The sequence below is a fragment of the Lepisosteus platostomus genome, chromosome 6 (genome assembly GCF_059453375.1).
Source record: "Lepisosteus platostomus isolate fLepPlt1 chromosome 6, fLepPlt1.hap1, whole genome shotgun sequence".
NCBI classification, from domain to species: domain Eukaryota; kingdom Metazoa; phylum Chordata; class Actinopteri; order Semionotiformes; family Lepisosteidae; genus Lepisosteus; species Lepisosteus platostomus.
Window position 1 is genome coordinate 5,632,677 of NC_142616.1, and position 121,896 is coordinate 5,754,572.

Consider the following 121,896-nt stretch of genomic DNA (forward strand, 5'->3'; position numbering starts at 1 on the left):
AGCTCTCAGGCGTCTGGGTACCGTTTGTTGCCTAGCAACCCAAAAAACACAGATCAGTGCTGCACAAACGCCAAACCGACCATCTGCCTCTTGAAGTGTCTAATGGCTGACCGTCTCTGTCCCTGTCCAACCATGATGGTCTTTCCCTGTGGGAACTGGCCGGGTGTTTTTCTGATTTCCGGCTGTCCTCTCACCTCGATGAGGAATCCCAGGACCGCTATCCCCTCCGGGTCATTCTGAGCCTGCTGGAGGTCGTACCCCTTCTTCAGGTGGACAACGTGGAGCTGGAAGAGAGGGACAGAGGGGGGTCAGGTACTTCCACACCTCTAAGGAACGGAGCCGTCCCGCAGTCCGCTGTGCGTCCCAGATCCCCCGTTTACAACTCGCACCCAGGACCCCCGTCTCTGGCCCGTCCAGTCTGCCCCGGTCACACGCTGTGCTCCGGCCGGTTCTGGAGGTGCTCAGTGGGTGACCCGTGGGCTGGCCACAATGGCGCGGGTGTTGGTTGGAGAGGAATTGTGCAGTGGAGCGGGCTGGAAGGGCCAGGGACCGGATAGCAATGGGGTGGCCAGTCTTCAGCCTCTGGGCTGGGGTACCCTCCCTTACACCCCCTTTTCCCTCTCTCTCACCTCCATGGGGTACCTCCTGCCGTCGACGGTATGCTCGGACCCCAGGCCGGAGCTGGTGTTGCCCCAGTGCAGGTGGAACTGCTGGGCCACGTAGGTGTCGGAGAGACCCCCCCCTCGGATCTCCACTCCTTCCATGAGCTTGAGCGTCACTGAGGACGAGCAACAAGAGAGAGAGGGGGGTTAATACAGGCACTGCTCCTCTCCCTCTCCCACTCATCTGTGTTCCTCAGTCTCTGGTCTTGATGATATCACCATACCTTGCTCTGTGTACCTCGCCGTCTGGTCTTGATGATGTCACTTTAGCTCCTTCTGTGTACCTCAGTGTCTGGTCTTGATGATGTCACCATACCTTGCTCTGCGTACCTCAGCATTTGGTCTTGATGATGTCTCCGTACCTTCTGCTGTGTACCTCAGTGTCTGGTCTTGATGATGTCACTGTAGCTATCTCTGTGTTCCTCAGTGTCTAATGTTGATGATGTCATTGAATCTCTCCTTGTCCTCTTATCACACCCCTATGCCCTCCACCCTTGCCCTCCATTTACCTGTGTGTCCGATGTTGGCGATTGTCCTGAACTTGGTGCGGTTGTTGTACCCAGTGAAAGAGAACTTTGTTAGGCTTGTGTTCTTCATCACGTTGGCTGTTACAATGTCGATGGGAGACTGGCGCTGCCCATTGCACTTGCCAATGGGTTTTGCTGCCCAGACCACATCATCTAACACAGAGGAGAGAGAGGGGTTAATACAGACAGGCATGTGTCAGGACAGACAGAGAGAGGGGTTAATACAGACAGGCATGTGTCAGGACAGAGAGAGAGAGGGGTTAATACAGACAGATCTGTGTCAGGACAGAGAGAGAGAGGGGTTAATACAGACAGGCATGTGTCAGGACAGAGAGAGAGAGGGGTTGATACAGACAGACCTGTGTCAGGACAGAGAGAGAGAGGGGTTAATACAGACAGATCTGTGTCAGGACAGACAGAGAGAGGGGTTAATACAGAGAGACCTCTGTCAAAACAGAGAGAGAGGGGTTAATTGGACTGAGGACAAAGAGAGAAGGGTTAATTCCGACTCAGGACAGAGAGAAGGGGGTTAATTGCAAATCAGGACAGAGAGAAAGGGGTTAATTCTGTCTCAGGACAGAGAAAGGCTGAGTCTACAGAGTGAGACGAGTAGCTGGACTTACTGCAGGTCTCGTCATGGTAGCACCACTCTGGAGGGAGAGAGACAGAGGGAGAGAGTTAGTCCAGCTGTCAACACACCCTCAACCCCCTGAGTCCTCCTGCTCCTCACTCTGCTCTCCCTGATCAGGCTGTGTTTATTCTCGACTCTGGTCTGCTCAGCTCTGCCTGCAGCTCCAGTCATGGCCAAGACCACACTGGACTGTAGAGACCTGGTGTGGGGGTCTCCAGTGAGAGTCTCTTACCTTCAGAGGCTCTGGCCAGCATAGGCAGGCTCACAATGACCAACACAGCAAAGAGGGAGTCCATCTGGAGACCAGAGAGAGGGGTTAATACAGGACACTACACTGACTGGACACTCCAGTACATTAACACTGCACTGAGAGAGAGGGGTTAATACAGACACACTGACTGGACACTCCAGTACATTAACACTGCACTGAGAGAGAGGGGTTAATACAGACACACTGACTGGACACTCCAGTACATTAACACTGCACTGAGAGAGAGGGGTTAATACAGACACACTGACTGGACACTCCAGTACATTAACACTGTACTGAGAGAGAGGGGTTAATACACACACACTGACTGGACACTCCAGTACATTAACACTGCACTGAGAGAGAGGGGTTAATACAGACACACTGACTGGACACTCCAGTACATTAACACTGTACTGAGAGAGAGGGGTTAATACAGACACACTGACTGGACACTCCAGTACATTCACACTGCACTGAGAGAGAGAGGGGTTAATACAGACACACTGACTGGACACTCCAGTACATTAACACTGCACTGAGAGAGAGGGGGGTTAATACAGACACACTGACTGGACACTCCAGTACATTAACACTGCACTGAGAGAGAGGGGGGTTAATACAGACACACTGACTGGACACTCCAGTACATTAACACTCCACTGAGAGAGAGAGGGGTTAATACAGACACACTGACTGGACACTACAGTACAGTATAAGAGCTTCAGGAGAGGAGGAGAGAGAATGAGAGTAGGGAGAGGGCACAAGTCTTTCTGTTGACTGTTTTGGTTTTCAGGCCAGTCTGTAGGAGCAGGTTGTTGCAACACTGAGTGATGCAGGTTCGACTTGGTGCTGCTCCATGAACTCTGCTGAATCAGTCCCAGTGGGACAGCCAGCTCTGTCCAGTGTCCAGTGTTTGGGGTCAATTGTCCAGGGGGCAGTTACTGGCAGGACTGAGATTGTTTAGGGTCTCACACAGACAATACGCCCAGTGACAGGTTACAGTGTAGCAATTCATGAGCGAGGTCTTTGCACTGTTCATGACATCTTTGAATAATAATATCCATCATCATCATCATCATCATCCCTAACACTGACATAGCGCTCTTCTGGACTCTCCACTCAGACTCTTCACAGGTCAGGTGGATCCCCTCCACCCCCACCAGTGTGTCCCCCCACCTGGATGAAGCTCCAGTCTGCTCTCAGTGGGGAGGAGAGCAGAGTGATGAAGCCAGTTCAGAGAGGGGGGTTATTAGGAGGCCATGATGGGTAAAGACCAGGGGGAAATTTGGCCAGAACACCGGGGTGACACCCCTACTCTTTTCGAGAGACGCCCTGGGATTTTTAATGCCCACAGAGAGTCAGGACCTCGGTTTTACGTCTCATCCGAAGGACGGTGCCTTTTCTACAGTCGAGTGTCCCCATCAGAGACTATGAGACTAGAGACTATGGATGCCCGTTTCCGCCAGGGAGTATAAAAAACTCGCTATGGTCTTGCCAGCTGAGCTAAAGAACACTTTCTTTAGCCCCGGCGGCCAGCATCCCTGTTATGCGCAGGGGAGGGCGGTGCCGTCACCGCACTGCAACCAGATCGTACAACCTGTATGTCGGCCGTTCCGTTACACTATATTCATGAATCGTACAGGATCACAGGATCTATAAGCCTGAAGACTTGTCTTGTACAGTGCCCCGATAAAAATCAAACTAATTACACTAATTTTTATAGAATCCCATTTCCGCCAGTGAGGCTTCCATAGTACCCAAATGGAATAGTGCACGGTGGGCTTTTAAAAAAAGTTTTTATTTAAAAACCAGAAATACAAGAACGGAGACAGAATATGAAATAAGATACAGAAATAGACACTTCACATCCAGAGGAATTCACAATTATAAAATCTGTAACTTATATTTTTTACATATTTCCATTGTATGTCCTTTTTTTACTTAAAAAAAGAGGGTCTTCTTTAGCTCAGCTGGCAAGACCCGGGTCCGAGCCCATGCAGTGAGGCACAAACTAGGGTGGGAGCGGCGAGGGCACAAGCCCTAGAACCCGAATCCGTTACAATAACAAAAGGACAGACGGTGAAAAATGGGCTATTTCGAAGTCGCAAAGGTGAAATAAAAAGTCGCAATTGCGAAATATAAAGTCGTAATTCCGAATTTTTAAGTCCTAATTCTGAGTTTTTAAGTCGGAATTCTGAGGTACTAAGTCGCAATTCTGAGATACCATAGCGCGTTTGTTTTTCCTCCCTGGCGGAAACGGGCTTCCAGAAGTGACTCGCAGACGGTTCTGGAAAGCCGTGGAAACCTCAGGAGACGTATCTGGACTTTCAGAGGCACTGTCTGGGGCCTTTTATAGAAGGCCAAATGGTTTTGTCGTTTATTGATGTGGGTTTTAGGAAAGGGCTGTAAGTAATTGTGATTAATCAAGATTAATGATGATTAATCCGTCCTGAAACTTTCACTGAATGGCTTCGTTCTCGCCAAAATCGTTGCTCCTCGTCACAACGTCCCTGAAGGATAAACTGCGATCGCAGTGATGAATTCCCCCCGAGAGTATTATTCTTTTAAAAAATATATATTTTTCTGTAGTCACGCGATTCTTCTGTAGGATTGGCTGAGGCGACTTAAGTTTTCATGCCGAGTCCACCCGAATTTTCTCTTTCTGCTCCACAGCGGCCCCTCTCCTCGTCTGAAATACCCCCCCGTTACAGAATCGTGCGTGATTTTCCTCCGCAACAACTCATTGCCCACTTCAACCCTCAGAGCGTCGCGCAGGGCTGGAAGAAAACACCGTTTAAAAAGCCTCAAATTGTGTCGGGTCAGGATTTCGAAGACATCATCGCGCACCGGGCAAGAGACCCTGATTGATTTTGAATGTGTTTTTTGCCTGTTTAATCCCATGTAGGAGGAGAGCATTGAAGCCGAAGACGGTGCGCCGTCAGAGACGCCCCGCGGGCGTTGAGGAGACGCGCCCGCCGTGTTTGTGAGGAAAACAGCGGAAGAAACGGTCGGCTTCGCTTCAGAGTTAAAAATTAAAAGCCCGCATCAGGGCCCCGTGAGCCGCGGATTCCCCGCGATAAGACACGCGCGCGGGGAGAGGGGGGTCCCACTCCACGCGGCCCGGATCCAGAACGTGCGGACTCCACACACAAGGACCGGAGCAGAAGGCGCCCTGGGTCCCTGATCGAGGCCAGAGCCCTGAATCCAGGACAGGACCCCGTTGTGTGTCTCTGTCAGAGCTGTCTGTCGGAGATGTGGCTTTTCAGCCCCCCCACACGCCCGCGGGTGACCCGACAGCTCGGCTTGTTGGCTGGGCGACCTTTCTCGTTGTTGTCTAAAAAAGGAACATTGCCGAACAGCCCGGACCCGTGTTAGACAGCGTCTCTGGGGAGGTGAAGTCTCTCTCCGGCGGCGGGATGGGGTCGGGTGGGGGAGAGAGGGAAGTTTTGGGACAGGTGTACACCGAGTCTCGCCGGCGCTGCACGACATGAAACGACGTTTCAAATTCCTTCCGAAACGACCGCACTTGTCGGTCCAGACGAGATGGGGATTCTTTTTAACGCAATGGTTTCTCAACCGGCGAGACAAATCGTTTGATTTGATCACGAAGCACACACACACACACAAAAAGAAATTGCGCCTACCCAGCTTTCAGATAAATGATCGCCCTGCGCCGCGATACCCACACGCGCATGATCTGCGTGGGTGTGGGGGGCTGTTTCCGACAGCCGTCAGACGGGGGAGGGGGTCCCCGGCGAGGTCAGAGAAGAGAGTCTGAGAGGGGGTCTGCCCCTTGCTATGCCCGTGTCGCCCGTTTTTTTTTTCACCTCACCTTCGGTCTCGGGTGGCTCTGCGTGCGTGGGTCTGTCCGCGTGTCTCTCCGCAGTCGCTGTCTCTCGCGTGGGGCGCGTTGGTCGCCCGCCGAGCACAGGTGTGTGCATATATAGGCACCTGGACCCAGGTGCACCCTCGCTCCACCCTCATCTGACCCGAGTCTGCACGGACTCACGCGGACGACTTGACCTCCTCGTTTCTCCTCTTCCTCCTCCTATTTCAGACCTGCAGTGAAATCACACTGCCCCCCCCCGCCTCCTATCCCTCTCTCTCTTTTGACTTTGCAGTGCTCCGGTAAAAATAATAATGATCATAATAATCCAGTGTGTGATCTCCTGTCCCAGCCTGAGGAAACGACAGTGAGCCTGTCTCTCAATAATAATAATACAGTGTGTGATCTCCTGTCCCAGCCTGAGGAACAGACAGTGAGCCTGTCTCTCAATAATAATAATACAGCGTGTGATCTCCTGTCCCAGCCTGAGGAACAGACAGTGAGCCTGTCTCTCAATAATAATAATACAGTGTGTGATCTCCTGTCCCAGCCTGAGGAACAGACAGTGAGCCTGTCTCTCAATAATAATAATACAGTGTGTGATCTCCTACCCCAGCCTGAGGAACAGACAGTGAGCCTGTCTCTCAATAATAATAATACAGTGTGTGATCTCCTGTCCCAGCCTGAGGAACAGACAGTGAGCCTGTCTCTCAATAATAATAATACAGTGTGTGATCTCCTGTCACAGCCTGAGGAACAGACAGTGAGCCTGTCTCTCAATAATAATAATAATACAGTGTGTGATCTCCTGTCCCAGCCTGAGGAACAGACAGTGAGCCTGTCTCTCAATAATAATAATAATACAGTGTGTGATCTCCTGTCCCAGCCTGAGGAACAGACAGTGAGCCTGTCTCTCAATAATAATAATAATACAGTGTGTGATCTCCTGTCCCAGCCTGAGGAACAGACAGTGAGCCTGTCTCTCAATAATAATAATACAGTGTGTGATCTCCTGTCCCAGCCTGAGGAACAGACAGTGAGCCTGTCTCTCAATAATAATAATACAGTGTGTGATCTCCTGTCCCAGCCTGAGGAACAGACAGTGAGCCTGTCTCTCAATAATAATAATACAGTGTGTGATCTCCTGTCCCAGCCTGAGGAACAGACAGTGAGCCTGTCTCTCAATAATAATACTACAGCGTGTGATCTCCTGTCCCAGCCTGAGGAACAGACAGTGAGCCTGTCTCTCAATAATAATAATAATAATAATAATAATAATAATAATAATAATAATAATAATAATAATAATAATAATAATAATAATAATAATAATACAGTGTGTGATCTCCTGTCCCAGCCTGAGGAACAGACAGTGAGCCCATCTCTCAATAATAATAATACAGTGTGTGATCTCCTGTCCCAGCCTGAGGAACAGTGAGCCTGTCTCTCAATAATAATAATACTGTGTGTGATCTCCTGTCCCAGCCTGAGGAACAGACAGTGAGCCTGTCTCTCAATAATAATAATACTGTGTGTGATCTCCTGTCCCAGCCTGAGGAACAAACAGTGAACCTGTCTCTCAATAATAATAATCCAGTGTGTGATCTCCTGTCCCAGCCTGAGGAACAGACAGTGAGCCTGTCTCTCAATAATAATAATAATACAGTGTGTGATCTCCTGTCCCAGCCTGAGGAACAGACAGTGAGCCTGTCTCTCAATAATAATAATCCAGTGTGTGATCTCCTGTCCCAGCCTGAGGAACAGACAGTGAGCCTGTCTCTCAATAATAATAATACAGTGTGTGATCTCCTGTCCCAGCCTGAGGAACAGACAGTGAGCCTGTCTCTCAATAATAATACTACAGCGTGTGATCTCCTGTCCCAGCCTGAGGAACAGACAGTGAGCCTGTCTCTCAATAATAATAATAATAATAATAATAATAATAATAATAATAATAAGAATAAGAATAATACAGTGTGTGATCTCCTACCCCAGCCTGAGGAACAAACAGTGAGCCTGTCTCTCAATAATAATAATCCAGTGTGTGATCTCCTGTCCCAGCCTGAGGAACAGACAGTGAGCCTGTCTCTCAATAATAATAATAATACAGTGTGTGATCTCCTACCCCAGCCTGAGGAACAAACAGTGAGCCTGTCTCTCAATAATAATAATACAGTGTGTGATCTCCTGTCCCAGCCTGAGGAACAGACAGTGAGCCTGTCTCTCAATAATAATAATACAGTGTGTGATCTCCTGTCCCAGCCTGAGGAACAGACAGTGAGCCTGTCTCTCAATAATAATAATCCAGTGTGTGATCTCCTGTCCCAGCCTGAGGAACAGACAGTGAGCCTGTCTCTCAATAATAATAATCCAGTGTGTGATCTCCTGTCCTAGCCTGAGGAACAGACAGTGAGCCTGTCTCTCAATAATAATAATAATACAGTGTGTGATCTCCTACCCCAGCCTGAGGAACAAACAGTGAGCCTGTCTCTCAATAATAATAATCCAGTGTGTGATCTCCTGTCCCAGCCTGAGGAACAGACAGTGAGCCTGTCTCTCAATAATAATAATAATACAGTGTGTGATCTCCTACCCCAGCCTGAGGAACAAACAGTGAGCCTGTCTCTCAATAATAATAATCCAGTGTGTGATCTCCTGTCCCAGCCTGAGGAACAGACAGTGAGCCTGTCTCTCAATAATAATAATCCAGTGTGTGATCTCCTGTCCCAGCCTGAGGAACAGACAGTGAGCCTGTCTCTCAATAATAATAATCCAGTGTGTGATCTCCTGTCCCAGCCTGAGGAACAGACAGTGAGCCTGTCTCTCAATAATAATAATAATACAGTGTGTGATCTCCTGCCCCAGCCTGAGGAACAGACAGTGAGCCTGTCTCTCAATAATAATAATAATAATAATAATAATAATAATAATAATAATACAGTGTGTGATCTCCTACCCCAGCCTGAGGAACAGACAGTGAGCCTGTCTCTCAATAATAATAATCCAGTGTGTGATCTCCTGTCCCAGCCTGAGGAACAGACAGTGAGCCTGTCTCTCAATAATAATAATACAGTGTGTGATCTCCTGTCCCAGCCTGAGGAACAGACAGTGAGCCTGTCTCTCAATAATAATAATACAGTGTGTGATCTCCTGTCCCAGCCTGAGGAAGAGACAGTGAGCCTGTCTCTCAATAATAATAATAATACAGTGTGTGATCTCCTACCCCAGCCTGAGGAACAGACAGTGAACCTGTCTCTCAATAATAATAATAATACAGTGTGTGATCTCCTGTCCCAGCCTGAGGAACAGACAGTGAGCCTGTCTCTCAATAATAATAATATTAATAATAATAATAAATGCACATCTGTCAGCGGTGATTCATCTTCTCCTGTCTGCACGCATGAGGACAGACTTTCGCTGTCCTTCAAATCTTATTCTCGTCAGGAGGGATTTCGCTGGTCTCGGTTCTCACAGTGTCAGAGAACACATCAGCTGTGGCGTTTTATCAGCGGGACTTTATATGATATTTCCCTGAATGCGGTATTACACAGGCAGAGGGAGACGGCTCTGCTCCTCGTCTCGTCTGAGCGGCCGAAAGTCCTGCTTCTAGCTCTGAAGACGAGAGGCGCCGGATTAGAACATCACCTCTTTTCCCACTCGTGTCGTGTCGTCTAGGGCGATTCCGCGGATATTACACAAAGGGTGCACCCCAATATATTGTAGCACCCTCGCCACTGCCACCTCAGGTCAGCCCCCCCTCGCTCGGGACTTGAACCCGCGTCTCCGACGTCACTCCCCAAGGACCCAGCCACCTGAGCTAAAGGGAGACGTCCCGTCAGCCCGGGACGTCACCGCGCTGGTAAGCCGGCTCGCACAACCCGTAATGTCGGCCGTATGCGTTACAATATCTATAAAATTATATAATAATGTAAGATTACCCTAATAGAAATGACTTAAGGAGATGACAATCTCCGAGGTTTCACGTGTAGAACCTGAAGTACCGCATGCCCCTGACCGGAGATAAAAGTCTTTTGTGTAAGAAGAGACGGAACAAAAAATAAAAAAATTCTTGAACTTCTTTCGATACGCGGCAGGGGCGCGTGACGTCACACCCGCAGGCGCCGCCATCGTGTCCCCGCGGGACAGCACGCGCCGGGGCTTCGCCCGAGCTCGCCGGCTCCCTTCCAGGTCCGCGGATTTGCCCTTCCCGCCCTCCCCTGCACACAGCCCGTGCCCCCCGTCTGTGCCGGTGTGCGGCGGGGCCGGCTCTCCTTCCCGGGATATGGCGCCTTCTGTCTGACGTCATCGCGCCCCCCCCTCCCACCCCTGCAAGGGCGAGAAGAGTCACGTCGCATCCCGAGAGGACATAGAAAAGGCGCTATATCCTGGGAATGAAGGCACCGCTGGGGCGCTGCTTTCAAGAGGCACCAGGCGGAGCACAAACGGACGAGACCGGGGCCGCTCTGTTCAGGACGGCGGGGGGTATGTTCTCGGACCCGCTCCTTCTAGAAGTCTCCGCGCGTCTCCTGCAGCGCTCCGAGGAGCGACGGGCCCCAGCGAGAGACTCGCAGGAGGAAGGAGGCCGCGCTCCCTCCAGATCCAGATCAGCTCTACAGACTGCAGGGCAGGAGGCATCGCTGGGCCCAGCTCTGGGGCTCTGGGTTCGAGTCCGGACCCGGGGTGCTGTCTGTGTGGAGCCTGCATGTCCTCCCCCCCCATTGATGGTGTGGGTTTCCTCCAAGGACATACTGGTAGATGAATTGGTTCCTGGGAAAACTGGCCCTGGTGTGTGTGTGTGTGTGTGTGTGTGTGTGTGTGTGTCCTGTGAGGGAGACCGGTGTCCTGTGTGTGTGTGTGTGTGTGTGTCCTGTAATGGACCAGTGTCCTGTCCAGGGTGTGTGTGTGTGTGTGTGTGTGTGTGTGTGTGTGTGTGTGTGTGTGTGTGTGTGTGTGTGTGTGCTCTGTGATGGACTGGTGTCCTGTCCAGGGTGTGTCTGTGTGTGCCCTGTGATGGACCGGTGTCCTGTCCAGGGTGTGTGTGTGTCCTGTGATGGACCGGTGTCCTGTCCAGGGTGTGTGTGTGTCCTGTGATGGACCGGTGTCCTGTCCAGGGTGTGTGTATGTCCTGTGATGGAGACCAGTGTCCTGTCCAGGGTGTGTGTGTGTCCTGTGATGGAGACCAGTGTCCTGTCCAGGGTGTGTGTGTGTCCTGTGATGGACCGGTGTCCTGTCCAGGGTGTGTGTGTGACCTGTGATGGACCGGTGTCCTGTCCAGGGTGTGTGTATGTCCTGTGATGGAGACCAGTGTCCTGTCCAGGGTGTGTGTGTGTCCTGTGATGGAGACCAGTGTCCTGTCCAGGGTGTGTGTGTGTCCTGTGATGGACCGGTGTCCTGTCCAGGGTGTGTGTGTGTCCTGTGATGGACCGGTGTCCTGTCCAGGGTGTGTGTGTGTCCTGTGATGGACCGGTGTCCTGTCCAGGGTGTGTGTATGTCCTGTGATGGAGACCAGTGTCCTGTCCAGGGTGTGTGTGTGTCCTGTGATGGAGACCAGTGTCCTGTCCAGGGTGTGTGTGTGTCCTGTGATGGACCGGTGTCCTGTCCAGGGTGTGTGTGTGTCCTGTGATGGACCGGTGTCCTGTCCAGGGTGTGTGTGTGTCCTGTGATGGACCGGTGTCCTGTCCAGGGTGTGTGTGTGTCCTGTGATGGAGACCAGTGTCCTGTCCAGGGTGTGTGTGTGTCCTGTGATGGAGACCAGTGTCCTGTCCAGGGTGTGTGTGTGTCCTGTGATGGACCGGTGTCCTGTCCAGGGTGTGTGTGTGACCTGTGATGGACCGGTGTCCTGTCCAGGGTGTGTGTATGTCCTGTGATGGAGACCAGTGTCCTGTCCAGGGTGTGTGTGTGTCCTGTGATGGAGACCAGTGTCCTGTCCAGGGTGTGTGTGTGTCCTGTGATGGACCGGTGTCCTGTCCAGGGTGTGTGTGTGTCCTGTGATGGACCGGTGTCCTGTCCAGGGTGTGTGTGTGTCCTGTGATGGACCGGTGTCCTGTCCAGGGTGTGTGTATGTCCTGTGATGGAGACCAGTGTCCTGTCCAGGGTGTGTGTGTGTCCTGTGATGGAGACCAGTGTCCTGTCCAGGGTGTGTGTGTGTCCTGTGATGGACCGGTGTCCTGTCCAGGGTGTGTGTGTGTCCTGTGATGGACCGGTGTCCTGTCCAGGGTGTGTGTGTGTCCTGTGATGGACCGGTGTCCTGTCCAGGGTGTGTGTGTGTCCTGTGATGGAGACCAGTGTCCTGTCCAGGGTGTGTGTGTGTCCTGTGATGGAGACCAGTGTCCTGTCCAGGGTGTGTGTGTGTCCTGTGATAGAGACCAGTGTCCTGTCCAGGGTGTGTGTGTGTCCTGTGATGGACCGGTGTCCTGTCCAGGGTGTGTGTGTGTCCTGTGATGGACCGGTGTCCTGTCCAGGGTGTGTGTGTGTCCTGTGATGGACCGGTGTCCTGTCCAGGGTGTGTGTGTGTCCTGTGATGGACCGGTGTCCTGTCCAGGGTGTGTGTGTGTCCTCTGATGGACCGGTGTCCTGTCCAGGGTGTGTGTGTGTCCTGTGATGGAGACCGGTGTCCTGTCCAGGGTGTGTGTGTGTCCTGTGATGGAGACCGGTGTCCTGTCCAGGGTGTGTGTGTGTCCTGTGATGGACCGGTGTCCTGTCCAGGGTGTGTGTGTGTCCTCTGATGGACCGGTGTCCTGTCCAGGGTGTGTGTGTGTCCTGTGATGGACCGGTGTCCTGTCCAGGGTGTGTGTGTGTCCTGTGATGGACCGGTGTCCTGTCCAGGGTGTGTGTGTGTCCTGTGATGGACCGGTGTCCTGTCCAGGGTGTGTGTGTGTCCTGTGATGGAGACCAGTGTCCTGTCCAGGGTGTGTGTGTGTCCTGTGATGGAGACCAGTGTCCTGTCCAGGGTGTGTGTGTGTCCTGTGATGGACCGGTGTCCTGTCCAGGGTGTGTGTGTGTCCTCTGATGGACCGGTGTCCTGTCCAGGGTGTGTGTGTGTCCTGTGATGGACCGGTGTCCTGTCCAGGGTGTGTGTGTGTCCTGTGATAACCCCTGTAGCTCGAGGTGGCTCCAGGAGATGACAGCCTCTTAACTAACTTCTTGTAAACCTATGTAAGAAAGGCACCTGACTGCAGATAGAAATCTTCTCTAAATAAGTTCTTGAACCGCCTCTGAAACATGCTAGAGATATCATCAGAACGTCAGAGCCGCATTCCGACGGTCACCCCACCCGCCCTCGAGCCGTTCCGGGAAGGCAGCGCGGGGGGGTACCCCTGGGGCGCTCTCGCACCGCTGCCACACGGCTCTGGTGCCCGGGGTCATTCAAGTGGCACTGAGGCAAAGCAGATACAGACGTTCTAAGAGGACACGTGGGCGGGGCGGTGGCACTGTGGCTCAGGATCTGAGCCTGTGGCTGGGAGGTTGCTGGTTCAAATCCTGTGGCTGGCAGAGGAATCCTACTCTGTTGGGTCCCTGAGCAAGGCCCTTCACCCCAGCTACTCCAGAGGTGCTGTAAAAGTGGCTGACCCTGTGCTCTGACCCCCAGCTTCTCTCCCTGTCTGTGTGTCTCATGGAGAGTGAGCTGGGGTCTGTGAAAAGACACGTTCCTCATGCAAGACATTATATATGGCCAATAAAGGGATCTGATCTCTCTTCATGATTGAGCTGTTTACTTATTGAATCCCTGATCGTGCTATCGAGATGGGCTTGATCGGTTTCTCTGCCCTGCTCAGGGCTCAATTTGGGCTCCTATTCCTGCTGCTGTCTTGGGACACGCACAGTACAGCAGACAGCACTTTCACACCCACCCTGCACAGCAGCATACAACCGCCACTAATGACTGATGAGGAACAGGTCAAGGTGTGCTCCGTGCTGAGAAGAAAAGAAACCCAGCGTTTTGGGCTGTGGAGCCTTCTCCTTGACCCGACAAAGTCAAAATGTTGTTTTCCTCTCTTTTTCAGCACCGAATATACCTTTACTTGTTCCTCTGCAGCACTACGCATGCTGACACAGCTACCTACTGGAACTGCTGATTACTGGTTATCTGTAGAGTCACAATACAGTGCAGTAAAGCCGTGGGAGATCAGAGTAAAAACACAGTACAGTGCAGTACAGCCCAGTGAGATCAGGGTAAAAACACAGTACAGTGCAGTAAAGTGTAGTACAGTGAGATCATTCCTCTATCCAGAATAACCTCTTCCCTGTTCTGAGTCTCCAGACCCTTGCAGTCTCCTGCCCTCTGTTCTGCCTCGGCTCCTGATTATTAAATTGAATTAATAATCTGATTAATTAACACTTTTAATTATCTGCAGCTCGTTGCCAGTGGGAGTTTCTGTCAAGCCCCTCCGAGCAGCGAGAAACCTGAACCTTCCCAAGACGCACAGAACACAGAGAAAGCAACTTCCTCCTGATCCCACGGTCACGGGTTCGAGCCCGGGTCGTGTCACTAGGAGACTGGGACTGTCCGACAGGCGGGAGCAAAACACGAGTGCCAGAAATATCGGCGATTCTGACGTTTTCGGAAAATTAAACAGCTCTCCCGCGCAGAATCGCCACTTGGACCTGGGAGATCTGCAGCTACCGACTCTTCATCATCATCACCATCATCTGTCTATTTTCTATCCCAGCAAGCAACGTGCGCCAGATTCAAGCGCAAAAGAGCCGATTCTTCCGCTGACCATTAACCTGCTTCATTGGCACAATGGTTAATTATCTGTTCATCCATTTTTTAACTGTTTCACCAGACTAAAGAGAACAGGGGGGTAGAGCCTATCCTGGCAAGCAATGGGCACAAGGCTCTGGATGGGCACGCCCTGGATGGGACGCCAGTCCATCGGAGGGCAGACACACACACACACACCCTCACACCAGGGCCAGTTTTCCCAGAAGCCAGTTAACCCAGCAGCATGTCTTTGGATCTGCAGGAGAAAGCCCATGCCAACCCAGGGAGAACATGCAAACTCCACCCAGACAGTGCCACGGGTCTTGATTGATTGATTGATTGATTCCAGGGCACCAGCGCTGCGCCTCCGTGCCAACCCCCCAGCATCCCCCTTCATCCACCTCATCCTCCTCCTCGTTCTGGTATGACCAGTGGGCACCCAGATGAGATGAAGACCACATTACTGAACACAGTGCCGCTGCTGTGGGACGGGACATCGGTGCTGTGGGGGTGCCGGGAGTCCCAGCGCAGTCCGGCCAAGGTTTGAGGGCACTTCGATTGTGATGAAAACAGCCACTTCCAGAGAACACTGAAGGAGCCACACAAGGAGAGTTTCCCCCAGTGTCCTGGAGCACAGAGGGTTTATAGTCCCAGTCCAGACGTGGCGTTATTACCCATGAGGCAGTCTGCTTCTGGCCCAGCGGCTCTTCTTGGTGATGTTATCCCTGGGGTGTCACCTACAGCGGCAGGTGTCTGTTCAAACTTCTCCCAGGCCAGGTCAGGAGAGCAGGTGACTGACCCCAGGCCAGAGCCAGATTTCTACTGACACACCGGCGTCAGCCGAACGCTGATGACGCCGAACACGAGGAGACTCCCAGGAGAAAGCAGGGGTGGCGGTGAAGTCAGAGAAAGAGCATAAACTACACGAGAGACTAGAGAAGCAGGGTGGCGTAGTGGCGCAGTGGTGCGGTGAGCTTGGCTGTCTCGCAGCCCTGGGGCTCCGGGTTCGATGGCTGGGGTGCTGTGTGGGTGGAGTTTGCACGTTGTCCCCTGGGGTTCACGTGGGGTTCTGCCAGGGGGCCATGGTTTCCTCCCAGTGGCTTCTGGGAAATTTAGCCCTGGTGTGAGTGTGTGTGTCTGTCTGTCTGTCTTCCCTGTGATGGCCTGGGGCCCAGTGCTTGCTGGGATAGCCTGGCTTCCCAGCAGCCCTGCGCTGACACAGGCAGAGAGAAATGGGATGGACAGATCGGCTGTGAACCTTGAAGAGATGACAGCCTCTTAAGCAACTTCTTGTAACCTTATGTAAGGAAGGCACCTGACCGCAGATTAAAATCTTCTCTAAACAAATTCTTGAACCACGTTTTAAAACTTGCCAGAGATATTTTAAAGGAACTGGGATGTCACCTTCTGCTGAATCCCATTCCGGTTTCTGGAATGCTGCGGCTCCAGTCTTGCTGTCATCACCTGCTCTCTCTGCCAGTATTGGATCACTGGTTTCGCTTTCTTGACACAAGACTTCCAGCTTCCTCTGAGCTCTGGCTGAGACTGCAGGTTCCTTCGATGGTTTCTCTCTTCCCCGTCTGTCTGAGAGAGAGGGGTTAATACAGACACACTGGACACTCCAGTACATTAACACTGCACTGAGAGAGAGGGGTTAATACAGACACACTGACTGGACACTCCAGTACATTAACACTGCACTGAGAGAGAGGGGGGTTAATACAGACACACTGACTGGACACTCCAGTACATTAACACTGCACTGAGAGAGAGGGGTTAATACAGACACACTGACTGGACACTCCAGTACATTAACACTGCACTGAGAGAGAGGGGTTAATACAGACACACTGACTGGACACTCCAGTACATTAACACTGCACTGAGAGAGAGGGGTTAATACAGACACACTGACTGGACACTCCAGTACATTAACACTGCACTGAGAGAGAGAGGGGTTAATACAGACACACTGACTGGACACTCCAGTACATTAACACTGCACTGAGAGAGAGGGGTTAATACAGACACACTGACTGGACACTCCAGTACATTAACACTGCACTGAGAGAGAGGGGTTAATACAGACACACTGACTGGACACTCCAGTACAGTATAAGAGCTTCAGGAGAGGAGGAGAGAGAATGAGAGTAGGGAGAGGGCACAAGTCTTTCTGTTGACTGTTTTGGTTTTCAGGCCAGTCTGTAGGAGCAGGTTGTTGCAACACTGAGTGATGCAGGTTCGACTTGGTGCTGCTCCATGAACTCTGCTGAATCACTCCCAGTGGGACAGCCAGCTCTGTCCAGTGTCCAGTGTCTGGGGTCAATTGTCCAGGGGGCAGTTACTGGCAGGACTGAGATTGTTTAGGGTCTCACACAGACAATAGGCCCAGTGACAGGTTACAGTGTAGCAATTCATGAGTGAGGTCTTTGCACTGTTCATGACATCTTTGAATAATAATATCCATCATCATCATCATCATCATCATCATCATCATCATCCCTAACACTGATATAGCGCTCTTCTGGACTCTCCACTCAGAGCTCTTTACAGGTCATGGGGATTCCCTACCCCACCTGGATGAAGCTCCAGTCTGCTCACACACAGCAGCTCTCAGTGGGGAGGAGAGCAGAGTGATGAAGCCAGTTCAGAGATGGGGATTATTAGGAGGCCATGATGGGTAAAGGCCAGGGGGAAATTTGTCAGGACAGGAGGATCTTCTTTACACAGAGGGTGGTGGGAGCGTGGAACAAGTTGCCCAGCCCTGTTCTTGAAGCCGACACCCTGGCTTCTCTCAGGACACAGCTAGATAAGCTCTTCCCTGCCTGTGCATTTCAATTAGCTGCTAACTACCCAACGGGACAATGGGCTGACTGTTCCCCTGTTGTTTCTGATGTGTTTAGGATGATGTTCACGAGTCCAGTCCGCTGTCAGTGCTCTTCGTGCCAGAGTGAAGCGATATAGCTCCCTGTGCTGTCAGCATACCACAATCCTGAGACCAGGAGTCTTTAATAATTAATTAATAATAATTGCTTACACTTACATAGTGCTTTTCTGGACACTCCACTCAAAGCGCTTTACAGGTAATGGGGATCCCCTCCACCACCACCAGTGTGAACCCCCACCTGGATGATGCGACGGCAGCCATAGTGCGCCAGAACTCTCACCACACACCAGCTCTCAGTGGGGAGGAGAGCAGAGTAATGTAGCCAGTTCAGAGATGGGGATTATTAGGAGGCCATGATGGGTAAAGACCAGGGGGAAATTTGGCCAGGACACCGGGGTGACACCCCTACTCTTTTCGAGAGACGCCCTGGGATTTTTAATGTCCACAGAGAGTCAGGACCTCGGTTTTACGTCTCATCCGAAGGACGGCACCTGTTTACAGTCTAGTGTCCCCGTCACTATACTGGGGCATCAGGACCCCCACAGACTGCAGGGTGAGCGCCCCCTGCTGGCCCCACTCACACCTCTTCCAGCAGCAACCTCAGCTTTCCCAGGAGTCTCCCATCCAGGTACTGGCCAGGCTCACACTGCTGAGCTCCAGTGGGGCTGCCAGCTCTGAGTTGAGAGTTTCTGTTTGCTCTGGTATGATCTCTTTACCAGGCTGTTATCTGCACACACACACATATATATATATAGATGGAAAAAGGAAACGCAACATTTTCTGGAATGAGAATACTCTAGTTCTAGCTTATGTACTTCCACAGAAAGTTGTCAGTTTGTTTGAAGGCCCCTGCCCAGCAGTACAGCTTGGGCGGTGGCACTGTGACTTGCCAATCAAGCTCGTTAGGTGCTCGTTAGGCTCCACGCTGCCTGTCTCTCGCAGACGGAAGGGCCAGAGTGTGGGGGAGGTGTTGCAAATCTTTTTTCAAACAGTATCCATTTCATTTCGTGACCTCTCTCTCTCCTCCTGTCTTCCCCCTCTCTCTCTCTCCTCCTGTCTGCCCTCTCTCTCTCTCCTGTCTGCCCTCTCTCTCTCTCCTGCCTGCCCTCTCTCTCTCTCCTGCCTGCCCTCCTTCTCCTCCCGTCTGCCCCCTCTCTCTCTCTCCTGTCCCCCCCCTCTCTCTCTCTCTCTCTCTCCTGTCTGCCCTCCTTCTCCTCCCGTCTGCCCCCTCTCTCTCTCTCCTGTCTGCCCTCTCTCTCTCTCTCTCCTGTCTGCCCTCCTTCTCCTCCCGTCTGCCCCCTCTCTCTCTCCTCCTGTCTGCCCTCTCTCTCTCTCTCCTCCTGTCTGCCCCCTCTCTCTCCTCCCCACCTGTCTGCCCCCTCTCTCCTCCTGTCTGCCCCCCTCTCTTTCTTGTCTGCCCCCTCTCTCTCCTGTCTGCCCCCATCTCTTTCCTGTCTTCCCCTCCTCTCTCTCTCCCTCCTGTCTGCCCCCCTCTCTTCCTGTCTGCCCCCCCCCTCTCCTGTCTGCCCCTCTCTCCTGTCTGTGTCTGTGCCCTGGGGCAGGCTGTGTGTTTGTGTCAGCTTGTGACTGAGTGCTTGGGATCTGTTTATGGAAACACACCCCTATTGACGACTGTAAACATCATGTATCGGCATGTTGACATCACAGGTCACCATAAACACTGGGGCACTCTGCACTGAGACACAGCCGTCTGTCTCTCTCTCTGTACCTGTGTGCCTGTCTCTCTCTGTCAGGGTCTGTCTCTCTGTCAGTGTGCCTTTCTCTCTCTCTGTCAGTCTCTCTCTCTGTCAGTGTCTGTCTCTCTCTCTGTACCTGTGTGCCTGTCTCTCTCTGTCAGTGTGCCTTTCTCTCTCTCTGTCAGTGTCTGTCTCTGTGTGTCAGTGTGTCTGTCTTTCTCTCTGTCAGTGTTGTTCTCTCTCTGTCAGTGTGTCAGTGTCTGTCTCTCTGTCAGTGTGCCTGTCTCCTCTCTCTCTGACAGTGTGCCTGTCTCTCTCTGTGTCTGTCTTTTTCTGTCAATGTGTCTGTCCCTCTGTGCCAGTCAATTAAATTCAATTCAAGGTGCTTTATTAGCATGACTGATGGGTAGAATCAGTGTTGCCAAAGCAAATAAAAATAAAATTAACAAAACAATCAGTGTTGCCAACAAAAAATAAAATAAAATCTATTGACATATTACAGACATTTACAACAAAGACATATCATAAAATATTTACATATACTGTAAACATATTAAGCATTATTGGGAGACAGACTCACTGTTCCTCAGGCTGTGACAAGAGATCACATACTGGGTTGCCAGTTCACGTGAGTTCCCTTCTCCTTCTCCCAGTAGGATTGGGACCTGTTGTGATTCTGGCAGGTGTGGGAACTCTGGGACTAGATTTCTGTGCCTGTCTCTCTCTCTCAGTGTGTCTCTTTTTATTTGCTGGAGTGTCCTGCTTCTCACAGTAGTTTCACTTTCCTATTTCACACATTCCAATCATTAACTCATTAACTCAATAAATGGGTCCCTGCTAACTTGTTAATTGATCACTAATTGGAGAGAGTGTGAGAGGGAGGGTGGTGATGGGCAGAGAGAACAGCTTTCAATCTTCCTGGGGGAAGGGGAGGAAACTCAATCGAGCTGCAGCCCCTGATGTGATCTCCTGTCCCAGCCTGAGGAACAGACAGTGAGCCTGTCTCTCAATAATAATAATCCAGTGTGTGATCTCCTGTCCCAGCCTGAGGAACAGACAGTGAGCCTGTCTCTCAATAATAATAATCCAGTGTGTGATCTCCTGTCCCAGTCTGAGGAACAGTGAGTCTGTCTCTCAATAATAATAATACAGTGTGTGATCTCCTACCCCAGCCTGAGGAACAGACAGTGAGCCTGTCACTCAATAATAATAATACAATGTGTGATCTCCTGTCCCAGCCTGAGGAACAGACAGTGATCCCGTCTCTCAATAATAATAATACAGTGTGTGATCTCCTGTCCCAGCCTGAGGAACAGACAGTGATCCCGTCTCTCAATAATAATAATACAGTGTGTGATCTCCTGTCCCAGCCTGAGGAACAGACAGTGATCCCGTCTCTCAATAATAATAATACAGTGTGTGATCTCCTGTCCCAGCCTGAGGAACAGACAGTGAGCCTGTCTCTCAATAATAATAATAATAATAATCCAGTGTGTGATCTCCTGTCCCAGCCTGAGGAACAGACAGTGAGCCTGTCTCTCAATAATAATAATACAGTGTGTGATCTCCTGTCCCAGCCTGAGGAACAGACAGAGAGACAGAGGGTTGGTGAGACTGTGAGACAGCGAGTGAGGGAGATGGTGAGACAGGGACACAGAGAGGAACAGTGAGTCAGAGAGACAGAGACACTTGAGTATGAACCCTTCACTTTTCTTGCTGATGCCCGGAGAAACGTGTTCGTAGCAGGGTGGGGTGGAGGGTGAGAGTGATCGTTAATTATTACCAATCATTAATAGACTCCTAGCTCAGCCCTTTCGGCAGCACAAAGGTCGAAGAGGGTCCCCCTCCTCCTGCATTTCTCCTCTTCCCTCTCCTTCATTCGCCCTCTGTCTCTCCGTCTCTCCATCTCTCCCGGAGTGCGACTGCTCGGCACAGGCATGGGGAACAGCACGGGGGACGTCACTCTCAGGAAGGGCACCATCAACAACCCCGCGGACATCTGCGTCATCGTGGTCTACTTCCTGATGGTCATCGGCGTGGGGCTGTGGGTCAGTCTGTGTGTCCGGCGGTCCGTCTGTAATAATGTCTCCCTCTCCGTCCTCTTCCTTGTAGATCCGTCTGTCCTGTAGGTCTGTCTGTCCTCTTGTTGGACTGAGTCAGTCTGTGTGTCCGGCGGCCCGTCTGTAATAATGTCTCCCTGTCCGTCCTCTTCCTTGTAGATCCGTCTGTCCTGTAGGTCTGTCTGTCCTCTTGTTGGACTGAGTCAGTCTGTGTGTCCGGCGGTCCGTCTGTAATAATGTCTCCCTGTCCGTCCTCTTCCTTGTAGATCCGTCTGTCCTGTAGGTCTGTCTGTCCTCTTGTTGGACTGAGTCAGTCTGTGTGTCCGGCGGTCCGTCTGTAATAATGTCTCCCTGTCCGTCCTCTTCCTTGTAGATCCGTCTGTCCTGTAGGTCTGTCTGTCCTCTTGTTGGACTGAGTCAGTCTGTGTGTCCAGTGGTCCGTCTGTAATAATGTCTCCCTTCTGTCAGTACCCATGCATTCAGATATCCTAATACAAACCTGGTCAACTCTGTTTCTTAGTCTGTCTCACATCGCACCTGTCTGTCTGTTCACTGATTGGCTGTTGCTCCTTGCAGTCAATGTTCCGGACCAATCGGGGAACAGTGGGGGGGTATTTCCTAGCAGGACGGACTATGGTCTGGTGGCCAGTGAGTAAAAATAATTATTTAATTCAGTGCTGTGTTAATGTACTATAGTGTCCAGTGTGTCTGTATTAACCCCTCTCTCTCAGTGCAGTGTTAATGTACTGGAGTGTCCAGTCAGTGTGTCTGTATTAACCCCTCTCTCTCAGTGCAGTGTTAATGTACTGGAGTGTCCAGTCAGTGTGTCTGTATTAACCCCTCTCTCTCTCAGTGCAGTGTTCATGTACTGGAGTGTCCAGTCAGTGTGTCTGTATTAACCCCTCTCTCTCAGTGCAGTGTTAATGTACTGGAGTGTCCAGTCAGTGTGTCTGTATTAACCCCTCTCACTCTCAGTGCAGTGTTAATGTACTGTAGTGTCCAGTCAGTGTGTCTGTATTAACCCCCCTCTCTCAGTGCAGTGTTAATGTACTGGAGTGTCCAGTCAGTGTGTCTGTATTAACCCCTCTCTCTCAGTGCAGTGTTAATGTACTGGAGTGTCCAGTCAGTGTGTCTGTATTAACCCCTCTCTCTCAGTGCAGTGTTAATGTACTGGAGTGTCCAGTCAGTGTGTCTGTATTAACCCCTCTCTCTCTCAGTGCAGTGTTAATGTACTGCAGTGTCCAGTGTGTCTGTATTAACCCCTCTCTCTCAGTGCAGTGTTAATGTACTGGAGTGTCCAGTCAGTGTGTCTGTATTGACCTCTCTCTCTCTTTGAGGTGGGAGCCTCTCTCTTTGCCAGCAATATCGGAAGTGGACACTTCGTGGGCTTGGCCGGCACTGGTGCAGCCAGTGGGATCGCGGTTGGAGGATTTGAGTGGAACGTAAGTCATCTCCTTTCAAGACCGTAGTTCTTCCATATCGTGACAGAGTCTCGTTTCTGACAGTGACAGCCGTTATAGATGCACTTGTGAATTTGACTTCACTGCACAGGGCCTGGAGTCTGCCAGAGTGAAACCCATCTACTTCACAAGACATGCACACGCTGGCCAAAATATTAGATACCCCAGTCGAATGAAGGGGCTCTTTCAGGGGGGCAGGCAATGAGAGGTTGGGTTGAGGAGCAGGAGACAGACCAGTCCCGATCTCAGCCCTTCTGAAGCCTAGGGGCAGGAGTGGACCTGCAGGTCCAGCCCACAGCCTTGCTTGGAAGAGATCAGAGCTCTGAACTGTCCAGAACCTGCTGGAGTGCATAGTCACCGGTCCAGTCCAAGATATCCGCATTTTGTTTAAAGAAAAGCCCATGTTATTCCCGATGTGCGTGTCGGGTGTGGGGGGTAAGATCTGGGTGTTTGTCGTGTGGACTGGATGTGTGTCGGATGTGTGTGTGTGACTGGGTGGATAGGGTATTTCTGGATGTAGTGTGTCTCTGTAACAGTGAGGTGAAAAGAAATGAATTTTCAACCCAGCTGTAGAAGGGAGATGGGTCGATAACCTTTCCTTTTCTTGCAGGCTCTGTTTATTGTGCTGCTGTTAGGGTGGTTGTTTGTTCCTGTCTACCTCACTGCCGGGGTAAGTTACTTAGAGAGACTGATGAACATGGACAGATTGATGTTAAAAGAGACCAGTTAATTGTCTATCTATCTCTCATCCATCATTTATTTCACTCTCAGTGCAGTGTTGTTGTACTGTAGTGTCCAGTGTGTCTGTCTGTATTAACCCCTCTCTCTCAGTGCAGTGTTAATGTACTGGAGTGTCCAGTGTGTCTGTATTAACCCCTCTCTCTCAGTGCAGTGTTAATGTACTGGAGTGTCCAGTCAGTGTGTCTGTATTAACCCCTCTCTCTCAGTGCAGTGTTAATGTACTGGAGTGTCCAGTCAGTGTGTCTGTATTAACCCCTCTCTCTCAGTGCAGTGTTAATGTACTGGAGTGTCCAGTGTGTCTGTATTAACCCCCCTCTCTCAGTGCAGTGTTAATGTACTGGAGTGTCCAGTCAGTGTGTCTGTATTAACCCCTCTCTCTCTCAGTGCAGTGTTAATGTACTGGAGTGTCCAGTCAGTGTGTCTGTATTAACCCTTCCCCCTTCTGTCTTAGGTGATCACTATGCCTCAGTACCTAAAGAAGAGGTTTGGTGGAGGAAGGATCAGTCTCTATTTGTCCATAATATCTCTCTTCCTGTACATCTTCACCAAGATCTCAGTAAGTGTCTCTGTATTTTTGTCCTCCAAATCTGTTCCTCCACAGTGTTAATGTACTTTAATGTCCAGTCATTGTGTCTGTATTAACCCCTCTCTCTCTATTAGGTAGACATGTTTTCAGGAGCAGTATTCATCCAGCAGGCTCTGGGCTGGAATATTTATGTGGCTGTGATTGCCCTGCTGTCCATCACTGCTCTCTACACTGTCACAGGTAACTCGTTCCCAGCCTGCTCTGTGGGCGGAGGGGGCAGTATGAGCCGTGTGCTGGGGGTGTGGCCCACGTGCACTAGAGCAACTTGTTTTTGTCCCTGATGAACATGATGTGTGCCAGCTGTTAAAGGCTGATGTATTGAAGCGTGTTCTGTGAGTTATTAACTGCCTGCTTTTGCGCTCGCTGGTCACCAGGAGGGCTGGCCGCACTGATGTACACAGACACCGTCCAGACCTTCGTCATCATCGCGGGGGCCTTCGTCCTCATGGGCTTCGGTGAGGAAGCAGCTGAGAGGCGTCGCTCTCAAAACGACAGTTCTTAGCGCCCTGAAAATCCATAACCGTCAGCTCTGATATCGCTGCCGTGTGAATTTGGACAGTCTTTTCCAATTGTATTTAAATTTAATCTGAAAATTTAATCCAGATGAGAATCCTATCTTGATTTAGACTGATGTATTTTAACCTTAATCATTCTTACACTTTACTGTAATCTAATTGTGAACCATAAATCTTGAAATGAATCCTAATACTTACATTTTAAACCTGAAATCTTATTTAAGAATCATGCTCCTCATGTTATCCTCCTTAAATTTATTTTTATTCTTTATTCAATTCTTAATCTTCTTCCTGTTGTCAATCATATTCTATTTATTCTGAACCTTTATTGTTTTATTCTTCTTCTTAATCTTTTTATTCTCAATCTTAATATTTATAATCCTCTTATTCTTATTTGTAACCATATTGTTCTTTTGTTCTCATGAATCTTATTCCCGATCATGTTCTTATTATTCTTAGTCTTAATCTTAGTGTTTTTGTTCTCATGAATCTTATTCACGATCATGTTCTTATTATTCTTAGTCTGAATCTTAGTCTTTTTGTTCTCATGAATCTTATTCATGATCATGTTCTTATTATTCTTAGTCTTAATCTTAGTGTTTTTGTTCTCATGAATCTTGTTCATGATCATGTTCTTATTATTCTTAGTCTGAATCTTAGTGTTTTTGTTCTCATGAATCTTGTTCATGATCATGTTCTTATTATTCTTAGTCTTAGTCTTAGTGTTTTTGTTCTTCTGAATCTTCTTCTTGTTCTGATTCTAACTGGGATGCGGATCCGCTCCTCTCCCCCTCTCTCCCAGCGTTCGCGGAGGTGGGGGGGTACAGCGCTCTGCTGGACAGGTACAGCTCGGCCCTGCCCTCGCTGGTCCAGTCGCCCGACCCGGCCCGCTACAACATCAGCGCCAGCTGCTACACCCCCCGGGCCGACGCCTTCAACCTGCTGAGAGACCCGCTGACCGGAGACCTGCCCTGGCCTGGGGTCCTACTGGGCATCGCCATCGTCGGGGCCTGGTACTGGTGCACTGACCAGGTAGGGCACTGGGGATACTGGGGTTATCCTGCTGCACTGACCAGGTAGGGCACTGGGGATACTGGGCTTATACTGGTGCACTGACCAGGTAGGGCACTGGGGATACTGGTGCACTGACCAGGCAGGGCACTGGGGATACTGGGCTTATACTGGTGCACTGACCAGGTAGGGCACTGGGGATACTGGGGTTATCCTGCTGCACTGACCAGGTAGGGCACTGGGGATACTGGTGCACTGACCAGGCAGGGCACTGGGGATACTGGGCTTATACTGGTGCACTGACCAGGTAGGGCACTGGGGATACTGGTGCACTGACCAGGCAGGGCACTGGGGATACTGGGGTTATACTGCTGCACTGACCAGGTAGGGCACTGGGGATACTGGTGCACTGACCAGGTAGGTCACTGGGGATACTGGTGCACTGACCAGGCAGGGCACAGGGGATACTGGGCTTATACTGGTGCACTGACCAGGTAGGGCACTGGGGATACTGGGCTTATACTGGTGCACTGACCAGGTAGGGCACTGGGGATACTGGTGCACTGACCAGGCAGGGCACAGGGGATACTGGTGCACTGACCAGGCAGGGCACAGGGGATACTGGTGCACTCACCAGGTAGGGCACTGGGGATACTGGGCTTATACTGGTGCACTGACCAGGTAGGGCACTGGGGATACTGGGGTTATCCTGCTGCACTGACCAGGTAGGGCACTGGGGATACTGGGCTTATACTGGTGCACTGACCAGGTAGGGCACTGGGGATACTGGTGCACTGACCAGGTAGGTCACTGGGGATACTGGTGCACTGACCAGTTAGGGCACTGGTGATAGTGGGGTAATACTGCTGCACTGACCAGGTAGGGCACTGGGGATACTGGGGTTATCCTGCTGCACTGACCAGGTAGGACACTGGGGATACTGGGCTTATACTGGTGCACTGACCAGGCAGGGCACAGGGGATACTGGTGCACTCACCAGGCAGGGCACTGGGGATACTGGTGCACTGACCAGGCAGGGCACAGGGGATACTGGGCTTATACTGGTGCACTGACCAGGTAGGGCACTGGGGATACTGGTGCACTGACCAGGCAGGGCACTGGGGATACTGGGGTTATCCTGCTGCACTGACCATGCAGGGCACAGGGGATACTGGTGCACTGACCAGGTGGGTCACTGGGGATACTGGTGCACTGACCAGTTAGGGCACTGGTGATAGTGGGGTGATACTGCTGCACTGACCAAGTAGGGCACTGCGATACTGGGGTTATACTGGTGCATTGACCAGGTAGGGCAATGGTTATACTGGGTTTATACTTGTGCACAAACCAGGTAAAGCACTGGATTAATTTGAGATTATTCTGGATATGCATTGGTTAAACTGTCATTGTCCACGGATCAGACATTGTACTGGTTGTACTGGAGTTTACTGAGATCATTCTGATTATAAATGATTGATACTGCTGAACAGAACAGATACAGAACAGATAAGATAGTGGCCATATAATGGCTGATTTTTGCAGTGCACCGTTAATGCTACTTGGTGACCATGAATTATATTAGTGCACTGACCAGGTAACAGAACTGGGGCACTAGGATTACACTGGAGTTGAAGAAACACCTGTCATTACCAACATCACATTGGCTGCCCTGGAGTCATATTGATACCACACTGCAGAAGGGTATACAGAGGGCAGACTGTGAATACCCTTCTGCACTTTGGAAGAGGACAGCAGGTCCAGACAAGATGGAGGTCTGACGTTCCTCAGAACAGCTTGGGGAATGAGCTGCTGCCCTCAGTCACCTGAACACTTCTGAGAAGGTGATTGGTCAGGTGACCCTTCAAGAGCTGGCCTGGTCTGTGATCTGCTGTCTGGAAGCAGAGTTGAAGCAGACTCTCAGATCCAATGTGCATTAAGCACCAGAGGAAGAATGAAAGAGAGAGAGAGAGAGAAAGAGAAAAGAGCATCTGGCTTTCACAACCAATGAGCTGAGCAGCAGGGGGCACCAATCTAAGAACAGACACTTGAGACTGGGGAAGAGACTCAGGCATCTAGGGAGGGCTGTGCAAAAGTCAATTTTCCTCATTCTGCTGGTAAAATTAATCTTTACCTTACGGGTGTTTTAGGTGTTTGTCTCCCCTTGACCTGTCTCTCGACTTTCCAGTTACTGATAGCTTGATTGCGGGTGTGCCATGCACTGCTCAAGTATCTGCTCTACTGGTCTCGGGAATGAGGATGCATTAGGGATATATTTCTCATGCGTTGTTAAACTGGAAATATATGCCACTCACACCACGCCTCCAGTGTTCAGTCACAGGAGGAGCATTGCCGGTATCTGCACCCTGTCTGCAGGGCACATGAGTGCACTTGGGGCTGGAGGTCACTGGCAGAGGTGCTCATACCTCCCCCCCTCCTTCTCCTCTCGTTGCGCAGGTGATCGTCCAGCGCTGCTTGGCCGCCCGGAGCCTGACCCACGTCAAAGCGGGCTGTATCATGTGCGGGTACCTCAAGCTGCTGCCCATGTTCCTCATGGTGTTCCCTGGCATGATCAGCCGGGTGCTGTACCCCGGTGAGTGACGGGACCCCCCCCAGGATCCGCCCCCAAAACCGGTCCCAGTATCTGCAGGTCACACCAGCTCTCCTCATGCCTGAAGGCACCCCACCTAACATCCTTGAGCTCATGCCAAAGCACCTCCAATAGCCCAGGGCACCCCAAAGTTCCTGATCAGCACTATATCCAAGTGAGTGAGGGACCTCCGGTACCCCCATGCATGATGCCTCCAAACCCACGATAAGCCTTCCACTGTGCTTCAGAAAGAGAGCCACTGTATTCCAACTGACACCCCACTCTCCTGACCCCAGTGCAGTGTTAATTCATTGGATGGACATGCACGACATGTTTGTATTGACCACAGCCTCTCTCTTGCTGGATTTCTTGTCTGCCTTCTAAAGAGACATTGTCATTTGATAGTAAAATACTGTGTCTACATAAACCCCTCCTCCTACCTGTGGTCCATTATTATCCATATTTAGTGGAGAAACAGGTCAACTCCGCTGGTCAGATGGTCTACATAAACTTCTATTATTGCCCTTTGTAATCTGTGTTTAGTAGAGAAATAGGTCAACTCGACAGTTCAAATACTGTCCATACAAAACCATTCTCCTAGCTGGGTTGTCCCATTCTAATCACTGTTTAGTAGAGAAATAGGTTGACTCTACAAGACTGTCTCCCTCTCTCTCCACAGATGAGGTGGCCTGTGTGGTGCCGGAGGTGTGTAAGCAGGTGTGTGGGACGGAGGTGGGCTGCTCCAACATCGCCTATCCCAAGCTCGTGGTGTCAGTCATGCCCAACGGTGAGACTACCTGTCGGGTCTGAATCTATTCCAGTCTGTGTACTGATCGTTGCTTCTGAGTTCACAACTGATGGTGTTCCTCCTCTTCTGCGCCACTGAATCTCTTGAAATATCTCTCTTTCTGTGTTAATGCATAGGTGTTTTAACCTCTAGACCTCTATATAATAATAATAATAATAAAATTATATAGCGCTCTTCTGGACACTCCACACAAAGCGCTTTACAGATTAAGGGGATCCCCTCCACCCCCAGCAGTGTGTCCCCCCACCTGGATGATGCTTCAGTATGCTCACACACATCAGCTCTCAGTGGGGAGGAGAGCAGAGTGATGAAGCAAGTTCAGAGATGGGGGTTATTAGCAGGCCATGATGGGTAAAGACCAGGGGAAATTTGACCAGGAAATTTTAAAGTCTACACGGAATTTGACGGGAAGCCAGTGCAAGGACTCCAGGACAGGAGTAATGTGAACACTTGCACTAGACCTGGTCAGGATTCAGGCTGCTGAATTTTGGACGTACTGCAGTTTGTTCAGAGTAGATTTTGATACCCCTGCGAGTAGAGCATTACAGTAGTAAATTCGAGAGAATACAAATGTGTTGATCAGCTTTTCAGCCACAGTTAATGATAGAACTGGGGCATTAGGACCCCCACAGACCGCAGGGTGAGCGCCCCCTACTGGCCCCACTAACACCCCTTCCAGAAGCAACCTTAATTTTTCCCAGGAGTCTCCCCTCCAGGTACTGACCAGGCTCACACCTGCTGAGCTCCAGTGGGGCTGCCAGTGCTGAGCTGCAGGGTGATATGTCAGCTGGCTATGATATGGTCTTAACCTCTGTTCTTCTGCTTTCTGCTGCCTCTCTCTTCCTCTCTCCCCCGTCTGGGCCCCAGGACTGCGGGGGCTGATGCTGGCCGTGATGCTGGCAGCCCTGATGAGCTCTCTGGCGTCCATCTTCAACAGCAGCAGCACCCTGTTCACCATGGACATCTGGACGAGACTGCGGCCGCAGGCCCGAGACAGGGAGCTGATGATCGTGGGCCGGTCAGACTCCCCCACCTCCCCTTCGCCGTCTCAGATTCCATCCCGGAGTCAGATTGCGTTTCATTTCAATTCGATTAACTGGCAGGACCAGTCCATTAGCGTACTGCCAGAACAACTACAAGAAGCCATTAACCACAGCAGTGTAAAACTGCAGACCAATCCGCAAAACACAGGGGAAAGAGCAGCTCTGTCTGCTGATCAGCCACAACGAGATGATCCATCAGTAGATATTCGCATAACTAACACAATATGGTGAAACCGATATTTCCGTCTTAAACACATTTCCCTGGGGAAAGGGACTCAAAATATAAAACACACACACACTGCCATCCCACCCTTCTCAGAACTACAGTCAAAATCAAGAGATATTTAACAGGTAAACCACGAGGTTAAGCACAGTCGCTGGTGGCCCGTGGGTGCAGGAGGGGGCCTGGGATCGATTGGCATCCCAAACTGGGTATATCCAGCCCCCTCTTGCTTGTGTAGGGATACAGGGAGTCACAGCGCAGTCCAGTGAAGGTTTGGTAGGAGTTAAATTGTGATGAAAATGGCCACTTCATGAGACAGTGGGAGAAGAGTCACAGAAGGAATACTTCTCCCAGTGTCCTGAATCCCTGTAGTGTTCCATGAAGTATACTTTTATATTTTTATATAAGTTTACTTTTATAGTTTTATAGTCCGTGTCCAGCTATGGTCACTGTGTTATTACCATGAAGGGGTGTTTATGAGCGACCATTACCGTCGTATTGGAACCATAGAAAACAGTTATAGCCAGCAGCTATATAGCAACTTCACCCTGCAGCTCAGCACTGACAGCCCCACTGGAGCTCCGCAGTGTGAGCCTGGTCAGTACCTGGAGGGGAGACTCCTGGGAGAGCTGAGGCTGCTGCTGGAAGAGGTGTTAGTGGGGCCAGTAGGGGGCGCTCACCCTGCAGTCTGTGTTGGTCCTAATGACCCAGTATAGTGACGGGGACACTAGACTGTAAAAAGGCGCTGTCCTTCGGATGAGACGTAAAACCGAGGTCCTGACTCTCTGTGGTCATTAAAAATCCCAGGGCGTCTCTCGAAAAGAGTAGGGGTGTCACCCCGGTGTCCTGGCCAAATTTCCCCCTGGTCTTTTCCCATCATGGCCTCCTAATAACCCCCCTCTCTGAACTGGCTCCATCACTCTGCTCTCCTCCCCACTGAGAGCTGCTGTGTGTGAGCAGACTGGAGCTTCATCCAGGTGGGGGGACACACTGGTGGGGGTGGAGGGGATCCCCAAGGCCTGTAAAGAGCTCTGAGTGGAGAGTCCAGAAGAACGCCATGAATTCTTATCACCTCCACTGGCCCAGAGGCTGTCCCTGAGATCCCACCTATCCCACCTTTCAGTTCCTCCTGAGGTGTCCCATACAGCAGTCCAACAGTATGAGGTGTCTGTTTAAGGTCAAGGTGTCTGACCAGGCCAGGTCAGGAGGAACGATCCCAGGCCGGAGGCAGATTTCGACACTCGTCCGGCTTCGGCCACGGCTCTGTGCTGGACCAGGCAGCCGGTCAGCGGAGAAGTCACCCCTGCTCTCCCCCTCTCGCCGTCTCTCTCAGGGTCTGGGTGCTGGTCATCGTGTCGGTCAGTATCGCCTGGATCCCCGTGGTCCAGGCGGCCCAGAGCGGCCAGCTCTTCGACTACATCCAGTCCATCACCAGCTACCTGGCGCCGCCCATCGCCGCCGTCTTCTTCCTGGCCGTCTTCGTCAAGAGGGTCAACGAGCCGGTGAGCGGGGGCAGCGGAGCGCGCTCGGGCCTGGTGACGTCATCGCCCCTCCCACCCCGCGCGTAGCAGGGACCTCACCGGCCCGGGCTGGGGGAGGTCTCCTTGAGCTCGCGCAGCTGGCTCCCTGTGGCGTGACGCGGGAGACCGCGGGTTCACGCCCCAGGTGTGGCGGGACGAACCGGCGGGGTGGGGCGGGGGAAGGGCACGAGACCCGCGCGGAGCCGCGACGGTCACAGGGGGATGCTGGGAGAAGAGGCTAGGACACGGCGGGGGGCTGAGATCGCAGCGCAGCCAACGCCTCAGGGGTCAAAGAGGAGCCGCAGCGCTCACTCTGTATCTCAGGGTTAGAAAGATCGCCTGCGTTTCGAACCACAGGGAAAGGAAAATGTACACAGGAAGCGGGAAAACCTGAAACTTCCATCACAAAAGAGAAGACATGTCCAGGTATAATAATAATAATCAACTTTATTTTATATAGCGCCTTTAAAGGTGGCTTCTCAAAGTGCTTTACAGGATGACAACAACAATAAATAAGAAGAATACACAAGATAAAAACACAATTACAACACACAGAGGAGACCGTGGATGGTGGTACTAGGAAAAGCAGAGGGGTGAAGAGTGGAACAGTTCAGTAAAGGCTTTTCTAAAGAAGGTTTTGAGTCTGGATTTGAAGGAGTTTAGAGAAGGTGACCCTCTGATATCCTTGGGGAGAGAGTTCCAGAGCTTGGGGGCATAACACGAGAAGGCCCCGTCACCCATACAATGTAGACGGGCCTGGGGGACAGTAAGGAGAGCAGAATTTGAAGAGCGGAGGTTGCGAGGTGGGGAGTAGGGCGATAAAAGTTCAGACAGGTACTGAGGTGCCAAGCCATGCAGAGCCTTATAGGTGAGCAGGAGGATTTTAAAGTCCACACGGAATTTGACCAGAAGCCAGTGCAAGGACTCCAGGACAGGAGTGATGTGATCACTTGCACTAGACCTAGTATGCAGATGGTATGCAGATGTCCTGCGATTCAAAACAAAGCAACGAGACTTCCGTTGAGGGGAAGCAGTCCTCTGACACTGTAAACAAGCAGGCCTGTGAATCCAGCTCCTTTAATCCAACAGAAATGCCACTCGCGATTCTGAGTCGGTGAAATAATAGCGTGGATAAATGGCGGATAAATGGAACTTGCTTGTTAACTCTGCCTGCAGATCACGCTGGGACATTACTGCAGTGAGATATCTGCCACACAGCCTGTACTTACTCGCTCATAAATCACAGTACGTGAGTCAGGACAGGGACTAGTGAGCAGGAAGGGCTGCTTCACGTCGCAGTTCCCCCAAATTTGTGACTAGAATGGCAGCTTACGCCACTTTCACAAAGTTCACGGTTGTGTGCTGCATTTGACACTTGGAAGTTTTTTTCTATGACGTCAATGAATGTATTTTGGACCCGAGGTTAAAGAACCGAGAAACTGGGACGGCAGTGTGCCCTGTTAATGAGAAGACTATGGTGGTGTTAACCCCTGCCTTTGTTTCTCTATCCCCCACCCCAGGGTGCCTTCTGGGGCCTGCTGGGGGGTCTGGGCATGGGCCTGTGCCGCATGGTGCCGGAGTTTGTGTTCGGGACGGGCAGCTGCCTCTTCCCCTCACACTGCCCCCCGGTGGTGTGCGGGGTGCACTACCTCTACTTCGCCGTGCTGCTGTTCTTCGCTACCGCTACCCTGGTGCTCACTATCAGTTACTGCACACAGGCCATCCCTGACAAACATGTGAGTCCAGACTGACGCCCTCTCTCTCAGTGCAGTGTTAATGTACTGGAGTGTCCAGTCAGTGTGTCTGTATTAACCCCCCTCTCTCTCAGTGCAGTGTTAATGTACTGTAGTTTCCAGTCAGTGTGTCTGTATTAACCCCTCTCTCTCTCAGTGCAGTGTTAATGTACTGGAGTGTCCAGTCAGTGTCTGTATTAACCCCTCTCTCTCAGTGCAGTGTTAATGTACTGGAGTGTCCAGTCAGTGTGTCTGTATTAACCCCTCTCTCTCTCAGTGCAGTGTTAATGTACTGGAGTGTCAGTCAGTGTGTGTGTATTAACCCCTCTCTCTGTCTCTCAGCTCTACAGGCTGGTGTTCAGTCTGCGTCACTCCACTGAAATCAGGGATGACCTGGACCGCGAGGAGGAGGAGCGAGGGAGGAAGGCGCGCAGGGAGGCAGCAGAGCAGAGCGCAGACAAGGCCCAGCAGGATGAAGGTGAGAGCAGCTCGTCAGCCTGTCCCTCCTCTTCCTCTCTGCTCTCTTTTTCTTCTGGGATCTTCCATTTCCCTTTTTCCTTCTTGCCCTCTGTACAATGTAATCCCGTGTAGTGATTCGCTGGGGGTGTGATCCTAGAGGTTTGACTGCTAATGTTTGCCCTTGTCCTGCCCCTCCCTCCCCCTCCCTCTGTCAAAACCCAATCCCATCACCTCTCAGTCCCTGAGGCAGAAGGGGGCGTGTCCCGGTCGCCGGCGTGCCGCCTGATTGGCTGGTTCTGCGGCGTCGGCTCCGCCCAGGCCCCCGAGCCAACCGAGGAGGAAGTGGCCGAGGCGTCCAAGCAGCTGCCCGACATTCACGAGGACCCCACCTGGAAGTACGTCGTCAACGGCAACGCCATCATCATGATGGCGGTGGCCATCTTCCTCTGGGGCTTCTACGCCTAGACTTACCGAAGACTGACCGCGCGCACCCGTCCCCCCCCCCATCATCCATCCAGCTTCTAACCACTTCATCCAATCCGGAGTCGCGGGGTCGCCGGAGTCTATCCCAGCATGCACCGGCAATGGAACACCATGTCTCCTGGTCTGCACTCCAGCCTGGGCTCGTACTGACTTTATCTCAGAGGATCTCAGTCCTGATCCAGGAGGAACACTGTGTCTCCTGGTCTTCACTCCAGCCTGGGCTCTTACTGACTTTATCTCAGAGGATCTCAGTCCTGATCCAGGAGGAACACTGTGTCTAAGATAGTCAATAAGGCTCTTATTGACTATCTTAGAAGATCTCAGTCCTGATCCAGGAGGAACACTGTGTCTCCTGCTCTTCACTCCAGCCTGGGCCCCTAATGACTATTTAAATCCATCCCTTCTCTGTCTGCTTCTCCCAGTCCAGAGTCTCGGGGGAACCAGAGCCTATCCCAGCAGGTACTGGCGCAAGGCGGGGTACACCCCGGACGCGCTGACAGTCCGCCACAGGGCACACAGACACACACGCACACCAGGGCCAGTTTACCCACCAGTGTGCCTTTGGCCCACACACACGTGAGGAGAACATGCAAACTCCACACAGCTGGTTGCACATCACAGGGTTTTAAAGACCTTGCGATCCCGATACTGTCCCGTACTGACCCAGAGCCGGTCCTCATCGCTGCCACCCCGCTAAATACCGGCCCATAGCTGTCACAGTTTCCCGGAAACTTGGAAAAACTGACCCAGTCTCTCTGCCAAATACTGCCACTGTCTCTTCCAAGTATCGATCGCACTGCACTCAGCATTAGTGACCCCCGGCTCTGCCAAATACTGACCTCAGTGCGCTCGCCCGGTACGGACGCACACCCCGCCAAATAGTGATCTCATCTCGCTGGGCTTGGCTCTGCCCCTGTCAGGAACAGACTGCGACACTGCAAAAGAAAACCAGCCCTCCCTTCCGCTGTGAGCCTCAGCCTGCGCTGCACCCTGGCAGACCTGCCAGGACCTGTGACTCAGCATTTCCAGGTGGGGCACGGAGCTCAGCAGGACCAGCGGAGATCGAGTCAGCTGTGCTGGGGCACGACCAGACACACACACACACACGCACACACCAACCCCACTGAGCACGTCTGGGATCAACTCGCCCGTCCCTGTACAACACAGAGCCTGAGAGGGTCAGGGCCTGACCAGTCACACACACACCAACCCCACTGAGCACGTCTGGGATCAACTCGCCCGTCCCTGTACAACACAGAGCCTGAGAGGGTCAGGGCCTGACCAGTCACACACACACACCAGCCCCACTGAGCACGTCTGGGATCAACTCGCCCGCCCCTGTACAACACAGAGCCTGAGAGGGTCAGGGCCTGACCAGTCACACACACACACCAGCCCCACTGAGCACGTCTGGGATCAACTCGCCCGTCCCTGTACAACACAGAGCCTGAGAGGGTCAGGGCCTGACCAGTCACACACACACCAGCCCCACTGAGCACGTCTGGGATCAACTCACCTGTCCCTGTGCAACACAGAACCTGAGAGGGTCAGGGCCTGACCAGTCACACACACACACCAGCCCCACTGAGCACGTCTGGGATCAACTCGCCCGTCCCGATACAAGAAGAACCAACAGAGACTGACCAGTCAACACACCCCAACTCATTTTCCCAGAATTCCCTTTCCTCCTGCCTTTTAAATGAAGCTTTAATCTCACAGAGCGTGGTTGGAACACAAACGCCTTGTTCAAGCACGTAGAAACCTTGTTGCTGGGCATGGGGCACGAGGTAACAATAAATCTTTTGTTTCCAGACGTTGGGCGAGTAATCTCTCTCTTTCCTTCTGGCCCTGTCGAGGGTGTTATAAACAGGTGGATCTGACTGACAGGAAACGTGTTTCTGCGTTTCCAGCGCCGGTTTGGCCGCTGTGCGCGATGGGAACGCATATTTATTAGCAGAACCCCACAGACTCTTGGACTTGTAGTTTCGCGTCGTAAGTATCTAATCGGCCAGCGATGTGAGGGGGCAAGAGACAGAGACAGAAATCATCTTGATTTGGCCTGCCGTCCCCAGGAGCTGAGCGGTTTTAGGGCGTTTATTAACTCCTAAATATACAGGTGGTTTGAGCTCTTGGGCCTGATAAGCGGCTATTGTCAAAGCCGGAAAACCCGGTGGGAGTGTGGCCCCTGCGGACTGGAGTTACCCCCCCGCCACCCCAGCCGTAAGCCTTGATCAGGGGGTTGGCAATCCTGATCCTGAAAAGTCCAGCGGGTTTTGCGGGTCACCCCGAAATCGGCAGGTTGCGGAGACGGGCGGGCTCTGCGGGACCTACAGCCGGCCGTGCCGGGTTCATGAAGACCCAGCTCGCTCGCCTCCTTCAGGAGTTCGCGGGCCTGTCCGTGCAAACTGCCCGTGCAAGTGTGTCCCGTCTGGCGGAAACAGCTCTCCGCCGAGGAGGAAGGAAAAAAAAAGAAGGACGTTTCTCTCGTCTTTCAGAGGTTGGCACGGCGATTCGAGCCGTATTTCGAAATAAACACGGGAGGGCAGCGCCCGCAGGAGAGAATGTCAGTTGTTTTTTTTCTTATTTTTACCGTGGCGACTGTACACAGAGTTCCCCTTATTTCTTTCCGACTACGGTTTGATGACTGGAGCGCAACAACAACAGAAAATGTTTACCTCAGCGACTTAGCCGAGAAGCGCCTGTTTGATGTTTTGTGTGTGTTTGCCTGTTATCCGGCACACTCGGCCGAGCGAGGCGAGAGGAGAAATCTGCGCCCGGGGCTCTTGAGGAGAGGCGGAGAAGGCTCCGGGCTGGGGCCGCTTGTTTCACGCTCCCACCACTCTCCGTGTACAGACGGCGGCCCTGCTGTGCACACGTGTCCTGGGAGCGCTCCGTGCCTCCTCTAGTTACTGTTTTAATAACTATAATAATTCCTTACACTTCTATAGCGCCCTTCTGAAATCTCCACTCCAAGCTCTTCACAGGTCAGGGGGATCCCCTCCACCCCCACCAGTGTGTCCCCCCACCTGGGTGAAGCTCCAGTCTGCTCACACACAGCAGCTCTCAGTGGGAGGAGAGCAGAGTGATGAAGCCAGTTCAGAGAGGGGGGTTATTAGGAGGCCATGATGGGTAAAGACCAGGGGGAAATTTGGCCAGGACACCGGGGTGACACCCCTACTCTTTTCGAGAGACGCCCTGGGATTTTTAATGACCACAGAGAGTCAGGACCTCGGTTTTACGTCTCATCCGAAGGACGGCGCCTTTTTACAGTAGAGTGTCCCCGTCACTATACTGGGGCATTAGGACCCACACAGACTGCAGGGTGAGTGTACCCTACTGGTCCCACTAGCATGCTGACGCAGCTACCCACCTGAACTACTACCACTAACACCTCTCCCAGCAGCAGCCTCAGCTCTCCCAGGAGTCTCCCCTCCAGATACTGACCAGGCTCACACTGCGGAGCTCCAGTGGGGCTGCCAGCGCTGAGCTGAGAGTTACAGAGCTCGTCCTGTACTGGTCTGCCTCAAGGCCACGGCTGTAAACCCGCGTCTTCTTGCTGCAAATGTGCGGCTCCTGGTGCGAGTCAGGCCCGTGTTCTTCCTCGGAGGTGAACGGCGCCGGAGAGCCCGAACTGCAGTTCTGCCTGCTCGCCGCCAGGAGGAGCCCATACTCTCACTCACACACCCACAAGCCCAGAGCTCTCCCCCGTCTGATCTGCAGAACACGCCTGCTTTAACCCGCGGCAGTCAACCACGTCAACAACAACAACAACAACAACAAAAAAAAAATTGCTTAGATTCACGCTTCATCTAGCTGCCCCTCGTGTGACCCCCGGTCGCAGAAACCTCCACTGCGCTCCACGCGTGGAGAAGGGGCGTGCGGTGGGCGCCGGGCTCCCCCTGGCGGCGAGCAGGCGGAACTGCAGCTCGGGCTCTCCAGCGCCGTTCACCGCCGGTGACTCGACGAAGTGACCGGCTGTATCGATATGGGGTCTTTCTGTTCAGAATTTAATAAACCAAACCCCCCCTCCAGCCCCCGCAAACACACACACACACCACTCCCGCTATGGTATTTTTTCATGAAAATAAATCTTGTTACACCAAGGTATGCAGTGCTTACAAGCCACACAATTCTACCATTCAAGCTCTCCAAGGTTTAATATGTCTTGAAGGGTGATCGTGAGGATCATTGGTCGTTCTGTTCGGCCAGAGCACGCTGAGACCGGACCGGTTTGGGGTAAGCAGGCAGCCCGGGGAGACGAGAGAGAGACCAGAATCGGCGCCTGATCGCCGCCGGACAGGCCGGGTTCAAGGAACTGAGTCTCTTTAATAATAATAATAATTATAATAATAATTGCTTACACTTATATAGCGCTTTTCTGGACACTCCACTCAAAGCACTTTACAGGTAATGGGGACTCCCCTCCACCACCACCAATGTGCAGCATCCACCTGGATGATGCGACGGCAGCCATAGTGCGCCAGAACGCTCACCACACATCAGCTCTCAGTGGGGAGGAGAGCAGAGTAATGTAGCCAATTCATAGAAGGGGATTATTAGGAGGCCATGATTGGTAAGGGCCAATTGGAAATTTGGCCAGGACACCGGGGTTACACCCCTACTCTTTTCGAGAAGCGCCCTGGGATTTTTAATGACCACAGAGAGTCAGGACCTCGGTTTTACGTCTCATCCGAAGGACGGCGCCTGTTTACAGTATAGTGTCCCCATCACTATACTGGGGCATTAGGACCCACATGGACCACAGGGTGAGCGCCCCCTGCTGGCCCCACTAACACCTCTTCCAGCAGCAACCTTAGTTTTTCCCAGGAGGTCTCCCATCCAGGTACTGACCAGGCTCACACCTGCTGAGCTTCAGTGGGTTGCCAGTTGTGAGTTGCAGGGTGATATGGCTGCCAGATCTTTAGTCCCGAACGGAGTGGATAATGTTGGGGGCCTATAAGAGAACGCCCCGCCCCCCCACAGCCGGGGCCCATTAACTCCTGTGAAAACAAGAAAGAAGAAGGGGAGAGAGGCAGGCTGTGCGGACTGGGCTCGGCTCGGCTCCTGTCGTGGTGCGGGCGCTGGGGTGTGGAGGCGAGGCCAGGGGGGCCTCCGGCGATATCGGTGGTGTCAGCGCTTTTCTAACCCCCCTCCCCCGCGGGCCGGTGGTGGAGTCCCTAATGCGCCGCGGTGCGAGTTCCTGCTGGCCGGGCTGTCCGGGAGAGAGTTTGCGGTCACCGGCGCTCGGGCCCGCGGCCGAACTCCGAGACGTCCTTCCCGGCAGAGCGCCCCCCCCCCCGGAGCTCCGGGGCCCGCTCCTTCCCACGGACGACTGTCGTGAGGGAAGACGAGGGCTTTTCTTTTGAAGTTTTAAGCCATGTTTCCTTTTAATACGCAGAAAAATGACCGGCCGGTTCTGGACAGCGCAGCGCTGACACAAAATCACCGCGCTCAGCGGAGGAGGAAGAGGAAGAGGAGGAGGAGGAGGAGGCGGCGGCGGCGGTCGCAGGCCCAGCCTGGAGCCGTGCAGGGCCTGACGCAGACTCCTCGCCGGGCTGGCGGCAGAAAGCGTTGTGTGTGTGTGTGTGAGTGTGGTGAGGGTAAACTCCATTATCTCTGATCAGTGCTCTCTATCTCTCTCTCTCTCTCCGAGATGCGCTATCGCGGGCCAAAAAGCAAATGGAACATTAATACAGACGCAGACTCTCGGGGCCCTGAGCCAGCAGAAAGAAAACGCTCAAGCGTGAGTTTTTTTTTAATATACGTATTTACCCAGCTTTGCAGAGGACATAATTCAAGTTGCTGATTGTAAACGCGGGGTTGTCAGGATGTGGGGGAAAAAAAAAAACAACATCACAAGACTCGAAGATAATCAGAGGAAACGGAGCTCGTCAGTTTGCTCTTTCAGGCTCCGAGTCCGACCGGAAGAGCGAGATCGCGAGGACGAACCAAGGCTGAAAACAGCTCCCAGAATCCCCAGAGCAACGCTCGCCGCGTGGAGTCAGGCGGTATTGGGGACCAGCCTGCTGGCCTTCGGCCGAGGTGGGGGAGGCTGGATGGAGCGAGCTCTGCTCCCCTAGATGGAGAACGTTCCTCGAGTAGCACCCAAGGGTCACGGACTTGCCGTCAGATGATAGAGGCTGCGAAACGAGATGGCTATCAGTCGGGGCTTGCATATGTGGGTACAGCCAGGGGTGTCAACCCTCTCGTAGAGACGCTGCCATGTTTCAGGCGGAATGGATGATGTCCATCATGGATGGACACTGTCACAGGTGTCGGAAGGGACGAGCCGTGGAATGGCAGGAGAGCGAAAAGAGCCTATGCGTAGCGGCGAGACGGGGGTTAGCCCTGGCTCAGCTGTTCAGGAATGCCGTATAGAAACCTGTGCCCTCAGGTAGCGGATGTGGGACGACCTGGTACTAGGCGGGTCTCAGGACATCCGAACGTCAATGATGAGCGAAGGAGCAGAGCAGAAGCAGGAAGTAAATAGGCTACACAACAAGACACGCCAGAAAGACATGAATAATCACAGGGAACTAGGAACAGGAGTGAAGTAGAGCGCCCTCTAGGAGTACAGGGCGTGACAAATACGCTACAAGGAGGAACACAAGGTCTCCTTCCCCCTCCGTCTCTGTCTTTTCAGAGTTTGAGCACAGAGCAGGCAAAGCACGCCGTGACCCAAGCTTCGGTCTCGGCTCATACACCATAACCCACGGGAGAAAAGATCCGTTCGCCGAGAACCGCAGCAGAAAACGGATCCCGATCTCCGTGCACAAAACCGACGTCTCATCCCCTCCAGGCTGTGAGCAGTGCAGCAGCAGACCCAGACAGACGGTGTCCAGCACATCGCCAGCCCCCATCCACTGAAGAAGCGTAGGGGCTCTAGAGAAATCCCACTGAGGAGTGCGAGAGGCTTCTCAAAGAGTTCTCCATCCCTGAACTGTTTTCATTACTCTGCTCTCCTCCCCACTGATAGCTGATGTGTGGGGAGCGTTCTGGCACACTATGGCTGCCGTCACATCATCCAGGTGGGGCTGCACACTGGTGGTGCTGTGACTCTGGACCCTGATACAGCTCACTGTGAGCTCAGCCTGTCTGAGGATGGGAAGAGAGTGAGACTGGGAGAGGAGGGACCGTCAAGGTCAACGTGTAACTGGGCCTGTGGAAGACTCGCACGCTGACTCTCATGGGGAAAGTGAGGGTGCTGAAGGCAGACACCCTGCTGGCTTTAGCTGACCTGGTCGTGGTGGATCCCCATTGCCTGTAAAGCACTTTGAGTGGAGTGTCCAGAAAAGCGCTATATAAGTGTAAGCAAGTATTATTATTATTATTTTTATTTATTTATTTATTTATTTATTATTGAGAGACAGACTCACTGTTGCTCAGGCTGTGACAGGAGATCACACACTGTATTATTATTATTATTATTATTATTATTATTATTATTATTATTAAGTGCTGTGCCTCTTCCGGACACATGGCCAAGAACTGTGAAGTGACCGCTGAGTGTTCAGAGAGGGATAGTGACCGACGTGTAGCTGCTCTGTGTCCAGGCCCGACTGCGTCGCTCTCGGGGCACAAGCCTGCAGACGCGCACACCGCCAGCGGGAGGGGGCTTCAGCCGGAGACCGTGTCCCTGTCGCGATCGCAAGCCCCTCCTCGTCAGCCTCATTCCCCGCACCTGTTCCTGGTTCAGTTCCCCCTTAAAAGCCGGACGCTCACTTCACTCGAGGCTCTGCGTCGGTTTCCACATCGCGCGAGCCCGGGACCTGGATTCGTCTGGCTCCGTTATGCTTTTAGCTTCCTGCTCCTGTTCCTGTTCTTCCCTGCCGGGCCGACCCGGCAGCTGTTTTTAATCCCTGTTTTTTGGATGGATCACCCGGCCATGGCAGATTCAGAAGTAGAACTACAGGAGAAAGTGTTCAAATGGCAGAGGAGTCTGGAAAAGGGTGGACTGAAAACGAATGCAGAACAATCTGAAATAATGGTAATGGAGAGAAGAGGAGATACTATGACCAATGTTGAGGAGACAAATGGAGGAAAACTGAAACAAGCTGATGGCTTTAAATACCTTGGATCGAAACTGGTAAAGGGAGGAGAAACACTGGAGGCAGTAAAACAAAGAGTGAAAGCTGGATGGAACAAGTGGAGAGAAATAACTGGAATAATCTGTGACAGGAAAATTCCTAGAAAGTTAAAGTGCAAAATGTACAAGACTGTGATTAGACCTGTCCTACTATATGGAGCTAAAGCTTGGCAGTTGGAAAGAGGGAAGAGAACTTGATGAGAAGAACTGAAATGAGGATGTTGAGATGGATTCTGCAGATTTCAATGAAGGATAAGATCAGAAATGAAGAAATCCGTAGACGATGGAGGGTGGTGGATGTGGTTGAGAAGATGCGAGAGGCGAGGTTACGGTGGCAGCTCACCCCAGGACTGTCTGGGACTAAGGCTGTGGAAAAGAAGAAGAAGAAGAAGAAGAAGAAGTGGTGGGCTATTAAGATCACATAAACTGAATTCTGATTTCAATGCTGATATGACTTAAATCTATATTCACACTAAACCTGACACTGATGTGGCTGTCTCTGCACTCTGTAATTACAGCGCTGACATTAAAACCCTGGCTGACTCAAAATGTCCTTCATCTAATCTGCGACAACACTGTGGTCATGCTTCTCAGCTCAGCATGCTTCTGCCATCAGCTTCGTAAAGCTGGTGCAGTGATCTTATCTGCGGATGGCTCTGTACTTGATTTTCAAACTCAATTAAAGAACTTGGGCATGATATGTGATCCAGGCCTGACGAGCTCAGCCTACTTCCTCGTGGTCTTGCGGTTGTGTTGAGAGTTACTCATTATCACTCTCGCAACGATGACGTGTCTCTTTCGCGATCAGATCTGATAAGCCGCTCGCTCTGATGAAGAGCAGACTGATGATCTGATTATCTGAGCAGCACTGCAGTGTGGTCTGAGCACACAGCTCTGTGGGACTCAAAGTGTTCCTGAAAGATCCAACATCTGCAGCTCATCTGTCTGCAATCACTCAAACAGTCCAGGTCAGGGCTGTCCAGTCCTGGTCCTGGAGGGGTCAGTCGGTGTGTCTGCAGCAGGGTTGTCCAGTCCTGGTCCTGGAGGGGTCAGTCGGCGTGTCTGCAGCAGGGCTGTCCAGTCCTGGTCCTGGAGGGGTCAGTGTGTCTGCAGCAGGGCTGTCCAATCCTGGTCCTGGAGGGGTCAGTGTGTCTGCAGCAGGGCTGTCCAATCCTGGTCCTGGAGGGGTCAGTCAGTGTGTCTGCAGCAGGGTTGTCCAGTCCTGGTCCTGGAGGGGTCAGTCAGTGTGTCTGCAGCAGGGCTGTCCAGTCCTGGTCCTGGAGGGGTCAGTGTGTGTCTGCAGCAGGGCTGTCCAGTCCTGGTCCTGGAGGGGTCAGTGTCTCTGCAGCAGGGCTGTCCAGTCCTGGTCCTGGAGGGGTCAGTGTGTGTCTGCAGCAGGGCTGTCCAATCCTGGTCCTGGAGGGGTCAGTCGGCGTGTCTGCAGCAGGGCTGTCCAGTCCTGGTCCTGGAGGGGTCAGTCAGCGTGTCTGCAGCAGGGCTGTCCAGTTCTGGTCCTGGAGGGGTCAGTGTCTCTGCAGCAGGGCTGTCCAGTCCTGGTCCTGGAGGGGTCAGTGTCTCTGCAGCAGGGCTGTCCAGTCCTGGTCCTGGAGGGGTCAGTGTCTCTGCAGCAGGGCTGTCCAGTCCTGGTCCTGGAGGGGTCAGTGTCTCTGCAGCAGGGCTGTCCAGTCCTGGTCCTGGAGGGGACTTTTGCTTGGTTTTGGTTTCTCCGCTGGACTTCTTCTAGGATTGTCCGCCTCGGCCACACCAGCACGGCATGGACACGCCCCCCTGTTTTCATCCCCGTATTCCTGCATGACTTTTCTTCCCAGTGTTTCCTCTCGATTCTGGATTGTGTCGTCTGCAGAGGGTCCGGAAAGAACTGTTCGCTACAGTCCCGGGATACACTTGGTAGAGGCTGCCGCAGAGACGCAAGACAGATGTCCAGTACGCCGTATTAGACGGAGCCAAGCAGACCCGAGTTCTTCCACACGTTCGGTATAAAGAGTCCCGCGGCCCCGTACGTGCTGAAGACCTGTGCTGGAGTAACGGAGAGCCACAGGCTTCGTCGTGGAGTCTGCCAGGGGCGGGACTAGGCTGAATCAAATCAAATCCAAGTTTATTGATCAAATGCACAACAATACAGCGTGCACCAGTAGCTGCTGGCAATGAAATGTCTGTTCTGCGAGCTCACAAAATCACAAGAATCACAGAGATCACAAAAATCACAAAATTGGGGTTATGAAAATAAGGTTACATAAGAATAGATGTAATAGAAATGGAATAAAACTCAATATGAGTAATGCTGCTGAGTGTCCATGGTGTATGCAATATATACAAATAGTGCAGTTTTGCTGAATACAGTGAAAACTGTGTGTCCATGTAGTCATTACAGGTAAATTTGCTAAAGGAGCTGCAGGCTGGCTGTTTAGCAGTCTAGCTATTTAGCTAACACTTCCTACACGCATTGAGTGCAACACGGCCCCCAGCAGCAGAGGTGAGACACCCTCACCTGCAGCGGCTCTCAACCAGACCCACTGGGTGAAATCCCTCCTATTGAGGTATCCGGATGCTGAGATCGGCCTGCTGTTAGGGAGAGACGTTTTGAGGGCGCCCCAAGCCCGGACGCAGCTCGGTGGCCCTGCCGGTGCTCCGTACGCCCGACAGCTGGACATGGGACGGGTCGTTATCGGAGGTGTTGGCCTGGGAGGCGCTCACAGGCCGGCGGAGGTGAGCGGTGTGAAGGCGCACGTCTTGGAGCCACTTCAGCCCGCGCGGGAATCGCATGAAGGCGAGAGAGGAGTTTGGAGAAGCCGCTCTGGGAAAGCAACGGACGAGAGCCGCGGAGGAACAGCTTTTCAGCCAGCCAGAGAAGACTTGCTCCTTCGGCGGAAGACATCGCGGGTCTCAGAATGACGGAAGATGAGATCTTCAAGGACTCCACAAACAGCTGGGTAGCACCACTCATATTTCGAGCACCACTCACACGTCTGCCCAACAGCAGAGGGTGCGCCCCGGTTTGCCCTCAGGTCTCTCGAGAGAGAGACGGCGGAGATGAGGGCGCACTTCACAGAAGCCACGCAGAAGACGATCGATAACTGTCTCCCCTGCAGGTGTCACGATCGTAGTCCCTCCTACGATCTCCGGTGAAAGAGCTCCGGCTCTTTCACGTTGCACTTGATCTCCTGCACCTGCCTCCAATCCAGCCCCTCCTTAAAAACACTCACTCTATTCCGGGCTCTGCATTGGAAGACGCACGCCCCCAGGCCCGCCTACCACCAAGTCGCCCCACGCCCGCGGCTCGAGGGCACAGGCCTCCTATCAGCATCCTGGCCCGACCCAGCTGAGTCCGGGGCTCGGAGCGCCTGGTCCCGTCAATCCCCAGTTCTATTCCCTCTCCCCGCACCGGATCCCGTTCCGGTTTTGAACCGTGTCTTGTTTCCGTCTCGGCTGGATATCCCGGTTTTTGGACTCTTGGACTTCGCCCCGGATTTCCCCCCCCTGGACTCCCTTCGGACTTGTTCGCCTGGACCGCGCTCCCCTGTTCGTCTACCAGCCCAGTCCCTCGCCGGCTCCTCCCCGGGTCTGTTCACTCCCTTCCGGATTGTGCCACCTGCGTCGGGTCCTGATCTACGGTGCGTGACAGCAGGAAGAGTACAGGTCGGTACTGACCCGTTTTTGGCGTGACAAAAGCCCGGGCAAACCCGGGTGGTGTTTGACTCCAGTGCACACAGTTCAAGGGCGTCTCCCTCAGTGCTGTACGGCTCTCGGGACCTGATCTCAATGATATAGCCTCCCTGGTGTTCTCCTGAGATCCAGGAAAGATCCAGTAGCCCTCACTGCGGACGTACGGCAACAGTCCCCTTGCTTCCTGGTGCATGAGGGCCGCAGAGATGCCTTGCGTTTCCTGTGGCACCGTGACCCTGACCTTGGCCTGGAGCTTGTCGACTGGAGGATGAGCGTGCCTGTCACAGTTGTCACCGGGGACTTGTGGAAGAGGTGGTCGGACCCTAAGCAGTGCCGAGAGGATAAATGTCCAGAAATCCAAAGGGCAAAAGATGGAATACGAGGTCGGGTAGGCAGGCTAGGTCGGGTATCCAGTAGTCAGGCCAGTACGGTATCCAAATCCAAAAGCCACTGAGAGAGAAACGAGGGTGGAGCCGGAGACGAAGCAGGGTCGGGTATCCAGTAGTCAGGTCGGTAAGGAATCCAAATCCGAGAGCCGCGAGAAAGAGACGTGCGCGGGTCCTTGGTGCGCAGGTGTCCAGGGGGAGTGAGTCCGGGGCGAACAATCCAGGAAGAAGTCCAAACGGGGAATCCAAACCACAAGCATAGGTCCACGGCCAGGCGATCCATCCAGGAGATTAAAAACGGGAACCGGGTCGGGACCGGCGGGGGGAACAGGAACAGAAAGTTAAAAACATAACGGAGCCAGACGCATCAGGACCTGGGCTCACATGAAGCCCCGATTATCGTCTGCGTCTGGCTTTTAAGGGGGAACTGAAGAGAGGCTGGAATAAGGAACAGGTGCGGGGAAGGAAGGGCTGGAGCGCCCTTAAGAGGAGGGGTGGCGATCGTGACACTCCAAAGCCCAACGCGCAGAAGGATGGGTCTTCTCCGATGCCCCGGGCTCGTCTGAAAGTCCCGGGTCAAGAAGGACGCTGTGAGGCAGGCTCCACCCTTGCTACGCCAGACTGGCTCCGCGACCAGGTGCAGCCCGCGCCCTGCTGGTCTGCCTGTCGAGGCGGAGACCCGGACTTGAAGGCAAACGCAGTCAGGTTCTAGACCGGCAGCAAGGGTGGTGCTAGGCTATATCCGCAGCCGGTCGCGATGTCAGTAACGGAGTCGAGCGCATTGGGCAGCCCGGGAGTCACGTGCCCACACCGCAGAATCCAGCCCGTCACTGGCCTACAGGACCCCCCCCCCCCATCAGTACGGCCCACCTGAGCAGCTGCCAGACCCGTCCGGAGGTGCTGTAACAACCCCGTCTGCTCCGATATCTGGGAGCGCAGCAGGATCGGAGAGATTCCACCGTTTCTCCGGCTGGAAGTCCCTGGCTGGAGCCGTCGCCCGTCTGTCTCGGATGGCCCGCGGTTCCACTCGCGTGTCTGCGTGTCTGCAGGAAGAGCTTCTCAAACGATGCTGTACAGACGGCTGAGGCCATCGTCCTCGGGAATGAGCAACATGATGTGTTCTCTGATGAATTGAAATGCATCACTACAAAGCAGAGTCTTCGCTTACACAGCCCTTTAATTCATTAATGGCTTACACTTCTATAGCGCTCTTCTGGACTCTCCACTCCGAGCTCTTCACAGGTCAGGGGGATCCCCTCCACCCCCACCAGTGTGCCCCCCCACCTGGGTGAAGCTCCAGTCTGCTCACACACAGCAGCTCTCAGTGGGGAGGAGAGCAGAGTGATGGAGCCAGTTCAGAGAGGGGGGTTATTAGGAGGCCATGATGGGTAAAGACCAGGGGGAAATTTGGCCAGGACACCGGGGTGACACCCCTACTCTTTTCGAGAGACGCCCTGGGATTTTTAATGACCACAGAGAGTCAGGACCTCGGTTTTACGTCTCATCCGAAGGACAGCGCCTTTTTACAGTAGAGTGTCCCCCGTCACTATACTGGGGCATTAGGACCCACACAGACCGCAGGGTGAGCGCCCCCTACTGGCCCCACTAACACCTCTTCCAGCAGCAGCCTCAGCTTTCCCAGGAGTCTCCCCTCCAGGTACTGACCAGGCTCACACTGCTGAGCTCCAGTAGGGCTGCCAGTGCTGAGTTGAGAGTTACGGAGCTCATCCTGTTTGTTAAACCACACCCACCACCCCACACAGCAGTGAATTTCTCATGTCAGCAAGTTCCTTGGCGATGTTCTTGTTTGTATCGTAATTTAGATACTGTTATGTTGGCCGCTAGCGTCTGCTAATGTAATGTAAACCGTTCGCATTCGCTTATTCATCCAGTATGTAGTTGAGCATTGTGTTAGCAAAGTTTATGCGCAGCTTAGTCCTACTAGAATCATCTTTGTCATTCGTGCCTGACATTGCACAGTCTGTTAGACTGTTATCTAGTGCTGTAACTATGCTCAGCTCCCTGAGATTCGTGTTTGATTCTACAAGCCTCTTTTCTTCGCCATTGTACAGTTTCGCTCAACGAGACATCAGCCTGTTTCCTGAGAGTTATTTGGATGACAGTTTTGTTTAGCTGATGGGATAACTGGATAAGAGTACGTTTGGTGAGGCCAGGACAACACCCCAGTCGGGACAGAAGGCTCTTCTTTACACAGAGGGGGGTGGGGGGGTGGAACAAGCTGCCCAGCCCTGTTGCTGAAGCCGATACCCTGGCTTCTCTCAGGACACAGCTGGGTGAGACGGTCAGGGGCAGTACCAGCCCTTTCCAGGAGAGCTGAGACTGGGGGTCGGCCTTGCCAGGGGAGGGCGACAGCCTGTCTCCACAACCCCAGCCTCGCAGTGCAGGGTCCTACGTCTCTCTATTCCTTTGGGGGGGTCCTAATATTTTGGCCAGTGGGTGCATGTATCTTTAAGCAGACTTGTTTCCCCCGTGGGGGAAAGCTCCACGCAGTTTCATCAGGCGCACGATCGCAGCGGTGACCCGTCGTGACAAACGAGACCCTGAAGAAATGAAGTCCTCCGATCTTGCGCCTGACGGGGGATTAAATTAGTTTCAACCCCGGACTGTGTAAACATGCCGACGCCTGCTGATGACGTCCACTGTCTGGGACTCTTCGTAAGTGCGGACTTCACACGGTCCGGGCAAGACGAGCGCTGTTTCAGAAATAAAGGAGGGCAAAAATATCATCATTTTTTTTTCTTTTAACAGGGAGCTCCGTGCCGATCACCCCGTGAGTGTGAAGTAAAGTAATGACGTCACCGTCGTCGTCGTCGTCGTCGTCACAATTCGTCATCGTCACAATTAATCATCATCACGTCATCGTCATCGTCACAATTCCAGTCCGAGAGCTGTTCGCCTTTTCGCCTCCGCAGCCCGTCACTGTGACGAGAGTCGCTCGTTATCCAGGGGTCGCCGGCTGAGAGCAGAGAGTCTCTTCAAGGTGATTACGACAGCCTCACGGCCGCAGACCGCTGACGGGGACGCGCGGTGTCGCATCAGCCTGGGAGCTGCAGGGGCGCCGGCCCGGACGGGGAGACACCCGAGTGAGAGGAGCTCCGTCACCGTGGCAGGGGGTCCCGCAACAGCCCCGGCACGCACAACATCCTACACCCGACACACAATAGCCTACACACAACATCCTACACCCTATACACAACACACCATTCACAACACACTATTCAAAACACCCGACACACAACACCCTACACATTATACACAACACACAACACCTGACACACAGCATCCTACACACTATACACAACACACCATTCACAACACACAACACACTATTCAAAACACCCGACACACAACACCCTACACATTATACACAACACACAACACCTGACACACAGCATCCTACACACTATACACAATGTCCCTACACACTGTACACAATACTCTACACACGACACACAACACATCTGCACACTACACACTACATCCTACACTCTACACACACCATACACACAACATATCGCATACCTGCACACTACATCCCTGCACACACCGCACCTGCACACTACACACTTGCTGTCATTATAAAAACACACTCCACACTCACACACTGTACATCCACACTCGCACTCGTACACACGCGCCCCTCTCCCATGTCCCGCTGCCTCCAGGGGGCCGAGCTGATGCCGGACCGGGGCGGACGGATCACGAATATTCGCTGTGGCCCGAAGAAAATGCGGCGCCTTGTCGGGTGACGGTTTGCTGGGGATGGGAATGTGCGTCTGTTCGGAGAAGAATCCGGTTTTATTCGCCGCGCCCGCTTGTACAGACTGAGGGCTCGGGGGGGGGGGACATACAGACACACAGACAGGGCCGCGGTTTTTATTGGGGTGGCTTTTAATTGAGCTGGGCGCTGCCCGGTCCGCGGTGGGTCCGGGCTCGGTTCTGGCCCTGCTGGTTTCCGAGCCGCCTTCCAGATTCCAGACTCCTGATTCCAGAGAGAGAGAGAGCGAGCGAGCGTGCCCTCTCCCCCCTCTCTCTCACTCGCGTCGCTCACAACCGAGCGTCTGCTGTCCCTGTTTACCGGAATGGTACGGGCCAAATCGTATTAAACCCCCCCCTCCTCCTCCTCTCACCCCCCCTCCCCGCCGTGCGCTCGACTTCTCCTTTCGTCTTTCAGCTGGTCTGTTTCTGCGGCAGTGCAGCGGCGGGAGAGAGAGAGAGAGAGAGGAGGAGGAGGACGCCAGCCAGTCACCCAGCCAGCCAGCCAGCGAGCGGAGAGAGAGAGAGAGAGATCCAGGAGAGACGGCAGAGAGACACAGCCCGCTTGACATTAACGGGAACAGCAGGACCGCCGCCGGGACAGCTCCGCCGTACGTGTCCGACATCCCCGCGCCTCGCATCGGTCTGTCCTCCTTCTTCTTCCCCGTCCTTCCCCTGGCTGCTGGACAGCGCCGTGTCAGGGCAGCACCCGGAGGAGGCGAGCCGCGTTTCGGAACCCGACCGACACCCCTCGAGCGCGGCGCAAGGTGGGAGCGGAGCGCTCGCGGCAGGCGCCCCCGTGGGGCCGAGGGGGTCTGCGTGGCGTGTGTGCGTGTGTGTTGGGGGGGGTGATATACCTGTTTATCGGCCGCAATCTGCTCTCATTCCCCGGTATGTCTGAGCAGCACCGCTGTTTTCTTCTTTCTCTCTCTCCTTCCTGGCGATCTCCAGCTCCGCAGTTTCTAGGCGGGCGCTACCTGCTCTTCTCGTGCGTCCGCTTGGATCGCTTTTGGGGAGGTGACGGACGGTTATTGTGATTTGGGGGGTGAGGGGGGAGGAAAGGGTACCCCCAAAACGCCAAGGAGGGCACGGTCCCCACCTCCGATGGCACGTCGCATCTCGCAGGCGTGTCGCGGAGAGAGTCCCGCAGGTGGCGGCGCGGTGTGTCTCTCTCTCTCTCTTTCTCTCTCTCTCTCTCTCTGTGTGTGTGTCTGTCTGTCTTCCTCCGTCCCACCCGAGCGCGGCGGCGGCGGCTCCCACGGCCACGGCTCGGTCCTCGCGGCGGGGGTGACGGGCTAGGTTGTCCGCTGGCGCGTGCGTTCGGGGGACAGGAGGCGCCCTCGCGCGAGGACGAGATGGGGGGGGGGGAGGGTGGGATACAGCGCGAGGTGTCATCTGGAGATGGAGACAGATGAGCGAGCCTTCGCCTTGCTGGTTTATATATCTATCTGTCTTTTTGGGGGGGCTCCCGTCCAGCTGAAGCGACACAGCGCCCCCTCGGCCCCTGGGGCTCCCCCGCTCTCGGACCCGGGGTCAGTGCGTCGCTACGCGGGGCGGGGGTGATCTACCGACAGCCTGAGAACCCGGAGCGCCGGTTTCTGTTTGTGCTGTGCGTGTGTGTGTGTGCGTGTCTCAGTGTCACGGGGGCCGGCGGGGCGACCCCAGCGGCCGGGGGTGGAGCTGTTCGCTGTCCCCGTGTCTGCGCCCGTGTGCGTGTCCGGTGTGTGCGTGTTTGTGTGTGCGTGTCCGGGGCGTGTGCGGGGCGCCGGGGCTCCAGACCGTCACAGCAATGGCACCGAGGTCTCGATGAGGACCAGGACGCGCCTGGAGGGGAGTGGGCCGTGGGGTGTGGTGGTGGTGGGGGGGGGGCGCCTTTGCCTTCAGCTCCTCCGTTGCGGGTGGGGGGGGCGGCGGAGGCGGAGGGTACAATCTGGCGCAAACTCCAGGAGAGCGACACTGTGGAGAGAGGAGGTGCCCCCGCCTTGATCAGGAGGATGATGATGGTGTTGTTGTTGTTGTTGTTGTTGTTGATGTTTCGCTCGTCCTCTTGACCCCGCGCTCGCTGTTCCCCGACCCCCGCAGGTCCGTGGAGGAGGAGGAGGGGGTGTGTCACCGCGCGGGGAGGCCGCTGTGGGAGCGAAGACGCGCGGAGGAAGAGTGAGAGACGCGGAGCGCCGAGCCATGGCCGCCCTGCGCTGGGCCGCGCTGGCGTACTGCAGCTCCCTGGCCGTCCTGCTGGCCAGCGGCAACTTCGTGCTGGACGGTAGGAGGCCGGGGCCCCGTCCGTCCTGACAGGCAGCTGTTGCCTCGGGTCTGTGGAGAGCGGGGGGGGGCGTGGGATCGGGTCCCGGGAGCCTGTGATATCGAGAATCCTGTGAAAGGACAAAAAAAAAAACTCGGCCGTCGGGCTCGTTTTTGGAAGTGATTCGGAGCGACGTGAACCGACGCTCCCGCGCAAAAGTAATAATTATCGTTATGCGACTTTTGCCCCCTTTTTTTAAGACTTAACGAGATGGTTTCGCACACACACACACACACATATATGTTTATATGCTGTTTTAGGTGTATGGGTATTCACGTAGAGGTTTCTAGGGTTTTGTGTATTTCTTTGTGAAAAGGGAAATACAGTCGTTAAAAATCGCGGCAGGGTGCGGCGTGCGACCGCGGCGCGGTTGAATCTGTGTGTGTGTGTTGGTGTGTGTGTGTGCGTGCTCCGCGTCTTATGACAGCGTCCACACGCGGGGGATGTATCGTGGGGACCGAATGCGAAGCGTAGCCCGCCGTCCTGAGCTTTGTTCTCCACCCTACGGGGGGGGAATCTACTGTATACAGTATATATCCAAGATGTCGATGTCTGCAGGCCCAGCGCTTTGTCCGCAGGGAGTTGTGAGTTCTGACTCAGCACTTCCGTGACGGTGTCTCCTGTCGTGGGTCTCGGGAGCTCGGCAGGGCTGTGACTGGGCTGGGCAGGCCCGGGAAACATTTTGGGAAAATCAGGTCGCTGCTGTTGGCAGTAGGGGGTGATCTTCCCTTTGGACCAGGAACTAATGCCCCAGTGTGGTGACAGAGGAAACTGTGACTAACCCCTGTGTCCTGGCTACTGGTCAGTACAGATCCCAGGACACTGTCAGTAAGAGTAGGAGTGTCCAGTCCGCTGGTCAGTACAGATCCCAGGACACTGTCAGTAAGAGTAGGGGTGTCCTGACTGCTGGTCAGTACAGATCCCAGGACACTGTCAGTAAGAGTAGAGGTGTCCAGTCCGCTGGTCAGTACAGATCCCAGGACACTGTCAGTAAGAGTAGAGGTGTCCAGTCCGCTGGTCAGTACAGATCCCAGGACACTGTCAGTAAGAGTAGGAGTGTCCAGTCCGCTGGTCAGTACAGATCCCAGGACACTGTCAGTAAGAGTAGGGCTGTCCTGACTGCTGGTCAGTACAGATCCCAGGACACTGTCAGTAAGAGTAGGGGTGTCCTGACTGCTGGTCAGTACAGATCCCAGGACACTGTCAGTAAGAGTAGAGGTGTCCAGTCCGCTGGTCAGTACAGATCCCAGGACACTGTCAGTAAGAGTAGAGGTGTCCAGTCCGCTGGTCAGTACAGATCCCAGGACACTGTCAGTAAGAGTAGGGCTGTCCTGACTGCTGGTCAGTACAGATCCCAGGACACTGTCAGTAAGAGTAGAGGTGTCCAGTCCGCTGGTCAGTACAGATCCCAGGACACTGTCAGTAAGAGTAGGGGTGTCGGTCCTGGTGGCTAAACTGCACTGTGGGATGGACAGTCTGGAGTTTCTCTCTCCTCCACCTGATCTGCAGTGCAGTGGGGCTGTTGTGTGTCACTCAGAAGGAGCTGAGTTCTGCTGTGTGAAGCACATTGGGGTGAAAACCACTTTATAAAAGCCATTAAGTATGAAATATTCTTATAATCAGCTTTCTTGCATGTGTCCATCTCCGACCTGCGGTCAAGCTGATAAAGTCACATGGTACCACAGAGTTTTTGCCTCCTCCCCTTTGTGGTCAGTGTTGTGCCCTTTTTGTGAGCTCTGGAGGTCTGCTGGAGACGTCCATGCTGTCAGTGTTAATAATCCTGGGCTGTAATGAGGTTTGTAGGTCTGCCAAAGGAGTTTTGAAGTAGTTTTATGGTAGCATACAAGGGTGAAATCACAGTAAATTATGAAAATCAATACGTGTTTTAATTGCAATCATGGTAAAAGCATATTGCAGTAAAGCCCAGTGAGATCATGGTAAAAACACAGTCCAGTGCAGTAAAGCCCAGTGAGATCAGGGTAAAAACACAGTCCAGTGCAGTAAAGCCCAGTGAGATCAGGGTAAAAAAACAGTCCAGTGCAGTAAAGCCCAGGGAGATCAGGGTAAAAACACAGTCCAGTGCAGTAAAGCCCAGGGAGATCAGGGTAAAAACACAGTCCAGTGCAGTAAAGCCCAGTGAGATCAGGGTAAAAACACAGTCCAGTGCAGTAAAGCCCAGTGAGATCAGGGTAAAAACACAGTCCAGTGCAGTAAAGCCCAGGGAGATCAGGGTAAAAACAGAGTACACTGCAGTAAAGCCCGGGGAGATCAGGGGAAGAGCAGTGAGGACCTGGGACAGAGTGTGGTTTAACTCTGGTCACAGCTGTGGAAAAGCAGCGAAGTTCCCTGTGATCCTCACGAGATGCAGCTGTGCGAGTCTGCGGGTTTGTGGGTACCCCTGGGGGGGGTGTTGAGCCCCCTCCCGTCACTCCGAGCCCCGCTGGGCTGAGCGCCCGGACCGGCCGGCCGCCCTGATCACTTCCCGAGAGTCCGCAAACCGGGCCGGACACCTGGTTCCGAGTCGGCAGGATGGGTCACGTCGTGTCGGGGGGCAGGGAGGAGGGGGTGACCTCGGGGAGCCAGGCTTAGTTTCGCCACCGTTTCCCACTCCGTTCTGAAAGTCGCCCTCCTGACTCCATCACCGTTACTGCCTAGTTTCCCTGACCAGCCCGTACCGCTGTACGCCCCTTCATCGATAACGCTTCTATAGCGCTCTTCTGGACTCTCCACTCCAAGCTCTTCACAGGTCATGGGGATCCCCTCCACCCCCACCAGTGTGTCCCCCCACCTGGGTGAAGCTCCAGTCTGCTCACACACAGCAGCTCTCAGTGGGGAGGAGAGCAGAGTGATGGAGCCAGTTCAGAGAGGGGGGTTATTAGGGGGCCATGATGGGTAAAGACCAGGGGGAAATTTGGCCAGGACACCGGGGTGACACCCCTACTCTTTTCGAGAGACACCCTGGGATTTTTAATGACCACAGAGAGTCAGGACCTCGGTTTTACGTCTCATCTGAAGAATGGCGCCTTTTTTACAGTAGAGTGTCCCCGTCACTATACTGGGGCATCAGGACCCACACAGACCACAGGGTGAGCGCCCCCTACTGGCCCCACTAACACCTCTTCCAGCAGCAGCCTCAGCTCTCCCAGGAGTCTCCCCTCCAGGTACTGACCAGGCTCACACTGCTGAGCTCCAGTGGGGCTGCCAGCGCTGAGCTGCAGGGGGACACAGTAGTTTCTGGATCGTTTGCCCACCTTCTGTAAAGCAGTCGGAATGTAGCAAGCGCTCCCCCCACTCTCTCTCTCTCTCTCTCTCTCTCTCTCTCTCTCGGTTCGGGAGGCGTCCCAGGAGACCTGCCTCTGTGGGTGCTCTGCTCCAGACCCCCGCCACTCTTCGAGTAAAGCCCTGCCCTCCAGCTCTCAGCCTGAACCCCCTCCCATTCGTTTCCGCTGGCGGCTCTGTTGGCCAGCAGGCGGAAGCCCATCAGACCCAGCGAATGAGCTGACTCGAGACGCCGAGACGCCCTTTTCTAACCTCTTCGTCCAGCGCAGCGCCAGGGGGCAGCCCGACCGACTCGGCACATCTTACACCCTACAGACAGATAGCCAGGAGTCAGTCATGAACAGCTCAGGGGCCCCTTTGTCTCCCTGACAGTCGTGTAATCGCTTACGGCACCTAATGACAATGTTCAGCGTATCCCAGCAAGCAGTGGGCGCAAGGCGGGGTACGCCCTGGACGGGACGCCAGTCCACCGCAGGGCACACATGCACGGCGCACACACACACACACACTCGGACCACGTATCTTAGGACAGGAGGAGGAAACTCATGCACGCAAAGGGAGAACATGCAAACTCCACACAGACAGCACCCCAGGAATCGCTCCCAGGGTGACCTGGATAATGTGAAGGTTATTGTCCGTAGGCGGGTTCCACTCCGAGGTTTACAGGGAGGGTTAAATGCTCACCGAGTCGAGAGCCCAAGCAGTCGTACTAATTGGAACGGCTCATTGGTTAACGAAATCAATGAGACATCAGCTGCTTTGTTCTTTTAAGAATATAAAATCCTGTGAACGCAACAGGGATCAAGGATACTCCCAAAGGTGCATGACACCTTCCCCAAGGCACTGTTGTCCCAAGGTAACAGGAAACTTGAGGGTCTCGTTAACCAATCTGAGAGTCTCGTTAAGCAATCTGAGAATCTCGTTAACTAATCTGAGAGTCCCATTAATACAATGAATGGACTGAGTGAGGGACTGGGCAAGAGCCTCAGTGGAGTGATGGGGAGGAGCAGGGGCTTGATACTCTGGCTTTTTTGGGGAACACAAGCTGGACAAAATTCTCCCATTGAGGACAGACAGCACTTCTTTACACGGAGGGTGGCAGGGGTGTGGAACAAGCTAACCCAGCCACGCTGCTGAAGCCGATACCCTGCCTTCTCTCAAGACAGAGCTGGATGAGCCCCCTCCCCCCCTCCCCCAGTCAGCACAGGAGAACGTCTTTACACAGAGGGTGGTGGGAGTGTGGAACAAGCTGCCCAGGCCTCTTGTGGAAGACACACTAGCTTCTTCTGAAAAAACAGCCGGGTGAGATACTCCGATCAGAACAGGAGGTGCGCTGCTTTACGCAAAGGTTGGTGGGAGCGTGGAACAAGTTGCCCAAACACTCCCCCCCACAACCCCCCTCACTCCCCCCGGCTCCACTGGACTCCGGATGGAATCTGCCAGTTCAATCGGGGTGGACGCACGGGTAAAAAAGTTCTTACAAAAAAGGCCCGAGCTCCCACTGGTCCGGCTCTTGGCGGAGTTTAAATTGCCTTTTTGTTCTGGGCCGTTGAAATGCGTCCGGCTGAGGCTGCTGGAAGGACTGGGAGTCTGAAGAGCGGGCTTTGATGTGTCGCTGCCCTCCGTGCCAAGACTCTGGGGCATTCAGGAAGCTGACTTCCTGCTTTTCTCCTCGGGAGGGGGTATGGCATGGGGGGGTGTGTGGGGTCCCCTGCAGCTGGGAGCCGAGCTGGCTGAGGAAGACGAGGAGGGAGGGGTCTGTACACGCGGGGATGAAGATCATGCACCAGCTGCAGCCCCCGCCGGACCCCTGCTCTTACTGCTCTTGTATTTATCGCTGGTCACTTTTACCCAGAGAGAGCTGGATTTGTGTTCCTGATATAGCTGGGTGTTTCACTGGTACAGTTCGGGCAGAGTACCGTGGGCAAGGGTAGACCCCACAGCCCTGCAGTCACCAGTCCAGAACTCTACCCACTGAGGTCTGTGTCCCGGCTGAGGGACAGGATCTGCTGTATTTAACACTGTCTGTGTCCTGGCTGAGGGACAGGATCTGCTGTATTTAACACTGAGGTCTGTGTCCCGGCTGAGGGACAGGATCTGCTGTATTTAACACTGAGGTCTGTGTCCTGGCTGAGGGACAGGATCTGCTGTATTTAACACTGTCTGTGTCCTGGCTGAGGGACAGGATCTGCTGTATTTAACACTGAGGTCTGTGTCCTGGTTGAGGGACAGGATCTGCTGTATTTAACACTGAGGTCTGTGTCCTGGCTGAGGGACAGGATCTGCTGTATTTACCACTGAGGTCTGTGTCCCGGCTGAGGGACAGGATCTGCTGTATTTAACACTGAGGTCTGTGTCCCGGCTGAGGGACAGGATCTGTTGTATTTAACACTGAGGTCTGTGTGCTAGCTGAGGGACAGGATCTGCTGTATTTAACACTGAGGTCTGTGTCCCGGCTGAGGGACAGGATCTGCTGTATTTAACACTGAGGTCTGTGTCCTGGCTGAGGGACAGGATCTGCTGTATTTAACACTGAGGTCTGTGTCCTGGCTGAGGGACAGGATCTGCTGTATTTAACACTGAGGTCTGTGTCCTGGCTGAGGGACAGGATCTGCTGTATTTAACACTGTCTGTGTCCTGGCTGAGGGACAGGATCTGCTGTATTTAGCACTGTCTGTGTCCCGGCTGAGGGACAGGATCTGCTGTATTTAACACTGAGGTCTGTGTCCTGGCTGAGGGACAGGATCTGCTGTATTTAACACTGTCTGTGTCCTGGCTGAGGGACAGGATCTGCTGTATTTAACACTGTCTGTGTCCTGGTTGAGGGACAGGATCTGCTGTATTTAGCACTGAGGTCTGTGTCCCGGCTGAGGGACAGGATCTGCTGTATTTAACACTGAGGTCTGTGTCCCGGCTGAGGGACAGGATCTGCTGTATTTAACACTGAGGTCTATGTCCTGGCTGAGGGACAGGATCTGCTGTATTTAACACTGTCTGTGTCCTGGCTGAGGGACAGGATCTGCTGTATTTAACACTGTCTGTGTCCTGGCTGAGGGACAGGATCTGCTGTATTTAACACTGAGGTCTGTGTCCTAGCTGAGCGACAGAATCTGCTGTATTTAACACTGAGGTCTGTGTCCTGGTTGAGGGACAGGATCTGCTGTATTTAGCACTGAGGTCTGTGTCCTAGCTGAGGGACAGGATCTGCTGTATTTAGCACTGAGGTCTGTGTCCTAGCTGAGGGACAGAATCTGCTGTATTTAACACTGAGGTCTGTGTCCTGGTTGAGGGACAGGATCTGCTGTATTTAGCACTGAGGTCTGTGTCCTAGCTGAGGGACAGGATCTGCTGTATTTAACACTGAGGTCTGTGTCCTGGTTGAGGGACCGGATCTGCTGTATTTAACACTGAGGTCTGTGTCCCGGCTGAGGGACAGGATCTGCTGTATTTAACACTGAGGTCTGTGTCCTAGCTGAGGGACAGGTCTGTGTCCTGGTTGAGGGACCGGATCTGCTGTATTTAACACTGAGGTCTGTGTCCTGGCTGAGGGACAGGATGTGCTGTATTTAACACCGAGGTCAGAGCCCTAGTTGAGGGGGATAGCATCTGTTTTTAATGTACAGTATGCACTAATTAACTTATGCCCCCAGAACACGACCAATATTTCTATAACCAGCCCTAATTCTTCAGACCTCATTCACGATGTTCTCGAAGTGCTGGGGAGCCTCTGTCTCTTCCTGCTCATAATAATTTCATTCATTGAGCCCTGCAACTGTCGAGTCTCTTGAAGCAGGGTCTTTGGCTTGTTTTATTTCTGGGAAGCCAAGCTCCTCGGATCTCTGGTGTAAGACAGTAGCTCTTGCTCGGTTTTCTCTTCAAGTAATTGCTTCTCAGCTGGTGATGGGTATACGCTCTTGGGAAGGGTGTTGTGTCAGACGCTGGGATCGCAGGGGTCTCCTGCTGCTTTCCTGAGCTGTCTCCTGGTTTGTGCAATGCCCGATTGCGGCAGGTGGAATTAATTAACAGCAGCCCTGATAAAACCTCTAACGAGCCTGGAAGGTGTTTCATTGGTAAATGTAGTTTTACTGCAGGGCATCTTTTCAGAAATCAGCTGTAGAGAAGAAAACAAAACAACATCCTTCATGTGACCAATTAAGAAACCGATTAAGCTTAATTGTTTAATTGATTGCTTTGGGTCGCCCCCCCCCCCCTCCAATTAACAACACCAAACAAGATCCCAGGCCCAACTGGAGCCGAGTGGGAGACTCCTAGACTGAACCCAGTGGATCCATTTCCTAGGACCTCAAGACAATAACGGGAGGAATTCGGAAATGGGAGTGTCTCCTGTTCTCCTGGAATTTGGGAGATGGACTTGGGCCAGTTTTCCCAGAAGCCACTTAACCTACCAGCATGTATAGACTGCAGGAGGAAGCCTGAGCACCTGGATAAAACCCATGTGAATGTGGGGAGAACATGCAGACTCCACACAGACAGCCCATCCCGGAATTGAACCCGGCACCCCAGCCGTGCTAACCGCTGTGCCACTGTGCTGCCCAATCAAGGGCTCAATTAAACGTAATGAATGAGGCTCCCAGCTGGAGGGAACCCCCAGAGGCCAGGGCCCCGCAGGGCTGGGGACTGATGAGACAGAGCTTCCCTGGCAGGGATTCTCGCGCCTGTGCTTGCTGACGCGCTTGGTGCAATTCTTACTCCTGGCCGTCCGGGAGAACTTCCCGGATCTGCTCGCGCTGGAATGCAGGCCGGAGGTCCGGGATCCTGCGTGTGCGCGCGCGGCCGTCTGCCCCGGTGGAGGAGCGGCCCTCGTGTTCTTCGGTTTCGCTGCTCCTCCTGCATGTTTACCGTCGAGACAGACCTTCTGATTCTGGACGCCTCTCAAAGCCAAACCCAGACTGGACCGTTGATCTCTGGACTGTGGGGGTACAGTGTGACCCAGACTGGACCGTTGATCTCTGGACTGTGGGGGTACAGTGTGACCCAGACCGGACCTGTGATCTCTGGAATGTAGGGGTACAGTGTGACCCAGACCGGACCTGTGATCTCTGGAATGTAGGGGTACAGTGTGACCCAGACCGGACCTGTGATCTCTGGACTGTAGGGGTACAGTGTGACCCAGACCGGACCTGTGATCTCTGGACTGTAGGGTTACAGTGTGACCCAGACCAGACCTGTGATCTCTGGACTGTAGGGTTACAGTGTGACCCAGACCGGACCTGTGATCTCTGGAATGTAGGGGTACAGTGTGACCCAGACCGGACTGGCGATCTCTGGACTGTGGGGGTACAGTGTGACCCAGACTGGACCTGTGATCTCTGGACTGTGGGGGTACAGTGTGACCCAGACCGGACCGGCGATGTCTGGACTGTAGGGGTACAGTGTGACCCAGACCGGACCTGTGATCTCTGGACTGTGGGGGTACAGTGTGACCCAGACCGGACTGGCGATCTCTGGACTGTGGGGGTACAGTGTGACCCAGACCGGACCGGCGATGTCTGGACTGTAGGGGTACAGTGTGACCCAGACTGGACCGTTGATCTCTGGACTGTGGGGGTACAGTGTGACCCAGACCGGACCGGCGATGTCTGGACTGTAGGGGTACAGTGTGACCCAGACCGGACCGGTGATCTCTGGATAATGAAAGTCTTATTTAGAGTTTCTGCTTTGTGGTCGCGGTTCTCTAAAGATGATAACGGGATTACTGATGAGTCAGGGGCTCATTAAAACTGCATGGAGCTAGAAAATCAATACTTTTACTGCAAGCTAGAAGCTTCAAAACACAGACGGATACCTCAGATTAATATTTGGAATGAACCGCTTTCAAACGCAGAAGTTATGTTAGTCTAGTATGTATGTAGTATGTTTGTGATTGAATTATCCGGTCTATATCGCATGTTGATGCATGAGTTGATATGTGTTTATTGATGTGTGAGTGAATGTGTTCAGTATGGATCTGATATTGCAGTAAATCGTATGAGAGATGAGGAGCATTAGAAAGCTCAGACCAGGCCATCTGTACAGAACCATCTGTACATCAGTCTCTCCAGTTGAGTGACCATCTGTCTCTGTTTGTGTCGCTGTGTACTTTGAGCTGTCCGGCATGCGCTGTCTTCCCTTCTCCTCCTGGACAGACCACCTGCCCGCGGCCCCCACTACAGTACACTACAGGTTAATACAGACACACTGACTGGACACTCCAGTACATTAACACTGCACTGAGAGAGAGGGGGGTTAATACAGACACACTGACTGGACACTCCAGTACATTAACACTGCACTGAGAGAGAGGGTTAATACAGACACACTGACTGGACACTCCAGTACATTAACACTGCACTGAGAGAGAGAGGGGTTCATACAGACACACTGACTGGACACTCCAGTACATTAACACTGCACTGAGAGAGAGGGGTTAATACAGACACACTGACTGGACACTCCAGTACATTAACACTGCACTGAGAGAGAGGGGTTAATACAGACACACTGACTGGACACTCCAGTACATTAACACTGCACTGAGAGAGAGGGGTTAATACAGGACACTACACTGACTGGACACTCCAGTACATTAACACTGCACTGAGAGAGAGGGGTTAATACAGACACACTGACTGGACACTCCAGTACATTAACACTGCACTGAGAGAGAGGGGTTAATACAGACACACTGACTGGACACTCCAGTACATTCACACTGCACTGAGAGAGAGGGGTTAATACAGACACACTGACTGGACACTCCAGTACATTAACACTGCACTGAGAGAGGGGGGACATCTTGCTGTCCAGCTGGGAGATTTTTAATGGCCCACTGGGTGACAAGAATTCCTTTCATTGTGCTTCCCTGGCACCGATGCCCGTTAGTCCGCTGGGAAGAGAAGCATCCCTGTGGCTGTGGAGAGTCTCCCCCTCTTCCTTGTGCTCTGTGCTGCCAGCTCGCTGTCTGTGCTGCAAGCAGGCCAGGTCCCAGCGGAGACCTGCAGGAGCTGGGAGGGGGGCGACAGAGGGGGGGAGAGAGAGAGGCGGGGGGGCAGGAGGGGGGGTGCTGACAGGCTGCAGATTCTGCTCTTCAGTCCCACAGCTGGAGCTGAGCTCACGTGACTGAAGGCTTGCGTCTTCCTCTCCTTCCTCCCTCTCCTCTTCCTCCTGCTGTCTTTGTCCTCCCTCTCTCTCCCCCCCCCCCCCCACCAATCTCCGCGCTGTTACCAGGAGACCGGGCAGCGGGAGGAGCAGGAGTCCCAGTCCTCATCTCTCTCGTCTCCCTGCTTTCCCTGTGGGTCTATAGTAACGCTCCGCTGCCTGGACACATTCACACACACACGCAACACAGACACACACACGCAGCACAGACAGAGATACACACACACACATGCATTCATACACACACAGATTCCTCCACCTCCCTGCAAAATGAAATCCCAGATCCATCCACATTTTTCTTAAACATCCGAATATATTCCTGCCACAGAAGACGAGATCCCATCGGAACACCGAGACCTCCAGCTGCGCCGTTGACACACACGCAACACAGACACACGCAGACAGACATGTACACACACACACACAAAAACACACATGCAAAACAGACACACATACACAGACACGCACCACTCACACAGACACACACGCAACACAGACACACACGACACGACACACAGACTCAGCACTTACACAGACACGCACACACACACAACAGACACGCCCACACACAGACTCACAATCACATGCACGCATGCACACCACCGTGCGTACATGTGCACACACGCACACATTCTCACGCATACACACGCGCTCATACACACACGCACACACACAGACGCGCATATTCACTCATGCGCACACTCTCACGCATACACACACGCTCATTCACACTCATACACACACAGATTCCTCCACCTCCCTGCAAACCGGAAACCCAGATCCGCCCACATCTTTCTAAAACATCCGAATACATTCCTGCCTTAGAAAACGAGATCCCGTCGGACCACCGAGTCCTCCGGCTGCGCCGCGCAGGAAGTCCTGGGGGATTGTGGGAGCCTGAAATCCCCATGGACTTCCTGCTGGTGTCGCTGCCGGGACGGACCTGTACGTGCTTGAGCTCCCCCAGATCCCCTGTCCGCAATGGTGCGGACCCCTCCTCAGCGCGCCGGAGAGACCAGCCACTGGCCTCCTGTCTGGGGTCAGCGCTGGTGGGCTGTCTGCAGGGAATTTCAAACACACCACCTGAAATACAGGGATGACATCATCAGGAATGGTCACTCACAGGCATTACCCCTTCATGGGTAATAACGCCACGTCTGGACTGGGACTATAAACCCTCTGTGCTCCAGGACACTGGGGGAAACTCTCCTTGTGTGGCTCCTTCAGTGTTCTCTGGAAGTGGCCGTTTTCATCACAATCGAAGTGCCCTCAAACCTTGGCCGGACTGCGCTGGGACTCCCGGCACCCCCACAGCACCGATGTCCCGTCCCACAGCAGCGGCACTGTGTTCAGTAATGTGGTCTTCATCTCATCTGGGTGCCCACTGGTCATACCAGAACGAGGAGGAGGATGAGGTGGATGAAGGGGGATGCTGGGGGGTTGGCACGGAGGCGCAGCGCTGGTGCCCTGGAATCAATCAATCAATCAATCAAGACCCGTGGCACTGTCTGGGTGGAGTTTGCATGTTCTCCCTGGGTTGGCGTGGGCTTTCTCCTGCAGATCCAAAGACATGCTGCTGGGTTAACTGGCTTCTGGGAAAACTGGCCCTGGTGTGAGGGTGTGTGTGTGTGTGTGTGTGTCTGCCCTCCGATGGACTGGCGTCCCATCCAGGGCGTGCCCCGCCTTGTGCCCATTGCTTGCCAGGATAGACTCTACCCCCCTGTTCTCTTTAGTCTGATGAAACAGTTAAAAAATGGATGAACAGATCATTAACCATTGTGCCAATGAAGCAGGTTAATGGTCAGCGGAAGAATCGGCTCTTTTGCGCTTGAATCTGGCGCCCGCTGCTTGCTGGGATAGAAAATGGACAGATGATGGTGATGATGATGAAGAGTCGGTAGCTGCAGATCTCCCAGGTCCAAGTGGCGATTCTGCGCGGGAGAGCTGTTTAATTTTCCGAAAACATCAGAATCGCCGATATTTCTGGCACTCCTGTTTTGCTCCCGCCTGTCGGACAGTCCCAGTCTCCCAGTGACACGACCTGGGCTCGAACCCGTGACCGTGGGATCAGGAGGAAGTTGCTTTCTCTGTGTTCTGTGTGTCTTGGGAAGGTTCAGGTTTCTCGCTGCTCGGAGGGGCTTGACAGAAACTCCCACTGGCAACGAGCTGCAGATAATTAAAAGTGTTAATTAATCAGATTATTAATTCAATTTAATAATCAGGAGCCGAGGCAGAACAGAGGGCAGGAGACTGCAAGGGTCTGGAGACTCAGAACAGGGAAGAGGTTATTCTGGATAGAGGAATGATCTCACTGTACTACACTTTACTGCACTGTACTGTGTTTTTACCCTGATCTCACTGGGCTGTACTGCACTGTACTATGCTTTTTACCCTGATCTCACTGGACTGTACTGCACTGTACCGAATTTTTACCCTGATCTCACTGGACTTTACTGTGCTGTACTGTGTTTTTACCCTGATCTCACTGGACTGTACTGCACTGTACTGTGTTTTTACCGTGATCTCACTGGGCTCTACTGCACTGTCCTGTGCTTTTTACCCTGATCTCACTGGACTGTACTGCACTGTACCGTATTTTTACCCTGATCTCACTGGACTTTACTGTGTTGTACTGTGTTTTTACCCTGATCTCACTGGACTGTACTGCACTGTACCGTGTTTTTACCCTGATCTCACTGGACTTTACTGCACTGGACTGTGTTTTTACCCTGATCTCACTGAGCTTTACAGCGCTGGACTGTGTTTTTACCCTGATCTCGCTGGGCCGTACTGCACTGTACTGTGTTTTTACCCTGATCTCCCTGGGCTTTACTGCACTGTACTGTGTTTTTACCCTGATCTCACTGGGCTTTACTGCACTGTGTTTTTACCCTGATCTCACTGGGCTTAACTGCACTGGACTGTGCTTTTACCCTGATCTCACTGGGCTGTACTGCACTGCACTGTGTTTTTACCCTGATCTCACTGGGCTTAACTGCACTGGACTGCGCTTTTACCCTGAACTCACTGGGCTTTACTGCACTGCACTGTGTTTTTACCCTGATCTCCCTGGGCTTTACTGCACTGCACTGTGTTTTTACCCTGATCTCCCTGGACTTTACTGTGCTGTACTGTGTTTTTACCCTGATCTCCCTGGGCTTTACTGCACTGCACTGTGTTTTTACCCTGATCTCCCTGGGCTTTACTGCACTGCACTGTGTTTTTACCCTGATCTCCCTGGGCTGTCCTGCGCTGTCCTGGGCTTCCGGCCCTTCGGTGCTTCGTTCCTTGTGGGTTTTACTGCAGTGCTCTCCGTGCTGTCAGCGTGATCCCTCTGGCAGCCGCCTGCTGTCTCAGCAGGTGCGGAAAGTGTTTTCACAGCAGAGCTGTCTCACACAATCCCCCTCAAACACGTCGGGATGCAGGTCAGCAGTCAGCCATCGAAGGGTTAACAGCGCCGGCGCTGAATTGCCTGCCGCCCATCAGGGGGGGTGCATCTTGACCCTAATGAGCCAATTAGCGAGCGGGGCGGGCTCACTGCGCGCCCGGTCGTGGGGGGAGGTGGAGGAGAGGATGTGGCTGTGACTCTGGCTCTGCCACTCGATGGGCGTTCGTGTCCGTTCCCTCCCGCCGTCGGCTGCGGCTCGGCCGCGCGCTGGGCTCATCCCACTCGGCGCGGATTGTGCGTGGCTCTTGAATAGGTCTTTTTTTCTGGGGATTAGCCCCGAGTGTCTGGGTGCTGAGCGCCGGCGTGCGTCTTCGAGCGTCAGGGAGAGCTCGTGCTGCAGCCAGCAGCCGCAGGACTGGGCCGGTTTACTGGCGCAGTGACACGCTCGCTGATGTCGGTGCTCCGAGACGGAGACAGGAGGGACACAGCCAGAGCATCAGCACAGAACAGCAGCAGCAGCAGCACGTTAAATAACACACAACTTAAACAAAGGGCAGACAAGCAGAAAACAAACAGAAAGCAAACATCAGTGTGGTAGGAGTAGGAGTAACAGCTGCAGTAGGAGTAGGAGTAACAGCTGCAGTAGGAGTAGGAGTAACAGCTGCAGTAGGACTGGGAGTAACAGCAGCAGTAGGAGTAGGAGTAACAGCTGCAGTAGGAGTAGGAGTAACAGCTGCAGTAGGACTGGGAGTAACAGCTGCAGTAGGACTGGGAGTAACAGCTGCAGTAGGAGTAGGAGTAACAGCTGCAGTAGGAGTAGGAGTAACAGCAGCAGTAGGAGCAGGAGTAACAGCTGCAGTAGGACTGGGAGTAACAGCTGCAGTAGGAGTAGGAGTAACAGCTGCAGTAGGAGCAGGAGTAACAGCTGCAGTAGGACTGGGAGTAACAGCTGCAGTAGGAGCAGGAGTAACAGCTGCAGTAGGACTGGGAGTAACAGCTGCAGTAGGAGCAGGAGTAACAGCTGCAGTAGGAGCAGGAGTAACAGCTGCAGTAGGAGCAGGAGTAACAGCTGCAGTAGGACTGGGAGTAACAGCTGCAGTAGGAGCAGGAGTAACAGCTGCAGTAGGACTGGGAGTAACAGCTGCAGTAGGACTGGGAGTAACAGCTGCAGTAGGAGCAGGAGTAACAGCTGCAGTAGGAGTAGGAGTAACAGCTGCAGTAGGAGTAGGAGTAACAGCTGTAGCAGGACTGGGAGTAACAGCTGCAGTAGGAGCAGGAGTAACAGCTGCAGTAGGACTGGGAGTAACAGCTGCAGTAGGAGCGGGAGTAACAGCTGCAGTAGGACTGGGAGTAACAGCTGCAGTAGGACTGGGAGTAACAGCTGCAGTAGGAGCAGGAGTAACAGCAGCAGTAGGACTGGGAGTAACAGCTGCAGTAGGAGCAGGAGTAACAGCAGCAGTAGTAGCAGGAGTGACAGCTTCATGAGGACTAGGAGTAAGACAGTATTAGTAGCAACAGCTATAGCAGCAGAAGCGGCAGTAGCAGCAGCAGCAGTAAGAACCACTGGCAGCAGTCGTGTGCAGGAGTAGTCTCTTTCTTCTGCAGTAGCAGTAGGAGTAGCAGTAGCAGTAGTAGTGTCTTTCTTCTTCTGCAGCAGCAGCAGCAGTAGCAGCAGTAGAAGTAGTAGTGTCTTTCTTCTGCAGCAGTAGCAGTAGCAGTAGAAGCAGCAGTAGCAGTAGTAGTGTCTTCTACAGTAGCAGTAGGAGCAGCAGTAGCAGTAGTAGTGTCTTTCTTCTTCTGCAGCAGTAGTAGTAGCAGTAGAAGCAGCAGTAGCAGTAGCAGTAGTAGTGTCTTCTACAGTAGCAGTAGGAGCAGCAGTAGCAGTAGTAGTGTCTTTCTTCTTCTGCAGCAGCAGCAGTAGCAGCAGCAGTGTCTTTCGTCTGCAGGGCAGGAGCAGCTCACAGAGAGGGAACAGCATGTTGCTCAGGCCTTGATGTGAGATTGGTTTGTTAACAGGTGTCTCCTGGGAGCTGGTTCGTCAGGAACAGTTTAAAAAGGGCCGTGAATTTTGGGGTTATGAGGTATTTTGTTTGTTTACTGCAAAGAATGAAACGAGGTTTGTAGATTTAGCGAGTGATGGTTTCAAATTTAGCAAGGCAGCTAAATAAAACTCCATTCCTCAGGAAAAGAAAGAGACAGGAGTCCTGCACAGTCCCACAGGATGATATTTGCGGAGTTAGGAATTGGACCACGTTTCTAAATTCAGTGAGGTGCACAGACATGAGCAGGGAACCAAGAGCAGTAATTAAGACAAACTGGCACACAACAGCACTAGACCCGAGGTCTGAAACATGCTCAAGTGCAAATGTATTGAGAGTAATGATCTCGTTGTTAAAGGGATTAAATTCACTAGTTTAAGGCACATGGGGAGTCACTAATTGTGAAGAGGCCTGTCAAATCAAATGATTCTACAGTCCAGAGATCACAGGTCCGGTCTGCGTCACACTGTACCCCCACAGTCCAGAGATCACAGGTCCAGTCTAGGTCACACTGTACCCCCACAGTCCAGAGATCACAGGTCCAGTCTAGGTCACACTGTACCCCCACAGTCCAGAGATCACAGGTCCAGTCTAGGTCACACTGTACCCCCACAGTCCAGAGATCACAGGTCCAGTCTAGGTCACACTGTACCCCCACAGTCCAGAGATCACAGGTCCAGTCTAGGTCACACTGTACCCCTACAGTCCAGAGATCACAGGTCCGGTCTGGGTCACACTGTACCCCTACAGTCCAGAGATCGCCGGTCCAGTCTGGGTCACACTGTACCCCTACAGTCCAGAGATCACAGGTCCGGTCTGGGTCACACTGTACCCCTACAGTCCAGAGATCGCTGGTCTGGTCTGGGTCACACTGTACCCCCACAGTCCAGAGATCACAGGTCCAGTCTGGGTCACACTGTACCCCCACAGTCCAGAGATCACAGGTCCAGTCTGGGTCACACTGTACCCCAACAGTCCAGAGATCGCCGGTCCGGTCTGGGTCACACTGTACCCCTACAGTCCAGAGATCACAGGTCCGGTCTGGGTCACACTGTACCCCTACAGTCCAGAGATCGCTGGTCTGGTCTGGGTCACACTGTACCCCTACAGTCCAGAGATCACAGGTCCGGTCTGGGTCACACTGTACCCCCACAGTCCAGAGATCACAGGTCCGGTCTGGGTCACACTGTACCCCAACAGTCCAGAGATCGCCGGTCCGGTCTGGGTCACACTGTACCCCTACAGTCCAGAGATCACAGGTCCGGTCTGGGTCACACTGTACCCCCACAGTCCAGAGATCGCTGGTCCGGTCTGGGTCACACTGTACCCCAACAGTCCAGAGATCACCGGTCCGGTCTGGGTCACACTGTACCCCCACAGTCCAGAGATCACAGGTCCAGTCCGGGTCACACTGTACCCCCACAGTCCAGAGATCGCCGGTCCGGTCTGGGTCACACTGTACCCCTACAGTCCAGAGATCGCTGGTCTGGTCTGGGTCACACTGTACCCCTACACACACACACACATACGAGCACTCACACACATGATTGTAGACATATGCTTGCAGCACAGACACACACACACACACACACACCTGCGTGTACAGGCTCACATTCATTCTATTTCGGGATCTTCGCAGTCACTTTCACACTCCTCCTCGTCAGCTGCTGCGGAGCCCAGACCCCCCACCCTGTGCTGCCAGATCCAGCTCTGCCTCTGTTCACAGACGGGCTCTCGCAAAGGGGCCCTGGACAGCCACCCCCAGGGGCAGTTACAGCCACCCCCAGGGGCAGTTACCCTTGTACCCCAGGGGCAGTTACAGCCACCCCCAGGGGCAGTTACCCTTGTACCCCAGGGGCAGTTACAGCCACCCCCAGGGGCAGTTACAGCCACCCCTAGGGGCAGTTACCCTTGTAACCCAGGGACAGTTACAGCCACCCCCAAGGGACAGTTACCTTTGTACCCCAGGGGCAGTTACAGCAACCCTTGGGCAGTTACCCTTGTACCCCAGGGGCAGTTACAGCAACCCTTGGGAAGTTACCCTTATGCCCCAGCGGCAGTTACAGGAATCCTCAGGGTCAGTTATCCTTGTACCCCAGGGGCAGTTACAGGAATCCTCAGGGTCAGTTATCCTTGTACCCCAGGGGCAGTTACAGGAATCCTCAGGGTCAGTTATCCTTGTACCCCAGGGGCAGTTACAGGAATCCTCAGGGTCAGGGAGTCCGGCCCAGAGCAGCGCAGGCAGCTGTGGGCTGAGGCAGGGCTGAGCACCGTTGCCGTTGCCATGGTCACCCCCATCCCGCCCGGTTGCTAGGCAACGGCTGTCAGCCCCCGCCCCTGCCCCCTCCTCCTGCCCCGTCAGTCTGAGTGGCAGCCCGGGGGGTGCAGAGGTCAGAGGTGACGGATTATCGACCGGCCGGTGATACAGAAGAGGCTGCCGACACCGCAAGACGCCCCTCCCCCCTCCGGAGCGAGCAGCTCCTGCTCCCCATCTGGAGAGACCCCCGCCCCCCAAGAGGAGCCCCCCCAGTCTGAGGGCCAGGGCCGACAGCGGAGTGCTTGTGTGTGTGTGTGTGTGTGTGTATGTGTGTGTGTCTGCTTGTGTTTGTGTGTGTTCTTGTGTGTGTGTGTGTGTTCTTGTGTTTGTGCAATGTGTGGTAATTGTGTGGTGTGTGTGTTTGTGTGAATAATGTGTGTGCCTGGTGTTTGTGTGTTGTGTGCGGTGTGTTTGTGTGTGCACTTGGTGTGTGTCTTTGTGTGTGTGCTTGATGTGCATGTGTCATGTTTGTGTGTGTAATGTGTGTGCCTGGTGTTTGTGTGTCATGTGCGGTTTGTATGTGTGCTTGGTGTGTTTGTGTGTGCACGTGGTGTGTGTGTGATGTGTGTCATGTGTGTGTGTGGGATGTGTGGTGTCTGTGTGACTCGGTCGGTACGCCGCAGTGTGAGTTTATCAGCCCAGCTGAGATATCCTGCAGTGTCAGAGTGTCAGTGTGTCAGCACACACCTGAGGAGCCTGCGCTCGGCGCTGCCCGGCGCTGCCCGGCGCTGCTCGGCGCTGCTCGGCGCTGCTGGCTGTGGGAATGGCCTGAAGGTGAAGAGAGGTGACTCTGAGGAGGCCTTCTCTGCTTTCACTTGGCTCCCAGGACTGTGGAGCGGCTCCGGTCCTGGGCCACCACGTAGAAGTCAAAAGAACATCAATTATCCCTCAGTAATTATTCAGTCGTCCTCCTGAGCGAGTCAGTCGCCTGTGTGTGTGTGTCGGTGTGTGCCAGCGTGTGGCTGTGTGTGTGGAGTGTGTCTGTGTGTTTATTGTTCCACACTCCCACTACTCTTTGCGTAAAGAAGAGCCTCCTGTCCTGACTGGGGTGTCTCACCCAGCTGTGTCCTGAGAGAAGCCGGGGTATCGGCTTCAACAACAGGGCTGGGCAGCTTGTTCCACACTCCCACCCCTCTCTGTGTAAAGAAGAGCCTCCTGTCCTGACTGGGGTGTCTCACCCAGCTGTGTCCTGAGAGAAGCCAGGCTGTCAGCTGTAACACCTTCCCTTTTCCCCCCAGTTTGCAATTGTGACCCCCTGGGGTTCATTCTGCGCGTTTTACCTTTCATTCGGAGTTCAGCTCGGCGGTAGAGGTCCTCCAAGTTCGGGGGGCGTTTCTTGCGTCTCCTGAGTGTTTTAAACGGCGCTTTGCCAAGGAGATCCGCCCCCTCACCCATCTCCCATCTCCTCTCTCTCACTAATAATTCATAGCCCCGCTCAGCCTCTCCTCCTCCTCCCCCCGCTGCTCCGGGCTGCGAACATTAATCAGCCATGTCTGGATGCAGAGTCAGGGATCACTGGATAATAATGTTTGTTTATGGAGCAGCGCCTGTCATCCAGACACTGATTTACACACACGGGGGGGGGGGGGATCTCGACCTGAGAGAACTGCCTCATTCAAGGGTACGACAGCTATGCCCCCCTACCTGGGATTGGAACCCGCAACCCTTCAGTTTCAAGACCAGAGCCCGAATCGCCAATTTCCACACTGCTGCCCGAATATCTGTATGTACTGTATGTGTGTGCGTATAACACGTGCGCTTTACTGCTCCGATCGTTTGCCTGGTTTCGTGAAGCTGGTTAGAAAGAAGTCACCAGTTTCGATGACTGTTTTTAGGGTAACTACTTTTCGCCCGTCCTTCTGGAACAGTGTGGTTTTGAGCACTGGGTGTCAACCGCATGCAGAATGTTAGAAACGAAACCTGAAGCAGTGAAAACGCACAGAAACAGGTGGTGGGAGGTGAATTCTGAGTGCTTCTGGGAAAACTGGCCGTGGTTTGCGTGCGTGTGTGTGTGTGTGTGTGTGTGTGTGTGTGTGTGTGTGTGTGCCTTGTGCCCGTTGCTTGCTGGGATAGACTCCGGCGCCCCTGTGACCCTGAGTTGGATAAGTGGATTAGCAAACAGGAAGGATGGGTATCTCTGGACTGGCCCATAAGCGCTGGGAGATGTCGGATTTGCTGTCTTCCGACCGGCGACCTGCCGTGGACCGTGTGAGCTTCCGAGGTGCAGGCGAGCAAGACGCCCCCCGAACCCTGGCCGAGGACAAGCCGCGCGCGACCCAGACTGGCGGTCAGCTGCTCTGAGCTGGGGCCGGAGGGGGATCCCGGCCAGCAGGCCACTCCAAGACAGAGTCCCTGTGTTCTCACCCCTGTCCGGCCCTCAATCTGCCCTGGGGCTCAGCTCTCTGCCCCCCCCTCCCCCCCCCCCCCCGCCTCTCACAGCCGAAATCACTTTCCCAGCACCGATCAAACAGAGGTGCTAAGACCCGTGCCTTCATGCTTAAATTCCTTCGTTCCCGATTCTCGCTTGGCTCTCCTCCCTGGCCTCCGGCGCGCCGAGCTGGGATGGGGATCGCGTGCGGCTCTCTGTGGCCCTTTGTGTCCGCGGCTCAGAAGCGGCACTCGAAGACAGCCAGAGCCCCGGAGGCAGGCTGTGGGTCGCTTGTGTTCGGGAGATGAAAACAGGGACGAGAACAGTTTCTTCAAAGACAGAACAGGAGCTATTGGGCCCGTGGAGCTCGTTGGGCAGTGCGTTGGCTAATGGATCTGAGCATCTCGTCCGGCCACTGTTTGAAAGGAGATTGAGTTTTAGGGAAGATGGCTGGGCGGCTTGTTCCACACTCCCACCACCCTTTGTGTAAAGTAGTTCTCTCGATCCCTCGTCGGTGGATGTCATGCAGCTGTGTCTTGAGGGAAATCAGGGTATTGGCTTTGACAACATGGCTGGGCGGCTTGTTCCACACTCCCACCACCCTTTTGTGTAAAGTAGTTCTCTCGATCCCTTGTCGGTGGATGTCATGCAGCTGTGTCTTGAGGGAAATCAGGGTATTGGCTTTGACAACATGGCTGGGCAGCTTGTTCCACTCTCCCACCACCCTCTGCATTACGTTGTACACAGAGAAAAGAACTGTGCCTCCCTTTTGAACAGTCACACACAAGCCAAGAACAACAACAAAACAGAAAAACATCAGGTGTCACCATCCTCCGAAGAGTGGTCACGTGACCATTTGGTGCATCACTTCCTGTTACCAAGGTGCTGCTCACCTGTTCTGGGATTTAAATCTCAAAGTGAGTCTCCTGTTCTCGGATTTTGATCTAAACACAAGGTGCTGTGTCTCCTGTTCTCGGATTTCGATCTAAACACAAGGCGCTGTGTCTCCTGTTCTCGGATTTCGATCTAAACACAAGGTGCTGTGTCGCCTGTTCTCGGATTTCGATCTAAACACAAGGTGCTGTGTCTCCTGTTCTCGGATTTCGATCTAAACACAAGGTGCTGTGTCGCCTGTTCTCGGATTTCGATCTAAACACAAGGTGCTGTGTCTCCTGTTCTCGGATTTAGATCTAAACACAAGGTGCTGTGTCTCCTGTTCTCGGATTTAGATCTAAACACAAGGTGCTGTGTCTCCTGTTCTCAGATTTAAAGTTGAACACAAGGTGCTGTGCCTCCTGTCCTCAGATTTAAATACGGAATCCATGTTCATGCTGGCTTTGTCAGGTCCGGTCCGACAGGCCCAGGCGCTGTGTTAATGACTCAACTCCGGGGGGCAGGTTGTGGAGAGAGCTGCTGGGAATCCCGGGACAGAGCTGGCAGAAAGCCCGCTCTGAGTGGAGAGTCCAGGAGAGCGCGGGCATGCCTGGCATGGTCTGTACACGGAGGAATTCCAGGAATGGTGCACGACTGGGGACACACGAGCGCTCCTGAAGGCAGGGAGCGTCCATCTCAATTCCTGGGGATGTCCCCCCAACTTTCATCCCATCCCAAACCCGTACTTGCTGATAAGGGGTATCCGAGGAACCGGTGAGAGAAATGTAGAGGATTTTCTAAAGCTGCGCCGGGAGTCCTGCGCTTCTCCGAGTTCGGCAACTTGTATAGCCAGCAGCTCCATCAGCACTGGCAGCCCCACTGGAGCTCAGCAGTGAGAGCCTGGCCAGTACCTGGAGGGGAGACTCCTGGGAGAGCTGAGGCCGCTGCTGGAAGAGGTGTTAGTGGGACCAGTAGGGGGCTCTCACCCTGCAGTCTGTGGGGGTCCTGATGCCCCAGTATAGTGAAGGGGGACACTCAACTGTAAAAAGGCGCCGTCCTTCAGATGAGACAAAACCGAGGTCCTGATTCTCTGTGGTCATTAAAAATCCCAGGGTGTCTCTCGAAAAGAGTAGGGGTGTCACCCTGGTGTCCTGGCCAAATTTCCCCCTGGTCTTTACCCATCATGGCCTCCTAATAACCCCCCTCTCTGAACTGGCTTCATCACTCTGCTCTCCTCCCCACTGAGAGCTGCTGTGTGTGAGCAGACTGGAGCTTCATCCAGGTGGGGGGACACACTGGTGGGGGTGGAGGGGATCCCCCTGACCTGTAAGGAGCTCGGAGTGGAGAGTCCTGAAGAGCGCTACATGTCTGTCAGGATGATGTCTTTATAAGACTTGAATAGGTGGGGATGGGCAATGATTCAGCCAAGCAGAGTAAATTGGATTCATAGCCCCCCTCTCCAGCCGCCCCCCTCCCCCCCCCCCCCAGTCAGGGCCGGGAGCCTGGATCCCGGGAGACAGGTGCAGATGCTGGGGTCTGGAGCCAACACGGGCCTCTCTGTGCTGCTCGGGAAACGGGGATTTCCTGCAGGAGCGATCCCGGGAATTCAAACCGTGCCCGGCTCTCGGTCACTTCTCGGGGAAGGAAGGGCTGTGCGGGTCCGAGCAGAGCCTCCTCCTCCTCCTCCTCCTCCTCCTCCTCGTGTCTCCTGCAGAGAGAGGCACAGCGGAGCTGCTGTTTGCCATCATTCCATAATTGTTTTTTTTTCTCCTTCCCTACCGCTTCTCTTGCAGCGAAAAGTCAATTCTGCTCTCTCTCTCTTCCACTCCCCCCTCCCACCCCGCTGGCTGCTGGAGAGTAAATAATTCACAGGATGGAATTACAGAGTGTCTAATGCTCCTCAGAAGAAGCTTCTCAGGCTGTACAGCTGAAAGGGGGAGGCGTTGTTTAAAAGGAGCCCATCTCTCTTCATTCCTGGTAGCGGCAGCATGGCCCTGCGTCTCCGAAGGGTTAATCTGACCCGCGCCAGCGGTTCTTGAGAGCTGTGTGCCTCCACCCTTGCACTTTCACCTCGCGTAGGCGGGGAAACTGCCACCGGGGGGGGGGCGTGGAGCAAGCCGCCCAGCCGTGTTGTCGAAGCCGGTACCCTGGTGTCTTTCATGGCACAGCTGGATGAGATCCTCCAGTCAGGACAGGGGGTCTTCTTTATACAAAGGGGGGTGGGAGTGTGGAACAAGCTGCCCAGCCAAACGCCACCAGTGTGCCCCCCCCACTTGGATGAAGCTCCAGTCTGTCTCACACACAGCAGCTCTCAGTGAGGAGGAGAGCAGAGTGATGAAGCCAGTTCAGAGATGGGGGTTATTAGGAGGCCATGATGGGTTTACAGTAGAGTGTCCCCATCACTATACTGGGGCATCAGAACCCACACAGGCCGCAGAGTGAGCGCCCCCTACTGGTCCCACTAACACCTCTTCCAGCAGCAGCCTCAGCTTTCCCAGGAGTCTCCCCTCCAGATACTGACCAGGCTCTCACTGCTGAGCTCCAGTGGAATTTGTTGACATTATGCTACAGCCTCAGCTGTGATGCAAGTTATGTTCCAAATACTTGTGTCTGCTGGACTTTTTTGGAGCAAAACATTCATTAAACGAGGCAGGAAGGCCATGTATAGCGTCACTACCGTCCTGACCTCTGACCTCTGGCCTCCGACATCTGACCCCTGAACCGAACGGCCACTCAGATGAGTGTTCAGTAAACGCAGAGGCCAGAAGTACGCCCAGCTCCAAAAACAACACTAGCGGAGTGACCTTGGAGCAGAGACAGGGCGTTGAAGCTTTTCTAGTGTGACGGAGCGACCGTAAGACAATATTAAAGTCCTGCTGCTTCCAGAAATACCTGATATAGAATTGGAAATGAGAAACCTTCTGGGACTCGGTTCCAGTCAAGGTTGTCCCCCAGCTTACCACTCTGAGCAACTTTAGAGGCAGTCTGGATTCTAACTGGTCAATACGCTGTGGGGTTATTTTTAAGTGATCAAAGTGTTCGGGGAGTCTGGTGCTCGGGCACAGTGTCTGGCAGAGTGTGTTCTGTAGGGGTGCCTGGCTGAGGCAGGGTTAGAGCTGCAGTGGAGTTTAACTCTCTTATCAGGGTAAAAACACAGTCCAGCGCAGTACAGCCCAATGAGATCAAGGTAAAAACACAAGACAGTGCAGTAAAGACCAGGGAGATCAGGGTAAAAACAGTCCAGCGCAGTAAAGCCCAGTGAGATTGGGGTAAAAACACAGTACAGTGCAGTAAAGACCGGGGAGATCAGGGTAAAAACACAGTACAGTGCAGTAAAGACCAGGGAGATCAGGGTAAAACCACAGCACCGAGCAGTAAAGCCCTGTGTGATGTGTGCAGCTAGGTAAAACCGGTTACAACGCAGTCAATCCTGGGACAGAGAGATGTCAGCGGTCAGACAAAGCCATCGCTGTCGTTACGGTGAGGAATGCACAGACGAGCGCCGGCTGATTCAGGACGGGTTGTCGGGATACGGGCGAGCCGAGCAAACCGCGCAGATGAAGATGTTGTTGACACGGAGGGAGAGGGAGCCGGGGAACCAGGGGGGTGGGGGACGGTAGGAGAGGAGGCAGACAGCAGGAGAACAAAAGGAAAACACACAGGGAGGGGCCGCTGTCAGGCCGCGGGTTGAGCCGTCGTGTTAATACTGTTTGACAGGGGGGAGCCGGCAGCGGCGCGCCTGGGATCGAGAAACAAAAGAGAACAGACGTGTCCCCGGATAAACGGAGGCCACTGGGGGCTGGGGGGGCTGCCTGGTGGGGTCAGGGGGTCCTTGTGTGTGTTTACACCACGCCGTTGGTCCTGCTTTTGCCCCGGGCCTGCTGGATTTTGAGCGCTTGGCTCGGGTCCCCGCGTAGCGGCCTCTGTCTCGGCTCCAGACTAACAAGATGCACCCCCCCCCCTCTTAGCGTAAGACGTCGCTTTTCGGGGGTGCCCTCACGGAGTGGGGTTCTTGAGAAGCCGGTGCCCCCCACCCCGTCCCAGACCACCCCCCACAGCTGGGGTCTTTAAGGAAAGTTAACCGCGTTGTTTTTTTTTTTCGGTCCTGTCCCGGTTTCCACAGCAACGACTTCATGCCCGTAACGCAGTGACCGCCCTTCTCCCCAGCCCGCTGAAGGAGGCCTCACTGGCGCCTTGTGCGCTTTCTCGCAGTCCAGCCCGACGCACCTTGATGTTTCTTTATTCCTCCCCTCGCTGTCAGGCGGGGTGAGGGAGAGAGACGGATTCGTCTTCCCTCCCTGCCGAGTGCCGGTTTTCGCGGAGGGAACTGGTTACGGTCCGCCAGCGGCGAGAACATGCCGTTCTGTTTTTGGGGCTTTGCTTTTGTCGTTTCATTATTTATTTTTGTTTGTTTTCCCCACTGTTAAGGATCGGGAAGAAGTCCCGGCTGGCGGGAACATCCAGGACAAACCTGCAGGCCCCTGTAATAATAATAATAATAATAATAATAATAATAATAATAATAATAAAGAAAAAAACATCTGAGCCCAGACTGCCGTCTACAGTGCCGTGTTTTTAACTCCTGCCCGGCTCTCCCCTTGATATCTAGTTAACCCGCGGTTTCCTGCCACCTGGTCTCATGTCTGCCGAGAGAACACGCCAGAAGACTTTTCATTTCCTATTTCAAACGAGTCCAGAAGCCGCAGCATCGGCGTCTGACCACAGACCACACGCCACAGCCGTCGAGCAGGGGGGGGTCCGAAGTCGCACAGTCTCGGTGTTTAACCGTTTAAACGGAAGAAGTGCATTGAAAACAGAGAACAGGAGAAACTTTACGAAAAGAGTGGTGGGAGTGTGGAACAAGCTGCCCCAGCCGTGTTGTGGAAGCCGATACCCTGGTTTCTTTCAAGACACAGCTGGATGAGAGGGCAGGAGGCTGTTCTTTACACAGAGGGTGGTAGGGGTGTGGAACAACCTGCCCAGTCATGCTGATATGCTGGCTTCTCTGGAGACACAGCTGGATGAGATCCTCCAGTCAGGACAGGAGGCGCCTCTTTACACAAAGAGTGGTGGGAGTGTGGGCCAAGCTGTAGCTGAAACTGGTACGCTTCTCTGAAGAAACAGCGGGACGAGCTCCTTGGATCAATTAACTACTAATTGTTAAAAGGGCTAGATGGGTCGAATGGCCTTCTCCTACCACCCTTCGTGCAAAGACAAGCCTCCTGTGCCTGATTTCAAATCCACTTCCATACAGTTTGTGTTTCATGTGCTGCTGTAAAGCAGTAGCAGACCAGGCCTGTCCCACTGGCTGCTGTGCTGAACGAAGGCGGCATGGCTGTTGGCGCACAAGGCTCGGTTGTGATGCTGAAAGTAGCAGCAGACCTGGCTCATGTGTCCGTTCTGACCACTTGAAGGGCTAAAAGTGAGTGGTTCTGAACCAAAGGGACAGATGGTAGCCAGCTGGAAGAGCCGCTGGGGTTGGCTCTGACCCACTGATGGGGTGATTCTGAGATAATGTCGGACAGGGATATTACCTTTTTTTAAAAAATGAAGGCAGACGATATGGCACCACACTTAGAGACACTGAAGTCCTCGAGCTGGTGGACAATTCAGTTTGTCTCGAGGCGCGCCTTAGTGATTTTATCTTGAGCGTGATCTCGGGTCTTCTGCGCTCTGTGAAGTGTTGAAGGGCTGTGCAGACAGGGAACCGCTTCTCCCTGCGAGAGGAATGTTGCTTCATTACCCTGGTGATGCTGCCTCCTGACGGGAGCACGCAGTCTGCATGATGGGCGCCGCGGCCGGCCCTGGGCTCTGAAGAGGTCAGAGTCGGGAGGCAGGACAAAATGGGTCAGTGGAACATCCATCCGATCATTTGCTTCCAATTCAGGGTCGCGGGGGAGACGAAGTCTATCCCAGCAAGCAGTGGGCGTAAGGCAGGACTCACCCTGGAGGGCGGACAGATGTAGACACACACTCACACCAGGGCCAGAAGGCAATGAACCCACCAGTTTGTGTACTGGGGGGGGGACATGCAAACTCCACACAGACAGCACTCCTGGTCTGGGATTGAACCCAGCGCCCCAGTGCTTGTGGGTAATGGACGTCTGAATAAGATCTTCTCTAGAATCCCTTCTGCCCTTAAAAAAAACTGCACTGCGCAATAATGAAAGCTGTGTAAAAATGAGAAGTCGATACTCACGGTCTGATAAAATTTGCAGTGGTATGCTTAGATGCTTTGTGATCGGCTCAGGTCGAGGATGAAGTCAGTTTTGTATCATCCAAGTGGCTGATGTCACGATTTATCATAAGGCCGTTTATTCCTGGGAGAGGTTATAGAAGCCCAAAGCCGGTCGCTGGTGTTCCAACAGTCCACCGGACACACAAAGGCTGCTAGGTAACCTCTCTATGGGAGCTAGGAGGACGTCACTTTGCCCGGAGAAATCCCACAAGGCCATGGGGAGGGAGAACACGCAGACTCCACACAGAAGATGCTCTGGGCCACAGTTGAACCCAGGACCCCCCCAAAAAGCTAACTTGTACCCCGGCCAACCCCCTGTGTCGGCCCAGGGTCGTAATTTCCGTTGTTGCATTAAAAAAACAAATCACACGTTTGCGCAGAAACACGCTAGGGGAAAAATTCAGATAACTAAAATAATTGGAAATGCAGCTTTCAGAATAAGTGCAGTGACATTTCCGATGTACCAGTGTGTGCGGCAGCTACATTTAGGAATTGGTGTTTCAAATCAAGTTCTGTTGTGCTCAAATTCGACTCTGAATTGCAGAATTCCTCTAAATCTGAAAAAAAGTTCCTTCTCCTCCCTGGGATTTGTGTCTGCATGTAAGGAATTAACCTGGTTGGCAGAGAGCAGATCACTTGTTTAAATATTCATTTATTCATAGATGCAGTTATTAGTTCCCAACTATTTTCTGCATTTAAATTGAGATTCTTATCCGCGGCGGTAATGCAGACGGCTTCATTGTGGCACAGAGCCCTAACAATCTGGGCGTGAATCACCACTGTGAGGAGCATGCAGAGGGAAATTATTTCACGGGAACACAAGACGGGTCACAAATGAGAGGAGGCCCATCTAGCGCTAGCAGATAATCGATCCGAGAGGCTCATCCAGCTGTGAGAAGCCTGAGGGTGCCGGCCTCAATCCCTTGAGCTTGTTCCACACCCCCACCCCCCTTCGTGTAAAGGAGTGCCAGCTGTTTGGTTTCCATCGGCGTGCTCCAGTTCGTGTTTCACTTTTCATTCTGAAGAAGATTCCTGACTTGATCACGTAGTTGTCTTTGACGATTTTGAGAGATTGAGAGACTCAGTTTCTTCTGCTTATCAGTGGACTTTCCCTTCGGACTAAAAAAACTCAGTTCCTTCAGTCTGTCAGTGTGGGACACTCCCTTCAGACTGAAGAGACTCAGTTCCTTCCGTCTGCCAGTGTGGGACACTCCCTGCAGACTAAAAAGACTCAGTTCCTTCAGCCTGTTAGTGTGGGACACTCCCTTCACACTAAAGAGACTCCTAAAGAGTTCCTATAAACTGATTCCAGAGCAGTGACATCTTTTCTTTAAGATGGTTAACCGAATTATCCACAATATTCTACATGAGATTTAACTTGTGTACTGTACCTAAACAAGGCTATATTGGTGCATCGTGAAATTTTATTTGATTTCTTGAATTATATTCAGTGCCTTTCGCCGTATGTGCTTCTATACAGTGTGTAGGATCAGGTCCTGGGTACTCTTCTGTGCTCAGTGCTCAGTTCCTCTGCTCTGGTTTCGCAGTGGAGGACCAGTTCCAGCCCGTGACCTCGGACGAGACGGTGGCGGTGGGCGGCACGGTGACGCTGACCTGCAGGGTGCAGGACAATGACAACTCCTCCCTGCAGTGGTCCAACACCGCGCAGCAGACCCTGTACTTCGGAGAGAAGCGAGGTGAGTGTGGGCGGGGCTGTTACTCCTGATGGGCTGTTCCTCTTGTGGGGCTATTCCCCCTGCTATGCTGTTCTCCTCTGCGGGGCTGTTCCTCCTGAGGGGCTGTTCTCCCCTGCGGGGCTGTTCCCCCTGTGGGGCTGGTCAGCTTGTGAGGCTGTTCCCCCTGTGGGGATGTTCTCCCCTTCAGGGCTGTTCCTCCTATGGGGCTGTTCTCCCCTGCAGGGCTGGTCCCTCTACGGGGTTGTTCCCCCTGCGGGGCTGTTCTCCCTTGCAGGGCTGGTCCCTCTCTGGGGCTGTTCCCTCTACGGGGCTGTTCCCCCCGTGGGGGTCAGCTGGAGGGTGCTTCTTCGCCAGTGGAGGTCTCAGCCCCTCCTGCTGTGTTCCTGCCTGGAGGTCGGGGCTTCTTGAGACAAAGAACAGGGGCCAACTCGTCTCTCTCCGCAGCCCTGCGGGATCACCGCATCCAGCTGGTGCAGTCCACGCCCACCGAGCTGTCCATCAGCATCGCCAACGTCAACCTGTCGGACGAGGGCGAGTACACCTGCTCCATCTTCACCATGCCAGTGCGGACCGCCAAGGCCACCGTCACCGTGCTGGGTGAGCTCCGCGCCGGCCCGTTCGCAGTCCCATCACCCCCCCCCCCCCCCCCCCAGCTTGATCAGGGCTGCAACGTTCACTTAGGCCAGGCGTGTCGACTGAGAGCCGCAACGCAGCTTGTGCCAGAACCCTGCCACCCTTTGTGTACAGACGTCCCACCTGTCCAAAGTGGTTTCGCTTGAATACTATAATGTAGCAGTATTTAACACTATGGTACTATTATTATTTGAACATTACGTAAATAGTGAATGTAAATGATGAAGGATTTAGGAGGCCAGAGATGAGAGCTGTCACGATTGCTTTCTATGTGCAGTGTTTTAAAGTTGTATTGAAATTTGCAAAACACAAATCTGCCGTAGGTTGTGCCAGACCCCTGCCACCCTTCGAGCACAGAGCTGCCACCTTGTTCTGTTTTAAAATGCCCTTCCCTGAAGTTTCCGATTCCTTAACTGTGGGGCCTGAAGAAGTCCATTAGATTGACTCTGTTCGAGCCTTAAAGGATTTTAATTGCTCGATTTGGGACTCCTGAACATCTTCACTGTTCATGACTGACAGATCGTCATTGTATACTCTGTCAGTGTAAGACTGCTAATAGTATTATTATTATTGCTGTTTGACTTTGTTGTTTGACTTTCCTCACTGAATGCGTGATTATAATCTCAGGGATCTGCACTGCGTGTGTGTGTGTGACAGAGATGGGGACTATTATTAGACTAGTTCTCACTCTGGGTGTGTGATTTTTATCATCTAACTGCTTCTCACTGTGTGTGATGATTATTATCTAACTTGTCCTCCCTGTGTGCGTGATAATTATCTCATGGATCTGCGCTGGGTGTCTTCTCTGTGTGTCGGTGCTGGTCACTATTATTAGACTCTTCTCCATTTGGGAACAAGTAATAGGTTTATTCCATGCTGAAAAAAAGAAGAAAGAAAACACAACATTTCGGCCGCGGAGCCTTCTTCGGGTGTGAAGAAGACCTGAAGAAGTGAAGAACACCTGAAGAAGGCTCCACGGCCGAAACATTGTGTTCTCTTTCTTCTCTTTTCAGCTGGAATAAACCTATTACTTGTTCCTCTACAGCATCCGCATGCTGACGTAGCTCCCCACCTGAAATACTCTTCCCTGTTTGTGTGTATATTTGTGCCAGAGGTGTTTATGATAATCAGAATCTAGTTTTCACTGACAAATTCTCACTGTGTGAATATTTTCAGACTCTAGCCCTCGTGGTGTCTGTGAATATATTATATCTGTGTGTGTGATGATGATGATGGTGTCTGTGAATATATTATATCTGTGTGTGTGATGATGATGATGGTGTCTGTGAATATATTATATCTGTGGGTGTGATGATGATGATGGTGTCTGTGAATATATTATATCTGTGGGTGTGATGTGTCTGTGTTGTGTCTGATGAAGATGATGGTGTCTGTGTGTGATGATGATGGAGATGATGATGGTGTCTGTGAGTGATGATGATGATTGAGATGATGGTGTCTGTGTGTGATGATGATGGTGTCTGTGTGTGTGATGATGGTGTCTGTGTGTGATGATGATGGTGTCTGTGTGTGTTGATGATGGTGTCTGTGTGTGATGATGATGGTGTCTGTGTGTGAGATGATGATGGTGTCTGTGTGTGATGATGATGGTGTCTGTGTGTGTGATGATGATGGTGTCTGTGTGTGATGATGATGGTGTCTGTGTGTGTGATGATGATGGTGTCTGTGTGTGATGATGATGGTGTCTGTGTGTGTGATGATGATGGTGTCTGTGTGTGATGATGATGGTGTCTGTGTGTGTGATGATGATGGTGTCTGTGTATGTTGATGATGGTGTCTGTGTGTGTTGATGATGGTGTCTGTGTGTGTGATGATGATGATGGTGTCTGTGTGTGATGATGATGATGGTGTCTGTTGCATGAAGATGATGACAATGATGATGGTGTCTGTGTGGGATGAAGATGACGATGATGATGGTGTCTGTGAGTGATGATGATGATGGTGTCTGTGTGGGATGAAGATGGCGATGATGATGGTGTCTCTGAGTGATGATGATGGTGTGGGTGATGATGATGATGATGGTGTCTGTGTGGGATGAAGACGACGATGATGATGGTGTCTGTGAGTGATGATGATGATGGTGTCTGGGTGATGATGATGAAGATGATGATGGTGTCTGTGTGGGATGAAGATAATGAAGATGTGATGGTGTCTGTGTGGGATGAAGATGATGATGTGATGGTGTCTGTGTGGGATGAAGATGATGACGATGATGATGGTGTCTGTGTGGGATGAAGATGATGACACTGACACTGGTGTGTGTGAGGATGATCACTGTGTCAGTGACGATGACGAAGATGTCTGTGTGCATGTTGCCAGGCGTGCCGCAGAGGCCCGTCATCAAGGGGTACCCCGGGCCCATCGTGGAAGGGGGGACCCTGGAGCTGTCCTGCCATAGCTCCGGCAGCAAGCCCCCCGCCCGCCTGCGCTGGTTCAAGGGGGCCGAGCAGATCCCAGGTGAGAGGAGCCGCGCCGATCTGCCGGCGAGGGGACCCCCATCCCCGAGTCGCTGCTCAACCCCCTGCCTCCCCCCAGGTCGCCCGGATGTGGTGGACCCCGAGGGCAAGACCTTCACCGTGATGAGCAGCATCAACTACACCGTGAGCCGCGAGGACAACGACGCCATCATCTCCTGCTCCGTGGGGCACGAGTCGCTGCAGACCAGCGACAAGAGCGTGGAGCAGAGGATCCAAGTGCTGTGTAAGCCCCCCCGCAAAGGCGCTATATAGGCTGCATGTGTCCATAGCACTGTTAGGGACACCACCTCCCTGTTCTGGGGCCCTGGGCTCAGTCCCATGCATGAGAGCCCTTCCGTACGGAGTCTGCATGTTCCCCCTGGGTTGCCCACCTCCCAGAAACCCGCAGGGTGACCCACAAACTGGCCCCACCTGGGGTCGACCCCTGTCGTTGCCGTTCTGGGGTCTGTCGGCCCCGTGGCCGGGTGGGGGTTTGGAGGCCAAGGGTAGGAGGGCTCCCCAGGGCGGACGTGGGGAACATCTGGGAGATCGTGGGGGGGGAACTCCGTGCCCAATGCGGGGATGGAGGCCTAGTCCGACCGGGGCAACGCAGATTTGCCGGTTCTGAATCCCGGCTCCGGCGCCTGGCCCGCGGCTTGCGCCCTCCCTCCCCCACTCTTCTTGCTGCGCCGGGGGGGCCGCCGGCTAACGTGCTCTCCCTCCTTCCGCCCCGCAGACAAGCCCTCCGTCCGGATCCAGCCGGAGAGCGACCTGCCCAGGGAGGAGGAGAAGTTCTTCCTGCAGTGCGTCGGCCTGGGGAACCCCGAGTAAGGAACCCCGCCTGCGCCCCGCTGTGTGATAGAAATAGTGCTGGGAACAGGACCCCGCCTGCACCCCGCTGTGTGATGCACTCCTGGTTTAACAGTGCAGGAAACAGGACTCCTTTCACGTGTTTCTTTGAATTTGATTAAGCCCCCTCTCTACAGCATGTTAATCCAATCCAGGTCCTTTTTCGTATTCAATAAATTCAATACATTTGTGCCAGCGGGGGGAGGGGGGTGAACTCTGAGCTTTGATTGTGTTAGATGACTGTTGTTGTTAATGTTCTGCATCAGAGCTCCTGCAGGGGTGTGTTTCTCAGGGGTGCATGGAGTGATGCTCTGTCTTGTGAGACCCTGTAACCCTTCTGTGGGCAAGACCCCAGTGACAATTAACAAACCTGTGCAACAGGAACACAGGAATGCTGGGTCCAGGTTCGAGGAGACAGATGTTACTGTTACTCACAGGAATCATTCCTGATTCATTATGTTTAAAAATACTTAGCGGCATGTCTAGACTACATTCTCCAGAATGCAGTGGGGAATGAGGTGCTGGCCTCAGTCACCCAACCAAACGTCTTGCATCAAACAGTGATTGAAGGCAGCAGATCATTCTCTTGAGGGCAGTGGCTCATTCTCTTGTACCAGGCTGTCAGGTGACTGAGGGCAGTGGCTCGTTCTCTTGCACCAGCCTGTCAGGTGACTGAGGGCAGCGGCTCATTGTCTTGCACCAGGCTGTCAGGTGACTGAGGGCAGTGGCTCATTCTCTTGCACCAGCCTGTCAGGTGACTGAGGGCAGCACCTCATTCTCTTGCACCAGCCTGTCAGGTGACTGAGGGCAGCACCTCATTCTCTTGCACCAGCCTGTCAGGTGACTGAGGGCAGCGGCTCATTGTCTTGCACCAGCCTGTCAGGTGACTGAGGGCAGCAGCTTGTTCTCTTGCACCAGGCTGTCAGGTGACTGAGGGCAGCAGCTTGTTCTCTTGTACCAGCCTGTCAGGTGACTGAGGGCAGCAGCTTGTTCTCTTGTACCAGCCTGTCAGGTGACTGAGGGCAGCAGCTTGTTCTCTTGCACCAGGCTGTCAGGTGACTGAGGGCAGCAGCTTGTTCTCTTGCACCAGGCTGTCAGGTGACTGAGGGCAGCAGCTCGTTCTCTTGTACCAGCCTGTCAGGTGACTGAGGGCAGCAGCTCGTTCTCTTGTACCAGCCTGTCAGGAATGTGATCCGGACTCGCTTCTCTCTCCCCCCCCCATCCTCCTTCCCTCCCCCCCCCAGGCCGAGCGTGTTCAAGTGGGAGAGGAAGGAAGGGGAGCTGCCCCACCACTCCAAGCAAGATGGCAGCTACCTGTACTTCGAGTCGCTCAACAAGTCTGACAATGGCCTGTACCACTGCGAGGCCGACAACGGGATCGGCAAAGGGGAGGCCGAGTACCAGCTGTCCGTCCTGGGTAAGCGCACCGCAGCCCGGTCCCTTCCCTCCCGGAGCCAAGGAGCTCCTCCCAGTCCCCGTCTTCCCCCAGCCAGGAAGAGGGAAGGCGGCCCCTCTGTGGCGACGGAGAGAGGAGATCGCGATGGGGGGAGGGCTTGAGTCAGGTATCGCACATCTCCAAAGGCTCCTTTTTGTTTTTGTAGGGCTTCTGGTTATTTACGGCCCGCTGTTACGTCTCACTGTTTTGTTTCCACACCGCGTGACAGACGTGCATACGTGTTCGCGTGTACTGTACATGCAGGCCTGGCGTTTGGGACAATATATTTAGGTCAGGTGACTGCACAGGCGGTTTGTGCCCATGCAGCCGCAGGCGGGATCGCGGGCTGTCCGCGTGGCAGGACGCGTCCACGTGCACGGTCGAGCGCAACGCCTCAAGCGGGGCAGGGCCGTGTTTTCAGCTGGGAATCCAGGACCGATTCCAAAGGGCTCCCGCCGAGGCGGGGCTGCTCCGAGTGCTGGGGTCCCCCCCCCTGCGCCGGCACGGTCCGGGGCGAGCCGAGATGCGTGGGGGGGACGGGGGCGGAGGCTGGCCCCCCGTGGGGGGCGGAGAGAGAGAGAGGAAGGGGCGCAGGCGCCTCTCCGCGCTGGTTTTGTGTGTTTTTCAGTTCCCGCGCTCTTCTGCGCCGGCGTTGCTTCCGATGTCAATTTTTCTTTCTTCCCGTTTGTTTCTCTTCCTGTTTTTCGCTCGCCCCCCCCCACCGCCCTCTGTTTTTTTTGCCCTCCTTCACTCTTTTCTGCACGGCCGACTGTACCCACGCACCCCCTGTTCCGTGGCGCCCCCCTGCCCCCCCGCTCGCCCGCGCGTTGGCCGTGCCTGGCTGTGCCGCCCCCCGACCCCCCCCGTCCCTGTCCGCCCTGCCCCTCCTCCTCCTCCTCAGAGCCCCCGCCGCCCGCCCCCCGCTCCACGCTCTCCCCCTTCACAGCCAGCGGCACGCGCCCGCCAGCTCTGCCCACCTCACCGGCAGACAGGCAGCGCCACCCCCTGGGAGACGCAGGTAAAGGAAACAGCCTCCTACTCCTGGGTGACAGGCAGGGACGCAGGTCCCACTGCGCAGCAGGGCGATCCACTCCTGGTTTATCAGTGCTGGAAACAGGACCCCCCCTGCACCCCGCTGTGTGATTCACTCCTGGTTTTACAGTGCTGGAAACAGGACTCCCACTGCGCAGCAGAGAAACCAGGAGTGGATTGAACAGTGCTGGAAACAGAACCCCTACTGCACCCCGCTGTGTGATTCACTCCTAGTTTAACAATGCTAGAGAGAGGACCCCCACTGCGCAGCAGGGTGATCCACTCCTGGTTTATCAGTGCTGGAAACAGAACCCCTACTGCACCCCGCTGTGTGATTCACTCCTGGTTTTATAGTGCTGGAAACAGGACCCCCACTGCATGGCAGGGTGATCCACTCCTGGTTTATCAGTGCTGGAAACAGGACCCCCACTGCATGGCAGGGTGATCCACTCCTGGTTTATCAGTGCTGGAAACAGAACCCCTACTGCACCCCGCTGTGTGATTCACTCCTAGTTTAACAGTGCTAGAAACAGCACCCCCACTGCGCAGCAGGGTGATCCACCCCTGGTTTAACAGTGCTGGAAACAGGACCCCCACTGCTTTGCAGGGTGATCCACTCCTAGTTTAACAGTGCTGGAAACAGGATCCCACTGCACAGCAGGCTAATCCACCCCAGGTCTTTCTTTGTATTCAGTAAAACTCCCATTGCACAGCATTCAAATCCATTCCAGGTCTTTTTTTTTGTGTGTTCCACCAAACTCCCATTGCACAGCGGTTTGCTCCCAGTTTTTCTGTGTTTTCGATCAAACTCCCGGTGCACAGCTCCATCACGTGTCTGACAAACTGCAAGCTCGGTCAGAGCCCCTCCAGTCTCTCATCGTGCAGATGTGGAGGCAATACAGGAACCAGACAATAACACTTTTTCACCAAAAGGATTTCCATAACATTATTCATGCAAACCTGCTACCTACCTGTGACTTTTTCTTTTTAAAGCTTAGCAGTTTGCACTCTCTTTTGCACCTGCTGCAAGCTAATAGCCCAGCTGGGCTAAGACACCTGTGAATGAAGTTCATTAGAAAACACAGGTGTGAAGAGTGTCCAATTGTGAGGGTTTTTTTAATCTGACTGAACCAAAAAAAGATCCACCCCCCAGACACCTCGTTAAGCACAGAATAAAGACTTTGTAATTAAAAGGGGGAGACGAGTACGGCCTTAACGAGGCGACTGTGTGCTGCAGGAATTCATGTGCTTGTTAGAGAGCAGCACCGAGGAAGAGCAGGAGTGTGGAGTGTGTGAGTGGAGTGTGAGGGAAACTCAGGAGGGAGAGAGGAGCCAGAATGACCCTGAACACATTCCCATCAGCCTCCGGCTCACCAGGCCCATTACTAAAGTGCTCCTCAATCCCAGGAGGACAGCCGGATGTTTTCCTGCAGCATCTTCCACAACATGGCTGGGGCCGCTTGTTCCACACTCCCACCACCCTTAGTGTAAAGTAAAGACTTACTCCTGTCCTGACGGGAGCATCTCATCCAGCTGTTTCTCCGAATGAGCTTGTGTATTTTTAACACCTGGCTGGGCATGGCTGGGGCAGTTTGTTCCACACTCCCACCACCCTTAGTGTAAAGACATACTCCTGTCCTGACAGGAGAATCTCAGCTTCATGTTTCTCCAAATAAGCTTGTGTATTTTTAACAACATGGCCGAGCAGCTTGTTCCATACTCCTACCACCCTTAGTGCCTGCTGTCTTGACATCCAGCTGTTTCTTGACAGAAACCAGGGTATCGGCTTCAACAACACAGCTGGGCAGCTTGTTCCACCCCCCCACCGCCTTTTGTGTAAAGAACAGCCTTCTGTCCTGATTGAAGAATCTCATCCAACTGTTTTCCTGAAGAAAGCTAGTGCATTTTCAATAACAGGGCTGGGAAGCATATTTCACACTCCCACCGCCCTTAGTGTAAAAACATATTCCCGTCCTGAGGCCAGAGTACAGGTCTCAATGACATGGCTGGGCGCCTTGTTCCACACTCCCACCACCCTCTGTGTAAAGGACAAAACGTTGCCACTGCTTTCATGGGGTGTGTGTGTGTGTGTAGGGGGGGGGGTTGGTTCATCATACGTGATGTCGCGTTGCCTGTTTTATCGCTGTGTTTTCTTTACCATCTCTTCACGCCACCTCCATCCCCACACCCACCCACTGGCGCCATTTCACGCCCCTCCTGGCCTCCCCCATCACCCTGCACGCACACCGCTCTCCACCCATCTGCACGGGAAGACGCGGACGCAGAAGACCTGCCAGGTACCACGTCCGGCTGCCTGCCCGTCCCTCCGTCGCGGGTTCGAGCCCTGTCTGTCCGTTTGTGCGCCTCGTCTCTCCAGCTGTGGTGTGTGTGTGCGCGCTCCGGGGGGGGGGGGGGAGAGAGAGCTCCCCCTGGCGGTCGGGACGGAGGGGCGCGTGCTGCCCTGGTCCGGGCAGTCCCGGGTGCTGTGATCATCTGGCGTGCCCGTACCCCTGGGGTACGACCCAGACCCTGAGCACGTTGTTCCCCACCCCCACCACCCTTTGTGTAAAGACCTGCCTCTAGTTCCCAGTTCCCGGGGGATGTGGAGTGGTTTCCGATCTGCGGGGGTTAGCGAGCTGGTGGAAACCGTACCACCGGTGCAGGCAGGCCTCCTCTCGGCCCGTCCTGTGAGCTTCCAGCTCGCTGGGGGGGGGAGGAGGGGGGGGAGTCTGAAATCGGCCGCTGGGTTTAAATCGCAGGACGGGAGAGAGAAGCCCTATCTCACGCTCCTGACGATCGAAAGGAGGGGAGGGGGGGTCCCCCCACACACGCGGGCCCGAGCAGGGCTGACTGGAGTGTCTCACCCAGATTGTCCTGAGAGAAGGCAGGGTGTCGGCTTCAAAAACAAGGCTGAGCAGCTCGTTCCACACTCCCACCACCCTCTGTGTAAAGAAGTGCCCCCCCCCCCACCACCACCACCACTACCACCAGCCTCCCACCCAAATTGAAGCATCTCATCCAGCTGTGTCTTAAGAGACGCCAGGGTTTTGGCTTCAACAACAGGGCCGAGCAGCTTGTTCCCCACCCCCACCACCCTTTGTGTAAAGACCTACCTCTAGTGATCCGCCCTGGGTCCGTTTTTTGCGGTGCGCCTGAGTGCCCAGTTTCCCTCAGCCGAAGGAGAGCTGTGGTTGAGGCCACTCCGATGACCAAGGGCACAAAACGCACAGCAGGCAGCTAATAATCACTAGCTTGTTCACTGCCTGCAGAACTTAAGAACGCTAGCAAACGAGAGGAGCCCGTTCAGCCATTTGGTAGTCGGTAGCCAGTTTGCCCCAAGATCTACAGCTGTCTGCCTTAAGAGCACCCAGGGCATAGTTTCAGCTGCGAGGGATGAGGCAGCTTGTTCCACACTCCCACCACCTTGTGTGTAAAGAAGCACCTCCTGTCCAGACTGAAGGATCTCATCCAGCTGTGTCTCAGGAGAAGCTAGTATATTTTCAACATTGTGGCCGAGACAGCTTGTTTCACACTCCCACCACCCTTAGTGTAAAGACATACTGCTTTCCTAACCGGCGAATCTCATCCAGATGTTTCTCAGAAGACGCTCGTATATCTTCAACAACATGGCTGGACAGCCTGTCCCACACTCCCACCAGCCTCTGTGTAAAGACGTGCTTCTGTCCTGACCGGAGGATCTCATCCAGGGCATCAACCATGTAACTGGCCAGCTTGCTGCACACTCCCACCACCCTTTGTGTACAGTAGTGCCCTCTGTGCTTGGTTCTGAATGTGCTATTTGCCTGCCGTGATGTCCACCCGAGCCAACGGCGTGCTCCATCGATCTCCGCTGTGCGGGAGTTGGCGCAGAATGTTTTCCTCACGCATGCTGTGAACCGGTCCACTAACCTGCGGCGTGCCCTTCTCTCCCCCCGTCAGACCCCACGGCCATGTCCACGTCCTCGGGGATCGACCACGCGGTGATCGGCGGGGTGGTGGCGGTGATCGTCTTCATCCTGCTGTGCCTGCTGATCGTGCTGGGCCGGTACCTCATTCGGCACAAAGGTGAGCGCGGCGCCGGCCCCCAGCGTACAGGGGGAGAGATCAGCCCCTCCCTACAGGGAGAGATCAGCCCCTGCGCACAGGAGGAGAGATCAGCCCCTCCCTAGTGGGGGAGAGATCAGTTCCTCTCTACAGGGAGAGACATCAGTCCCTCTCTACAGGGAGAGACATCAGCCCCTGTGTACAGGGGGAGAGATCAGTCCCTGTGTACAGGGGGAGAGATCAGTCCCTGTGTACAGGGGGAGAGATCAGCCCCTCCCTAGAGGGGGAGAGATCAGCCCCTCTCTACAGGGAGAGAGATCAGTCCCTGTGTACAGGGGGAGAGATCAGCCCCTCCCTAGAGGGGGAGAGATCAGTCCCTCTCTACAGGGAGAGAGATCAGCCCCTGTGTACAGGGGGAGAGATCAGCCCCCGGCACAGAGCTTTGGGGGGCGCTGTGTCTACCACACACCTGCTAGTTCCTGTTCCAGCTGAGCTCTCAGTAACACAATTGACTCTTTGATTGATAGGCTAAGCACAACAAGCATTTTAACTATTTGAATATTTTCAGCTATTTTCAAACGTGGTGGAGATCAGCTTTTCACTGTTGCCTTTCATAAGGCCCAGAGCAGACAAAACACTTGCAGATATTCGACCCGAGCAACTTATTAGAGCTCAATTAAGGTTTCAATGAAGCCAGCAGGTGTGTGGGGCTCTGGGTCAAGAACCTTCTTCGGTTGTTGAGGTGCTACGTTCATGAATTGGCTAATCGATGGGAACTTCAGGCCATGGAGTTTGAGACCTGCATGAAACTATTAATTGATCGACTGGCTGGCTGTCCTATTGGTTGATTGTTTGATGTCCTCTATTGTCGGAGTGCCACATTGATTGATTGATTGATCAGTAGATTGGTTGGCTGATTGATCCATCTCCTTGATTGACGGAGTGATGAACTGGCTCGTTGACGGAGCTGTGAAATCTGATTGATAAGACTGATTTCCTCCACTGTCAGCATGCCACATTGATTAATTGTCTAGTTAATGGGAGGGAGACAGGACATGGAGCTGTGAGATTGATTGATTGATTGATTGATTGATTGTCAGAGTGCTGTATTGATTAACTGGCTAGCTGACAGGGGAGAGGACATGGAGCTGTGGAACTTTGTTGATTGATTGATTGATTAATTATTGATTGTCAGAGTGCTGTATTGATTAACTGGCTATCTGACAGGCGTGAGGACATGGAGCAGTGGGACTTCGTTGATTGATTGATTGATTGTCAGAGTGCTGTATTGATTAACTGGCTAGCTGACAGGGGAGAGGACATGGAGCTGTGGAACTTTGTTGATTGATTGATTGATTAATTATTGATTGTCAGAGTGCTGTATTGATTAACTGGCTATCTGACAGGCGTGAGGACATGGAGCAGTGGGACTTTGTTGATTGATTGATTGATTGTCAGAGTGCTGTATTGATTAACTGGCTAGCTGACAGGGGAGAGGACATGGAGCTGTGGGACTTTGTTGATTGATTGATTAATTATTGATTGTCAGAGTGCTGTATTGATTAACTGGCTAGCTGACAGGGGAGAGGACATGGAGCTGTGGGACTTTGTTGATTGATTGATTGTCGGAATGCTATGTTGGTTAATTGGCTAGTTAACAGGGGAGGCAGGACATGGAACTGTGGGACTTGCTTGCTCACTTGATTGATTGATTGATTGATTGATTGATCGATTGATCGGCTCTGGCAGGCACATACCTGACGCACGAAGCCAAGGGCTCGGACGACGCCCCCGACGCCGACACGGCCATCATCAACGCCGAGGGAGGGCAGTCTGGAGCCGAGGACAAGAAGGAATACTTCATCTAGGGAACGGGAGAGAGCTGACCAGGAGGAGGGGCTCATCCAGAACTTTAAACCACTCTTAACCTAAAAATTAACGACGAAAACAACAACAACAACAACAACAAAAAAAGCAAGGAACTGCAAGACCCGCCATCTGGTAAAGAAAAAAACAAACTGTTTTCGACATTTGTTTGTCATCAGTCTTATTCTGTGGAAATGTAGGGTGGGAATTTTCCGAGGGCTCGAAACCGCCGCAAGAGGTCCATCTGTCCACTTCCGCTGACCGATGGGTGGCCTGCCGCCCACGGATGTTTGCTTGCGGCGGCTCCACAGCGTAACACTGACCAAAGCAGATGGAGAAAAATCAAGCGGGCCGAGGCCAGAGCACTTCCGTTTATCTCCTGCAGGGGGCGCATGGCCCACTGCTAGAGCGCTTCCATTGACCTCCTGCAGGGGGCGCATGGTTCACTTCTGGTGCGCTTCTGCTGACCTCCTTGCTTGGGGAGGGGGGGGGGGGGCGGCGACCGGCCCCATGCCGGAGCAGAGGGAGTGGAGGCGGGACTTGGAGGAGGAGAGGCGGTGTGGGGCGGAGCGACGTGGGCGGGGCCATGTGTGTGGGTGTGGTGGTGTGGGCGGGGCGGGGTTGGGAGGGGGTGTGGCTACATGGCGAAGGGGGGGGGGAGGGGGAGTGGGGACCACAAAATGCTTCCCAGTGCTGATCTGACGCAAACACTTCGTGCTTGAGGGTTCACCACCGGGGGCGCCCTCGGGTGGGTAGATCCTCTCATATCAGCCTGCCTGTCTGAAAAACACAGACGCCCGATTATCAGGTCAGGACATCAGGTCTCAGAAGCTGAGCTGGGCCAGAGCCTGGGCTATACTGGGGTGGAAATCTATAAGAGTGACTGGTGGACCAGTAGGGGGCGCTCCACCCTCTAGGCAGGAATGTCTGAACCAGAGCCCCCTGCGTGGTAACTGGTGGCAGACCACAGTGTCGTAAACTGAGGTCCCCGCTACTTGGTCCTTAACAGTCCCCTCAGTCACCTGGTGCAACAATTTCTCCAGTCAGTGGGTCCCTGCCTGTTAATGTAAAGTGCTTAGAGATGGTTAGGGATGCACGCAGGGAATGGTTGGGACATCTCACGTCTCTTCCCATTTCCGTACGAGATGCCATCTGCTGAGTGCCGTGGCAACACCGTTGCCCGGGAACGTATCCGACCGCAGCCGGACTTCCTTTTCACTGACAGGGAGAGGCATCGAACGAACGGACCGGCCCGTGGACTAGCGCCCCCTGCAGGACGTAGCACTGACTCGCGCCCTGTGCTTCCAGGAGAGGCTCCAGGCTGCAGGTGTAGCAGGTTTCCTGATAAAGGATGGGCCGGGTATTGGCCGCTGATTAAATTCTGCCGTTTTCTCCGAACCGGACAGGAGAGTGGAGACGAGGGGTCACAGCAGGCGTGGACGCCCTCCCCCCTCCCCAGCGCATCACTCTGGCTGCGTCCGTGGCTTTACCGTTTCCCGTTATTGTGCCGTCTTCCCACCCCTCCCTTGACTTATACGAACATGTATTTAAACAGTGACACGCCCAAACCGTGCATCGCGTAGCGGGGGGTCAAACACAGCATCGCTGTCTGCACTGACTTTATTCTGCTGAGGTCTGGTTGTTGTCAACAGCTGTAAATAAGCCTCTCTTTCTCTCTCTCTCTCTGTCTCTCCGTCTCGCTCTGTCCAAGATCTGCTGCCCAGCGGGCCTCGCTGCTCTCGTTACCCGATGGCCCCACAAGGGGGCACACTACTCCGTCTGGCAGTTGGTACAGGTCTCTTTACTCCTCCCGCTTCTGAACAATAAGGAAAGGCTTTCCCTTCTCCAATTAAGCAATTAAGGGGGTCAATTAAGCATCAATGAGTCCAATTAAGCAATTAAGGAGTTCAAATAAGCAATTAAGGGCTCAGGTGGGACCTTCGTAACAGCCGTTCTGAACTGCAGAGACGCAGGATCACTCGTATCTCCTCCCGGCCGACCGCGTGTCCCCGACTGCGGGTCTCCCTCTGTCGGCTCCCGTTCCCGGGTCGTCAAGCAGCTGGACCGGCCGCGCTTCCGGACATCTCCGTCCAGCTCCTGTAGCGTTTCCTTCCTCACAGGGTCTCCAACCCCAGTCCTGGGGCCCCCAGTCCAGTTATTCTTACAGGTCACCCCGAATCTGGGGTCTCCAGCCCTGGTCCTGGGGAGCCCCAGTCCAGTTAGTCTGACGGGTCACCCCAAATCAGGGGTCTCCAATCTTGCAGGTCAGCAACCTGCAGGTGTGACAGACGGCAGGGAAAGGTCAACGAGATGAGATAAGGCCCATTAACGAGCTCTGACGAAGTCATTCAGGCCTCAGCCACAGTGAAACCAGGACCGGCTTCAGGTGTCTGGATCTGCAGAAGTGCAGGGTGTCTGATTTACACACGGGGGGTCTCAAAACTCAGGTGGTCTTTAATTGCTTAATTGGCTTTGAATAATTCGAGCTGACCTCTGGCGCGTGAGTGGCCGAAAGGACACGTGGGGGGGAGGGCGAGGAACAGGCGGATTGTTTTGAGATTTGTTTGAAACCAGACCAAGCGCCTTCCCTGTGGCGCGAAGCCACCGCGTCATCGAAACCAGCTGAAAACATCGTTTCCAGCCTCGTCCCGCGAGGAAAACCTTTAAAACGCCGGAACAGGGAGCGAAGTTCCCAGAGGAGGGTTAGCGGCAAGGCGAGTGAGTTCTGTTTCGGAAACAAACCGCCGTGTTAGTTAGGAGAGCGAAAAACACAATAACACAACAGTACACACCCGGGTTAAAAACGGAAACTAAGAACACGAGCGAACATATCTGGGTCAAAAGCGGAAACTAAGTACAGAACAGAACATAACTGGGTTAAAAAACGGACTGCTGCTGAAAAATATCGATGTTTTTGTTCGTGTTATCGAATCGCCGGAAGCGGTGGGGACCGCTCGTGTCGCCCGGGCCGGGTGGTTTCGTCTCTCTCGCTGTGACGTCACGGCCGCCACGTCGACGTCACTCTCCCCGCACGGGTCCTACGGGACACCCTCTCCCGGCCCTCCCCCCAAAAACCACGCACACACCTCACCCTACACAAATCAGGCTCTGCAGTCTTGACGCGCCAGCGGTCGCTCTCTCTCTATCTCTCTGTCTCTCTTCTAGCTGTTGCTCTGTGTTTCACACTATCCTTCTTTACCGCAGTATGTATCGATGAAAAATGCTTGCCTGTTTTTTTATTACTATGTACACTGAAATGCTGAATTAAGATATCACTGTCTGGGGGCAAAAAAAAGTCAAAACTATGTAAATGCAAATATTTTTATTATGATTAGGGGTCTTATTTAATTCTGTATGTCATGCCAGTATTATGATCCATTTTGTCTCAGTGTTATGATTGTAATTATAATTAATATGATTATTATTATTATTATTGTTGTTGCTCTTTGGATGAGAGATTTGTGTTGGGGCCAGTGGAGTGGACGGGCTGCGTCTTCTTTTACATCTGTTTTTTTTATTTCTTTTAATTTCACTGTAACCTGTGTGTCTGTACGAGGTGCTCATTACGACGTCGAACCCATTTTCTCTGTCTAGTGTATTTTCTGTGTGTCTGTGGGTCTGCGTGCGCTCTCTCTTAGGGAACCGGGGCGGCGGGATAACGCGTGTGCGCGACACCTGGCGTCCCCCCACGGACACCTCCCCACTTAAAGACGCGAAAGTGAAACGAGAGAGAGATCGAGTTCACGGAGCGGCCTGTCAGGGAGCGAGGAGCCGCGGTTACGACGCCAGGTGGCGCTAAAGTGCTTGCAAGAGCTCAACTGGAACCCAAATGTGGTGTGTGTGTGTGTGTCCTGTGCGTTGTGTTTAGTCACTCATCCCACTGGAGGACAGGACGGTTTCTGACACACACCTCTCTCCCGTGAGCTGCAGTGTCTCGCAGGAGAGACAGGCCGCAGGGCTCACAGCTCTAACATCCGGTTCGGCTCCCGTCGTCCCCCGCTCGACCGAGCCGACCCCTCCGACGACCCCTCTGCCTCAACACCTCTAATGTCCCCCCACCCCCAGCAAGCTGTGGAGGTCTGGAGGGGCTCTGAGTGGCTAACCCAGTGGGGTGTTTTGGTTTTCGGGCCCGTCGGGTGAAAAACCGGCGACTTGTTCGTCTTTTCTTCCTTTTTTTGAGAAGCTGAAAATAAAAACAGGGAAGCGGAGCACGGAGAAAGGGGGGAGAAATGATATTCCTGCTCGCCGGCTCTAGTTGTTGTTTTTTTTTTTTTCAGTGACGCGTCTTCCTCCGACATTTCATATCGCGCGGGGCGTCTCTCCTAGGACTACTGACCGATTGATCTGCTGTTGTGTGTGTGTGTGTGATTTTTTATTTTCCTTATGTGTTAACAACAACAAAAAAAGTTATAGTGTGGGGTTTTCCTGCCGTCACGCGAAACGAGACGGGGGCAGAGCAAGTGTGGACATCCTTCAGTCTTGGGGTATCAAGTCTTGGGGGGTATCCACCAAGAATGGGAGAGGAGGCGGAAGGCGCGCGGTTGAGGTGCTGAGCAATTTGCACCCGAAACCAGGCGCAGTTTAAAAAAATAAAACAAAATACAAAACATGACTTGCTGGGAATGTAGAATAGTTTACTTACCATTCGGGTTGCAATAGTGTTTTTGAAGTCGGGGGGTGTCGATGTGAATAAACGGTTTTTTTTATTATTTGTTTTTGCGAGTGTCCAGTATTGGCGCCCCACCGGTAGCGTCCTGTTGTCAGGCGTGCGGGGCTGGGGTGTGGATTCGGTTTTTTTCTTTCTCTTTTTTGTTTTGTTTTGTTTGTTTCGTGAATCAGGAAACACAAGCGGTAGCTGTCCGTTGACGGCGGTCGAGCTGACAACAGCTCGTCTCCCGGGCCCTGTAACTGCAGACGAGGGCGCCCGGCAATGAAAGACGGAAAATGCGGTTTACGCTGAAGTTGAACAATTCAAGTCTCCCGCTGGCTTCAAACGCGACGACTTAGGTCAACCGCCGGCAAAAACAGAGGGACTCCTGCTGTTACCCCCGGAATCACACTAGACTCCTGTTTGCCTCTTCGTCCTCGGAAAAGGAGAGAGGAGTTTAAAACGGGGTTGTGGTTTCGTGTATGTGAGCATTTCGACGTGGTTCTGTTTTCTATCTATATTGTTTCCTTTGTAAAAATATATTTGGTCATGCATTTTTTTTTCAAAATTCTTTAGATTTTATTTTTATTGGTTCATGTGTGCAGAAACAACGGGGGTGGTGATTCATTATTGTTTTGGGCTGTTTTAACAGTTGTTGCAATTTTTTGTTGTTGGGTTTTTTTTGTGTATCTAAGAAAATAAAACACCCGATGTTAACAAAAGCCATATTGCTTACGAATAAAATAAAAAAAAACAAACAAAACGAACAAAAAACGAAACAGAATCGACAGAAAAAAAAGTCAAAAGTGTTGTTGTCCCATTGTCCGTGTCCGAAGTGCCGGGGAGAAGGAGAGGATGCCGTCTGCCGGAAATACGGGTAAGTGCTGACCCTAGCAACAACATCGTTCTGATACACATAGCAACCAGAGTCCCAGTACAGCCGGCTCCTCGGGTCGCCCGGAAATCTAGAGCAGGGGTAGGCAATCCTGATCCTGGAGGCGGTGGTGTGCCTCTCCAGGTTTTCCCTCCAACTCGGCAACCCAGATTAGCTCCTTATTGGCTTAATGGGACTTAACTGCCAGCAGCCATATCACTCTGCAACTCTCAACAGGCAACCCACTGAAGCTCAGCAGGCGTGAGCCTGGTCAGTACCCGGATAAAGAGACCTCCTGGGAAAAACTAAGGTTGCAGCTGGAAGAGGTGTTAGTGGGGCCAGCAGGGGGTGCTCACCCTGCAGTCCACCTGGGTCCTAATGTCCCAGTATAGTGACGGGGACACTATACTGTAAAAAAGGCGCCGTAACTTCGGATGAGACGTAAAACCGAGGTCCTGACTCTCTGTGGTCATTAAAAATCCCAGGGCGTCTCTCGAAAAGAGTAGGGGTGTCACCCCGGTGTCCTGGCCAAATTTCCCCCTGGTCTTTACCCATCATGGCCTCCTAATAACCCCCCTCTCTGAACTGGCTTCATCACTCTGCTCTCCTCCCCACTGAGAGCTGCTGTGTGTGAGCAGACTGGAGCTTCATCCAGGTGGGGGGACAAACTGGTTGGGGTGGAGGGGATCCCCCTGACCTGTGAAGAGCTCTGAGTGGAGAGTCCAGAAGAGCGCTATAGAAGTGTAAGCAATTATTATTATTATTATTATTATTAACTGAACAGTTTCTCTCAGCTCTTCAGGTGATGGAGCTTTTATAAGACCTAGAAAAAAAACAAAACAAAAGACACAGCATCCCCTCCTGGAGCAGGATTGTATACCTGAGAGGCTTGGAGCGCTTTCACTGTGTTCCTTTCGTCCATTCCCTGACCGCTTCCACAGCCGGGTCACAGGGGAGCCGGGGTCTATCCCAGCAAGCAACGGGCGCGAGGCAGGGCATACCCTGGGGGGGGACGCCAGTCCGTCACAGCTCACACACTCCAGGAGCCGGTTAACCTGCCAATTAGAAATGTGTTTGGACTGTGGGAGGAAACTGGAGCACCAGGAGGAAACCCACACGAACCCAGGAGAACACGCAAACTCCACACAGACAGAACCACGGGCCTGGGGACCGAACTCGGTGGGGCCCGGTTCTGTGAGGCAGCAATATTTTTTGACACAGCCTCACTGCCCCGCCCTTACTGCGATCCACTGAGCATCCATTTCTTTCATTTGACGATGTTATAAATCGTTCAGAACAGAAGTCTAATCTCCAATGACCAGGGTAAAACATACACAGACGTTACAGACCAGAGGAGGTCATTTGCTACATTTTGCTTGGTTGGTTTTTCTAAGAAATGAATTGCAGATTAAAGGCCGTAAATTTCATACCCTGGCTTCTGTGAAGACATGGCTGACTTCAACACCGTGCTCCACACCCCTACAAGTCTTTGTGTAAAGTATTGCCTCCCGATTCGTGACTTAAATGCGCGTCCACACAGTTTCCATTTGACTCCTGGTTTGTGCTCCCTCGATTGTCTACAAAACCTAAAAATTGTCCAAGGGTTTCAGAAATCAGGTCTACCAAAGACCGTCAAAGGTGTGGAATCTACCTGTAAATGACCGTATGCAACTTGATTGCTTCAAAGCAGCAGGACCTGAAGTTGGTAGACCAGTCCAATTAAGACAGGACCTAACTGACTGATTGAAACCCATCGGGGCCTGAGCTGGAATGAAAACGTGCACTGGCACCAGACCTCCAGGATCTGGACTGGACTGGTGCTGAAGGAGGTCCAATCCCGTGGCAGTCCTGGTCCTGGAGGGCCCTAGTTCCGCTTCTGTTTCTTTTTCCGGCTGAGCCCTGAATGACTTAACCGGACCAGACGGTAGCAAAATTTGGAGCAGTTAACGCTCTGCAGGGCTCTTGATCTCTGCAAGGGTATATATCCAGAAATCCCTGCGGCGCTCCGGACTGTGTGACTCTTTGGGATCTGGGCTGCAGCCCCCCCCCTGCAGTCCTTTTCCAGCTCAGTGTGACCTAGATACTCGGAGGAGAATCGTGCTTCCAGCCCGCGATGCGCACACAGGGCACAGTGTCCCCGTCCTGGTGGACTAATTAAAGCTCTCAGCCGCCGAATTGCTGCACAAACAGTTCGGCTCGGTTTAAAACCATTTCGAGCGTGGAAGCGTCAAACCCGCTTAGGACGAGAAGAAGCCACCTCGTGCACAGCTGTATCTGCACCTTCTCTGACTCGGTTCAAGTCCCGCCATTGATTTGTCGGCCATTTCATTCCAGGAGGGGGACATATGTGATACTGTAGCACACAGTAGGTATGTCCATTACATCCCCCTGCAGCTCAGCGCTGGCAGCCCACTGGAGCTCCGCAGTGTGAGCCTGGTCAGTACCTGGAGGGGAGACTCCTGGGAGAGCTGAGGCTGCTGCTGGAAGAGGTGTGAGTGGGACCAGTAGGGGGCGCTCACCCTGAGGTCTGTGTGGGTCCTGATGCCCCAGTATAGTGGTGGGAACACTCTACTGTTAAAAAGGCTCCATCCTTCAGATGAGACGTAAAACCGAGGTCCTGACTCTCTGTGGTCATTAAAAATCCCAGGGCGTCTCTCAAAAAGAGTAGGGGTGTCACCCCGGTGTCCTGGCCAAATTTCCCCCTGGTCTTTACCCATCATGGCCTCCTAATAACCCCCCTCTCTGAACTGGCTTCATCACTCTGCTCTCCTCCCCACTGAGAGCTGCTGTGTGTGAGCAGACTGGAGCTTCATCCAGGTGGGGGGACACACTGGTGGGGGTGGAGGGGATCCCCCTGACCTGTGAAGAGCTCGGAGTGGAGAGTCCAGAAGAGCGCTATATCAGTGTTAGGATATTATTACAGTCCTCTTCTACCGAAAGCTCACGGTTAACCTTGAAAGATTTTGTGTAGTACAAAACCAGTAGCTGTATTTATGTTCTGGCAGGAGTGAAAGATTCGTGTGCTAATGGATTTCACTGGGAATTATGATGGATTAGTTACCGCAACACTGCCCACTGGCTGCCCGTACTGTGTGCCATCTCTTGATGATGTTTAAGAGTCTGAGGACTCTGATCAATGTGACTTAATGATGCTCAGCGATAAGGCTGGTCTCTTCTTGTACTGACACAAGCTTTGAGCAAATTGCTAAACATCAAAGAACATCTTTACCGTCACTCCTGATTGCATCTGACAGGAGTGTCCGGCCCTGTTCCTGGAGGGGTCAGTATGGACGGCCCTGCTGCAGACACACTGACTGACCCCTCCGGGACCAGGACTGGACAGCCCTGCTGCAGACACACTGACCCCTCCAGGACCAGAACTGGACAGCCCTGCTGCAGACACACTGACCCCTCCAGGACCAGGACTGGACAGCCCTGCTGCAGACACACTGACCCCTCCAGGACCAGGACTGGACAGCCCTGCTGCAGACACACTGACTGACCCCTCCAGGACCGGGACTGGACAGCCCTGCTGCAGACACACTGACTGACCCCTCCAGGACCAGGACTGGACAGCCCTGCTGCAGACACACTGACCCCTCCAGGACCGAGACTGGACAGCCCTGCTGCAGACACACTGACTGCCCCCTCCAGGACCAGGACTGGACAGCCCTGCTGCAGAGACACTGACTGACCCCTCCAGGACCGAGACTGGACAGCCCTGCTGCAGACACACTGACTGCCACCTCCAGGACCAGGACTGGACAGCCCTGCTGCAGACACACTGACTGACCCCTCCAGGACCAGGACTGGACAGCCCTGCTGCAGACACACTGACTGACCCCTCCAGGACCAGGACTGGACAGCCCTGCTGCAGACACACTGACCCCTCCAGGTCCAGGACTGGACAGCCCTGCTGCAGACACACTGACCCCTCCAGGACCAGGACTGGACAAACTTGTCCGCAGAGATCCAAACGAGCAAACGAGTCACGTTAAAAATTCAAACAGGCACCGTTGCTTCCAATATTGACAGGATTTTGCTTGCTTCTATATATAAGCATTTGTATATGTGCCGTTTTTGTGTACAGTATTTTTAGAAGAACTGCAACCTACTGGGGGCAAGTGTGTAGGTTGTGGTTGGTTGCTAAGGCCTAATTGAAGCTGACAGGCGTTCTGCTCCAGGCAGCCGTCTAATTAAAACACTGTGAGCGGCCTGCTTTCTAAATAAGGATCTGGTGTGAACGAGAGGCGTCTGTCTGCGCGATTTTGTGTTTTTCTTGTGGGGGCGTGTAAGTGTGTAATTGTTCGTTCACGTGCCGAGCGCTGCAGGGGGTCGCGTTCCAGGCGGCTGGCGACGCGCGAGGCAGAGAGCGTGCGCGATGGGCTCCTCCTGGCTCGAGGGGGCGGTCGACCCCGCGGTGACCCCGTGCGCCAGCGGACAGTTTGCGCGTCTCGGTCCCTGTCTTTCTATTGAAATAAAATTCCCAACTTGCATTTAAGATGTCTTTTTCTTTTTTTTTTCCTCAGTGTTTGCCTGCTGGCCTTTGCCCGCTTACACGACGACAGCACGGTGTGTCGTATGTGTGTCCCGGGACGTTAGGGGAATACATCTATTCTTAATTCGGATTTTTTTTGTGTTCAGCAAATGTTTTTATTTTACAGGGTCCGGACGCCGTGAAGGTGGCTACTGAAAGGTGATTTTGTTCGTTCCGCGTGGATTACGTGCTGCCTAGCGTGAAGCCGCAGACAACCTAACGCTTCAGTTATAAAATGGATGTTTTTTAACGATTTAATCTCTGCCACAGAGAGACTGACAGTCACATCCATTTAAATAGTTTACACACAACATGATGTCCATAAGCACGTGTTACAGGGCAGAATTCTGTCTGTTCGAGCTTTTCTTTAAAAAAAAACATAACGTTGATAAACAACTATAATTTTATAAACACGCATCTCATCTTTTTTCTGACTGTCGTTCTGCAAGTTATTACAGCACTGAAAAATAAATAATCAGTCTCGAAATAATGCGCTGGACCGGAGTATATTTCTATTTATATGAATGGAAATTTTATATACTGTATATGTATTTTTTAAAAAAAGGCAATCCTTTGCGCTTCCTCCTCATCTCTGCCGGGACTCGAACCCGGAGCCTCTGGATTAGAAGTCCAGCGCGCTATTCCATTGCGCCACAGAGACTGAGCCAACTGGATCCCCGCGAAACACCTCGATACACTGTGATGTATTAGCATCCTTCAGCATCAGGACCACTTTGCCGGGAAACAGGCGCCATTTTGGCTCAAAGCGTGACAGCGCCAAGCGCGGCTGAACTATGCAGGGCCTGGAGCCAACATGGCGGCCGCCAGCCTGCAGTTTCCCGACTGCAACATGGAATGCGCCGTTCCCTAGCGCTGTAGAGCAGGCTGAGATGGGGGTGGGGACTCCTGACAGCAACAAAGGCGATAATTTACCGGGACGTGTTCGGAGCCCGTTAAACACGACGGGCTCTGTCGTATCAGTCGGATATGGCGGAGAAGTCCGTGAGGACGGGTTTCTGAGAGGTACAGACTGTCGGGGTTTAGGGTTTTTTCTCGGTTCGGTTCGTCGTTGTCAGAGCCGCCGTGGCGAGAGATGCGGTTGCCCGGACAACAGCAGAGCCCTTCCAGCGTCTCAGCATCGGAACCGGTACCGTCTCCTCACCGCAGGGAGAGATAAACGGAGTTTTCCGAGGCAGCGCTCAGCTAATTTAGGCATTGATGTGTAAATATTTTGTGTCTGTTTAGGAATTGATTTGATGGTAAAAACAAAGGACTTTCGTTTTTCAGTACGGACGAACGAAATCACGTTTAGGAATTTAAACACGACGTTGCGCTGCCGAATGTAAACTAGGAGTGTTTTTATATGTTTTTTGAGATGTATTATAAAGTCTTTACACGTAGAAAGGATACTTCTAATTTTAGTCAGACACAGGGGCAGACGAGGAACAACTCCAGTTTTACATTCGTGGCTTCCTTAATAGGACAATATATAATAATAACCATAAATATTCCATTTTAGCGTCATATTTCCTTTTTTGTGTGGCTCAATCTGCAATTTTCTCGACATCTCCTTGAACCGGGTTTTCGCGTGTGGTGACGACGTGCTGGTGCTCACCGAGACAGCAGGGCCGGTTGCCGCAGCAACCATCTGAATGAAGTATTCTGCTGCAGGGGATCGCAGCAGCGCCTCCTACCGGGCACGGCACGCAGGCCCTTCCGCTGGGACGGCCGGGGAGCCGCACTCCGGCGTGCCCCAAAGGTCGCTCGCTGTTCCGTTTCCTAACCCTCGCTTCTGATTCCATCTCCGTCCTTGGGGACCTCAGCGAGCTCGTTAGTGGCTTTAATCGGACCGATTTAACTGGCGGTCCTGGGTGCTTGGGCGCTGGTGCTTTGAAGAGACGTGGAAAACCCGGAGAAAGACTGAATCCCCCACCCCCCTCCCCCCTCCAGGACCAGGAATGGACACCCCTGCTCCTCAGATTTGGGGTAATTTCTCCATCCTTCCATTTTCTAGCCCCTTCATCCAATTCAGGGCCACAGGGCGGCCAGTCTATCCTGGCAAGCAACGGGCGCAAGGGGCAGGGTACACTCTGGATGGGACGCCAGTCCAGCACTGGGCAGAGAGGCACAGACACAAACACACTCACACCAGGGTCAGTTTTTTTTTTTCCCCCAGTAGCTAATTAACCTGCCAGCGTGTCTCTGGACTGTGGGAGGAAACCGGAGCACCAGGAGCAAACCCATGAGAACACGGAGAGAACAGTGCTCAGTGCTGCAGTGCCACTCACAAGCTATTTATGACCGAACAGTGTGGTGCTCTGGTTTGTTGAATGAGGCAACTTTAAAGATCATTAGGTACCAAACTCCATAAAGGACGAGAGCTTCGTCAACGGAAGCAGATTCATTTCCGTATCGATCAGTTACGTGCCGGAGTGCCCAATTGCGAGGATGCAGGTGACCAGATTGGGCCTCTGTAGGAGCTGTAGACGCGTTTTCGTCCCGGGGAGTCAAACTCTGCTCCCAGTGGGGCTGCAGCTGAGGTGGCAGGCCTGGTCCAGGAGGGGGCGCTGTGCCTGCAGGATTCAAGGCACCGGCCAGCTGGCCAGCCGTGCTCCGATTTTCTGTTCCTCCTGAGCTCTCGCGTCATTGCATTGAGAATTTCATTAGCTGCAGGAGTGTGAGGTTTTTAAGACGCGAATGAATGTCGTGTGGAAAAAATCCTGTGGGTATCTCATTCACGAACTCCAGCCATTAGGCTCCTTGTTTAATGGACTCCTCAGGTTGGACCAACAACCCTCCCAGAACTCAATCTGATCCCCCTTGCTCTTCTCAGTTCAAGGGGTTCCCCAGTCCTGGACCTGTACAACCCCCACCACCATGCACACCAGCTGATGTCCGTCATACCATAGGTATCACATATCATATATCATATATCATATGTCTCTGATACATATATCACATATACTTTATGTCACAATATTAATGTCTTAATTTAACTAACCGCAGTTGCGAAATCCAGTTCCACTGCCACCACACAGCCGTTTGAGAAAGAAAACAACTGCCTCTTGACATGCTGCTCCACAATGAGAAAAGGCCACACAATTTGGAACGCTAATCAGGCAGCTGTTGTTTTAACGTTTCACGGCCGGCATGTAAAACAAACGAGACTGTGGCCCAGTCGGGGGTCCTGATGCCCCAGTATAGTGACGGGGACACTCTACTGTAAAAAAAAGGCGCCGTCCCTCGGATGAGATGTAAAACCGAGTTCCTGACTCTCTGTGGTCATTAAAAATCCCAGGGCGTCTCTCGAAAAGAGTAGGGGTGTCACCCCGGTGTCCTGGCCAAATTTCCCCCTGGTCTTTACCCATCATGGCCTCCTAATAACCCCCTCTCTGAACTGGCTCCATCACTCTGCTCTCCTTCCCACTGAGAGCTGCTGTGTGTGAGCAGACTGGAGCTTCACCCAGGTGGGGGGACACACTGGTGGGGGTGGAGGGGATCCCCCTGACCTGTGAAGAGCTCCGGAGAGTCCAGAAGGGCGCTATAGAAGTGTAAAGGAAGGATTATTGTGTAACATTTATGATATATTAATACATATATACTATATATTATTAATATTTACATCATAATATAATAAACACAATATATAAACAATAACATAATAATGAATATTATTAAATATATTAATACTTTTGCACATTCTGGGAACAGGATCCAGCAGGTTCTCCAGGAGGTGCGACCCTGCGGATCACTACCCGTGATGCGATCGGACAGGACCTGCCTGCTGGATCCCACGCCGGTGGTGATCAGATTCCGACCCGGCCGCGGGGGGAGGGGGAACGGACGACCAGAAGCAGAAGCAGCAGCTAGACGGACGTGTATCCGTAGACAACGCTCTCCATGGCGGCGGGAGCACAATCGCTCTGCACGTGGGAGACGTATCGTTATCCCTCTCACTGGCCATCGGACCAGACTCCAGTCCAGCTGTTCCCAGCGCTGCTCTTGGACGGACACACACACACACACACCTACACACCTGCTGGGGTTTATTCCATCTGAGCCCCCAGTAATAATACACCGCAGAGCTGGCTGAACTTGAAAATATTTTATGCCGGAGGTGCTTGTAGGGGAACTGTGGTCCCAATGCATCGTGGCTGTGTAGCTCAGGATCTGTGCCTGTGGCTGGGAGGTTGCTGGTTCAAATCCAGCAGCTGGCAGAGGAATCCTACTCTGTTGGGCCCCTGAGCAAGGCCCTCAACCCCCAACTGCTCCAGGGGTGCTGTATAAATGGCTGACCCTGCACACAGACCCCTAGCTTCTCTCCCTGTCTGTGTGTCTCATGGAGAGTGAGCTGGGGTATGTGAAAAGACAAATTCCTAATACAAGAAATTGTATATGGCCAATAAAGTGATCTTATCTGATCTTTTCTCAGACTGGTTACTAAAGCTCGGTAACAGAATAAATTCAGCAACAGCATTTAAACATTTTACAGATTTGGAATTAATGGTGGGCTTTGTGAAAGCACTGAAAGTCGTCATGTTGTCGCAAACTTGCATTCGAGTTTCCACAAATTGTGACGTGAAGCAGCCCTTCCTGCTCACTAGTCCCTGTGCTGTGATGTACGAGCGGATAAGTACAGGCAGAGTTCACAAGTAGTATTTGTCGGTAAACCTGTCTTGAAGTCAAGAGCACTATTTCTATGGGGTTAAAAGAGACTTCTTCACAAGCCTGCTCGTTTGGAGAGTCACAGGGCTGCTACACCTTACCGGAGTTTTTGTGGCCCTGTTCTGAATCGCAGCACATGGCACCATTCAGGTCTGGAAACTTCTTCTATGTTGTGATGCAAGTGGGAGGTTTTAAAAGTCACTGTGAACGTCCGAGTTTCACTGTGGTTTGAAATGCGCTGTTCAATGCCGATTCTTTCTAACCCCAAAATATAAAAATAGCTTTGCAGGTAGCTTAAAATCTCCAGCATCTTGAGTAAGAAAAGAAGGAAAAAATATATCCCCAAAGGTCTGATCTAACTTGGTGGCTTAATTAAGGATTAAGTCTGGAGTTCAGCCTCACTGACTCCAGCAGGCGTGTGGTGGAACCTCAGGTCTGAAAGACTAATGAAGCCAGTTTTCAGTGCTTGCGGTTTTGTCCAAGGACAGACTATTTTCACAAACAAACACGAGGCAATCCATCCATCTTCTAACTGCTCCCTCCAATTCAGAATCCAGGGGGAGTTGGGGCCTATCTTGGCAAACAACGGGGACAGGGCAGGGTAGGGTAGGCCCGGGACAGGACCAGTCACCTTCGCAGGACTGACACACAAGACAGGCACATTCACACCAGCTTTCCCACACCAGAGTGCCTCTGGACCGTGGGAGAAAACCAGAGCACCCAGAAGAAACCCACATGGACACAATGAGAACATGCAAACTCCACACAGATGGCAATCGAACCTGGTCATTCAGGATGACTGGAAGAGCCAGTCGAAAATCCGGCTCAGGCGACCCAGTGGTTCAGTGGCGGTCTCGTTTAAGTCAAGATCTCAGCCACAAGTGCGTTTGGGGAACCCCTTACACTGCACCCCTATGCACTGGGGGTCTCCAGCCCAGCTCCCGTAGAGCCCCCGGCCAACAGGTGTGCACATGGGTCCCCCTAAGCCAGGACTGGAAACTCCTGCACTACAGCAGAGCAGGAGTTTCCTGCTCAGAGCATAAAGGCACCTACTTCCAGATTCAGAGACAATTTCTTCCTGCAAGATGTCAGATTGATTAACTCTACCTGCAGCACCGACTCACTGATATTTTTAGGTGCACACTGCTTGTGCTGTCTTGTATTTAAGTTGTGTTATTTAACTTTGTTGTTGGTGCTGCTGCTGCTCTGTGTTTATGTTTTAGCATTTCCTTAATGTCTTTGTACCGGATCATACATGCAGATAAGCATGTCATCGCACCCCTGTGTATGAGAAACGAACTGAACTGGACAGAACAATGATCTACTGAAAGCTCACAATTATTCTTGATCTAGATCTCAATTTCATAGTGGTGTTGTGACCACATGAACCAATCAAATCTGTAAATCTGGCACAAGTCTGGTCCTGAAAGATCCTGTCACATGTATTCCTATTGTTCCCATTACATTCCCATTACTCACCTGTTATTCCCATTACTCACCTCTTATTCCCATTACTGACTCACTCGTTATTCCCATTACTCACCACACACCTGCCTTTAAGCCCCTCCCCTCTCAGCCAAACGTAACAAACAGCCATCAGACACGCAAAGGAACTGATCTAAAACAGATCAAACCTTCATCAATCATCTGAACCGAGACAACAACTTTAAAAAAAGCCCCATACAAATCAGTGTACATGGACGACACTGTGTTTATATATATTTATTTATTAACACTTGAAGTGCGGAAGTGCTCTTACAAAGAAAGCGAAACGAAACTGGGTTCTGGGCTCAAGCGAAACGAAGTCCAGGCGGGAGTCTTGCGGGAACGGACGCCGTTCCCGAATCGGCCTCGCTGGCGCCACCTACAGGGCGGCGAGGGCGAACGAGGACAGGAGGGACAGCAGGATCACAGCGTAGCCGGAACGGTAGACTTCGGGGATCCGGAAGCCCTTTCCTATATCCCACATCTGAAGAGAATGGACCAAGGGGTTTGAAGACACTGAGGGAATCTGCTCTAACTCGGAGATCCCCCAACCCTGGACCCATTTCACTCATTAATCCCATTACTCACCTGTTATTCCCATTCCTCACTCATTATTCCTATTACTCACCTGTTATTCTCATTACTCACCACATGCCAGCCTTTCAACATGCAGTCCCTCCCCTCCCAGCCAAACATAACAAACAGCCATCAGAAAAGTAAAGGCACGGATTTAAAACAGATCACTTATTAGCCTCATTCCTCAACCATTACACACCTGTAATCCCCATTATTCACCACACAGCTGCCTTTAAACGCACAGCCCCACCCCTTAAAGGTCACCTGTTTTTAGAGACTGGCCACACCTGTAGGCTACTGATGAATCAAGCAAGAGATCTGTTCAATGGAGAGAACTGAGGACCTCAAGGGCTGAAAGGGATCACTGAATCACTTCATTTAACAAATCACCCATCTAACTGATCAAAATGGAATTATTGGTGATTGGTTATTTAAAGGGCTGGAGTTCTGGAGCTGGATATAGCTGGAGCTATACCAGGGAGAGAAGACCTCTGCACCAGCTTAATCCCTGGATAATGCATATTTGTGAATAAATCACCAGCAAGCAGCACTGACCCGGAAAAGTCTGAACCTGAAAGCTCCCACAGCTGGAAGCTGCTCAGAAACTTAAAACCAGAGCTGTGCAGTCCTGGTCCAGCAGGGGGCACTGTGTCAGCAGGGTAACTAGGTCTATAAAGCAAGCTGGGGAGCAGCTGTTAAACTGGTCCAGTTAAGCCAGTTGGTTGTGCCTGTCAACGAAAAAACGAAACAAAACAAAACAGCACGGGCTCTCCAGAACCTGAGCTGGACACCCCTGATGTAAACCAATTAAGCCATTAATGAATCTTATTAAGACCTCATCAGTGCAAACAGCAGGAAATTAAACCTGCAGTGTTTGTGGCACCATTCTCAACACTCCCATGTAGTGTGGAATGAGCACACACTCTTCATTTGCTCTCATCGATACTTAAGTAGCCAAACGAATAATCATTACTTCATCCTCGGCTTTTGTGGAGTCAATATCGAAAGCGTACTTGCATTCCTTAATGGTGTTATTTACCCGAAGCTGGGGAGGAGGTTGACTGTAACTTCCACTCCCCTGTTTATAAATACTGCTCAGCAGCCCAGAACTCTGCAAGGATCTTTTTTAGCTTCCCCTCTTCACCCTCACATCTGTCTCCCTCGCTCATTCCTCGTGAGTGAAATGATCATGACAGCGGTGATCTCCGACCAGAACTGTCATTTCCTCAGCCATCGGAGTTAAAGCCAAATTAGGAAGTGAGCTACTACTTTATATTTGTCAGCTCTATTCATCTGTGTGAGAATTTGACCAAACTGCTGAACTACAACGTGGCCCGGCGTCGAAATCAAGAATAAGATTCCAAGATTCTCGGCTGCTATTTCCTGTCTCCTGTCACACCGCTGCGTTTTCGTGATCAAGGCCGAAGCAGCTGCTCAGTCTCGTTCTGCTCATCACTGGTTTCAGCTTTTACTCCCTGGCAGGCATTATTAATCGATTAAAGTGAACTGCGATGTGAAACATGACCAGAACAGTGCCAAATAAAATCTCATCCTTTGAATGGTTGGCTGCGTACAACATTGAGGCCAATTCCCGATCTCCTGCGGTTGATAACGTCTCTGTTGCCCCCACATGGACTCTCCCGCTCAACATGGTCTGACGCAACCGCAGTCAAGCATCAGGTCCCGGTCTTTGGGGACTCACCAGGTGGCGGATGCCGTTGAACGTGTGATAGGCGACGGGGAATGCCAGGGTGAACTTGGCGGAGTAAATAAGTGCCGGTCCCAAGGACAGCGAGCGAACCACTTCCAGGTTAGAGGCGAAGTCTCCTGGCAAGACCAGCGCGGAGAGGGCAAACAGAGAGATGCCTGGGAAGGGAAGGGGAAGCTCCTGATGAGAACCAATCTTTCTACAATAATGTGAATTTCTGACTCTCTTTTCCCTTATCCCTGCCCTGTTCCCCGTCCAAGATAAGATCAAATCACTTTATTGGCCCTATACAATCTCTTGCATTAGGAATTTGTGTTTTTGCAGACCCCAGCTTGCTCTCCATGAGACACACAGACAGGGAGAGAAGCTGGGGGTCAGAGCGCAGGGTCAAGCATTGTACGGCACCCCTGGAGCAGCTGGGGTTAAGGGCCTTGCTCAGGGGCCCAACGGAGTAGGATTCCTCTGCCGGCTGCAGGATAAGAACCGGCAACCTTCCAGCCACAGGCACAGATCCTGAGCCACAGAGTCACCGCACCGAGTCCATCTCGTGAGAAATCAAAAGAAGATCACAGGTTGTGCTCAAAAGATTCCTCCCATTATGTTCTATGGGTAGAACATAATGCAGACAGCACCCCAAGAAATGAGCCCAGGGCCCCAGCAATGCTCACCACTGCGCCACTGTGCCTCCCGTCACCACGGTTTCGGGACTCTTTTTGCAAGACTGCAACGTTAGACGGAGAGAAGCCAGCGGACAGGCCGTACCTGAGCTCAGGGCGACCCCGGTCCCTCGATGGGAGATCGACATCATCATCGGAATGGACCAGCTGCAACGGGGCGGAACAAAGAGGGCCACTGCTGAGAACAATCCGACCATTCCCGCCCACCCCTTCCTCCTGTCCCAGTGGGAGAAGTGACGGATTTTGGCCAGGCATCCCTGCGGCCACACAGCCCCTCGCGCAGGACTGACCCACAAGAACCGACGCGCTCCGGTCACCAAGCAGCCGGCTCGCAGGAACGCTACTACCGCGCAAGGAGGACGGGATTTTGCTTCGCCGATGCCGATTTTAACACCTCTTTCGTGTCCACCCTGGAGGGGTCAGTCAGTGTGTCTGCAGCAGGGCTGTCCAGTCCTGGTCCCGGAGGGGTCAGTCAGTGTGTCTGCAGCAGGGCTGTCCAGTCCTGGTCCTGAAGGGGTCAGTCGGTGTGTCTGCAGCAGGGCTGTCCAGTCCTGGGGTGCAAGGAATCGATGGGGGGTGGGGGTGTGGCGATGGCCTACCTGTAGATGCTGATGTGGGGCGACAGGGGTCGCTTCAGACGGGCGTTCTTGTCCCAGAACTTGCTCATATCCTCCTTGGTGCTGGTGCCCATGGGGACGGCACTGGGATGGCAGAAGAAACGCAGGGAAAAAAAACAATACGCAATAAGCCGTTGTTACAGCTCCTACAGATTCGATCTTTTCCCTGCTGCCCCCCCTCCCCCGTCATCACCCATCACCTGCCTCCGCGCCGCCCTCGATCAGAGACGGCTCACGGGAGAAACCCGACCTCCTGGGAATCGCAAGGCAGCTCTATCTCTCCATGGAGGCCGAACTAGAAGAACCGAGGAATCCATCGGCACGCAAGGCGTGCTGTTGGAACGGAACGGCGGCCGACAGTGTAACACAGCCCCGCGTTCCCACTGCCGGTTCGGAACAGGGCGGGTCTTTCGGCGTCCGTGTCACCGGAGCCACAGGGCGCGTGCGTCTGAGACACGCGCTCTCCTAGCGGTCGTCTGCGTGTCGTTAAAGGGGAACCGCGGTGCTGTGTGTGTGTTTCGGGGTGGGGGAGAATCCGCAATGCAGAGCGCATTTCTAACCACAGCGAAAGTCAAACGGACACCGTGACTTGTAAAACCTCCCCTTCGCAGCACAGAATAGACTCAATTCCCGGGTACGAGCAGCGCCATGTTCTGGGACTCAGAACGAGACAAACAAACTTCCCGTGAGGGGAAGCAGCCCTATCACACCGTAAACAAGCGGGCTTGTGAACACACCTCTTTAAATCCAGCAGAGATATGACTCCGATTTCGAGAGGGTTCTGCCGGGAGATAACGCTTTTACTCGTTACCTCGGCCTGCAGCTCACGTTGGAGACTCTCTGCAGTGAAACGCCTGCGGGTCGGGCAGCACCGAATCGCTCGTCCATCGCGGTGACTAGTGAGCAGGAAGGGCCGCTGCATGTCACAGTTTGGCGACGTGTTGTAGCCCTGTGGCACTGTAATCAAACGGGCTTGTGAACACATCTCTTTTAATCCAACAGAAATATCGCTCTCGACTTCGAGGCGGTTTTGCCGACAAATACACCTTACTTGTTAACTCAGCCTGCAGACCATGTTGGAAACTTCCTGTGGTGCGATATCTGCTGCACAGCCTGGACTTAGTTGCTCATACATCACGTTACAATAGTGATCACGGTGACTAGTGAGCTGGAAGGGCTGCTTCACGTCACGATTTGTGGGAACTCTCGCTCTCGCCTGTGGTGAGGCCAGGGGTCTGCAGCAACATAGCGACTCGCAGTACTTTCACAAAGTTCACGATTTAGCGCTTCATTCGCAAATTATTTACATTTTTGGCATACCGTGGATAAATTCATTGTGTCACGGACATTTAATGCCCGGTCTGAGAAACTGGGACCGCAGTTCCTCTTTAATTCAAGGAGAGCCGCAGGACAATGTCAAAGAGCTGCGTGCAGTGCAGCCCACACGGGGATTGTGGGAAGGGAAGCAGGACTGTAGATGACGGTCCCCTTCGCCTCTCGCCGTCTCCCTGCAGGAGGGGAGCCGAGACCTTCTGCTCTGACAAGACTGGCGCCGCTCACATGCTGCGGGCCGACACGCGTGCCCCTCGCCGGACTGCGGGACCGCCACGCCGAAGCTGGGCCAACTCTGCGGAGCAGATGGCCGACTGACCCAGATTCGTGAGCAGGGGATGGTGGGGGGAGGGGGCGACAGCTGCCTTGCCCCTATCTGCCAACCTACGAGAGAGGTTCCCGGACTTGCCGAACGCCGCTGTGTGATGGGCAGGCCGGTGTCTGTTTGGGGGGAAGGGGAGTTGGGGAGAGGGGACGAACTCATCCCCAGCTGAACCCCGGAGGCCCGGCAGCAGGTTGCTGGAACCTGAAGATTGTTTCATGTAAGAACACGGGTGTGCGTGCGACTGGGAGTACATCAGCTCTCGACACCTTCTCTCCGCCAAGATCTCACTCCCCAAAACAACGTGCAAAAATCCTTCCAATGGCTTGGTTTAGCAACGGACGTTTACACCCACTTAGCAAGTGGACCCACCAGGCCAACAGAACAATTCAAAGTCTTGATCCGATCAAGACCAAGTTAGACCAAGTGCTGTCCAGTCCTGGTCCCGGAGGGATCAGTCAGTGCGTCTGCAGCAGGGCTGTCCAGTCCTGGTCCTGGAGGGGTCGGTGTGTCTGCAGCAGGGCTGTCCAGTCCTGGTCCCAGAGGGGTCAGTCAGTGTGTCTGCAGCAGGGCTGTCCAGTCCTGGTCCTGGAGGGGTCAGTCAGTGTGTCTGCAGCAGGGCTGTCCAGTCCTGGTCCTGGAGGGGTCAGTCAGTGTGTCTGCAGCAGGGCTGTCCAGTCCTGGTCCTGGAGGGGTCAGTCAGTGTGTCTGCAGCAGGGCTGTCCAGTCCTGGTCCTGGAGGGGTCAGTCAGTGTGTCTGCAGCAGGGCTGTCCAGTCCTGGTCCCGGAGGGGTCAGTGTGTCTGCAGCAGGGCTGTCCAGTCCTGGTCCTGGCCGTTCAGCATGTCTGCAGGTCAAGGTATCTTTAAAGCAGTTGGAGACGGAGCAGCTGGGACTGGCTGTTTAATTGGTCCTGATTTAGCTCGTTAAGAACCGAGCAGGAGTGGAAACTAGCAGACGCCCGCTGACCCCTCCAGGACCAGGACCGGACAGGCCTGGGTAAGACAGCGGCCAGGCACTTGGAGAGCATGCCGGAGATCAACAGGGCGCTTACTGTCTGTACACCACACACGCCTGTGTCCTGGAGAGCACTGCCGGACGGAGCATCGACCTGCAAGAGAAGGGAAACACGAGAAACTTGCTGGAGATGCAGTGTGGCTCCAAGACGACAGCGAGAGGAAGCCTTTCAACATCCCCCACTGTAACGATCTGAGACTGGGACACTGAATTACTGCAACAGCATTCAGAAGCTACATCCCCCTGCAGCTCCCAGCTTGCAGCCCCACTGGAGCCCAGCAGTGTGAGTCTGGTCAGCACCTGGATGAGAGACTCCTGGGAGAGCTGAGGCTGCTGCTGGAAGAGGTGTTAATGGGGCCAGTAGGGGGCGCTCACCCTGCGGACTGTGGGGGTCCTAATGCCCCAGTATAGTGACGGGGACACTAGACTGTAAAATAGGCACCGTCCTTTGGATGACACATAAAACCAAGACACCAGGGTAACACCCCGACTCTTTTTGAGAGACGCCCTGCAATTTTTAATGACCACAGAGAGTCAGGACCTCAGTTTTACGTCTCATCCAAAGCACGGCGCTTTTATTTACAGTAGAGTGTCCCTGTCACTATACTAAACTATACACTCACACCTCTCCCAGCTGCAGCCTCAGCTCTCCCAGGAGTCTCCCCTCCAGGTACTGGCCAGGCTCCCACTGCGGAGCTCCAGTGGGGCTGCCAGTGCTGAGCTGCAGGGGGATGTAGCTGCTAAATCCTTGAGAGAGACCTTCAAGCAGGGAGCTGCGTCAGCAGGCGTAGGCTGCAAAGGAACAAGTGAAGGTTTATTCCGCGCTGAAAAGAAAAGCAAATCAGGCACCTGAAGAAAGCTCCACAGCTGAAACATCGTGTCTCTTTTCTTTTCAGCGTGGAATAAACCTTCACTTGTTCCTTGAGAGAGGTCGCCTCTCCTTGACATTAACATACAACGGAGGCTTGCTTGCTGTGGCTACAGTTGTACGCCTGGAAGAGTCGGGATCACACGGGAGAACTATGGGGAAGGGGTTTAACTGGGACCGGCAGAGGACAGCCCATCCCCCCCTCAACAGGACACGCTAGTTTTGGGGGTACTCCGCAGTTAAGGAGAATCTTACACAGGCGCAGGGAACCGATCTGGGGGGTTCATTTCATTGCTCTGCCGGGAACTGCATTTTGCGCCAGGAGAGAGCCCAGCCACTGGGCCAGTCGGAGTGAAGTCCCTCAGTTCAAGGGGACATCAGGGGCGTCTCGCCCGGGGGTTGAACCCGTGCCCCTCCGGTCCAGGGCCGTAATCGCTCCTCCGCGCTGGTGTCCGGAGAGCGACTCATGACCGGTAAAGTTCACCAGACACTACGACTGCTGTAATCTGTGCATCATCTGAGGGCTGTTCATCTCCGCTGCTTTCGCCACGTTTCTAAGGAACTAGCAATCAGAGCGGCTCTTTGTGTTTCACAACTTCACCAAAGATATATATTTAAAAAAATGTCATAGAGTGAAGACGCATTCATTCTTTCTACAAGACGACTGGTTCATGAGTGACTAAATCAAACAGTTGTGCTTACTAACTAAAAAGCGACACGATCACCGGTGTTGCGAACAGCAAAGCAAAGCGCCTGGGAGAGGTTTCAGAGCACAGGGAGGCCGAAACGCTCGCCGGCTTTTGCGCAGCTCGCCCAGCAAACACACACACGCAGATTAAAAACCGCCGAGAAACAAACCGGGTTATGCCACTGACCTTAACAGCAGCGCCATCTTGGCGAGTCTGGAAAACAGGACGTTGCGTCACATTCTCTTCCTGTTGAAGTCCCGTCAACCCGAGCTAATGCCGGGAACATTTCTCAAAAATGTAAATTGATTTGTAACCCTTATGTGCGAGTTTCTCATAAAATATAAGCAAATTTTAAAATAAAATACGAATGTTTTTTTTCTAAATTACTGTAGCGCAACGGACGCCATCTTTGTCAGGGATGTTTTTCTCCACCCCCACCTCCGCTGTACTGTACTGTACGGCACGGCACTTCGTATCTCGCCGCTCCGTTTCTGCCAGGCAACAAAAGGCACTAGTTCTCTGCGGGGCCGGGCCCTCTTGACAATCCCCCATTGAGCGCAGCACTCGCACTCTGAAACGCGCTGTTTTGCGGAATGTGTCGGGGGCCCTGTGTTATCTGATCGCCGCCGAACAATGGCGCTCCACATGTGTCTCGCATAGCGCCGCCGACCCACACGGCCAGCTGCCCAGCTGACCGGGGGGCCTGTGTCCCACCCCCCCGTGGTATTTCGCCACTCGTGTTTACCAGCTCTTGGCCAGCGCGCCGGGGCGGACAGGACAGTACAGTCCAGTCCAGGGCACGGTGTGTGTATGTGTGTGTGAGAGAGAGGGGTCCGACAGAGGAGAGATTCGGCGCACGAACAAACGGCGCCTGTGTCGGGCTGAGCGCATCCAATGCACTGAGTGTCTTGTATCGGGGAAGGGGGTACCCAGAAAGATGTGACTGAGAGACCCTACATTTTGGCCTGTTATCCCCGGACTGCGCAGTGGACTCGCAACCCACCACAGATCAGCAGGCACTTTCTCTAAATCTATCTGGAAACGCACTGCTCTGTCTGAGCCATTTGGCTCCGACATGCTGGAAAGCTGAAAACAATTCCCGTTGGGGAAAAAAAGGTCAATGAGGGGTAAAGATCTGTACACCACAGTTCATCCCTAATAATAATAATAATAATAATAATAATAATAATAATAAAGCAAAGTATAAAAAATGTGTTTTAACATCAAGAACAGGGGAACTTCTTTACACAACAGGTTGCAGGGGTATGGAACAGGCAATCTGGTCATGGTGTTGTAGCCGGTACTCAGACTTATTTCGGACTCTTTGTTTTCGGCTCTGTAAGTGTCCTCTTATGAAAGGGGTGCTGTCCAACCAGTGCGCCTGGTTCTTAAGTAAATTCCACCCGTCCATTTTCTGACCACTTTATCCAGTACAGGGTCAGGGCGGAACCTTTCCCAGCAAGCAACGAGCACAAGGCGGGGTACACCCTGGAGGGGACGCAGACACACTGGGGCCCATTTTCCCAGAAGCCAGTTCTGGGAAACCTACCAGCAGCTTGTTCCACACTCCCACCACCCTCTGTGTAAAGATGTACACCTGTCCCGACTGGGGGCTCTCATCCAGCTGTGTCTTGAAATAATCCAGTTATTCGATTGATTTAAGGGTTCAGGCCTGTGAGTAGGAGCTCCTGTTGGGTGGGTAGGGGTCCCCAACATCAGGACAGGGAGCCATTGTGGGCAGTCGTCATCGGTTACAGACCTGCAGGCTTTGTCGTAATTTCTCGGGTTGTCATGGCACCGCTCTCCTGCATGACCTGATCGTGTCTTTCTCCCCCATGTAGCACCTTACCGCTCTGGGCACAATCGGGTCTCTTTTCAGACCACTACCGCCGTTGGTCACCTTCTCCCTATTGTAGCTGTGGAATGTAATCCATAGCTTTTCAAGCAAGCACCGTCAATGAAAAACCATCGAGGAAACTTCGAAGTGATTTGTGACACTGTTGGGGTGGGACGCACACGGCCTTTCAAACTTTTAATTTCCTTTCGAGCTCAATTCGATTTTTTTTTTGCACATTTGCGACGCCGCAGTTTTGCCTGTTAGTGAACCTGATGACCAAAAACCAGTGTAAACTAGTGGTCCCACCCAGAGGTCTGATATTCATACATCTTTACATCCCAAAGATTCTCCTGAACATGTGGCATTGGCTCTGAATGTAAAGACAGATAGACAGATACTGTAGATATACTGTACAGACACTGTAGATAGATACTGTAGATATACTGTACTGACACTGTAGATAGATACTGTAGATATACACTGTAGAGACACCGACACTGTAAATAGTTATACAGTTACTACAGAGAGACACTGTATATAGTTATCCAGTTACTGTAGTTGCTGTAGATATACAGATACTTAGGTAGATATAAGGACAGATACTGTGGATAGTTATCCAGTTACTGTAGATATACAGATACTTAGATATATAGACAGATACTATAGATAATCATACAGTTACTGTAGATATACAGATACTTCTATATATAAACAGATACTATAGATAGTTATACAGTTACTGTGGATATACATATAGATACTGTACAGTACATTGATATACTGTAGATATATAGATAGGCAGATATATAGACAGATCCTGTAGATAGATAGACAGACTGATACTGTATTTACTGTATATATAAACATAGACAGATATGCAGATCCTGTAGATAAATACTGTAGATAGACAGATACTGTAGATTTATATACAGATACAACACTGTAGATAGATACTGTAGATATAGAGATACTGCAGGTAGACAGATACTGTAGATAGATATACAGAAACTATAGATATACAGACACTGTAGTTACTATAGATACTGTATATTTATATACAGATACTACATATAGATACGGTACATTGACACTGTAGATAGTTAATGCACATACTGTAGATATAGAGACACTGTACTGTAGATAAACAGATACTGTAGATAAATACTGTAGATAGACATACAGATACTGTAGTTATTGTAAATAGACAGATACTGTAGATAAATACTGTAGATAGATATACAGACACTGTAGATAGATACTGTAAATAGATACTGTACAGTATATATACAGATACTACATATAGATACATAGACACTGTAGAAACACTGTAGTTCCTGTAGATAGATATACAGATACTGTAGTTACTGTAAATAAACAGGTACTGTAGATATATACTGTATACAGATACTACATATAGATACATAGACACTGTAATTCCTGTAGATAGATATACAGATACTGTGGATAGAAGGAGATAGATCAATACTGTAGGTATACAGCTAAACTGATGTAGTTAGAAATTGGGATAGATGCGGTGGACAGATAAATGCAGATATACAGATACTGTACGGTATGCTTAAGTAAACATATGTACAGATGCTATACAAAGATATAGAGATACTGGAAACAGACATACGGAAAATAGCAACAGCAGACAGAAATACAACTATAGTGACGGAATGTTCTATATAAATACGAAGT

General features: G+C 52.9%; 5 protein-coding genes, 2 long non-coding RNA genes and 1 other non-coding gene across 8 annotated transcripts in view; 4 read left to right on the plus strand and 4 right to left on the minus strand.

Annotated features, from left to right (window-relative positions):
- Positions 1 to 6,087, minus strand: part of LOC148659739 (carbonic anhydrase 4-like) — an 8,807-nt gene extending 2,720 nt beyond the window's left edge. Inside the window, exons 1-7 of the mRNA XM_088637504.1 lie at positions 5,906 to 6,087; positions 2,053 to 2,116; positions 1,813 to 1,839; positions 1,172 to 1,342; positions 630 to 778; positions 195 to 284; positions 1 to 31 (exon numbers count right to left, since the gene is read on the minus strand). The exon at positions 1 to 31 is cut by the window's left edge and continues 42 nt beyond it. Coding sequence (XP_088493630.1) covers positions 1 to 31; positions 195 to 284; positions 630 to 778; positions 1,172 to 1,342; positions 1,813 to 1,839; positions 2,053 to 2,116 — 532 coding nt within the window. The 5' untranslated portion in view covers positions 5,906 to 6,087. The remainder of the gene's footprint in view (positions 32 to 194; positions 285 to 629; positions 779 to 1,171; positions 1,343 to 1,812; positions 1,840 to 2,052; positions 2,117 to 5,905) is intronic.
- Positions 6,088 to 21,032: 14,945 nt separating this feature from the next.
- On the plus strand, positions 21,033 to 36,229 carry slc5a2 (solute carrier family 5 member 2). Its single transcript, XM_088633882.1, has 15 exons — positions 21,033 to 21,235; positions 21,824 to 21,895; positions 22,585 to 22,689; positions 23,318 to 23,377; positions 23,900 to 24,004; positions 24,109 to 24,214; positions 24,409 to 24,489; positions 25,352 to 25,581; positions 28,015 to 28,150; positions 28,827 to 28,934; positions 29,823 to 29,973; positions 31,555 to 31,723; positions 33,262 to 33,477; positions 33,817 to 33,952; positions 34,172 to 36,229. Exons 1-15 carry the CDS (start codon positions 21,125 to 21,127, stop codon positions 34,396 to 34,398), a joined length of 2,013 nt encoding a protein of 670 aa, XP_088490008.1. The 5' UTR covers positions 21,033 to 21,124; the 3' UTR covers positions 34,399 to 36,229.
- A 12,521-nt stretch (positions 36,230 to 48,750) lies between these two features.
- On the plus strand, positions 48,751 to 50,918 carry LOC148659741 (uncharacterized). Its single transcript, XM_088638125.1, has 4 exons — positions 48,751 to 49,248; positions 49,342 to 49,363; positions 49,506 to 49,676; positions 50,788 to 50,918. Exons 1-4 carry the CDS (start codon positions 49,207 to 49,209, stop codon positions 50,916 to 50,918), a joined length of 366 nt encoding a protein of 121 aa, XP_088494251.1. The 5' UTR covers positions 48,751 to 49,206.
- Positions 50,919 to 50,982: 64 nt separating this feature from the next.
- On the plus strand, positions 50,983 to 99,714 carry cadm3 (cell adhesion molecule 3). Its single transcript, XM_088637492.1, has 12 exons — positions 50,983 to 51,116; positions 52,432 to 52,612; positions 81,859 to 82,008; positions 82,453 to 82,605; positions 84,982 to 85,119; positions 85,198 to 85,362; positions 85,855 to 85,945; positions 87,212 to 87,384; positions 88,304 to 88,420; positions 90,708 to 90,731; positions 92,374 to 92,499; positions 94,228 to 99,714. Exons 2-12 carry the CDS (start codon positions 52,531 to 52,533, stop codon positions 94,344 to 94,346), a joined length of 1,338 nt encoding a protein of 445 aa, XP_088493618.1. The 5' UTR covers positions 50,983 to 51,116; positions 52,432 to 52,530; the 3' UTR covers positions 94,347 to 99,714.
- A 5,276-nt stretch (positions 99,715 to 104,990) lies between these two features.
- trnar-ucu (transfer RNA arginine (anticodon UCU)) lies at positions 104,991 to 105,064 on the minus strand. The gene has a single exon. It is a non-coding gene; the product is annotated as a tRNA-Arg (tRNA).
- On the plus strand, positions 104,995 to 110,553 carry LOC148659744 (uncharacterized). The gene is made up of 2 exons (XR_015939310.1): positions 104,995 to 105,426; positions 108,115 to 110,553. It is a non-coding gene; the product is annotated as an uncharacterized LOC148659744 (long non-coding RNA).
- A 224-nt stretch (positions 110,554 to 110,777) lies between these two features.
- sdhc (succinate dehydrogenase complex, subunit C, integral membrane protein) lies at positions 110,778 to 118,970 on the minus strand. Its single transcript, XM_088633883.1, has 6 exons — positions 118,545 to 118,970; positions 116,839 to 116,895; positions 114,114 to 114,215; positions 113,600 to 113,661; positions 112,832 to 112,995; positions 110,778 to 111,037 (listed from the first exon to the last, which is right to left on the minus strand). The coding sequence occupies exons 1-6, from the start codon at positions 118,559 to 118,561 to the stop codon at positions 110,933 to 110,935; spliced, it is 507 nt and encodes a 168-aa protein (XP_088490009.1). The 5' UTR covers positions 118,562 to 118,970; the 3' UTR covers positions 110,778 to 110,932.
- On the minus strand, positions 117,643 to 118,538 carry LOC148659746 (uncharacterized). The gene is made up of 2 exons (XR_015939311.1): positions 117,883 to 118,538; positions 117,643 to 117,773 (listed from the first exon to the last, which is right to left on the minus strand). It is a non-coding gene; the product is annotated as an uncharacterized LOC148659746 (long non-coding RNA).
- Positions 118,971 to 121,896: the final 2,926 nt, after the last annotated feature.

Bases quoted from the DNA above. Each gene is read 5' to 3' on its own strand.
- slc5a2 (XM_088633882.1), top strand. From the start codon at position 21,125: ATGGGGAACAGCACGGGGGACGTCACTCTCAGGAAGGGCACCATCAAC. The intron at 28,151-28,826 runs GTGAGTGACGGG...CTCTCTCCACAG, and splicing joins CAGCCGGGTGCTGTACCCCG to ATGAGGTGGCCTGTGTGGTG. The intron at 33,478-33,816 runs GTGAGTCCAGAC...TCTGTCTCTCAG, and splicing joins AGGCCATCCCTGACAAACAT to CTCTACAGGCTGGTGTTCAG.
- cadm3 (XM_088637492.1), top strand. From the start codon at position 52,531: ATGGCCGCCCTGCGCTGGGCCGCGCTGGCGTACTGCAGCTCCCTGGCC. The intron at 82,009-82,452 runs GTGAGTGTGGGC...CTCTCTCCGCAG, and splicing joins GTACTTCGGAGAGAAGCGAG to CCCTGCGGGATCACCGCATC. The intron at 88,421-90,707 runs GTAAAGGAAACA...CTGCACGGGAAG, and splicing joins CCACCCCCTGGGAGACGCAG to ACGCGGACGCAGAAGACCTG.
- LOC148659741 (XM_088638125.1), top strand. From the start codon at position 49,207: ATGCCGACGCCTGCTGATGACGTCCACTGTCTGGGACTCTTC. The intron at 49,364-49,505 runs GTGAGTGTGAAG...TCGCCTCCGCAG, and splicing joins AGCTCCGTGCCGATCACCCC to CCCGTCACTGTGACGAGAGT. The intron at 49,677-50,787 runs GTGAGAGGAGCT...TTTCTGCGGCAG, and splicing joins CCGGACGGGGAGACACCCGA to TGCAGCGGCGGGAGAGAGAG.
- sdhc (XM_088633883.1), bottom strand. The intron at 114,216-116,838 runs GTAAGCGCCCTG...CTGCCATCCCAG, and splicing joins GCGTGTGTGGTGTACAGACA to TGCCGTCCCCATGGGCACCA. The intron at 111,038-112,831 runs GTGAGTCCCCAA...CATTCTCTTCAG, and splicing joins TCAACGGCATCCGCCACCTG to ATGTGGGATATAGGAAAGGG.